At 45.1% G+C, this 144179-nt stretch overlaps 1 protein-coding gene across 1 annotated transcript; it reads right to left on the reverse strand.

Moving 5' to 3' along the window:
• Positions 1-1709: 1709 nt before the first annotated feature.
• lasp1 (LIM and SH3 protein 1) lies at positions 1710-93965 on the reverse strand. The gene is made up of 7 exons (XM_056287772.1): positions 93648-93965; positions 57383-57477; positions 18652-18736; positions 6272-6379; positions 4376-4454; positions 2138-2235; positions 1710-1964 (listed from the first exon to the last, which is right to left on the reverse strand). Exons 1-7 carry the CDS (start codon positions 93714-93716, stop codon positions 1791-1793), a joined length of 708 nt encoding a protein of 235 aa, XP_056143747.1. The 5' UTR covers positions 93717-93965; the 3' UTR covers positions 1710-1790.
• Positions 93966-144179: the final 50214 nt, after the last annotated feature.

Raw genomic sequence — 144179 nt, forward strand, 5'->3', positions numbered from 1 at the left:
TGCATGTTAATACTGTGAATAAATGGCAAATTAACTGCTTGATTAGTTTATGAAAGAGCAGTATTTATTTACTCTTGATGGATCCATATGGTTGGATATTAGGGGCAAATTATGTGCTAGATGAAGTAGTACTTTCTACTATCCACCTACATAACCAACAATCTTCTGAAGGTCCTGCTGACCTGTATAAAGTGTATATTTTGGCAGGATGGTGGTAGAATAGTGGCACTGAGATGGCACTGAGCCAGTTCATCCTGATAGTAGTCAGGACTGCTGGGACATGAAGCAACAGGTCGACTCCTCGTCATAATGAGTCCTGTGAAGGCATGATAACTACATATACTACATAAACTAGTCTGCCCTGGTTCATACATGGAGATGGTGGTTTATTTATTTGATACATTTGCATTGTTTTGAAAAATAAGCCTCATACAATAAGAAGAAAAGCAAAAGGAGAAAACAACATGAGAGATAACTAACATTTACCACAGCCATAACAGACATCGACATGGTACAGTAATTCCACCCACACCTGATGGAAAAAAAGGAATGTTCACAAAAAAACCCCCCAAAATAACAACAATGGAATGACTTTCCTCACAAAAAAACAACAACAATGGAGTGACTTTCAAATAAAAGATTCACAAATATATAGTTGTGGTTGGCATTCTCAATTATCCCTGCTCTACTTAATATTTATTCTGCAGCGATGGGGAGACTTCAGCTGCTCCCTCATCTCACTTTAACTGTCATCTCTGCAACCTGACCAATTCTAGAGAGAGGCGGCCTCCAGGCAGCAGATGCAGGATATGAGGATATTTTTTCACACCAGCTGAGGTGATGAGGTGGGTGAGATCATAAAAAACTGGTTAGGATGGCCATTTGCTGACAACGCACCCCAACGTGTCCCTGATCGCCCAGTCACGATATGCCTGCAGGCAGGAGCACTGCAGCCAGGTTAAGATTCCAGTTTCATAGCAATACCCACATTGTAGTGCTGAGCACCGCAGTGCCACTGTAAGAGCATCACACTGAGAAACGCATGTCAGCATATAAATATATAAAACCTATCTCTGTTAAGAATGATTGGCCAAGAGATGCATCAGCGATGGGGTACTCCACCCAGGGTAATGGAATGTACACAAGTCAAATATTCAAGCTGAGGTTTGACCTCTCCGATACAGTGAGTTTCTATACTGTTCTTCCAGTCTGGCCAAAACTACATTGAGTAAAAAAAAAAAAAAGGTTTCTGAAGGTACCATGCCCGCATTCCAAACTTATTCTCTCTGCAGCATGACTGCAGTTGTCTGCTGCCATGGCAACCGTGTGTTTACTGGTCAGTGGGGGAAAAGGTCTTCAATTCTCTCTCTCTCTGAGTTAAGGTTGTGTTGGAATTGGAGGTGCTATAGCGTGCATGGAGCTGTGTCTCTGATATACTGGAATGCATGTGGGTTTATCTTGGAAACTTTCAATTCCATGTGTGACAGCATGAGAGTGGAGCCAGGACCGGGAACAGAGAGACTGGCAGAGGATGACTAACACCCAAACAAAAAAAGACAACAGATCAGCAGAGACAGAACGACAGACCACCAGGTACACAGGGGGTGTCTGTGGCTGAACAGTTTAACTCTAAGAGCAGATCAGGTGTGTGGGGTGGGGGTCTCTTGGAACAGATTAGAGAACAAGAATCAAATCAAGAGAAAGCGGCATTAAGATGAGATGGCACTGGGCTTTTAATTTCTTTCTTTCTCTCCCTTTCTCCTCCTTCTCCCTTTTTCCCTCTCCCTTTCTCAAATAGCATCTACATAGTTGGCAGGCAGCATGCCTTGCTGGCCAGAGCGCTCCACGCGGCCATACATCCAGCCCTCGTCAATTTGCTGCACGTCTACGATCACGTCACCTTCCACAAAGGACACCTCATCCTCATCAGCAGCAACGTAGTCATACACTGCCCTGTACCGCTTCTGTGGACACACAAGACCCAAAAGTACTGCTAGGTTAGTTCTTGTCGCTGTCTTGACCTCAGACATACAAAGTTGCATAAACAAAGGTAAAAAGGTGGCCTAGGGCAATTGTTCCCTCCCCTGAATGAGGAGGGTCCACCTGCAGCAGGAGCAAAGGAGAATGAAGGACCTACCCCTGCACTGGGTGGTGGGGCAGTGGCTGCCTGTCGGATTGGTTCAGGAGCAGGTTCATAGTGATAGTTCTGAGAGGCTGCAGGGGGCTGGTAAGATGCTGAGAAAACAACAAAATACTTGGAAAAGGGAGAAAAAAACAGATGGATCGTTCCTCACCGAGAGATGAGACATTTTCTTAACACTAGAACGACCGGGATTTCACTCCTACCTAAAACGACCATGGACCGTCAAAATGACGGTTGGTTTTTAAACTCTATATTCTGTCAAGATAAATATTCAGTTGTGATATTAATGCATTACATATGTTAGTATGTCTGTTAACAAATGACTGACACCTAAATTATCATTTTAACAACTACTTTTAAATAATTTAAACTTCAGAGACATGGTCGATCTTGAATAGCAAAATAGAAAAAAGTGAAAATATTACCTGAAAAACAAAACAGAAAACACATATTACTAATCTAACAAACATAACAAGGCCTATAAAATGTGAAATGTAAAAAAAGAACTAAAAATAAATATTGAAACAGTCCCAAACAATGACTGGAACTTAAAAACTACTAAAACAACAGTGGGCGGTCATTTTGACTGCTGCGGTGTTTGAACTCTATATTCTGTCAAGATAAATACCCAACTGAGATATTAATGCATTACATATGTTAGTATGTCTGTTATGAAACTAACTGAAACCAAAATTAACAACTTTAATACTATTTTTCCAACAATTTAAAGTGGCCACTGTCCAACGCCTGTAAATACTGCAATGTGTCGGTGGTAGTCATGGTGCGTCTGTAACAGCGTCTGTAACGAGACATGTTGGCAATCATAATAAAGCAAATTTAGACTATTACTCTGCACTGGAAAAAGCTTCTTTTTTTTTCCTAGGACAGAGCAATCAACTTCGTGAAGGAAATGTGACCAAAACATGTCATAAATAGTAACATAACCCGCACGATCACGCGTGGTCGTTTTAGGTTGACCTTATCATAACTTCTTTTTTTTTTGTGCAATTGATCTAAACGTAAATTTAATGTAAATATATGCAATTTTAGGAGAATTTACAAAGTTATTAAACTTTGAAAATCCAAAATGGTCTTCATGACTGTCTTGGTCGTTCTAGTGTTAAGCCATATTTGAGACTATATGTCTAGAAGCCTCTCTGGGATCTGCACATAATTTTGTCAAAATCACACTAGCCAACTTCTGGGCTCTGGGAGAAGTGTTAGGAATTCCAAAATACTGCAAGATAAAATGTGCATTTCATGCCTGTGATTTTCCATCTTGTACAAACTTCCCCATCAACGACTCTGTGTATAAAGGTGTTAGGTAGGAAGGTACAACACATTAGTAGGTAAACAGGTGACCCCATACCTATGAGAGGAGCAAAAATTATTGTCAACTATTCAAAGCATAGCAATAATTTACAAATCAAATGTAAAAATATCTCCCCTCATACAATCACACTTGGAAAGAAAATGGCTTAATATTTCCCTTGATATGTTTAATTTTGACAAATCTTGTTAGCTGGTAAATAAAATGCTAGACTATCTGTTAAGAATTTTTTTGGGTTGAGTAAAGACACCAACTGGGTCACATGCTTTGCAATCTAGTTTCATTTTGTGAGTGGAAATATGATAATTATTAAATTAATGATCAAATACATCACAATTAAAACTTTATTCTAGAGATGTGAAATAAATGCAGAGTGAATGAGAAGACTACACAAGTTAAAACCATGGACTCTAACTCTGTTAAGAAGTCTATGCCCTACATAGGCTGAGTCGAAGACATAAAAAGGAGTAACTTTAAAAAAATTATTTTACCAAAGTTGTTTTTCTGTGGTTGTTTTTTCTCAGACAATATTTAAAACACATCATAAATATCAACACATTTAAATGTCACAAAATACCTTGGCTCCCAAATGGAAATTGTAAAGCAGTCTATTGGTTTCTAATATGAGGAAGAAGGAAGTTCCTTACAGTATGAAGTAATAAAACTTTAATTTCATGTAATGTCTTTGCTCCTTGAGCGAGCTCATTCGCCTACCCACCACTACAAATGATATGTGTACAGCCAACTAGTGTTTTCAACCAATTCCTAATAACTCTAACAAACAACCACCTTTTAGTTATAAATGCAGTATAAATTTAAACACACTTGAAGTAGCTGGCTGTTAGTTGTGTGTCTGAGAGTCAGACATATTTGTGAGTGTATTTGTGTTTTAGAGTTAGTACCTGCTGTAGGGTTATTAGGTTGCAGGGGTGGGGCCTCTCCTCCCATCCTGCTCTTCTCAAACTCCTCATGGTACTTAATCTGCACAAAGAAAAATGACACACACTGTCACTTTAAATGCATAATAGTCAAGTTCGCGCACCCTTGTATCAGAGCTACAAATCCTACAGAACACAACTCATCAAAGGGTCAACTCTTCAAAATGCAGTTCATCCTCTATCCACCAGGTGTCTCCAACATTTATTCTAGCAATTTGATGGGGACTAGGTGGGGCATGCTATGTGCAAAACTGCTTGATGCTGAGAGGAAATGACATATCAGCCGGAAGTGGTGTGAGTTCAGAGGTGCATAGCAACCCTAAGTGACACATCAGTAGGATGAGGTGAAGGGAAAATAGGGTTTAAAGACATGCCTGATGCCTGGGGTACGAATTAGCCAGCTAGATTAAAGGTAAAACAGCAGGGTAATCCAGAGCAAAAACAAGATTTAAAAAAAAAAGAAGACCAAAATCTCTGCCCCATCCTCTTCGTTCTTAATTTTTTAAATTCTATTTTCTATTTCATTTATTTATTTATTTCACAACATGTATGTATATTTGTATATGTGTGTACTATGTATGGATATTTATATGTATACATTATGATTATCTTTTCCGTGTGTATGTATGTATGGCACGCTTCGAGGCGGTTTCCGAAAAACTGGATTTCCGGCAGCCCCCTGCAGTTGTGTGGAGGTGCCGGTCGTCTAGGGATTCCCCTTGCCATCGGAACCATCTCCTCTACAATCAAGTCATGTGGCGTTGGGAGAAGCGCACCCCCCATGCCACTTTAAAAACCATCTCTGCGCAGGTATCTTCTGCTATCTGAGTCCTCAAAGGACCCACAAATAGAAGAAGATGGTCATCATCGGGCACGATGGACAACCAGCAAGCAAGCAAGCAAGTATGTGTTAAACACACACACACACACACACACACACACACACACAATTTCTTTTCCCGTCCACTTGTTTTGCTTCTCCAATTTAGGGTGCAGTTGGGTGGGTTGAGGGTGGGTGGTTGGTGGGTTTGGTTTTCATAGGGTAAAACTAATAGGTACATTTGCATTTTGCTCTTTGTCTTATAAACCTGTGCAAAAATACAATAAAAAGATAATAAAAAAATGACCAAAATCACAAATTTTTCTGTTTAAATATGACTGAATTGTAACTCAACAAAAAAAGCCTTGAAGCTACAGATTCAAGTAGAAAGAAAGTCCCCCCCCTTCTAATTTAATATCCAACTAACACCACCACAGTCAAAATCACAGCACTGGAACATAGGCTGGCTCAGCAGTTTGATCAATTCAAAAACAATCCATTTGACTGTGGATTTAACTGTGGGGAAGTTTTAATGTTGATAACTGATATGTACCTTTGATTTTGTTCAGTGTTCTAAAATCAGGAATCATTTATACATTCATCATCAGCCGCTTCTCCGGCATCAGGTCACGGTGGCAGCAAGCTAAATAGGGCAACTCCAGACGTCCCTCTCCCCAGCAAATGCCTTCCAGCTCCTCTTCCTTGGGAGATCCTAAGGCATTCCCAGGCCAGATTACAGATGTAGTCCCTCCAATGAGTTCTGGGTCTACTCGGGGGTCTCTTCCCAGTTGGAAGTGCTCAGAAAACCTCCAAGGGAAGGTGCCCAGGAGGCATCCTAATCAGATGCCCGAACCACCTCAACTGGCTCCTTTGAAAGGAGCAGCAGCTCTACTCAGAGCCCCCTCTGGATGTCCGAGCTCCTCGACCTATTTCTAAGGCTGAGCCCAGACACCCTGCGGAGGAAACTCATTTCAGCCGCCTGTATCCGCGATCTCACCCTTTTGGTCAATGTTTTCTATGACTTTGTAGCTGAGACTTACATTGCTGATATTGTCCTGTGTTTTCTTGATTCTCTGCATCTCCGGTGTGTCTGCGACCACGCTGAAGCCTTTCCCTTTATTCTTCTCAAACTCCTCCTTGTACAGAACCTGCAGAGCAGACCATAAAACACATTATGCAGAGAGTAGTAGTATTGTTTACTGAGAAAGCAGAAAGTAGTAAGAATGAACTAGAGGGAGACTACAGAAGACAAGACCAAGACCAGAGGATTCATATGTACATGCTGCTTAAGACATGGCTCAATGGTGCATGCATTTTACTCACATTTGCAACTACAGATGTGAAAAGGATCAATTACGAGCATATGCAAATAGATTTGTAGCCCTTTCATAGTAATTACAACACGAGAGTGTTTCATAGTAAATGCTGCAGCTGATTGCTGTGTTGGCCATTTTAACTCTGTCCTGTGCAGAGTGGGACATTACATTACACTAGTTAAACCACTCTGCCCCAACAGGAAGTGAGTGGCGTCACGTTTTCCGCCACACCAGCCGGCGCTTCTTTACAAAGCAGAAGCAGAGTAGAGGAAATCATATCCAGTTCAAGAAGGAGGAAGTCATATTTGACAAAATCAACAGAACACGCTGATTAAACAATGCAAGGGGACGATACATTGGAAGCAGACACACAGCTTGTTCCTTACAGATATTGCCTTAAATAGTCAAGTCAAGTCAATTTTATTTGTATAGCCCAATATCACAAATTACAAATTTGCCTCAGTGGGCTTAACAGCAACACAACATCCTGTCCCTAGACCCTCATCGGATAAGGAACAAAACCCTAAAAAATACCACATGAAGAGGCGTTATGTCACATTTACACTGGCTTTGCTCTTAATTCTGTCCACTGTTCACAGCGTTTTGTGCATTGTTGTCATTTCTTTATTAATTAAATTGTTTATGTTTTCAATATTCATTGTGAGACAGCCAATATGATGAAGAGCTTCTCTGCTTTTTCTTTGCTTGTTCAGCAAACGCTGATGTCCATGACCTGAACATTTTCAGTTAGTTCATGGATTATTTTTCCCCAAACAAATCAACTGAATTATTTTCAACAAACTGCTCCTTCTACCTTCTAGTGCATTCTTTTGAACTTTGCACCCAAGAATTCAAACAATAAACACATTTTGTCTTCATCACTGGACAGCCGAGTCTGTACTGCTGAGGCCATCGCTTCAGGATGGACCCATGGAAATGCAACACTGGAAAGTGAGATGAATCATGAAAAAAAAAAAAATTTACTCGAAAAAAAAAATGTTGATGATACATAATTAAAAAACCTGATGTTCAGACCAGCATTATACATAGTTTATATACACTCACTGGCCACTTTATTAGGTACACCTTGCTAGTACCGGGTTGGACCCCCTTTTGCCTTCAGAACTGCCTTAATCCTTCGTGGCATAGATTGAACAAGGTACTGGAAACATTCCTCAGAGAGTTTGGTCCATATTGACATGATAGCATCACGCAGTTGCTGCAGATTTGCCGGCTGCACATCCATGATGTGAATCTCCCGGTCCACCACATCCCAAAGGTGCTCTATTGGATTGAGATCTCGTGACTGTGGAGGCCATTTGAGTACAGTGAACTCATTGTCATGTTCAAGAAACCAGTCTGAGATGATTCGAGCTTTATGACATGGCGCGTTATCCTGCTGGAAGTAGCCATCAGAAGATGGGAACACTGTGGTCATAAAGGGATGGACATGGTCAGCAACAATGCTCAGGTAGGCTGCGACGTTGACACGATGCTCAATTGGTACTAAGGGGCCCAAAGTGTGCCAAGTAAATATCCCCCACACCATTACACCACCACCACCAGCCTGAACCGTTGATACAAGGCAGGATGGATCCATGCTTTCATGTTGTTGACGCCAAATTCTGACCCTACCATCCGAATGTCGCAGCAGAAATCGAGACTCATCAGACCAGGCAACGTTTTTCCAATCTTCTATTGTCCAATTTTGGTGAGCCTGTGCGAATTGTAGCCTCAGTTTCCTGTTCTTAGCTGACAGGAGTGGCACCCGGTGTGGTCTTCTGCTGCTGTAGCCCATCTGCCTCAAGGTTCGACGTGTTGTGCGTTCAGAGATGCTCTTCTGCATACCTTGGTTGTAATGAGTGGTTATTTGAGTTACTGTTGCCTTTCTGTCAGCTCGAACCAGTCTGGCCATTCTCCTCTGACCTCTGGCATCAACAAGGCATTTTCGCCCACAGAACTGCCGCTCACTGGATATTTTCTCTTTTTCGGACCATTCTCTGTAAACCCTAGAGATGGTTGTGCGTGAAAATCCCAGTAGATCAGCAGTTTCTGAAATACTCAAACCAGCCCGTCTGGCACCAACAACCATGCCACGTTCAAAGTCACTTAAATCACCTTTCTTCCCCATTCTGATGCTCGGTTTGAACTGCAGAAGATCATCTTGACCATGTCTACATGCCTAAATGCATTGAGTTGCTGCCATGTGATTGGCTGATTAGAAATTTGCGTTAACGAGCAGTTGGACAGGTGTGCCTAATAAAGTGGCCGGTGAGTGTAAGGCATCTTGGGGATCATCTCATATGCATGGCGTAGTTTTCTTTTGAAAAGGAGTTTAGACACAGAGGTGAATACTTGGTTTCATTAATCGGTCACTTGAGGCGGTTGATATGACACACAGTGGTGTGTAAGGTGTTTTTCTTTAAAACTACTATTCCAAAGTTTGTTGTTAACTCAGATCTCCCAAGCACCCACTTTTTCTTAAAAGCAGCATTATGCAATTTCTGACTGGTAGAGGGCAGATAGTGGTGCTACAGAGATTCCAACCAAAACATACACACACACACACACACACACACACACACACACACACACACACACAGATAAGTCACTCCTCACCCCTTCTTTCCCATCTCTACAGTGACTGAAATGCAAAAACAGTGCTGGCTCGTTATCACTGGACATTATTCTTATATAATATGCTAGTATATATTATGCTATTATATATTTTGCTAGTGTGTATATATTTATACATATATATATGTGTGTGTATATATAATGCAAGCATATATTATGCTAGTATATATTATCCTAGTACATATTATGCAAGTATATATTATGCTAGTACATTATGAGAGTAGGGCGGCGGAGTGGTTAGCGCGGTCGTCTCACAGCAAGAAGGTCCTGGGTTCGAGCCTCTGGGTAGTCCAACCTTAGGGGTTGTCTTTGGTCGCCCTCTGTGTGGAGTTTGCATGTTCTCCCTGCGTCTGCGTGGGTTTCCTCCGGGTGCTCCGGTTTCCTCCCACAGTCCAAAGCAGGCGCGGATTTATGGGTGGGCCTGGGCCTGGCCAGGCCCACTCAGATTGACAGCTGGCCCATCCATTCACAGATTCATAAAAAAATTTTTTTTTTAATAATGCAATTTTTAAAGTTTAACTTTCATTAATAGCATTGAATGTTACTTATTTTGTCTTTAACATTATTAGAACCATATTAATTAGTGAAATATTCAAAACTTCTTAGTGTTTGTTGATGTAATATCAGCATTCTGAATTCTGGTGCCAGTGTTGCTTAAAGCCTGCGTTATGCGCTGGTCTAGCAATGGCTAAGCAGATTTCACTAACCCAGTTTTTAAAAAAAACCTTGTTTGGAGGATGAAGAGAAAGATCTGCACCAGGGACAAGGACAGTCAGAGGATCGTCCTGAGACATTTGTTGACCCTGAGAATGGAGGCGAAATGATCACAGCCTTAACGACATCCAGTGAGTGTCATGCCAGCGTGCAGACGCCACTTCCGAGGGGACCACTGCTAATGGGTTTTGAAGCGCTAACCGCACCTTCGGATCTGTCAACCATGGAGGAACCAGCCACTCAACTAAAGCTGGTGACATTCCCCACAACCATAATAGATGGAAAAATGCGCTCCTTCAATGCCCACTGGTATGACAAATTCAAGCGAATTGAATTTAGTCAATCAAGAGACTCAATTTTTTGTAAAGCATGTAGACATTTTCCTGAGCTGCACACCAATGAGCTTACTTTTGTCAGAGATGGCTACAAAAATTAGAAACGTATCAGGCAGGCATGCAACAAACACCAGTCTAGCAAGCTGCATGCTTCTGCACTCACTAAGTTGCTGGCATATAGGCAAAGTTGCATGTGAGGCAGGACAGTTTTAAATCAACTGCACGGTGATTCCATTTCCTTCATAGAGCACAATCGGCAACACGTTAAGGTTGTATTAGACATCGCTATGCTGTGTGCCAAGATGGAAATTCCTCTTAGAGGGCACCGGGAAACATAGGAAGCCCTCAATAAGGGGAATTTTTTGGAGCTATTCGAGTTCATGTCAAAGTATGATCCAGAAATTAAAACTAGATTGACGGAACTGCCACGAAATGCCACTCTCACGAGCCACCACATTCAGGACGAACTGCTTGAGGCTGCTACTTCACTGCTACTTCGAAAGATAAAAGCTGAACTGCACGAACAGCCCACATATTTTGCCATACTCGCTGACGAGTTTAACGATCTATCGAAACGCAAGCTAGTTGCTGTATGTATCTGATTCATTCATACGGGGGGTAATAAAAGAACGAGCGGTAGGCTTTGTTGAAACTGCAGAACTGTCTGCTCAAGGAATATCACAGAGGTTCCTTGAAGTCCTTGAACCACTCGGACTGGACCCTTCTCTTTGCGTTGGACTCTGCTTCGATGGTGCATCAGTAATGTCAGGGCACAGAGGAGGGGTGCAGGTTCTCCTGAAAGAGATGTTTACAAGAGCCGTCTATGAACACTGCAATTCTCACTGGCTTAATTTAGTGCTTTGTACTGCAGCACAAGTGTCTGGGCACGTTAGCACTTTTTTTGACGTTGTTAATCATATACACAACTTCTTCACTGGGGCCCAGAGGCATGCTCGGTTCCTGAAGCTACAAAAGGAGATGCATCGAAATCACCAGTGTATGGAGCTGCAGCGATCGTGTGAGACTAGACGGAGCTCTAAATCGGGGTCAGTGCATAAAATTCCAGAGTTGCTGGATGTGTTATTGGAGGCACTAGCTGAATATACCGAATCAAGTGGACAGACTAAATTAGATGCTGAGCAGCTATTACAACAGATGCAAACCAAAAAGTTCCTTTTCATGCTTGTTGCATCTTGCAAACTGTTTCAAAGCAGTGATTTTGGCACAAAGGGGCTGCAGAGTTCAACACTGTGTGTAACAGACTGCATCCCCTTAATTGAAACATTAAAAGCTACTTATGTCACTTTCCGGGATGATTCGGATGGAGATTTAGATTAAGTGCTCAGATTGTCGGAGGAGTTAATGGAGAAGCATGAGATAGCATGCTGGGACGTCACTACTTCTCGTGAGCGCAAGCTACCTGCCAAGTTCCATCAGTCTGTCGTCACCACAACGCTGGGGAAAATATCTACCATCAAGAATAATGATGATTTAAGGGCACTGTGGAACTGTGTTCTAGACAGACAGACAGCCAAGTTCAACTGTCGATTTAAAGACGACACTTATGGAATAATGCAAGCTTCAGCTTCCTTCTTCCCTGGATCCGCCACTTTTGGCATGAAAGAACTGTTGCAAGCTCCATGCGATTTGTATGAGATTACAGTCAGTGACGCTGAATTTATTTTTTTTACTCAATACATCAAGGGCAAAAGTGGTAAAGAGAACTTCCCTTCACTAATTGAATTGCTAGATGCCTGCCCTGCAGATATTTTCCCCAATAGGAACTGCCTGTTAAGGGCCATCATTATACTGCCTATAACGTCTTGCAGTTTTGACAGACTTTTCTCCGCAACAAACCGGATCAAGACACGTCTGAGATAATCGATGATGACTGGACACTTGAACAACTTGACACTTTTGACTTCTGAATGAGAACTAACAGACACACTGGATTATGGCGATATCATCCGCGTTTCAATTCTAAACCTAGACGACTCCACCATTGTATAGGCTACCGATAAGGTAGGCAAGTGGTTTCTTTAGTTTGCCCTGCTGTGGCTTGATTATTATCGCAGTCTCAAGTGAGTTCTGATTTGGGACTGTTAACACTACTGCCCGTTATGCCTCATGGGAATTGGGACTGCATTGGCCATTTAATTTGTTATTCCTGTTCGAGCACCAATGAGTTTATGCAATATCTTATTATTGCGTGCCCTGTTATGTTCCAACGCAACAACTGCTATGCTAAGCAGATCAGATATGTCTATAGGCCTACAAATTAGGCCTAATTAATAAACCGAATTTTATGAATGCCGTTTTGTGTGAAGTCCCCCTCTTGCTCTTGGACACCATCATGTAACGTTAGTCTAAATAATCATGATTGTTTATAGTATTTAGCGGACGCTTTTATCCAAACGATGTACAACGACAATAACAATATACAACAACCATGCAAAAGTAGAATACAAATACAATTATCAACTACTTGTAGAAACATACAATACAAACATAAATCAAATTTTAACAACAATGACTATATGCTAATATGCACAAAGTATGACCGAAAAATAATGAATGAAATGGACAGATGAAGTCTAAAAATGTGAGTTTTTAGGGTTTTTTTTTTTTCAAACGTAGCCTGCAGACTGTAGGAAGAACGAACCGTACTAGCTGGCTTGAGCCAAGTCGATCTTTAATTATAATCATGTGTGGTTAAGCGGTGGTGAGCTGGCCCATCTGGATTTAATCCAGGCCCACCTATCAGTCACTTTCTGGATCCGCCACTGGTCCAAAGACATGTAGGTCAGGTGAATCGGCTGTACTAAATTGTCCCTACGTGTGAATGTGTGTGTTGGCCCTGTGATGGCCTGGCGGTTTGTCCAGGGTGTCTCCCCGTCTGCCACCTAATGAATGCTGGGATAGGCTCCAGCATCCCCACAACCCTGAGAGCAGGATAAGCGGTTTGGATAATGGATGGATGGATTATGATAGTATATCATATACTGGCATATATTATGCTAGTATATTATGCTAGTAAATATTAGTCTAGTATATTATGATATGACATTATGCTAGTATATAATGCTAGTATATACTATGCTATTATACATTATGCTAGTATGTGTATAAATATAGTATATGTATATATATTTATACACAATATATACATATTCTTCTGATATTGTCCCCATACACATACATAGTCTTCTGATATTGTCCTCATAATATCTTCCTGTGATAAACCCGGTCTGATCAGGATGAATAATTTCTGTGATAATCTTATTGACGCGTCTCGATAGAATAGCTGTTAGTATACGCAGGTCTCCATTCAGTAGTGAAATAGGCCTATATGATTGGCATTTGGTAGGGTCCTTGCCTTCCTTATGAATTACAACTATTGTTGCCTCCCTCCAGGAGGGGGCCATGGATCCAGATTGTAGTGCATGGTGTTAAGCTTTTAACAGTAAAGGTGATACTGTGTCTTTAAACATTTTATAAAATTCATTAATATAGCCATCTTTTATTGCTTTTCAGTGTAGATTGCCTGTTGTATTTCCCATTCCTTAATTGGTTCAGCCAACACTTTTGCCATGGTCTCAGGTAGCTCTTTTATTTTGATGTCTTTCAAAAACTGGGCCAACGCTTTATCATCTGTACAAGTGTCTGTGTTTTTGTATAGGGATTTATACAATTCTGCAAAAGGGAAGTAGTGGGGAGAGTGTTGGTAAATGCTAGTATATATTATGCTAGTATATAATATTAGTATATACTGTGCTAGTATACATTATGCTAGTATATATTATGATAGTATATGTTATGTTATTATAGTATGATAGTATATATAATAATAATAATACATTTTATTTGTGGGCGCCTTTAGAGCACTAAAGGACACCTTACAGAACAAAGTTAAAAAACAAGCAGCACTGTATCACACAGCATAAAATCAAAACAAAGCAGGGTGGGCAATAAAAATTTAATACAACAGATAAGTATAAAATCATCATCTGCACAAAACTCAATGAAGTGTGGATCAGACTGAATATGCCCGTTTGAAAAGGTACGTTTTGAGATGGGATTTGAAGGTTGAAAGAGAGTCAGTGTTGTGAATGTCTTGTGGGAGAGAGTTCCATAGGCGGGGGGCAGAATGACTGAAGGCTCTAAACCCCATGGTAGTCAAGCGGGCGGATGGTGTAGTGAGCTGGAGAGCAGAAGAGGATCTGAGAGTGTAGTAGGGTGTGTGGATATGAAGGAGTTTGGAAAGATACGAAGGAACTAAGTTATTAAGGGCCTTAAAGGTGAGGAGCAGGATCTTGAAGTCAATACGGTATTTAACTGAGCGAATGGTGTTGCTGAAGAACAGGAGTGATATGCTCTATGGAAGAAGTTCTAGTAATGATATGGTCAGCTGAATTCTGGACCAATTGAAGTTTATGAAGACACTTGAGGGGAAGACCAAAGAGGATAGAATTGCAGTAGTCAATACGGGATGTAACCAGGGTGTGAATGAGTATGACTGTGCTTTTAGGTGTAACTGACTGGCGAAGATGATTAATATTGCATAGAGGGAAGTATGCAGACCAAGTAACATTGTTGATGTGAGCTTCAAAAGATAATGTGCTGTCCAAAATGACACCCACACTCTTAACCTGAGGTGATGGAGGAACTATAGAATTGTCAATAGAGAAAAACTATCTGGTTTAACCAAAGTAGATTCAGCACCTACTAGGAGGACCTTGGTTTTATCACTATTAAGTTTGAGGAAGTGGTATGAAATTAATACTACTTTCGGCTGCTCCCGTTAGGGGCCGCCACAGCCGATCATCCGTTTCCATTTCCTCTTCTCTGCATCTTCCTCTGTCACACCAGCCACCTGCATGTCCTCCCTCACCACATCCATAAACCTCTTCTTTGGCCTTCCTCTTTCCTCTTCCCTGGCAGTTCCATATTCAGCGTCTTTCTCCCAATATACCCAGCATCTCTCCTCCACACATGTCCAAGCCATCTCAATCTTGCCTCTCTTGCTTTGACCAACCTGAGCGGTCCCTCTAACATAATTGTTCCTAATCCTGTCCTTCTTTGTTACTTCCCATGCAAATCTTAGCATCTTCAACTCTGCCACCTCCAGCTCCACCTCCTGTCTTTTCGTCAGTGCAACTGTCTCCAAACCATGTAGCATAGCTGGTCTTACAACCATCTTGTAAACCTTCCCTTTAACACTTGCTGGTACCCTTCTGTCACAAATCACTCCCGACACTCTTCTCCACCCACTCCACCCTGCCTGCACTCTCTTCTTCACCTCTCTTCTGCACTCCCCATTATTTTGGACAGGTGACCACAGGAAGTGGTATGAAAACCAGGATTTCTAGAAAGCAGTCAGAAAGGGAAGTGGGCGGAAGAGTGGAGGTAGGCTTGGTGGATAGATAAAGCTGGGTGTCATCCGTGTAGCAGTGAAATTGAATGCCAAATTTGCCCATACTGCCCATTATGCTAGTATATACCACATGACGGCAGACATTTGTGCACTGGAAGAGATTTGGCTACACCGTTTCCAACCTGGCAGCCTTCCCCTTTAGTATGGGCACTTCTCAATACCCAATACCAAGAGTATGAATTGGCATATTTGAGGTGTTCATGATTGACAAGTTGAACTTGGGAGTACAACCTCACAAGATTGCAGCACGTAGAAAATGCTATAGTTTGAGATGATAGGGACTTGCTGGTATTGCACAATACCCCAGCTTCCTAGCACAAAAAAAGTCAGAGCAAAACTTTAAAGTGGCATTGTGTTTCCAAAAGGGGCATTGCCTTTGAACAGTGATTGTGTGAAATGACTGGCCAGATTTGCTCAGTCATTTCCAAACGTGATGTCACCATAAGCTAGTTCAGAAATGGCTTCCGTGGCTTGTTGGCTGTGCACCTGGTGGCATCATAGCTGTCCCATCTGACATGACGGGACAGGTGTACTGACAGTGAGATAGTTCTGCAAAGCAGAGGGACAATCCTGAACACCACAACCCCTCCCCACCCTCTCATTCTTGTGCTGATTCCCAACTGATATTTCATTCAATAATGAGGACACTACACTTAAAATCAAAGTAGAAAAAAAAAGAAAAGAAAGAAAAAGAACAATAGATACCAGCACTTACACAATATTACACTTCAAAAAAATAATCAGGATAGAAAGGATTTACTGGCAGCCGTATATGGTCAAACACACACTTAAATGAGTATGTGTGTGTGAGTATGCATTCGATGTGTACCCTTCTTATTCTATCTGGGACTTCAGAGCTAGCAGGAAGTGGCCAGCACATGATAAGCATCTGACATTACAACCAGCAGAGCTCTCCCTCACAACTGGCTTGATATCAGGATTGTGTATGTAAGTATACTTACAAAACACCTACAAACTCTACACACTGAGCACCAACAGGCAGGTACAATCAGGAAAAGCAAACATATGAGGTCTAATGGCTACACAAGCAGACTGTTGAGGTGTCCTTGCTAAAAGCTGGGCAGTCTGAGTGACATTTTTACAATAACAAATCAATTAATTCCACCTCCTCATGCCAAAACTGTATTCTATCCTCTGCACTGGCCTTCTTCTAAGAATGGAGCCTGTCTACACCATCCATCACCACCATGCTGTCTCCCCCACAGTGGACACATCACGTCGGGCATGGCTTTTCAGAATACTGACCAATCTTCCTCACATCTCCCAAGTGCTTTGTGATAGATGACTTGTTTCACAATTCTGAGCAAGTGCAGGAGTGTGTGGTGCTGTCATGTGTCTGACTCTACTGCTGCTTTACTATCAAACAAGATGAGAGGTAGTGTCCAATTATCTACAGCTCTAAAGCCTGTTCACAAAAATAAATACATCCTCAACTCATCTCTGTTGAGCAGCCTCTCTCTGCTCCTATTAGTCATGATGATCTTCCCTCTTTCATGCCATCATTTTTCAACCCAACTCCTTCGTACGTCCAGGTCTATATAAAAGCTTTTTCTCCTCTAATCATGTCTCTCTTTTCCTTCCCCTCCCACATGTCCCTGTCTTTCACTCTCCCTCTATTCACTCCTGTGTCATCCATTTACATTTTACTGCCTCAACACAAGCAGACACAAACTCCACCATGGAAAAACAACTCTACCTTGTTATAACCCCCCCCACCCCCATTTGCATTCCTCCAGCTTTGCTTCCTCTGGATATTTTTTTACTTTTGTCTTGTCCTCCTTCACCAAACCAACTTTCCTCTGGCCTGTCTTGCTGTATCTCTTGGTGTATGGGTGCCTTCCTGTCTCCTCCTCCTCCTGTTCTCTCATGGCATCATTGGTTTTGTGTTTCTCTGTCTCTCCCCCTCACTCCATTTTCTTCCCTCTGTTTCCCTCCCATAAAGTCTTGGAATGAGGTATCATAAACAACTCTTTTCTGCTACCATAGCAATAGGGTTACCATGGCAACACAGCAGCAGTGAGGGGTTAAAAAAAACTTCTCCCCATGCCCTGTCAACTTCCTTAGACTTGCAGACATACACCCTTACATGTTGTGCAGCATATGTTGAACTCTACAGCACATTATTTTCACGTTCAGGTGTGAACTAATGTAACACACAACAGCAACACTTTGTGGACCAGTGTGTGCAGGCATCAACTCCGGTAAGACAGTTTCCTGTGGGTTTCTACACACAGTGACAGGGCCTCTACACTGCAAGGCCACACAACTGCCATGGGTGGAAGTTGCACAAACCATGTTTACAGGGACTTTTCATGAACACACACAAATCCTTTGTTAATATTCCCCATCTTTGGCTGATGACTGTGATAACCCCTCAGCATAATACTAATTTAGTGTTTGGTTCACTTTTTGGGGATTGTTATGTCAGTCTTTAGCCTAACCAAAAAACACTACCTGTGCCTGGTTCTAGTCATGAACCCCCTCCTCAGACCCGACTCTCGTCTGTAGAGTCTGACACTGAATTTGACACTGTTGGGTGAGCCAAGGCATGTGCCTCCTTAACTGAGGAGCTCTGGTCCAGCCTGGTCCCTTTCTTTTACATGGTGATTAGATACAACCTTCTTGTCTATCTCGTCAACACTCTCTCTTTCTTCTCCTTCATTGTCATTTGCTTTGTGGGAAGGAAGTGAGAGTATTTTAAGGGAAACGGCCACTAAAATCCAGATTATTGCTATGGATTAGATGTGGAGCAGGAGGGGGAAGAAGAAGGAGTTGCTTTGGGGTGGTGCGAAGCTTTTATTCCACTTACAGTAAGGTAAAGAGCGTAGTTGTCGTCAACTCGAGTTACACTGTCTTCATTTCACCTGGTTCACCATCTCTCCTCTGCTCCGTGTGTGTGTGCATGTGTGTGTGTGTGTGTGTTTGTGTGTGAGAGAGAGAGAGAGCTGGAAGCTGCTGGTTACCTGGCTCTGCATCTTGCTCTGCTGTTTGAGGCGGAGGTTCTCAGGAGTGTCGGCCACACAGGTGAAGTTTGTCTTGGGGTAGTGTCTGTGGAAAATATAGAAACACAACACAGCAAGGAACGTCACTACACAATGAAAACACACTTTTTTATCTAGATCAGCAGTGTAACACACAAGAGTGGACTGACAGAGAAAAACAGCATGGAGCTCACACAGAATTGCATGCATCATTCAGGTGGTCTCAGGTTGCGTAAGGACCCCTGTAGACACAGGGCACATGATGCTCTGTGTCAGTAGGGGCAAAAATGGGGGCAAAATTAAGCGGTGCAGGCAGGGCCTTGTTGGGGATAAGCTTCTGGAGTTTTGGACATCAGCCATAGCAGGTGTACAAAAACTATGACACCACCACCACCACCAAGTACAAAGACACAACGACTGTTTTGTTCCAACAGCAGAGTAAAAAAGAGGAGCAGCATGCAGAGGACAGGGAAGAGGGTTAGTCTGAATGATGTAATCAGCTGCTCCTTCAACACGGCATGGCCACAAGGCTCTCTAAGAATGAAATTGTTGAATTTTCTAGGCAGCCACTTAATCAAAGTAAACACAGCTGCTACTGTAATGTTGGTGTCCAGTAGAATGTAGAAATAAATGTGTGTGTTTTATGTTTTTAATTCTTTTTATACTTATCTTTGCACTGATAAGAACTGCACTTTCAAATTTTGTTGTACTTGTACAATGACAAAGTTCTATTCTACTGCCCTTGAAAAAGTGCTCTACCTAAAACAAATCAATAAGCAAATGGTTACAACCACAACCTCCATATGCAGCGTCCATATGAATAGCGTACTTTGCTGTTATCATCAGCCCAGACCAACCCTAACCCTTGTCACTATCCTGCCAGTACCTTTGTTTGCAAAACACTGCATCTTCAGCGAAGTCATAACAGAACATTTCTAGATAGAAAGCAACCTCTTTGTAGAAACCCCATGCCATTTGTAAACCTTTAGTTTGTTCTTGGTATGAAGACTTCTCTTTTAATGTGTCAGGTCATTAGAGGCTTTACCATTTAGTGGGGTCATTCGCACCCTGATGGCAGGATAGTGATGGGGTCAAGAGAAGAAAGTAACATCATATTGTTGTTCTTTCGCATAACTTGCCGTGTCTTCAGCTGATAAATTGTTAAAATATTCTCAGAAATTTGTTGGCAAATGAGCCACAGTATGCTACTTCGGTAGCATGGAAGCATTTCATTGTGGTATTTCGCAGTACATTTTCTTAATGTTGTTATGTTAGATAAGTTGTAGCTGCCTTGCTTTTTGTTTGCAGTTGTTTAACCATCTTGTTATTACATTACATTACAGTCATTTAGCCGATGCTTTTATCCAAAGTGACTTACAATAAGTGCATTTAACATAGGAAATCAGGGGAACTACTAGTTATAAGAGGTCATAAGTGCATCCTCTCTCTAAACAAGCATATAAGAGCAAAACCAGTGTTAAAGTAAAAGTGCAAGATAGATTTTTTTTTTTTAATGAGTGAATACAATAAGTGCTAAGAGCAAGTAACAGGGTAATAGTTAATGAAGAGGTGAGTTTTCAATCTGCACCGAAAGATGGGCAGCGATTCCGCTGTCCTGACATCAGTGGGGAGTTCATTCCACTGCTGTGGGGCCAGGACAGAAAAGAGCCGTGACCGGGTCGATCGGCAGCAGGGGCCTCTGAGCGACGGCAACCAGGCGTCCTGAGGCAGCAAAGCGAAGTGGTTGGGCGGGGGTGTAGGGCTTGACCATGGCCTGAAGATAGGAATGAGCTGTTCTTTTCACTGCCCTGTAGGCTAGCACCAGAGTCTTAAACTGGATGCGAGCAGCTACTGAGAGCCAGTGTAGGGACATGAGAAGGGGAGTTATGTGGGAGAACTTAGGGCGGTTGAACACCAGACGAGCCTGCAGCTTTCTGAACAAGCTCCAAAGGTCTGATGGCCGACGCCAGGGCACCAGCAAGGAGGGAGTTGCCGTAGTCCAGCTGGGAGATGACCAGAGCCTGGATGAGCACCTGTGCCATCCCGTCGGTGAGGAATGGGTGAATCCTCCCGATGTTATAGAGGAGAAACCTGCAGGAGTGAGCAACCGATGCAAGTTTGCAGCAAACGACAGTTGGTCGCCCAGGATCACACCCAGATTCCTTGCAGTCCGAGCTGACATGCCCACGGTGTTGTCAATGGTGATGGCCAGGTCTCAGTGCAGGCAACCTTTCCTGCATCGAGGAACATCAGCTCTGTCTTGTCCAGATTGAGCTTCAGGTGGTGTGTCGCCATTCACTCCGAGATGTCAGTCAAGCATGCAGCAATGCTTGTCTCTACTTGCGTGTCAGAGGGAGGGAAGGACAAGATCAGCTGGGTGTCATCGGCATAACAATGGTAAGAGAAGTCATGCGAGCGAATAACAGAATCCAGGGATGTCGTGTACAGGGAGAAAAGGAGAGGACCCAGAACCAAACCTTGTGGAATGCCTGTAGTCAGTCTGCGAGGCTCTGACATAGATCCCCTCCATGTCACCTGGTAGAAGCGACCCATCAGATAGGATGCAAACATTGAGAGTGCAGAGCCTGTGACACCCAGCCTCTCGAGAGTAGAGAGGAGGATCTGGTAGTTCACTGTGTTGAACACAGCTGACAGGTCCTGGTGTATCAGGACAGAGGAGAGAGAGTTTGCTCTCACAGTGTGCAGCGATTCTGTCACTGCAAGGTGGGCCGTCTCTGTCGAGTGACCCACCTTGAACCCAGACTGTTTGGGGTCCAGGAGGTTGTTCTGGTGGAGGTACAAAGAAAGCTGGTTAAGGACAGCACGTTCGAAACTTTTGGATAGAAAGGGTAGAAGGGAAACCGGTCTTTAGCTTTTGACGTCAGAGGGGTTAAGTGATGGTTTATTGAGAAGGGGAGTGACTCTAGCAGTCTTGAAGGCAGATGGAAGGCATTCAGCCTGGAGGGAGGTGTTGATGAGGTGGGTTAGAAAGGGAAGGAGTTCAGGTGCTATAGACTGACGAAGAGGGGAGGGGACCGGGTCAAGGAGCATGTGGTGGGGCGACTGGATGTGATGAGGTTGAGGACCTCATCGGGGGAGAGGGTAGTGGGGTGGGATAGGATGGGATGTGGAGAGGTGAGGGAGGGAGGGTGGGCTAGTACAAGAAGCACTAACCAGGTGGTGAGAAAAGGAGGATCTGATGTCGTTTACCTTCTTGTCAAAGAAGTTAGCGAAGTCATCAGGGAGAAGGGAGGAAACAGGAGGAGGAGGTGGGGGTTGAAGAAGTGTAGAGAAGGTTTCAAAGAGTTTCTTAGGATTAGAGGCAGAGGATAGGATTTTAGAGCGATAGAAGGCAGCTTTAGCAGCAGAGAGGAAGGAGGATAAAGTGGAAAGAAGAGATTGGAAGTTGAGAAGGTCCTCTGGTAGTTTGCCTTTTCTCCATTTGCGCTCTGCCACTCTTAGGCTCCGTCTGTCAATACGTACTGAGTCGGACAGCCAAGGGGCAGGTGGTGTTGGGCATGCAGGCCTGAAGGTGAGGGGACAAAGATTTGTAGGAGAGAAAAAGATTCAGGTGTAGGGAGGATAGAGGTAAGAGGAAGAACGATCAGTGGCAGAGAGAGAGCGGACGTGTCTATGGGTGGAAACCATGTGGGTAGAGGGAGGGGCTGAGGGGGGAGAAGAGAGGGAGAGAGAGTAGGACATGAAATAGTGGTCAGAGAGCTGGAGGCGAGTAACAGAGGGATTGGAAATAGGACAGTGTCTAGTAAAGATAAGGTCCAGCTGGTTGCTGGCATTGTGGGTAGGAGGAGAGGGTGAGAGGTAACGGTCAAAGGAGGAGAGGAAAGAGAGAAGAGGATCTAGCTTGTCATTGTGGATGCTGAAGTCACAGAGAAGGATAAGTGCAGAGTCATCAACAGGGAAGTCTGAAACAAGTGTGTCAAGCTCCTCCAGAAACTCACCACGGGGGCCTGGTGGGTGGTACACAACCACAATGGTTGGTTTGACTGGATAAGAGACAGTAACAGCATGAAATTCAAAAGAGTGCGGAGAAAATTGTGGAATGGAAACAAGAGAGTATTTCCATTTCGGGGAGATTAGCAGGCCAGTACCAAAACCCTACCTCCCAGCTCTGGGAATGTGAGAAAAATAGTACACATCTGACAGAGCTGCGGGTGTTGTAGTGTTTTCTGGCATGATCCAGGTCTCAGTTAGAGCAAGAAAGTTGAGGGAGAGCAAGGATACGTAGCCTGAAATAAACTCAGCTTTTGGCACCATAGACTGGCAATTCCAGAGCCCTCCCATCACCACTTGCTCACCATGAGTAGAGAGAGTGGGATAGATGAGATTGGTAGGGTCACGGCACCTAGGACTGACCCAACATCTATGCCAGTCCCGGGAAAAGGAAAGGACAGGAATGTGAAGGAAACACATAGTCTATACTAGGTACACAAAATACAGATGACTGACCGGATCTAAAAAGAGCAGTCCTTGCTTGACTAAGTCTTGGCTTGAAAAAGTTGCGCTTGCCTTTGTTCACTCTAGCCTTCGTTCAACCCAGACCTGTTTGCCCTCGGCTTGTTTGCCTGACGCTTCCAAGTAGCAGCAGTGATTTAAAGATCACCGATTGCTAATTGTCTGCCAGGGGTGCTGGCCACACCCTGGCAAATTAACACCCAATTGGCCAAAGAGCTAAACTGAAACTAGGTCTATTGCCCAGAAACGGGTCATTTATGTAAAACTCTTATCAAACCTCACACAAAACTATTAAAACTGCAAACAGCAAGCTACCAAGGAATACATTTATTATCTTGTTATGATTTCTTATTGTCATTGCATGTTCACTTTTATATTTGTGTTTCATTATTTAATGTTTTCAGCTTTGCATTTGTGTTAGATTAATTTGGCGTTTGTCAGCAACCATTTGTAAGTTTAATAGACAAAAGACAAATATTTCCAGTGATGTAAATAGGTTTTCAATGTACTGAGTCCCCAGGACCTACAGGTTGTCATTTGAGCGGGTCCCAGAGAAACTGAGTGGGTCCCCAACAAAATAAATAAACACACAAACAAACAAATAAATAAAAATTCGACAAATTGTAGCGTTAAACCCGTGCTTCATGTTATATATAGTTATCTGGAATCGGGAATCAGGGACATTTGTCATTTCAATTCATGTACTTGCGTACATGATATGAAATGAAATATTGTTGTCCCCAGCCCACAGCAGTGCAACACAAAGACAAAAACACATATCCAAAACCTACAAGAACACATACACTCACTGGCCACTTTATTAGGTACACCTTGCTAACACCGGGTTGGACCCCCTTTTGCCTTCAGAACTGCCTTAATCCTTCGTGGCATAGATTCAACAAGGTACTGGAAACATTCCTCAGAGAGTTTGGTCCATATTGACATGATAGCATCACGCAGTTGCTGCAGATTTGTCGGCTGCACATCCATGATTCGAATCTCCCGGTCCACCACATCCCAAAGGTGCTCTATTGGATTGAGATCTGGTGACTGTGGAGGCCATTTGAGTACAGTGAACTCATTGTCATGTTCAAGAAACCAGTCTGAGATGATTCGAGCTTTATGACATGGCGCGTTATCCTGCTGGAAGTAGCCATCAGAAGATGGGAACAATGTGGTCATAAAGGGATGGACATGGTCAGCAACAATACTCAGGTAGGCTGTGGCGTTGACACGATGCTCAATTAGTACTAAGGGGCCCAAAGTGTGCCAAGTAAATATCCCCCACACCATTACACCACCACCACCAGCCTGAACCGTTGATACAAGGCAGGATGGATCCATGCTTTCATGTTGTTGATGCCAAATTCTGACCCTACCATCCGAATGTTGCAGCAGAAATCGAGACTCATCAGACCAGGCAACGTTTTTCCAATCTTTTATTGTCCAATTTTGGTGAGCCTGTGCGAATTGTAGCCACAGTTTCCTGTTCTTAGCTGACAGGAGTGGCACCCGGTGTGGTCCTCTGCTGCTGTAGCCCATCTGCCTCAAGGTTCGACGTGTTGTGCGTTCAGAGATGCTCTTCTGCATACCTCGGTTGTAATGAGTGGTTATTTGAGTTACTGTTGCCTTTCTGTCAGCTCGAACCAGTGTGGCCATTCTCCTCTGACCTCTGGCATCAACAAGGCATTTTTGCCCACAGAACTGCCGCTCACTGAATATTTTCTCTTTTTCGAACCTTTCTCTGTAAACCCTAGAGATGGTTGTGCGTGAAAATCCCAGTAGATCAGCAGTTTCTGAAATACTCAGACCAGCCCGTCTGGCACCAACAACCATGCCACGTTCAAAGTCACTTAAATCACCTTTCTTCCCCATTCTGATGCTCGGTTTGAACTGCAGCAGATCGTCTTGACCATGTCTACATGCCTAAATGCATTGAGTTGCTGCCATGTGATTGGCTGATTAGAAATTTGCGTTAACGAGCAGTTGGACAGGTGTGCCTAACAAAGTGGCCGGTGAGTGTGTGTATATATATATATATCTCAACACGGCTACAGGAAAAAAGATTTTAAAAAAAATCTTAAAAAAAAACTGATATTCCGCTCCTCATTAGTCGAGCACTCACAACACCATTGACAGTTTCAGGAAAAAAATGCTATATATACATATTTATATATATATGGCCTGGCGGCCTGTCCACCAGGGTGTCTCCCCGCCTGCCGCCCAAAGACTGCTGGAATAGGCTCTAGCATCCCCGCGACCCTGAGAGCAGGATAAGCGGTTCAGATAATGGATGGATATATATATATATATATAGCAGCGAATTCGGGCGGGCAGCCCAGGACTGCCACAGCCGGGACACGAAACCCTGCACTGCAGGCAACAACGTTAACCAGTAAACTAAAGGGTCCGACCCGTTAGCCAAGGGCTAACGTGTCTACTTATCCATGCACGTTACACTACCCCCCTCCTCCGGGAAGCGCATCCCTGTGCTTCATCATATCAGCTCCCTAACGCCTCTGGGCGCACGCGCTTCCGATGACCTCACGGTCTCACCATCCCACTTCTGACACCAATGCAGTGAATTCGGGGGGGGGGGGGGTGGGCAGTCCGGGAACCGCCACAACCGGGACGCAAACCCGTTTCTCCTGCACTGCAGGCGACAACGTTAACAGGTCGACTAAAGGGTCCGACCTGTTAGCCAAGGTCTAACGTGTCTACTTAACCATGCATGTTTAGTTGACTGGTTAACGTTGTCGCCCGCGGTGCGGGAGATCTGAGTTCGCCTCCCGGCTGTGACAATCCGCCCGAGCTGCCTCCCGAATTCGCTACATTGGTGTCAGAACTGGGATCTCCCGACACCAATGCAGCAAATTTAAGGGGCAGTCGGGAACAGCCACAGCCGGGACGCGAACCCGTGGCTCCCACACTGCAAGCGACTACGTTAAACAGTCGACTAAAGGGTCCGACCTGTTAGCCAAGGGCTAACGTGTCTACTTATCCTTGCACGTTACACTACCCCCCCCTTCAGCATATCAGCTCCCTCACGCCTCTGGGCGCACGCGATTCCGATCACGACCTCATGGTCTCACCATCCCACTTCTGACACCAAAGCAGCAAATTCAAGGGGCATTCGGTAACAGCCACAGCTGGGACGCGAACCCGTGGCTGCCACATCGCAAGCGACTACTTATCCTTGCACATTACAATATATATATATACATACACACATAACCATTAACATATGTTGACATGTTATACCATAGGTGAGTCCAAAGGAATCAAAAACAAAAAAATGAGGTCTTAAGCACCTAAGCACCTGCTATCACACCTGAAAGCCAAATGGTGAATACCATAATCAGCAAGAAAGAGAGGTGACAACCTGCACTTGATCAGATAACTATATACCCAATTAATAAACGATCATCATAATTATTGCTTAGACCAGTAAAAAAACAAACCACTATTCAATTCAATAACACGCTGTCTCTGGTTGAGGTTGGGTTGAACGCTGGCGAAACTAGCCGCCGCTGCCCGCTGGATCTCTGTTGATTTTTGCTCTGTTGACTCTATTGTTCATTTAGCCAAATGAACATTAGCTCATTCTGCTGACAATTTCAGAAACATTAGCTTGTTTTTATCTGACAATCCTGCATGTTTTTGGCTACCAATTGTTTTATACCTGGCTACTGGATTCCTCGCCTCCCCAGCTACTGTTGTTCTACTCCGGAGCCTACGTTTGGCACAACACCAGCAATAATGTGGAACAATGGGCTGTTTATATTGATTATGTTCACCTGGACTACTCTATCTTTTGTAGTATTCCTGTAACATATCACGTTACAGTTGATAAGACAGGATATGACATATGACGTATGGAAGTACTGGAGGTCAGAGATGTCATGGGGATGCCCCGATGGAGTTCATTAAAGACAAACAATTTGAGTAAACTGCCTCATTCGTTATACCGTATCAATGAATATGACATGGTGTCAGAGTAGTTGATCGAACTCATGTCAAAGAGAGAGAAAATGGATTCCCATGGTGTTCCGAGCCCTAGGATGGACTGGGATTCAACAAACCTGCCAGACGCATGGAGAAAGTTTCGACAGCATGTTGAGCTGATGTTCTCAGGCCCACTACGTTTGCAAAACGAAGAAGCAAAGTGCAGTTATCTTCTACTATGGGTGGGAGAAAAAGGACGCAACATCTTCAACACATGGACACTGACAGCTGATGAAGCTAAGTTACTGAAAACGTATTATGATAGACACGAGGAATACGTGATTCCTAAAGCTAGCCCGATTTTTGCTAGGTACAAGTTTCATGAAAAGATGCAGAACATGGTAGAGTCCTTTGAGAATTTTGTACCAGAGCTAAAGCTACTCGTTAAAGACTGTAACTATACTAACAACAACGAAATGGTCCGGGATAGGATTGTTTTTGCAACCAGCTCACCAAGAGAGTGCGTGAGAAACTGCTTACCCATGGACCGGATTTGAAAGCCATCGAAATCGCTAGATCGCATGAGCTAGCACAGGCACAGATCAGAACGATGGTTGGCAGCCATGCCAGTAACGATGCGGCTGTACATGCTGTAAATAAGAAGCTCAACGGGAATGAAACAGTTAGCCACAAACAGGGGTGATATGTCAAAGGAAATGATGACCACAAACAATACAGAAATGAGAAGTGTGGATATTGTGCATGGGAACATAATGACGATGAGGTCTGTTCAGCAAAAGGAAAACAGTGTAGTAAGTGTATGAAATTTAATCACTTTGCTAAAACTTGCAAGACAGGACCACAACGACAAAGATACACAGGAAACGTGCATGGCATAGTAGAAGATGACAATGTGATGGTGGTCAAGCACTGCATGTGACAGGGATGTGTGACCTAGAATGCAAGTACAAAGGCACTACTGTCATGCGAGAGTTTTACATAGTTAGTACACAGGGCCCATCTGTCCTAGGCCTGCAAGCCTGCCTAGAAACAGGTTTAGTCAAACTGGTTCTATCTGTCGATGCTGCACAAAATGAACCCACTAACATTATGGCTGAGTACTCTGATGTGTTTAAGGGCATTGGACAGTTCCCAGGAGAATGCACAATCCACCTTAAACTGGATGCAGTACCAGTGGTGTACCCTGGACGATGGCTTCCACACAAGCTCCGCAACCGTTTGAAAGAAGAGCTGGATGAGATGGAAAGAGCTGGAGTCATCCAGAAGGTAACAGAACCTACAGAATGGGTAAATGCACTGGTGGTTGTTGAAAAACCCAGCACTGGCAGACTGAGAATATGCCTCGACCCCAAAGACCTGAATCAGGCAATACAAAGACCACATTACCCAATGCCTACATTAGATGACATCACACCAAAGCTGGCTGGGGCACAATATTTCAGTGTGCTTGATGCACGGTCAGGCTACTGGGCGATCAAACTAACAGAAGAGTCTTCAATGTTGACAACCTTTAACACTGTGGTTGGCCGGTACAGGTTTCTCCGCCTTCCTTTTGGTGTCATTTCAGCACAGGATGAGTTCCAGAGGAGGACTGATGAGACCTACGAGGGCCTCAGTGGCGTTGCAGCCATCGTCGATGACATTCTGGTGTACGACAGAACAAAAGAGGAGCACGACGCAAACCTACGGACATGCTGCAGAGGACGAAGGAAAGTTAAACCCAGATAAATGTGTCGTCTGTGTTCCAGAGGTCAAATACTTCAGGCACAGGCTGAGTCGTGAAGGCACCTAACCAGACCCAGCAAGGTGGTATCCATCAGTGATATGGAGTGACCTCAGAACAAGGCAGAGCTTGAGCCAATACTGGGGATGACCAACTACCTTGCCAGATTCGCACCCAGATTGTCAGAGGTGAATGCACCACTACGTAAACTACTGAAGGAAAGCAGTGAGTTTGTATGGGATGCAACACACGACAGGGCCTTCCAGAACATGAAAGATCTCATTGTACAGGAACCAGGTCCAGTCCTCATGTACTTTGATCCAGAAAAGGAACTGACACTACAGGTTGATGCATCCAAGTCACAAGTCAAGCCTCAAAGTCACTAAATCCATCTGAAGAAAACTACGCTCAAATTAAGAAGGAGCTCTACGTGGTCCTCTTTGGGTGTAAGCGCTTTCACCAATACGTGTATGGTCGCCACATAGTCCTCGAGTCTGACCACAAGCCTCTCGAATCGATACTGAGGAAACCCTTCGCAGCAGCACCAGTCAGACTTCAACGCATGATACTGCAACTGCAAAGATATGACATCGCTATCATGCATCACCCTGGAAAAGACATTCCAGTCACAAACACGTTGTTCAGGAAGTCAATATTCACCGACGAGACCAATCTGAGTGAAGGCATGGATGCCCAAGTACACATACTCATGAGTAACCTACCTGGGAGTGACAGCAAGCTTATGGAAATCCAGGCAACTACATCCCGAGATGCGCAGCTCACCGTGTTGAAACAGGTAATTCGGGCTGGCTGGTCTGAATCAAGAAAGAAGTGCCCACCCAGTGTTGCTGAATATTGGAATCACAGGGACGAGATCACAGAAATCAACGGTGTGTTGTTCAAAGGTGAGAAAACCGTCGTTCCACACACACTACGAGAAGAAATGCTAAGACACATACACACAGGACACATGGGAGTAGAAAAGAGTAAACAAAGGGCTAGAGACATTCTATTTTGGCCTGGCATGAATGCACAGATAGAATATGTAGTAGAAAGATGTCCCATATGCATAGAGCGCCGCAGCTCAAACACGAACGAACCAATGATCTCACAACCCATTCCTGAGAGGCCATGGCAGGTTGTAGGTACGGACTTGTTCACTTCTGAAGGGCAAGACTACATAGTAGTTGTAGATTACCACAGTAAATACTTTGAGATTGAAAGACTACATCACACTACTTTGTCTGTAGTCATCCACAAAATGAAGGCCATATTTGCTAGACAAGGAATACCTGAGAGAGTTATCAGTGATAATGGTCTTTGATATAGCTCCAGGGATTTCAAGAGCTTTGCAGAAGCATGGGAGTTTAACCACATCACTTGTAGCCCCCCCTATGCACAGAGTAATGGCCTTGTAGACAGAACCATCCAGACAGCCAAGATGATACTGGAAAAGCCAGAGCAGAAAAAAGGATCCATACCTCAGCTTGCTGGAGTACTGCAACACTCCAGTCGATGGCCTGAAGTCACCAGCCCAGCTGCAAATGAGTCAATGACTGAGGTCAGTACTTCCCACCACAGGTAAACCACTCCAGCCACAAGTTGTCTGTCAAAAGGCTGTGCATGCCAGGAGAGTACAGTGTCAGCACAGACAGAAGCAATACTATGACATCAGTGCAAGACCACTGTCAACACTAAAGTGTGGTGACAGTCCACATCCAACAGCCAAACGGACATTGGAAACCTGCCACTGTGACAGAGCCTGCAGACACAGAGAGATCCTACACCATCCACAGTGATGAGGGTCAAGCCTATCGTTGCAATCGTCACCTGCTACAGCCAAAGGACAACACTACACACACAAGCTGTGAAGTACAGCCAGAACCAAATGATGTTACAGAAAAAGGGACGTCAACGCCGGACACTACATCTTCATACACGTACACTACCAGGTTTGGACGTGCAGTTAAACCAAGAAAGGTCTTCATCGAGTTATTTAACATTCGCTCGCTAACCAATAACGGACTCTTACTTCATGATCTACTGAATGATCGTAAGTTTGATATCCGATGCTTGACTGAGACGTGGCAACAACCCAATGACTTTTCACAATTTAATCAAACTATTCCTCCTAGGTTTGTGTATACCTGCAAATCCCGTGACACCGGCAGGGGAGTGGTGTTGTGATACTTTGCAGTGAAAAATGGAAAGTGTCTTCCATAACTGTGTCTGTGCATGTTTCATTCGAGTCCATTGCCCTACAAATCAATGGGCCGAATCCTTCTATACTAGCCACTGTTTATCGACCACCGAAACTTAACAACAATTTCTTAGATGAAATTCCTGTTTTTCTAACCTTATGTTCTTTGTCACCTAATGTAATATTGCTGGGTGATTTTAATATACACATGGACAATGTCCACAATACTCTCACAAGGATTTTACATCATGCCTGGACAGTTTTGGATTACAGCAATATATTGATTTTCCTAAGCACTCCAAAGGACACATACTTGATCTGATTTGCTGCTCTGGTGTAACTCCTCTTAATTGCAATGCATCTGATTTGCCACAAGTTAGTATCTTGCGATGTTAACAGTATCCAAAACAAATTTGTCATGCTCCAGCTCGTTCTGTAATATTAAGAATACTAGAAGAACCCCGATACAATGTAGCGGTTTTTATCCACCCGTCTAAATCTCCCTCCTCTTCATCCTGCCAGCTACCCGCCTTCCCCCTGCCCCTAACCCCCCCCCACTCCAACTCCCTCCCCCCAAATGCTCAGAATCATCTGAAATGCCGAGAAAAGTGGTTTACCCCCCCACTCCAACTCCCTCCCCCCAAATGCTCAGAATCATCTGAAATGCCGAGAAAAGTGGTTTTTAGCCATTTTTAGAAAATGCATATTTTGCATAATTATGCATAATTATTTTAATTTTCTATTTTTCTGGTTCTCTCTGGAACAATACCTACCACCTCCAAAAAAAATTAGGATCATAAGTGCATTTCTTTTTGTTGCAAAAAATGCATATTTTGCATAATGCCAAAACATTTCTAAATCCCAGAATTTTTTTTAGATAGGTGAAAAAATCAGATGCTCAGAATCATCTGAAATAACGAGAAAAGTGGTTTTAAGCCATTTTTAGAAAATGCATATTTTGCATATTTATGCGTAATTATACATAATTTAAAATTTCTGGGATTTTTCCCTTACTCTCTGAGACAATACCTACCACCTCCAAAAAGAATTAGGATCATAAATGCTTTAGTAGTTTTTTCGGTCCCGCTATCTACACTAACACACACACACACACACACACACACACACACACACACACACACTAACACCCCACACACACACATTACGAAAATATATGAGTAGACTGATTTATCTGCTCTCACTAGTGAAACTGATAACCTCCCCAGCAAAGACAATTTATCCACCCCAGACGAACTGGTCTCTCATTACAACGATGGCCTTTATAGTCTTTTAAATGATTTTGCTCCTTTAAAAACCCGGTCTGTTTCCTTTACCCACTCTGCCCCTTGGTTTACACCTGCACTACGCCAGCTTAAAGCTAAAGGCCGTCGCCTGGAACGCCTTTACATGAAAACTGACCTATTTGTTTATAAAGACATGTATGGGGGTCCACGGTGGTGTAGCGGTCTGAGCATCGGCTTTGTGTCGATGCAGTTGCCCACTGGGGACTGGGGTTCGCGCCCCGGTCTCGTCAGATCCGACTATGGCTGGACTCGATGAAGCAGCGATATTGGCAATGCTGTCTTCGGGAGGGAGCCGGAGTCGGCTTGTGTTCGTCACGTGAATGCGTCTCTGTGTGTGTCGGAAAAAACAGTGGTTCGGCCTGGAGTCGCCTTGTCACGAAAGTGGGGAGGCGTCTCTTTCGAGACTGCCGGCCGGAGAGATGCAGTTGGCGAACGCATGCAGTACGAGGGTGGGTGTTTGAATTAAAATAGGGATCGATTGGCCACTAAATTGGGAGAAAAAAGGGAAAAATCAGAAATAAAAAAATAAATAAAGACATGTATGACTATATACTTCATTATAAGGAGGCTCTGTCACAGCTAAATCATCTTATTATGCAAATTTAATTAGATCAGGTGAAGGGAACATTAGAGCCCTGTTTTCCATGGTAAATAATATTTTACGGCCACCGGACAGTCTTGCACCTCACCTGTATTCAGTTGCTCAATGTAACGCCTTCATGACCTTTTTTAATGCCAAAATTGAAAATATTCATCAGTAATTGACCTCATCGAACAATACTGCATAGTTCATCTTATTCACCCTTCTATGTTCTCCTCTCTTCTTCACTATCTAGTATTAAACTCCCAACTGTTGCAGGAATATCTGGTCTTATTCGCAAATCCAAATCATCTACCTGTCAGTTAGACCCCCTTTCTACTCATTTACTAAAAAACCAGTCTACCTTCCCTTGCCTCTTTAATAACTGATATCATACATTCCTCCCTTACCTTTGGTCTTGTTTCCTCATCTCTCAAAACAGACGCAATAACTACAATACTCAAGAAACCTGGTACAGACCCAAACAATTTGAATAATTTCCGACCAAGCTCAAATTTACCATTTCTTTCTAAAAAAGTCGAAAGAACAGTCGCATCTTAGGTACACGCTCACTTGATTAACAACAACCTGTTTGAACAATTCCAGTCTGGTTTTCGCTCCATGCACAGTACGGAGACAGCATTGGTGAAAATCACTAATGACCTGTTGATGGCAGCTGACTCTGGGCTCTTAACCACACTTATCCTCCTCGATAAGATCTCACATCTCGTAGCCCCTCTTCCCATTCACCCGTGTATGCCTGTGTTATGTTTATCTGTTGTCTTGTTTTACCCCGTTTATTGTAAAGCGACTTTGACTATCAGAAAAGTGCTTTATAAGTTTAATTTATTATAACATCCTCCTAGAAAGATTAGTTTCTATTGGAATAACTGGCACCCCCCTGGACTGGTTTAGATCATATCTCTCTGGCCGCTCTCAGTTTGACCAATTTTAAAATTTGAGCTCACAGTCCTTTCCTGTTACTATCAGTGTTCCCCGGGGCTCTGTCTTGGGAACCCTCCAATTTATTATTTACCTACTACCTCTTGGCCACATTTTCAGGAAATTTGGCATTCAATTTCACAGCTATGTGGATGACACCCAGGTTTATCTATCCACCAAGCCTAGCTCCACTCTTCTGTCCACTTCCCTTTCTGACTGCTTACTAGAAATTAAATCCTGGTTTTCATACCACTTCCTCAAACGTAATAGTGATAAAACTGAGGTCCTCCTAGCAGGCACTAAATTTACTTTGGCCAAACCTGATAGTTTTACTCTGGCTACTGACAATTCTATAGTTCCTCCATTGCCTCAGGTTAAGAGTCTGGGTGTCATCCTGGACAGCACATTATCTTTTGAAGCTCACATCAACAATGTTACTCGGTCTGCATACTTCCACCTATGCAATATTAATCGTCTTCGGCCGTCACTTACACCTAAATGCACAGCCATACTCACTCACACCCTGGTTACATCCCGTATTGACTACTCTAATTCTATCCTCTTTGGTCTTCCCCTCAAGTGTCTTCATAAACTTCAATTGGTCCAGAATTCAGCTGCCTGTATCATTACCAGAACTTCTTCCATAGAACATATCATTCCTGTTCTTCAGCAACACCATTCGCTCTGTTAAACACCGTATTGACTTCAAGATCCTGTTCCTCACCTTTAAGGCCCTTAATAAACTAGCTCCTTCATATCTTTCCGAACTCCTTCATATCCACACACCCTCCCGCACTCTCAGATACTGTTCTGCTCTCCAACTCACTAGACCATCGGCCCGCTTGACTACCATGGGGACTAGAGCCTTCAGTCATTCTGCCCCCCGCCTATGGAACTCTCTGTCACAAGAAATTCGCAACATTGACTCTCTTTCAACCTTCAAATCCCATCTCAAAATGTACCTATTCAAACTGGCATAGTCAGTCTGATACACACTCTATTGAGTTTTGTGCAGATGATGATTTTATACTTATCTTTTGTGTTACATTTTATTGTCCACCCTGCTTTGTTTTGATTTTATGCTGTCTGATACAGTGCTGCTTGTTTTTCTTTACTGTGTTCTGTAAGGTGTCCTTGAGTGCTCTGGAAGGCGCCCACAAATAAAATGTATTATTATTATTGTTGTTATTAACACAGTTAATACATTTGTCATTAATGGTAAGTACTTCACCATATAATTGCTGCATAAATGTGCCACAATATAATAAGCTCTGTGGGAAAGCAGCATGTATTCAGCTCAGCAATCACGCTTTTAACTTGAGAAAGGAATCACCCGAACTGAATTTTTCACATTCTGGAGGATGTTGGTCAAATCTGGAATTCTTCCAACTGATCCTTGAGAGTTAGAAACCCTACACGAAAACTAATTTTTAGATATGCATTACATCATAGTTTTTTTTGTTTTTATTTTTTTTTATTTTCCCCTCTTTTTCTCCCCAATTGTACTTGGCCAATGGGGTCCTCCCTATAGTCCCCGGGTCCTATAGTCCCCGGGTCCTATGTTCCCCGCTTTGTATGAGACCGGGGAATAGCGGACCTTTTTGTATACAGAGGGCCCTATATTCCCCACTTTTCCCCAAAAGGGTCCTATGTTCCCCGTTTTGTATGTGCAGGGGAACATAGGACCTTTCTTTATAAAAAGGGTCCTATGTTCCCCTAGGGTACACGTCCTATGTTCCCCGGTCAGCAGGTTTGACGCTGTTTGGCGCAAAAAGTGCATTTTCAATACAGTACCCGGGGAACATAGGACCCTTTTCATAAAGAAAGGTCCTATGTTCCCCGGTCAGCAGGTTTGACGCTGTTTGGCGCAAAAAGTGCATTTTCAATAATGCATTATTTAGGGCAGATTATTAAGAAGACAATGAATCATACGATTTCTATTTTTATATCACAAAAACGAATTCACAAAGTCCAGGTTGGCTAAAGTATGTGGAAACTTTCGACACTAAACCAATTTCAACTTATTAGGCTATAGCCTATATTTGGGCGCATAACCCACCCCGGTAGTTCTCTGATATTTATGCGCGAAATGTGTCACTTACCGAGGAAAATGCGCCTCGCCGAGTAGGTGAGCTGGCTCGTCTGTGTCTGAATGTAATATAGTAAGCCTATGTTCCTTGAGCAACTGTACCCGGGCATAGCTCAGTCGGTAGAGCTCTCGCCTATGGATCGCAAGGTCGTGAGTTCGATCCCGGGTGCCGCCAACTCAGCGTATGAGTAGCACATTGTGCGAGAAGTGCTGGGAGCTGAGTATAGGTGTTGTGTTCCGTCCTCAGCAGTCCATCTCCCAGAGGTCTAGTGCATTGTACCAGGGATAGACTCCTGCAAAAGCTGGCTGATACCGACAATAGGCCAATTCCGACCCACTTCTTCTATGTTCCCTAGAAAGCCGTCGTTCCCATTATAACCACACCAGCTTATTGGGAAAAGCATCTGACAGATATTAGATAGAAACCATCTGCTCAGTAAGGCCCTTTAAGCATCATAATTGTAATGATAATAATAATAACATAATAATAATGATAATAATAATAGCCTAATAATAATAATAATAATGATGATGATGATGATGATAATAATAATAATAATAATAACAATATAGCCTTATATTAGAAATGCTAAAAATTGGATAATTGAAATATTTATAATTATAAAGTAGGCTAATATAGCATGGTAATAACAATAAAATAATAACAATATCTGCCTGGTCTCTTAAGATTCTAAGATGCTGTATGCTACAGAAATAACGGGACATAGGCCTAGGCTAATGAATACGCCTTTTTGACAAAATATGAATGAAAGGCTAATCAACAACGCTAAAGCTGAATCACAAAACACATATTGTTCGAAAAATAATTTATAAATAGCCAAATGCACACATGATTTCGAGTTTGGAAATATTTAAAACTTGTCGTGGATGTGTGGTCATCTGCACGCAAGTTTCCTGGCGTTCTAAACCACATGATCAAAATTCACCAATGTCTAAACCGCCCGCCAACTCGCAACAATTTGCAACAATCGGTTGTTATCGGTGATAACTCGTGGACTCACTGTCATGTGCTTACTAGCCTACAAGAAGACAAACAATGGCGATAGTTATGGATGGTGATCGAGGGGGCAAAGTGTTGGTACATGAGAACTTCAGATATCAGAAGCACCGCATCAATCAAGACACCATTAGATGGAGGTGCTGGAGGTGGAACTGTAGAGTGCCACTGATCACAAATAGATTTGAAGTGGAGGACGTGGATGCTAACATTATTGTGCACGATGTTGGGGAACACGTGCATCCCCCTGACGGAGAAATGGTGCACCGTGCAGGATTCCGACAGGGGGTGGTTGCAGAAGTTGCGAGGGAGCCAACAGCCCCAATCAGAAGGATCTATAATGCGCAAAGGGTCCTGCAGCGTCAGCAATGTCAAATCCAGGGTTTTAGCCCCTCTTTGTTGAGTAGCCTAATGGACTAGGACTACTCATTTTGATTTTTTGAAGAAGAAAAAAGCCTTAACGTTAGCCTAGTTAGGCCTTGGAGATTTTTGTTTTAGACCATGCCTTTTCTGGGGGGCTTCTGCCATAGACCAACCCTTTTTCAGCCAAGCTTTTACTAGAAGCATTTTGTTATTAATAGCCTATTATCAGCATTACTATTGATAGTATTATGCCTGTAATTGTTATTTGTTATTAGGCCTCTTTTATAATTAGGCTATTATTATTATTATCATTATTATTATTAGGCTATTATTATTATTATTATGTATTATTTCTTATTATTATTATTGATATTATTACTATTACTATTATTATTATTAAAGAAGAACATCAAAGGATGTAAGGTAGCAGTCATCAAATGAAAAAAAAGACACAATTCTCTATTTTACCATTTCATTGTTTGGCATCGGTCATTAACTTGGCCGGGTGGTCTTCTTCAGAAACCTTAATGACTGATGCCAAACAATAAAATGGTGAAATAGAGGACTGCCTCTGTTATTTTTTTACCATTTGGTGAGCGTTACCTTACATCCTTTGATGTTCGTCTTTGATTCATGTTTTTGGTTTAGCACCTCCACAAGCCTTTAGTTTTTTGAGAAGCACATATTATTATTATTATTAGGCAATTAGCCTATTGTGTAAGGTAGGCGGCCCCCGTTGATGGATACTTTGTGCTGGTCCTAAATTTCAAGTCCTGGTCTAAGTTCTCTGCCTAAAAAGTTCATCATTAAAGTCTTTTTGAAAGAAAGTCTGCCAAGTGATTTAATATGGAAAACGAACTGCAAAGTAACAAGAAAGTGGCTGAAGTGTCCAGTGCTGTACAAATTGAACTTTGAGCGAAGGTGGATATGGCTACTGGTTATACTGGTAGGCGGGCCTACTGCAAGACAAACTTGCGTTGATTGCCGACTGTCCATGCTGAGCCGGAGAGCCAACTAACTAGGCCTACTGCAGTAAATATTGGTAAGAAATAACAATAAAGCAAATTACAGCCTCCTCTATATAGGCCGAATTTGGATACGCACTCAAGGTGGCCTGCGATATACAACAGCCAACAATGGTAATACGGCCTAATTTAATCAGCGGAGGAATAGATTGTCGTAGCCTACAACTCAGCCATGACCCAGGTTTTTATTATTTTGGACCCGTTAAGGAAATAATTTGCAAAAAGGGTTCTAAGTTCCCCGGTTTGTTCCTCGATTGGCAATAGCGGGGAATATAGGACCCTTTATTTGGAAAAAGGTCCTATGTTCCCCTGGAAACAGCGGGGAATATAGGACCCTTTTTCCAAAAGAGGGTCCTATGTTCCCCGGTGTCTATTGCAACGGGGATTATAGGACCTTTTTAGGGGAAAACGGGGAATATGGGACCCTTTTTTTTCGAAAGGGTCCTATAGGACCCGGGGACTATAGGCACGGCCCCTGGCCAATAACTCTATTTTCCAAGCCATCCCGGTCGCTGCTCCACCCCCTCTGCTGATCCGGTGAGTGATGCAGACATGGGAGGATCATGCTATTCTCCCCAGTTCCGGGGAGTGCTGCAGACGTGGGAGGATCACACTATTCCCCCCAGCTCCACCTCTCCCCTGAACAGGCGCCCCGACTGACCAGAGGAAGCGCTAGTGTAGTGACCAGGACACATACCCACATCTGGCTTCCCACCCGCAGACATGGCCAATTGTGTCTGTAGGGATGCCCGACCAAGCCGGAGGTAACACGGGGATTCGAACCAGCGATTCCCGTGTTGGTAGGCAACGGAATAGACCACCATGCCACCCGGACGCCCTTGCATAACATTTCTAAGTGGTGTTATTTGTATGCCAAACACTAAAAATGTGAATTGACAATACTCATTGGTCATGTGATTTCCAAGAGAATGTCGAAAAAATATCACCATTGTGGTCTGCTTGTTGCATCTACATGCTGCATGGTTGCATTTGCATGGCACAATGTCATTGGTCACAGCAAATAAGGGGGCACTTGTTTTTCGCATAGGTCATCCAAATGTAAATGCTGGAGAATCAATGCCATATATGATTCCAATTGCTGTAACAAATGAATCGAGAACATGATTTTAATACGATTAATTGTGCAGCACGGTGGCACAGTGGTTAGCGTGGTCGCCTCACAGCAAGAAGGTCCTGGGTTCGAGCACCGGGGTAGTCCAAACTTGGGTCAAACTCTGTGTTGAGTTTGCATGTTCTCCCCATGTCTGCATGGGTTTCCTCTGGGTCCAAAGACATGCAGGTCAGGTGAAACAATCGGCTATACTAAATTGTACCCAAGTGTGAATGTGTGTGTGTACATGCTGGCCCTGTGATGGACTGGTGGCCTGCCTAGGGTGTCTCCCTGCCTGCCGCCCAGTGACTGCTGGGATAGGCTCCAGCATCCCTGCGACCGAGTAAGGATAAGCGGTTTGGATAACTACTACCTAACTACCTTCCACCAGCACAAGGTCTCCATTGCCTACAGACTCCACAAGCTGTTCTTTATGCCCCCCCCCTTCTACTGCCTCACTACGATTGCCCCCCGATTCAATGCGAAAGTTGCATCGGTAATAATTTCATGACTTTAGACTTGGTCTTTCCATTGACCCACAGACCTTGATCATGACCTTCTTCCTTCCCTTCTCCCTCAATCCCAATTCTTCATCCATCCTCCAGTAAATCAACCCCCCTCCATCCTCCCCTATCTAACACACACTTAAATGTCTTCTTTCCTTTCTGGGCTCTTTCCTTTCAACCTTAAACATGTTTGGGTCATACTATTGCTAAAAAATAATAATAAAAAAAATCATCCGATTGTTCTTTGGCTCAGAACTATCTGCTGGTCTTATTGCTCCTTTTTCTAAGCAAAATGCTAAAACAGGCAGCATGCACCATCCTCCTTTCTCTCAGAACAATCTACTCAATCAATCTTGTTTTAAAAGTGGTTACTCCAATGAAACTGAAGTCACTGAAAGCCAAAGCTGTTGGCAAATCCTCAGCAGCCATCCTCCCAGACACTGCTTGTACTGTGCTAAAATGGTTCGAATCGTAACTGATAGGAAGTTCATACCACATCATGGAGGGGTCAGGTATTTCCTTTCCACCAGAAGACGCTGTGTTGTCAGGGAGGGTTGTGACTTCTCCGGTCATTCCTTGCAATTCCTCCATCTCCAGGGATATATTGATCACTCTCAGTACACAATAATCACATTCTCTGGTTCTGCCAGAAATGTGGCGACGATTCATAACAGACTATCATTCTCTGACCACATTAAGTCTGCCATCTGTTCCTTTGTACAACATCAGAAAAATCAGATCGTACCTATCGGAAAATGTTACCCAGTTCTTGGTCCAGCCTCCAGCTATTGCTTGGTTAAATTACTGCAATGTACTTCTTGTTGGTTTCCAAGCCCATACAATCCAACCACTGCCAAGAATCCAGAATGATGCTGCACTCTTGCTTTTCAAACTGACTCAATGCACACATTTCATTATTCAATTTTCTTTTATACAGGTAAGTCACATTAAGATTAAAATCTCTTGCAAGGCAGACTGTTCACATAGATACACAAACACAAAATTAATTACATAAAATTAGGATAATCCACGGCATAACAAAAAACAAAAAATTCTGAAAATGTTTAACCTATTGCAATAACTGGTTCCAGCATTAAGGTCGATTCTAAATGTCCTCTTTCCAAATTCAGAGGCACAGAGAGGGACACTAAGCTGAAGTAAGTCACTTAAACAAAGTGTCTTTATCAATCCTCAATAATCCAGGTAAGGAACTCACACAAAGTTGAATCAGTTCACATGTGTGGTGCGTGGCTGTACTAATACACGGAAATGCCTTAATGAGTGGTTGGATAGAGAGTGTGTTGCCCATCGATCTGCCACAAAACAGCAATGTCCCTGCATTCCGTTGTTTTCCTTCCACAGAAAACCAACAGCAGATTTTGAATCACGGATGTGGTTAAAGTCTTTGAATTTGAAGAAACCACCGAAAAACGTCTTTGTTTGTTCCCATCGCTTCATTGCCAAAAAGCCAACCAAAGAAAATCCTTTCCCTGAACTGTGGTAACTAGGTAGCTACTCGTTACACCGGAAAAGAAAAGCATAGGGTGGCCTGAATGCGGAAATGGATCGCAAGTGCAACATAAACTTGTCTATACAACATCATTAATCCTAGACGACGAGGTCGGGTGTTAACGCGTTGTTGACATAGTAAATGTAATAATAATAATACAGAAATTAATTACGTTACTTATGCACTGGTGGCAATGATGGCAGGCTGGGGATGGATGGGTGGGAGGAGGCTCTTAAAGCTCGGAGCAGCTCATTAAAAAAAACAATATGAATTTAGTTTAAAATTCAAAATAATGAATGTGAACTAGTTCATTTTAATTTGTGTGAACTGAACTTTGAGCTAGCTCATGTTAAATGTGAACTTGCACAACACTGGTTATTGTAAATCTTGCCATTTAGAAAACAATTATAAAAGCTATGATCCACCATTAGGCCTTAGCAGGACTAACCAAGCCACAAAAGACAGGAGTCCTTCCCCTTGACACAATTTCTAGGGCTGTCTTGGTTGAAAATGAAATACACACACACATGCCCACTTACCTGTACTAGTCTGTAACGCATTAAATGCTCTTTGATAAACCAAATTTTATTTTAACAATTAGTACATCTACCAGTGTTATTATAAATCAGATTATGTAGGAATTTAAGTAGCATTTTGATATTATAATAAGGGATTATTCTTGTTAATGTATAGTCTTACATCAAGTTGATACTTGTTAGTTTATATACCTGCATACATGGCTATGAGAAAACATGCTGAAACTGCCTTAATTTCAAATTAAATAATCAGCTATATGCTTCTTTTTTTCATTGTAGATGGCTGCACAAAGACCTGAAAGCACAGTGTGGGACTATTTCACCCAACCATCACCAAGGAAGGTGGTGTGCAACACATGCCAAGTATGTCAGTATGGGAGCAGCAACTACAAAAACTAAAAATACTTAAAATATTTGGGCTCATCTAATGATTCATCACCCTGCATTGCATGATGCAGCACAAAAGGAAAGAGACACTCAGGAGAAAACGACTCAACCTCAGCCTACAATACAGCAAATGTTTCAGAGACAAACAAAGTGGCCAAATACGATGACAAATCAAAACTTTTGGAAAAAGTGATCACAGAGATGATTGTTAGTGACAGCCAACCTTTCACAGTGGTGTCTGATGCTGACTTCAAGCGATTCATGGCTGTAGCTGAACCAAGATATACATTGAAAAGCTAAAAGGATAGAAGAAATTCACTGCAAGGTTGTAAAGAAGATAAAGGCTCTGATCCAACCAGAGAATACCAGCAGCCACTCACTCTTTCACAACTGACTGCTGGTCTGGGACAACAGAATCACTTATGAGTCTTATGCCACTTCATTGACAATGGATGGACAAGAAAGCAGATGGTTTTGAATACAAAAGCAATGCATGGGTCCCATACTGGGGAGTATATTAGAAAGACATTCATGGGCATGCTGGATGATTGGAACATAAGCAAAGACCGTGTGGGGCTTGTACTTTGTGATAGTGGAGCAAACATGGTGAAAGAAATCAGACTCACTGAACTGCCAGACCTTGGCTGGCAGTTGTAGCTTAGTTGTAGCTCACTCGCTACAACTTGTACTGAATGATGGCCTGTTGAGTCAAAGAGCAGTCATTGACATCATTGCCATGCTAAAGAGGTGTGCTGCCCATTTCCACCGCGCTATTCTCACCAAGCAGTGTTTGAAGGAGATCCAGCAGGACCTGGACCTACCCAAACACAACATAATCCAGGCGGTCCCAACAAGATGGAACTCAACGCTCCACATGCTGCAAAGGATGCTTGAGCAAAAGCATGTTCTTAGTATCTACTCAGGTGAACATGGAGGACACACATGCCCTACTGCTGACCAGTGGGACATTGTGTCCAATTTGGTTGAAATTCTCATCCAATAGAAGAAGTGACACTTAAAGTGAGCCATTATCTTTGTCATGCATAATTCCCTGTCTGGCCGTACTGAAGATGATACTTAAAGAAGAAAAATGTCCCTCTTCACGAGGCATCAGAATGCTCAGGCAGGTCATGTTGGAGAGCCTAACCAGATGTTTCTCAAAAATTGAAGAAACAAAAAATGTTGTGCTGGCATGTCTCATGGATCCCCGTTATAACAGTCATGCATTCTCCTCCGATGCAATATTGACCAAGGCCAAAGAATGGCTGAGAGAGAAGGATCAGACTGCTACACAAGGGACCAGTTAATGAGCAGGAAGCTACAAGAGAGACTGGTGAGGAAGACAAGGTTGCTGCACAAGGAACCAAAGAGAAAGAAAGACTCGAAAAGGCAACGGACAGAAGCAGAGCCATCTTATCATGCTCATATTGATGAGATGTTCAGTTCTTTCCTTGATTCCCATGCAGGTGACTGACAAAGCCAGCCTTGAAGATGAGCTACAGCCCTACCTCAAAGAGCCAGTGATCCACAGATGAAAGGGTGACCCTCTGCAATGGTGGAAACAAAACTAAGCACGCTTTAAGTTACTTTCTTCTCAAGCTGTAAGATATGTCTCCTCTCCACCCTCCACTGTTCCGAGTGAGCACATGTTCAGTGAAGTCACAGCAATATACGGGGAAAAAAAAACGAAAAAAAAAAACCAGGAGCAGCCTGAGTGGAGAAAATGCTGAAAAGCTATGCTTTCTACAACCTACACCACAACTTGGTGTTACTGAATTGGGACTACTGAGAGTACTGAGGGGTTATTGGTAAGGAAATATGGGTTTAAATTTAAATTTTGTTTTATCTATTTTTACTGGAAGAAAAAATAACACTTTAAAATTGTTCTGAGTGAAGTCTGTAAAATTTATTTTCAGTGGGTTCCTGTCTTGCCAAGTGACAGAAAACAAAAATATATCAGAGATGATATGCGTTACTAAAATAAATATTAAAGGGATAATTCAGGTTTTTTGAAGTGGGGTTGCATGAGGTACTAATCAATAGTCAGTGTTTTACATGCACTAGATGGGAGTCTGTACATTCCCAGTTTGGATCAGCAGGCATAGCCAGCTGAGGAATGTATTGCTGCAGATAGGGACATGGACAAAATGTGTTTTTGCCACTTAAAAAAAGGCTCACCTAAAACCAAATCAATGTCTGTTTAAGTGTACGCCATATTTTGAATATTTTCACCACTTTATCTTGCCGTCAGACAGTCCTTTCATGTGGAACTACATTCTCTCAACCACAGAACGTCTGTCTGATTCTGCCGATCTGCTGTGTAATAATGTGCACTGCATAGGTGCACTTGTGCAAAGATATATGGACATTCTGACACTGAACTTCTGTGCTGGCTACTCATGCTGAATCTCCAAACTGGGAGCGCATAGACTTCCATCTACAGCAGATAATTGACTATCAATAAGTACCTCATACAACCCCACTTAAAAAACAAAACAAAACAAACTATCACTATCACTAAAGATAAGAGAAAGCGAAAATAATGACACTAATGTACATGCAATTTTTTTTTCCATTCAGTTCAGTCAAAGTCTGCTAGGAGCACATTAACCAATTTTATGTGGAGTTACTTTATTATTATAATTATTCAGTTTGATCAAAGTTTACTGCCTGCTGTCCATGCAGTTTAATCTATTCCATTGTTATGTTTTGGAAGTTATTTATGTTTATTTAAAAACGAACTCCACTCAGATTATTATCTAGTGCCTTGAACATCATGCACTTTATTTTTTTTCCCAAATATTTTCTGTTTTACACAAAATTCTATTAAACATATGTTCATTTAAAGACAGCCTTATGTTGGGGTTTGTGTTGCTGTAAATGTTGGCACACGTTTGTTTTTTTAACATTTACTGCAACTGAATATCGGCCCTAATATCGGCAATCGGCCAACATAACTTACCAATAATCGGTATCGGTGTTGGCCCTGGAAAAAACATATCGGACGACCCCAAATATGAATACATATACTCCTGCTCGCATCCTTTTTTCTAACTCTGGTAAGTTAGTAAGTAAAAAGCTTAGATCTACTTTTCCCTCACCTGGCCTGAAAATATTGAAATTAACTCCTGGCCTCCATCAGAGCTACTGACACGCTTACTTCCTTCAAGAAGGGCCTGAACTTTCTGCTTTCAGTCCTACCTTTATCCTTAAATACTATCCAAGCAAAACTCATAAAGTAACTATAAGCACTGCACAGCTGATATGAATCATCCAATACCATTACTGGTGTCAGCTATTACAATTGTGCCCTTACTTGCTTAGACACCATTATTGTGCCCTTCTTCTACATGGACGTGACATTTCATGCACTTATGATATGTTTGATGTACTGATATCTGGCAATGTAAATCTACTTTGTATTTTGATTCTCCTATTCACCTCCTCAAGGTTTTTCCTGCATAGAGGAATTTTTGGCACCCCCCAAAGAGGTTTTAGCCAGCGCCAAAGGAAAATCACCAGCGCCAAAATGATAAGAATTGAGAATAAAAATAGCAATTAAAATCTTCTCTGAAAGTGTTTAATAGCTTGTTTCAAGTTCAGCCCATTCAGCCTCTTTCTTGCAATTTCTGTGGTTTGGACCAATAGTAATCGAGTTAAGAGACAGGTTATCAGTATCTTAAACATTTTGGCTTCATATCTATGGGTCCATTTCGTGTCATGTCGGAGATTTCCTGCGATTGCGAAGAGTGAGCTCAGAGTGACAGCGGTGCGTGAGCTCAGTGACAGCGAAGGTTGTTGAAGAAGGCAGCTGGCACATAGACAGCAGAGCATTTCTGAAGACAGCCTTCGAGTCGGATCACCTGTGAGGTAAGTTTCCAGTGAAACTCAGCTTATTTTCTATGTATTGATTTGAGTATATGTATAGCTACATATTTTATTCCGGATTGCCGGTCACTGACTGTGTAGTAGAATTATGATAGACCGAAATCCCCCCCACCAGATGCTTGTCATCTCAACAGGCGCGCATTAATTAAATTCGGCTTGTTTTCAATTTATAAATATCATGAGTAACGTTAGGCTATACAATATGTATACATGTATAACCACCCCATTCTTAATGATAAGAATTTGTGTATTATTGTATTATCTGTATTGCTGTTGAAGAGAAAAGAGAAGGGGTTGTTGAAAAACGGTTGAGAGGAGGGAGAAAAAAACGTTTTATGGCAGCGGTCGGGAACCTATGGCTCGCGAGCCATATATGGCTCTTCCGGTGACGGCATATGGCTGGCTCCCAGACAATTTTGAGTTGAAAATTATTTTTTTTTCAAAAAAATCAGTTTGGAACTGATTTTAAAATACTTGTGATATTTCTTAATAATACTGTGTCATTTTAAAGTAAACAGAAATTAGTTTTGAAGATAAATTTCACGGGTCACGGGTCACCCGTGGGTCGGGTCGGGAACCAATGGCTCGCAAGCATGTCCGGGTCATTGTAAAGGTGAAGAAATCAATTTTATCAGATAGCCAACTAGTTTATCCGCTTCAACCCTTGTAACGGAAAAGATGGCGAAAAGAAAAAAAGACGATGATTACCGTGCATTCCAGGCTGCGTGGACAGAGGAATTTGCATTTGTGGAGAGAGCAGGATCTGCGGTATGTCTAATATGCAATGATAAAATTGCATCGATGAAACGGTCAAATATAAAGTGGCACTTCGATACGCACCATGCTTCATTTGCATCGAAATATCCAGCGGGGGACAGCAGGAAAAGGGCATGCGAGGAGCTACAGCGGAGAGTGCAGACGAGTCAGCAGCAACTACGTGTGTGGACCAAGCAAGGTGACGGGAATTCCGCTAGCTTTGCGGGGGCTTTGGCAATAGTAAGGAGTGGAAAGTCATTCACAGATGGCGAGTATGCCAAAACATTCATGCTTGATGTGGCCAATGAACTGTTTGATGACTTCCCAAATAAAGACAAGATAATCAAACGAATAAAAGACATGCCCCTGTCAGCAAGAACTGTGCACGATCGTAGCATCATGATGGCAAATCAAGTCGAGGAAACACAAATTAAGGACATAAACGCCGGGACATACTTTTCTCTCGCGTTAGATGAGTCAACAGACGTTAGCCATCTATCTCAGTGCAGTATCATTGCCAGGTATGCTGCAGGTGACACACTGCGTGAGGAAAGCTTGGCTGTTTTGCCAATGAAAGGGACAACAAGAGGAGAGGATTTATTCATGTCTTTCATGGAGTTTGCTAAAGAAAAAAAACTACCTATGGATAAACTTATTTCTGTCTGTACTGATGGTGCACCCTGTAGGTTGGGGAAGAACAAAGGATTTGTAGCGCTTCTCCGTGAACATGAAAAGAGAGCCAACCTAAGTTTTCATTGCATCCTGCACCAGGAGGCGCTTTGCGCTCAGACGTGTGGCCAGGAGCTTGGCGAGGTGATGTCTCTGGTCATTCGAGTGGTCAACTTTATTGTTGCCCGAGCTTTAAATGATCGCCAGTTTAAAGCTCTGTTAGAAGAAGTTGGGAATCATTATCCCGGTCTGCTTTTACACAGCAACGTGCGTTGGTTGTCAAGGGGGAAGGTGCTCAGCCGTTTTGCAGCTTGCCTGAGTGAAATCCGGACTTTTCTTGAAATGAAAGGCGTCAAGCATCCTGAGCTAGACAACACTGACTGGCTCCTGCAGTTTCACTATCTCGTGGACATAACTGGCCATCTGAACCAGCTCAATGTGAAAATGCAAGGTATTGGAAATACAATCTCATCCCTTCAACAAGCAGTGTTTGCATTTGAAAGCAAGCTGGAAGTCTTTCTCAGGGACATTGAAACAGGTCGTCTTCTGCACTTTGAAAGACTGCAACAATTTAGAGATGCATGCTTAGCAAGTGACTCCACTCAACATCTGGATCTCCAGCAGCTAGCTGGCTTTACGTTCAATCTCCTGCAGTCATTCAAAGCACGTTTTGGAGAATTTCGTGCGCGCACTGGTCTTTTCAAGTTCATCACTCATCCACATGAGTGTGCAGTGGACAAAATCGACCTGACATGCATCCCCGGGGTCTCTATCGGAGACTTTGAGCTGGAAGTTGCTGACCTGAAGGCATCAGACATGTGGATGAGTAAGTTCAAGTCACTTAATGGAGAGTTGGAAAGTCTTGCGCGACAGCGAGCAGAGCTGGCGAGGGAACACAAGTGGACAGAAATTAAAAATCTTCAACCTGAAGACCAGCTGATTCTTAAAACTTGGAACGAGCTTCCTGTGACATACCACACAATGCAGCGTGTGAGTATTGCCGTATTGACCATGTTTGGCTCTACATATGCATGTGAACAGTCTTTCTCGCATATGAGGAACATTAAGACCAACCTACGCTCACGTTTAACTGATGGAAGCCTCAACGCCTGCATGAAGCTCAACCTCACCACGTATGAACCAGACTACAAGGCCATCAGCAAAACCATGCAGCACCAGAAGTCGCATTAAAAGTAAGACATATTTAATTTATTATACGTTAAAAATACTATATGGCTCTCAATGAAATATATTTAGAAATATTTGGCTTTTATGGCTCTCCCAGTCAAAAAGGTTCCCGACCCCTGTTTTATGGTAAACTGTTGTAAAAGACTGAAAAGTCTGTATTTGGGTGGCCTGCTGTATCTACATTAGTCTTAGAATGTTTTATATTCGTTACAGTAACACACCATAAATGTTAGCTAGTTAGTTTCTTTTCGAGTTAACAGCTGTTCATGTTAGCTACAGTCAGTTATGTTGTATCGATCCCTGCTGCAAACTAACCAGTTTGTTAATTGGAGTTTCATTTACTCAAGCATATAGACATTTGTGTTTATCAAATGGTCAGAAATAACAGGAAAATGCATAGATTTCTGTCAAAATAAGGCAACACAGATTCATTGACTTTACTGTTGCGCATAGTCGCGCTGAGGACCGATCATGCTTACTGTCATGCGTAGTCACCCCCCAAAGGCCCATTCTGAGCCAGGAAAAACCCTGCCTCTTCTAGATGATCAAAGGCACACTAATGCTAAATGCACAACATGACATGCGGTACTGGCTATGACATGATTACTGTTTGGCATTTTATGATGCAAGTTGTAACATACAAGTTTTTCTGCTAATTGCTGACTCTTTTGTGAGTTGCTTTGAACATATGTGTCTTCTGTTTGAAGTGTACATTTTAACCAACAGATAAATGGTTAGCATTGTTGTCAATCCTAATGGAAGCCAAATCCTACCAGCTTGTTGTCAGCTAGCCATAAATTATCAGGTTACTTTTCTGTTTGTTTGTAGGCCATTTCTGGTTGAAAAAAGTTTAAAAAAAAGTGAAAAAGCTTCAGAGTATAAAGCAATGTCTTTTCCTCTGCATTCATTTTCAGAACCTCACACATAAACAAAAATACATTTGACATAGAATAAGATACGGCAAAATCAGTACCAGGAGGAGAAGATTCCTGTCAGCCTTCAACATGTAGAAAAGTATGAGTGTGTGTGTGGAAGCCCAAGTGGACATGCAGGTTTCAGTGCATGCAACTGTGTAACTGCAGAGGAACTTTAGGAATTTCCTTTGTTGACCCCCCCCACCCCATTCCATAGAGGAGGGTGGGGTCAATCCCTTTCCCACACCACACTCAATCTCTTTCTCTGGGAAAGCTGGAACAGCCAAAAATACAAAGCAGAAAAAAAAAAACATTAACTGGGCTGAAACTTGCATGTACACAGACAAGTGGAGAAAATCTTGTCAGTCTCTGGACAAGTCTTTTGAAAAAACAACATTTCTATAATGTCCTGTAGCAGATAGAGATAAGGTTGAAAATTGGTGAATTTTTCCTTTACGATGATGGTCTATGCGAGGCTGGCAGGTCAGTGGTGAATCAAAAATCCTGATGAATTCACTGTTATTCTTAATCCTAGCCATATACCGTTTGCTCACATGATTTCATTATGGGATATAGGCCATACTTATACATATTGTAAAGCCGTGGCAGAGCAACAGGAAAAGAACACCTAAGAGAGGTTTTAGCCACTTTATTAATAAACAGAAGACCAATAATTTCCCTGAACTAGTCTAAGTATGGCACATTAGTGATTATTTATATGACAAACTTCTGAATCTACATACATGTTGAACAATAATAAAGAAAAACCATTGGTATCAAAGGTTATATTATACCCTAAAATGACATTAAATTGGGATTTCTGTTTCAACTTTTGAACCACATTCTATCAGTTCACACAAAGTAGTCTAAATTTAGAAAATAAATTCCTTTAAATATCAACACAGTGTTGGATAGTTATCATTTCGAATTCAACTAGTTGATAAACTTAAATCAAGCACATTATTGTGATTGAAGGTACATAATATCTAAACAAGCAATTATCATGAACACAAAGCCACGCAGGCATTTCGGATTTACACTCACCGGCCACTTTATTAGGCACACCTGTCCAACTGCTCGTTAACGCAAATTTCTAATCAGCCAATCACATGGCAGCAACTCAATGCATTTAGGCATGTAGACATGGTCAAGACGATCTGCTGCAGTTCAAACCAAGCATCAGAATGGGGAAGAAAGGTGATTTAAGTGACTTTGAACGTGGCATGGTTGTTGGTGCCAGACGGGCTGGTCTGAGTATTTCAGAAACTGCTGATCTACTGGGATTTTCACGCACAACCATCTCTAGGGTTTACAGAGAATGGTCCGAAAAAGAGAAAATATCCAGTGAGCGGCAGTTCTGTGGGCGAAAATGCCTTGTTGATGCCAGAGGTCAGAGGAGAATGGCCACACTGGTTCGAGCTGACAGAAAGGCAACAGTAACTCAAATAACCACTCATTACAACCGAGGTATGCAGAAGAGCATCTCTGAACGCACAACACGTCGAACCTTGAGGCAGATGGGCTACAGCAGCAGAAGACCACACCGGGTGCCACTCCTGTCAGCTAAGAACAGGAAACTGAGGCTACAATTCGCACAGGCTCACCAAAATTGGACAATAGAAGATTGGAAAAACGTTGCCTGGTCTGATGAGTCTCGATCTCTGCTGCGACATTCGGATGGTAGGGTCAGAATTTGGCGTCAACAACATGAAAGCATGGATCCATCCTGCCTTGTATCAACGGTTCAGGCTGGTGGTGGTGGTGTAATGGTGTGGGGGATATTTTCTTGGCACACTTTGGGCCCCTTAGTACCAATTGAGCATCGTGTCAACGCCACAGCCTACCTGAGTATTGTTGCTGACCATGTCCATCCCTTTATGACCACATTGTTCCCATCTTCTGATGGCTACTTCCAGCAGGATAACACGCCATGTCATAAAGCTCGAATTATCTCAGACTAGTTTCTTGAACATGACAATGAGTTCACTGTACTCAAATGGCCTCCACAGTCACCAGATCTCAATCCAATAGAGCACCTTTGGGATGTGGTGGACCGGGAGATTCGCATCATGGATGTGCAGCCGACAAATCTGCAGCAACTGCGTGATGCTATCATGTCAATATGGACCAAACTCTCTGAGGAATGTTTCCAGTACCTTGTTGAATCTATGCCACGAAGGATTAAGGCAGTTCTGAAGGCAAAAGGGGGTCCAACCCGGTACTAGCAAGGTGTACCTAATAAAGTGGCCAGTGAATGTATATGATAATACAACCGAATTTAACTTAGGCATTGATTTAGATTAAACTGCTCAAACGAAAAACATGTATTTCATAATTACTTGCATTATACAACTAAATTATATTCAACATGTTTAAGTAGATTTTAATTTCTCGATATTTGAAGGGGGCAACGCCCCAGCACCCTGTACTGGTCAGGCGCCACTGACAAGCACTATAAAATTATAGGTCATTAATGCGCGTCAACTAAAGCTATAGGTGTCCTGGTTATAGAGGAAAGGAAATTACAGTTTGTGGTTATGGGGAATGGTCATAACAATGATGGCAGATTTGTATGTGCTGCTCTCTGTTAATTATGCAAAACTTCTATTAGTGTGTATCTACGCACCTAATGTTTTTGATGAAAACTTTTTATCCTCCATCAGTGTGACACTGTTATGTTATCGAGACCATCATTGCATTGTTTCTGGCGATTATAATACCACTGTCTCCCCAGATCTCGACGGATCTACAGACTCACTTAACGCAGCTCCTCATTCATCCTTAGCTCTAAGATCCTTCCTGGTTGACTTGAACTTAGTGGATCTCTGGCGCATTCATAATGACAAACTTAAAGCCTAGTCCTTTCATTCTAGTTGTCATGGCACCTCCTCCAGGATTGATTATATATTTGTCAGCCCTTCTCTTATAAATATTATACTCAATATTAACATGCTTCCTATCTTCATCTCTGATCATGCCCCTGTGTCATGCACTTAACACCATTAATTGATTATCCCAAAGCACGCAGGTGGAGATTTAATGACTCTCTGCATAGCAATGCTAATTTTCTATCACAAATGACAACATGACTTGGTGAATTTACCGAACAGAACGTTGGGTCATGTGATAATCCCCAAACATTATGGGAAGCAGTGAAATGTTTTATAAGAGGCAGATGCATTAGTTTTGCTTCTAGGTTAAAAGCTGAGCATGATAGGCGGTTTTCTGAAATTGAGCAGGAGACAGAGTGGAGAAGACGCAGAGAGAAACAGTCTCTGAAGCCAACACCAATATTCTCGAGGCATTAAGGGGCGAATATAGAAATTTATCCATAAGCAAGGCCAAGTTTATTCTACATCGAACCAAACAGAGATATTATTATGAAGGTGACTGCCCGAGTAGACTATTAGCCATCCGGTTAAAACAAAATTAATCCAAAAGCAGTGATTAATGCTATTCATGCAACAGAAGGTGACATTATTACAGATCCCAGTGCAATCGACAATTTTCCAAATATTTCTACAGCAGTCTCTACACATCAGATGCACATGCATATATTTGCATTAGGAGTTTTAGATCAATTGCACAAAGAAAGTTACGATAAGATCTACCTAAAAGATTTACAATGTAAGATGAGTTCAAAAAAAGCAGGTTTTGCATATTTTGCAATGTTGTGAAGAAAAAAAAAGCCACTTAGTTGCTGATTGGCACCAGATTTTACACAATGCCTCAGTGGGACATATGAAACCACTGACATGAGTTTCATGTTAATAGGACTGATTGTTGCTGAGATATGCAACATTTCCTGTTTTGACTGCAACCTAGAAGAAGTTGGTCCTTTATAACGTTCGCATTTTTTGGATTATCAAAATTATTTTAATAACTTTTGATCATGAGGATCCATAGATTCTAGGTGCAACGTTTTATGCAGATTGGACTTACAGCCTAGGAGGAATTTGAAATAGTAGGTTTTGCATATTTCGTAAATGAATGAATGAATGAATGAATAAATAAATAAATAAATAAATATAGGCAGAAATGGGCTTGGCCTATTTCTTGAGATTCAGCTCAATTCAGGGAACACGCGCATGTAAGGTTTTTGGACATGTGATGTACAATGTGGGAGTTACTGGCCAAAATGCGCTTACCTTGATTGTAGCGCCACTTGCTTGTGGATGTGTTATTTTTGGTGTCTGACATGTGCACCATTCTATACCTCCCCTGAAAATTTCCCGTACATACTTAATAATAAGAACAAAAATCTGAGCAATTACATAAAATAGGGTTCCCATCACCACTGGTACCAGGACCAACTCTGCTTTGCAACATGTGGCACCCAGCCTCCTCCACTTGGACCCCTAAATTTTTTTTTTCCGTAGTAGTACGCCATATGGCTCTTTTAGTATAGCTTAGGGTTGGGTGATATGGCAAAATTTTCCTACCAGCCAATATCAGGCCAACAATCGGGATTGCCAATGGGCTACTTTTCTTCAATTAAATCAAAATAAATCACCTTGAGATCTTTGCTAAGCAATAAGCTGTAAAGACAGGCTGAACAGCTGTCCAACATGTTTTTTTTGGGGGGGGGGGGGGCGATGGCATCAGAGAAGGACGCTTCTGTTTACAGCCTACTACCACTACTACTTTCGGCTGCTCCCGTTAGGGGTCTCTACAGCGGATCATCCGTTTCAATCTCTTCCTGTCCTCTGAGTCTTCCTCTGTCACACTTGCAACCTGCATGTCCTCCATCACCACATCCATAAACCTCCTCTTTGGCCTTTCTCTTTTCCTCTTCCCTGGCAGCTCCATATTCAGCATCCTTCTCCCAACATACCCAGCACCTCTCCTCCACACATGTCCAAACCATCTCAATCTTGCCTCTCTTGCTTTGTCTCCAAACCGTCCAACCTGAGTTGTCCCTCTAATATCTACTACTACTTTCGGCTGCTCCCGTTAGGGGTCGCCACAGCGGCTCATCCGTTTCCATTTCTTCCTGTCTTCTGCGTCTTCCTCTGTCACACCAGCCACCTGCATGTCTTCCCTCACCACATCCATAAACCTCCTCTTTGGCCTTTCTCTTTTCCTCTTCCCTGGCAGCTCCATATTCAGTATCCTTCTCCCAATATAACCAGCATCTCTCCTCCACACATGTCCAAGCCATCTCAATCTTGCCTCTCTTGCTTTGTCTCCAAACCGTCCAACCTGAGCTGTCCCTCTAATATAATCGTTCCTAATCCTGTCCTTCTTCATCACTTCCAATGAAAATCTCAGCATCTTCAACTCTGCCACCTCCAGCTCTGCCTCCCGTCTTTCCGTTAGTGCCACTGTCTCCAAACCATATAACATAACTGGTCTCACAGCCATCTTGTAAACATTACATTACATTACAGTAATTTAGCCGACGCTTTTATCCAAAGTGACTTACAATAAGTGCATCATTTAACGTAGGCAATCAGGAGAACTACTAGTCATCAGAGGTCATAAGTGCATCTTCTCTCTAAACAAGCATCTAAGAGCAAAACCAGTGCTAAAGTAAAAGCGCGAGAAAGAGATTTTTTTTTAAATGAGTGAATACAATAAGTGCTACGAGCAAGTAACAGGGTAGTAGTTCTTGAAGAGCTGAGTTTTCAACCGGCGCCGAAATATGGGCAGCGATTCCGCTGTCCTGACATCAGTGGGGAGTTAATTCCACCTCTGTGGGGCCAGGACAGAAAAGAGCCGGGACCAAGTCGATCGGCAGCAAGGGCCTCTGAGCGACGGGGCAACCAGGCGTCCCGAGGCAGCGGAGCGAGGTGGTCGGACGGGGGTGTAGGGCTTCACCATGGCCTGAAGATAGGAAGGAGCTGTTCCTTTCACTGTCCTGTAGGCTAGCTAGTCTTAAACTGGATGCGAGCAGCTACTGGGAGCCAGTGTAGGGACATGAGAAGAGGGGTTGTGTGGGAGAACTGAAGGCGGTTGAACACCAGACGAGCCTGCAGCGTTCTGAACAAGCTCCAGAGATCTGATGGCTGACGCCGGGGCGTCAGCAAGGAGGGAGTTGCTGTAGTCCAGCCGGGAGATGACCAGAGCCTGGATGAGCATCTGTGCCGTCTCGTCAGTGAGGAATGAGTGAATCCTCCTTAAGTTATAGAGGAGAAATCTGCAGGAGCAAGCAACCAATGCAACGTTTGCAGCAAACGACAGACGGTCGTCCACAGAATCACACCCAGATTCCCCGCAGTCGGGAGTTGCCGTCACCACAGTGTTGTCAATGGTGATGGCCAGGTCTCGGTGGCAACCTTTCCCCGGGAGGAACATCAGCTCTGTCTTATCCAGACTGAGCTTCAGGTGGTATGTCACCATCCAAATCTTCCCTTTAACTCTTGCTGGTATCTTTCTTTTTTTTTTTTTAAATAAATTTATTTCTAGTTTTTCCCCTTATCCCACCCGATTAACCCAATGGCATATGGCTGGAACTCTTGTTGAATAACTCCCTTGGCTCACGTTTCCACAGGAAGGAGTTAGTCGTAACACCAGCTTCCTTCAAACTCATGTCGGCTGCTCTCGCTATTTTACATGCTGAAGCCTCGCATGGATTGCATTACCTTCAGGCCGCGAAGGGGATGTAGGGAGAATGCTTTCGGTTGCTTGGTTGCAGGCGCCCAGATGGGCTAGAGGGGTCGCTGGAGAACGATGAGTGCCCGAACACTACACCTACCTACACCCACTATCCCTGGAGTAAGGGTGGCCTAATGAATGCCTTACCCTGTGGATGCTCTGGCCGTGACCGGTTACGGAGAGTCTGGGATATGAACCTTCCAGCCACATGACGAGTGGATTGCAAGAACGGCGGTTTATTCCGCTCCGCCTTCAGAGCAGCCTTGCTGGTACCTTTCTGTCGCAAATCACTCCTGACACTCTTCTCCACCCACTCCACCCTGCCTGCACTCTCTTCTTCTGCACTTCCCGTTACTTTGGAGTGCAGAAGTGAGGTGAAGATAACCGCTTGCAGCCTCCAAATGAACAAACAGGTCGGGATAACTTAACTATGCTATTAAATGATGAGGGTGCACATACATCTTTGGACGGGAGGGAAGATCAGATGGAAAAAGTAATGAATATAGAGACAGGCTGGAGTGAATCTAAAAACAACTCTATATTGGCTTCATGTAAAGCAGTTCATTTCATTGAACCTTTTATATTTTTATTTGCATTTTATACATATCTTATTGCATCATTATTGCACTTTTAAATGTATCTATATTCTTTATTGTATTCTATATTTTCATGTTTGTATTTTATATTTTGGCATCTTTTTTGCCATTGCTCAATTATCTTCTCGAAACATCCCTTGTCAGAACTTCTGCTTGTAAAAATACTTGGAAAAATACATTAATTATATATAGCCTACTGAGTGTTGCTATGTTAAAACATTTTTTTTTAATCATATTTTGCCTTTAACATTGATTTTTTAAAAGTGGCTGATAAAGAGCAAAAATAGTTCATTTCCACACTAATTGTACAACTACATAAACTGTGTACAAAAACAGACACAAACACAATATAAACACTTAAGGACATCTTACGCATTGCAGTATGGTCTCTTCTCAAAGCCTTTGTAGTTCTTCATGTTTAGAGTCATTTTGCAGATCTCGCAGCTGAAGCATCCTTTGTGCCAGTACTGTTGCAGAAAGAGAGGAACAGAGAGACACAGTGAAACATTTATTCCATTGTTCTGTCCAAATTTGAGGTTATCCCTCTCTCTCTCTCTCTCACACACACACACACACACACACACACACACATGCACGCACGCACACATGCACGCACATTGAAAGAGAGCAGCAATGTTAAAGGCTGGAACTATTTTCTAGACGTACGCTTCTGCAGTGAAAGTAGTTGGCTAAAGAATGAAAGAAATTACTATAGTGAGTCTGTTTCCAATAATCACACTAATCACATCAATTAACCTGTACCTAAATAGAACAGAAACTTCATTAATGTCATTAGTAACACTTGTTTACCTACAACTTCCTGCCAAAATGGCTGCTGTGAAAAAGTTGTATTGCGCTCTATCCGACTACACATTCTCTCCAGTGGAAAGAGGCACCGGACACCTTCCGACAACCCTTTAACTAGTCATATGAATAGCTGAGCTGGACTACTTTCTCAGTCAGTATGATTGTGTACTTTTTGTGCACGATGATTTGCATCACGCAGTCGACAATCAGCAGCAAACATGGCGGGTTGTGTTGTGAACTGGTCAGTAGAAGAGAAACTTGATGGTTTAAAGACTTCAACATTGCTGAGCTTACTACCATATCTTATTTCTGTGTTGATTAGAAAGGAGATACAGGTGTGCTTCCTTGCAAAACAACTTGTGATATAAATTAATGGATATGAGGCAACAGCTCGGTTTTTAATTTCATTTAATATTGGCGCGTCTACTGCTGTACTGACAGGACTCGTGATCGTAACTTGCCCACAAATGAAAAAAGGGGTGACAACACCTGCACACTTACTGTATGCCACAAAAGTTTAACAGGACAATGTTTCGATACCACATGGATCTTCATCAGGTCAACAGATCATAGAGAGATCATACGTATATGGTTGGCAAGGAATTTAAAATATTGTGATCATAACATTACGGCTACCTCTCCCTGTGCCTGTCTACGAGTGTGCTCTTGCTCACACCTTGGGACGTGGTTGTTTTGTCATGGTGTATCGACCTTTTCGAGTCGCAATCCCCCTGAATCAGGTTGGTGTTCGCAACCCCCCCATAGCACTGAGACATTTGACTGACAACACCCCGATGCAAACACATTCATCGGTCATAAACTGTCTGCCCAAGACTGTTCAGGGATTACTGTAATGTAACACATGAAGCTACCAAACTCACACAGGAAGACCGTTGCTTTGCCCACAGACAGGACAATTTATTTGATTTTGATTTTAATTATTGCTTTTAGATTTATTTAAATAACAACACCTCATGTGCACACACACTTTGACTCTCACAAACACACAATAAAATCTATTCTAAGGCAAATTATATCACTGCTACAGCCAATGTAAAGTAAAAACCAATCCGAGTCTAACATTTTATTTTATTTTTCCCACAGCATTGTGGTACTGCCACCGTGGGCTATATGCATCGAAAATTGTGGTCACTCAATCATGGACACAAATTGTGGTCACTCACGTGCGAGTGCGTCCTACTAAATGTTAGTCTTTGATATATTAACTATCATTTACCTTGTTGTTCTGAAGTGCACCTGCTATTAGTCTGCAGTTGTCCTTTGATTGCCACATCTCGCGCATCCTACTCGCATCTATGATTTTCTCTTTGATAGGCTATATCAACTATTTACATGAACCTTGTTACAGCGACAGGCATGGTGTATGTCGATGAATACTGGGATGGCATCCAGCACTTTACTTGTGCCCCCATCCATGGGGTTAGTGGTTGTGTCAGGAAGGGCATCTGACGTAAATTCTGCCAAATCATTATGCGGACTGATAAAACCAGGAAAGACATACTGGATTGTTCGAGGCCCAGATTAACAACGACTGCCATTGGTGCTGTGCCCTCACAGGGTACTGATGGAAACTATGCACCTGTCATTTTGGAGAGGAGTTTGACCTTACTGTTGACTCCAGCAAGGCACTGCAGGTGGAGGACAGTGACAATACAGCAATTAAAGGGAAAGTACACCTATTTTTCACATCAGGTGAACCATGGGTCTGGATGGTTTTGAGCTTGTTTTCTCCACAACCATCTGGCAACCCCCAAAAATTATCTCACAACCCCCGTGGGGGTCCTGAACACCAGGTTGAGAACCAATGCTCTAAGTAGGTGTGGGCAATCTGATCCAGAAAGGGCTGGTGTGGGTGCAGATCTTTGTTTCAACCAAGCAGTTACACACCTGTGTCTCCTAATCAAGTTCCTCAGCAAAGACTCTACTGGTTGATTAGTGGGATCAGGTGTGTAACTGCTTGGTTGGAACAAAAACCTGCACCCACAACCGGCCCTTTCTGGATAAGATTGCCCACCCCTGCACCTTGCACTACAGCGGATGATGCTTGCACTGCAAAAATAAAGTATAACCCTCATCCACAGACCCGGCAAAGAGATTCCAATTGCCGATAAACTGTCAAGAAAATCCATGGATGATGAGGACAGTTCACTATCTGAGGCTATGGAGACCCAGGTACACACTGTCATCAGCACAGCTCCAGTGAGTGTCGACAGGCTAGATGACATCAAGGCAGCTACAGCTGAGGATAGGCAGCTGTCCACCCTCAAGCAAGTCATTCAGTCAGGCTGGCCGGAGAAGAGAAAAAAATGTCACCCACTCATCAGTGAATATTGGAACCACCGTGATGAGATCAGAGGCGAATGGAATCCTCCTGAGAGGTGAGAAAATAATCATCCCACACAAACTTAGAGCAGACATGCTACAGTGCATACATACAGGACACTTTGGTGTGGAGAAAAGTAACACAGAGCAAGAGACATAATGTTTTGGCCAGGCATGAGTCAACAGATAGAAGAAACAGTGATAAAGTGTGACATATGCCAAACACATGCCAACACAAAGGAGCCCATGCTCTCACAGCCTATTCCAGAGAACCCATGGCAGACTGTAGCCACAGATCTATTCTCCTGCAATTCTAAAAACTACATTTTCATATGTGACCATCTCAGCAGGTACTTTCGAAATTGACCACCTGCACAACATCACTACGGTTGCTGTCATCCATAAAATGAAAGCCATGTTTGCTAAACCTGGCATACCAAAAACAGTCATTAGTGACAACGGACCATGTTACAACGTACGCAAATTCTAACAGTTCTCACAGTCATGGGGTTTTTAGCATGTTGCTTCGAGCCCTCATTACACCCAGAGCAATGGTCTAGCTGATAAGACTGTCAAGACCACAAAGCAAATCCTCACAAAGGCCAAACAGGACAAGAAACACCCATACCTTAGCCTGCTGGAGTATAGGAATAAATCCGGTCAACAGCCTCAAATCTTCAGTACAGATCCTGATGAGCCGCAGGCTGCGCTCTATCTTACCCACAACAACAGTGCAGCTACGACCTCAGGTAAGCCCTCAGAACACAGTGCGAGCAAGGAGAGAGAAATGCCAGTGGCGCCCGTAACAGCAGGTCTGGTAGAACTCTATCGACAATGCACACCAGAATACCCATCCGCTTCCAGCAGGAAGGTGGTAGCTGGAAACCAGCAACAGTCATCCAAGCTGCAGAAACTCCATGGAGCTACCACATTTAAACCAGCCATGTACAGACCTTCAGACGCAACTGACGGAACCTCTTCGACACCCAAGAAGACAAGCACACACCCAACACACAGCAGCCTGAGATCAATGAAGATGATCAGGTCACTGGACAAGGGGAACAGGAACCTCACCATGGTTCTGTGTGTGAACCAAATTACTCTGAGCCTCGTTTCCACACAAGGTATGGCCGTGTCATTAAGCCAAGGCAAGTCCTTGAATTATAATTGGTTGAAAAGGGTGTAGGCGGATCGCTGTCCTAAAAAAAAAACAAACAAACAAACAAACCAACAAAAAAAAACCAAAAAAAACCAAAAAACCAAAAAAAAAACTACCTGTTATGTGAAAAACAATTTACTCAGTTTAGTACTATATCCTGATGTGAAAACAGTTTATTATTTGTTATATCAGCTACTGTTTACTTAAGTTCAGGACGCAGGTGATGTTACAAGACTGTTGGATTACATGCCTTTTGTATATTTGTGCCTTTTGTACATTTGCACGCTCTTTTTTTTTTTTGAAGGGAGACGTAATGTTTAGTACTGCTGGTTGAAGGGTTGACTACTACATTACCCATAATGCAATGACTAGATGTAGCGGAGGTGGTTAATCTAACGGGACCATGTGGTCTACTATGAGAGTGTGTAACTAGCAGGACGAAATTAAATGAGCAGAAGAACCAAACTCCCAGACAACCGAGTGTACCTGGCATTAGTCTTTATTAAACAGTCACAACATGTACCTGGCATTATTCTTTATTAGACAGACAGTCACAACAGTAATGCCAGTCGATATGAAGAGCCCGCCCTGTAACGCACAGCTCTTGGCCAATCAGATCGCTTGATCACGAAACCCCCAGTTGTGTTGGTGTGGGAATGTGTTTGAAATGATCACTGATATTTGACACCCAGAACCTGCAAAAACCCCTCCCATTATTTTGAATACAAATACGTTTAGCATTGTTCCTACGGAAATTGACACACACCAACTGTAATGACACCAGGCCAGTAGGTGGCAGTACTGGTATATCGCGTTTACTTTTAGGTGGTTAAGGTTCATGCGCAGAACGTTCTAGGGTCAGAACATGGGACAGCCATGGAGCAGACAAGATGTGATTAAATACACAGAGACAAGATTTACTTTTCAGCTTGATTTATTATATAACAGAACATTACATGGTACCAGGAGTGAACCAGACAGAAAATGGATGCGATAAACCATCGGGGACTTTAAAATCAACTGGAAATGTAGATGCGAACTGGAGAAATTTCAAGCAGCAGTTCAATCTCTATGTCGCGGCTATAGGAGTGACAGGGGCGTCAAATGACCGCCATGCTACTCACCATCGCTGGAGCTGATGCACTGGAGGTGTACAACACATCCACGTTTGCAAACGAGGGAGACAAAAACAAGCTGGATGAAGTCATCAAGAAATTCGAGGAACACTGCCTGTCAAAAAAGAATGAGACTTACGAGAGAGAGGTATGCGTTTAGATCGCGGATGCAACGTGAAGGAGATACTTTTGATAGTTTTCTCACAGACCTTAAGCGAAAGGCTAGTACCTGTAACTTCAATGCACTGAAAGAGTCAATGATCGTGATCAAATTGTGTTTGGCACATGTGACAAGAAAGCCAGAGAAAAATTGTGAAGAGAGGCGGAACTCAGTGTGGACAATGCTGTGAAAATATGCCAGGCCACTGAGTTAGCTAAACACCATGTGGAAACATTTGAAGGTGTCGCTAAGGGACTAGCTTTAGCTCTGCCAAGTGTGAATGTAGATGCCGTTTCATTCAAGGAAAATGGGCGGGGAAAATACCGAGGCGCTCGAAGAAAGCAAAGTAACACATTTAGCTGCAAACGTTGTGGAGATAATCACAAACCCAGGCAATGCCCAGCATTTGGTAAAACGTGCTCCAGGTGTAAGGAACAAAACCACTATGCAAAAATGTGTTTTTCAAGATAAAAGAAAGAACGCAAGGTGCAATTTAGTGGTTGAAACTGATGAGGGCAGTGATTCACTGAGTGATTCATTTTTTGTGAACATGGTTTCCCGTGACTCTAAAAAAAGTGTACAGCCAACTGAGAGTGGAGACACTGGACATCAAGTCAGTGCAGTGGGAACAGACAAATGGACGGTACCTCTGTTAATGGGACAAGGGTGTTTTTCAAAAAGACACAGGGGCAAAAGCCAACCTGATTAGTGTAAAAGACATTAAAGCACTTAAAGTGAAGCCACAAATACATAAACGGACAGTCCCACTGAAGGCATATAACGGACAGCGAGTATAAACCAAAGGAGTGTGCAGGCTGAAAGTGAATGTGAAAGGGAAGCAAAAAAACCTGATGTTTGTAGTTGTTCCTAATGATCAATCACTGCTAGGGGATATAGCATGTGAGGACCTTGAGCTGGTTAAGAGGGTCTACCAAATCAACAGTGAAAAGGTGGTTCTTACGACTCATAGCAACACAGTAACTGACATTGTGCAAAAGTTTCCTGATATCGTCACAGACCAAGGGATGTTGCCATTCACTTACAGAATAGAGCTGACAAGTTATGCCAAGCCAGTCGTGCACCACTTTGAGCCAGCTTAAAGAAAGAAATCAACTGGATAGATACTGTTTTCTTAGATTTCCATTTGGAATCAAATCGGCTCCCGAAATCTATCACAGAGCAACAGAAATGACCATTGAGGGTCTAAAGTGTGCTTAAACTTTACTGAGTCGACGATGAGAGCGCTCATTGCCACAAATGAAAATCTTGCAAGTAAGGGCAATACGTGCAATTTATCAAAGCACCAGTTGACCAAGCATAACATAATTCTGCAGAAACAAGTTTTTAACTTCTATGCTCATAGTCCGTCCCTCACTGTTAAGAAGATTCCATATCCTTCTCTTTGTTTAGTTTATTAATATCTCTTAGATATTACGAGTAGTATTTTAGTTTAGAATAGGCCTATATTTCATGTTCATTCCTTAAGTCCCGCCTAGTCTATGTTTCTATTGGTTAATGGTGAAGTAACCTGTTTCCTATTGGTTATCTAGGTTGTCAATCATCCCCTGTAGCTAACATGTCATGTCATGTCCTCAGTTGCTCGGGTGAAGTTTGGAGAAGACACACGCGTGCCGACCAGTGGTTATTAGCCCAAAGTTCTACAACTAGCTAAGAATTAGTAACGAGAAATAGTGAATGAGTGTTTGTTTGGACATCGTTTGTCAAAGTGTGCGTCCATCGTGAGAACCACAACTCATAACACAAATATACACACAACTCATAACACAAGTATACATACAACTCATTATACAAAGTATGTACAACGAGACAACTGTTCAGTGCGTGAAGATATATTAAAAGTCATAAAAGAAAGACCATCTCTCTCTGTGCATTCTTACCGATGCCCCACGGTGACATCGACTTACTACCAGTCAGAGAATCACGAGCAGGCCACCTATCACCTTATACAATTTTACATGGTCCTTCAAGCCGGATGGTGATGGTTTCTGTGGATTGAAGATGTCTTCGGAAGAGAACCCAGATGTGCGACCCAAGCGCACTGTACGGCCTCCAGCCTGGATGGATGAATATGAAGTCAACCTCCCTAGTTGGAGGCAACGTCCTCAAGCGAATGTAAGTCGCACTGAACAGCAACGAGCAGTTGAAGAACACTCACTATTCAGCCATGATCGGGGGGACACGCCCAGATGACGCCCCTCGCTCAACGGCAGAACAATGGGCCAATACAACAGCGTTCCTTTGGCGCTGAAGCACCACTGAACCCTGGATGGAGGACCAATGTGGAAGCCCCCTACAGCATGCCACCGTGGGTTCCCCATCCTTCCCCCGCGGCCTTATCATAGGTTATGAGAGCAATTCAGCAGCTCCAAGAGGAGAACCAACGGTTACAAATGGCTATGTCAGATATGAGACGTCGTATAGACCACAGCGCTTCACAACCGCTCCCTCAGCCTCGTCAGTCAGTCCCTACACCACCGATCCGGTCCTTCTCGCAGCCAGAACAGTTGACACCGCCCAGCGGTTTACTTGGGCCAGCAGCTAATACTGGTAATGTCCTGGTTAGGCAAGAGGAGGATTGGCCACCACCTCCCCCGCCATTAGGGGAGGAGCTGGTGGATGAGCTGGCATGCAGACTCTGCTCAATGAAACAGGAGCCGCCACAGACACCGAGCCCGGAGTATTGGGAACCTGACCATGGTTCACAGGCGTCAGCTGAGTCGATAGAGGAGTCTGACAGACAGTATGGTGGAGCAACTGCCCCTCGACCACAGCACCGCGAACATTCAGCACCAAGGCAAGTCTTGACTCATCCTCAGCACTCCTCTACATCTTTTCATCAGGAGAAGACCTACCATGGACCGAAACCCACGATACCAAAGTTCACTAAAGAAGATCTGAGGGAGTTTGCAAGACTTCAGATGGCTTTGGAGAATATTCTGCCTGAAGACGCAATCGAGAGATTCAAATATCAGTTGCTTACAGATCACCTGAAAGTCGAAGAGGCGTTGCTAATAGCAGACTCCTATAACAACTCCCACTATCTATACCGCGACACCATGGCCTCCCTCATCTCCCACTATGGACAGCCACATCATCTGGCCTTACAGCGAATCGTGGAGGTGATGGATGGACCTACCATTCGCAGTGGTGATACATCGAGCTTTAAGAAGTTTGCTTTGCATGTGAGAGCTCTGGTAGGAATGCTAGACTAGTTGGGTGAAGAGGGTAATATTGAGCTTCGGTGTGGTTCACATATTGCGAGACTTGCAGCCAGTTACCACATGAACTGTGTGCCAACTTCAAGAGACACATTCATCCGCTAAAGATCAAAGTCCCAACCCTCCTGAACTTTGCTGACTGGTTGGAGTATGAGCTGGAAATCCAACACACCAGACTCAAGCTTGGCCACGGCGAAGGGAAGGAAGCCACAGAGTCGAAGAAAGATCGACGCAAAGACAACAAGGGACGCAAGACAATCAGTGTCTTACATGGTGCGGAACCAACTGTCGCCACCATTACAGAGCCTGCCACGTCCCCCAACACGTCTCAAGATAGTCCGAAAGTGTATTGCCCATACTGCAAGAACACAGAGCATTACCTGTCCCAGTGCTCCAATTTCAGTCAACTGCCTAATGAGCAGAAGGGAAATTGGGTGAAGTCCAGCAAGAAATGTTGGAGGTGTGGACGTGGCCACCAAGCAAACCTGTGTCATCCACGAGTCGCCTGCTGACCTTGGATCCGGAATATGACGAGAGCACGAAGATTATCCGGGTGGGTGGAAGACTACGACGTAGTCACCAGTTAGAGCCTTACACCGTGCATCCTATCATCTTGGACCCTGCGCACCCAGTGACCAAGTTGGTCATCCACGACACTGACAATGAACTACGACATCCTGGATCGGAGCGGCTGTACACAGAACTCCGCCGGAGATATTGGATTCTCAAGGGGAGAGAAGCCATTAAGAAACAACAGCGGACCTGCGTGGACTGCCAACGATGGAGGGCCAAACCCACTGTTCCAAAGATGTCAGACCTTCCTGAAGCTCGTCTGCGTCTGTACAAGCCGACGTTCACCTCCACCGGGGTTGACTGCTTCGGGCCTCTTCAGGTGAAAGTGAGCAGGGTTGTCCCAGGAGCAGACGGACAAATCCGTGCTGCTGAAGTCAACATTGAAGGCAAGACCTACATGAGACCAGTTGCCCGCCTCATCAAGCTCCCTGCCATTCCAGATGAGGACACTGTGTGAATCTTCTCCGTCAGAGACAAATACGGCACGCCATATTTGGGGGCGGCTGTTAAGAAGATTCCATATCCTTCTCTTTGTTTAGTTTATTAATATCTCTTAGATATTACGAGTAGTATTTTAGTTTAGAAGAGGCCTATATTTCATGTTCTTTCCTAAAGTCCCGCCTAGTCTATGTTTCTATTGGTTAATGGTGAAGTAGCCTGTTTCCTATTGGTTACCTAGGTTGTCAATCATCCCCTGTAGTAACATGCCACGTCATGTCCTCAGTTGCTCCGGTGAAGTTTGGAGAAGACACACGCGTGCCAACCAGTGGTTATTAGCCCAAAGTTCTACAACTAGCTAAGAATTTGTAACGAGAAATAGTGAATGGTGTTTGTTAAGACATCGTTTGTCGAAGTGTGTGTCCATCGTGAGAACCACAACTCATAACACAAATATACACACAACTCATAACACAAATATACATACAACTCATTATACAAACTATGTACAACGAGACAACTGTTCAGTGCGTGAAGATATATTAAAAGTAAAAAAAGGAAGACCATCTCTCTCTCTGCATTTTTACCGATGCCCCACGGTGACATCGACTTACTACCAGTCAGAGAATCACGAGTAGGCTACCTATCACCTTATACAATTTTACACTCACTGTCCCCTCTTCCTTGTCCACCACATGTATGCTGTACCAGAGCCATTGATATGGAGATTGTTTGGCTTATAAGAAATTATTATGAACAATCTAAACCAGGGATGGGCAACATGATCCCGAAAGGGCCGGTGTGGGTGCAGGTCTTTGTTCCAACCAAGCAGTTACACACCTGAGTCTACAAATCAAGGTCCTTAGCAAATACTATTGGTTGACTAATAGAATCAGTTGTGTAACTGCTTGGTTGGAACAAAGACCTGCACCCACACCGGCCCTTTCTGGATTATGTTGCCCATCCCTGAGCTAAACGAACGCTAAACTGCTTAGCTAATTGTTTAGCTACAAATATATTCTTCAAAAAATGGGCAAATTTTTGGGCACCCCGGTAGATCACCTGGTAGACCGCGTACCACGTATCAAGGCTGAGTTTTTACCACAGCGGCCTGATTTCGAGTCCTGCCAGGGTCCTTTGCTGCATGTCATCCCCTTTCTCTCCCCTGCCTTTCCTGTCTTGCTCTACTATCACTGTCAAATAAAGCAGAGATGCCAAAAAAAATTAAAAATTAAAAAAGCAAAATAAAAAAATTTAGAAAGTTGTTTGTCAAGCTGAAGATGCAGCCACCACGACCTAGCACACCTTTCCTCAATGTACCACCAGCCAAGCCCCAAGTCCCTTTATGGCTAGCAACTAGCAGTGGTAGGCAATCTTTTCCAGAAAGGGCCAGTGTGGGTAAAGGTTTAGCAATTACACACCTGTGTCTCCTAATGAAATTCCTCAGCAAAGACTCTACTGGTTGATTAGTGGGATCAGATGTGTAACTGCTTGGTTGGAACAAAAACCTGCACCCACACCGGTCCTTTCTGGATAAGATTGCCCACCCCTGAGCTAGAGGATACTATAACCAATGACAATTATGTTCTTAGTCATTGTCTTTTATCTTGTGGAATTATCAGAAAGAACCAATTAGAGCATCAATAAAGAACCAAACCAATAAGCAGTATTGATAAGAGTGTGGCCGGATGAGGAAAAACACAGGAGACCAAGGCGAGTTGGATGTTTATTCCTCAACTCCAAAAACCAACTGCAGCAGAAACAACCCTGCACCGGCGAGCCCGGGAACGTAAACCACAAGAGTAGTAATATTGAAAATGTTGATATCCCATCCCTATTTATGAAACCAGGATAATGGCCTACTTGATGTAGGGATATTCTTTTGTAAAAGCATTGTCCCAAAAGGGACATAAAATCATCTCGTGTAAATATTTTTATTGTTCCGAGAACGACAGGAAAATGTTAATTTTGAGCCCTGCACATCAAACACCAGCACTTTACAAAGAGCCTTCATTCCTTCCAGCCTGGTCTGATATTAGAGTTCAGTGGTATAATAGTAATCCAGTAATGCAATGTATTTAAAAATGACAGTGTTATCCTTTTCAACCCTGAAAATTTTCTGTGCCACATCTATCTAATAAACTACAACCTAACTGTTAGCCCATTCACAATAACAGTATGCACCTGCTTATTTGTCATAGAACTATTAAGAGTTCCATTTTGTGTAGGTTCCGGGTTGGAACTTCATAACCAACGATGACAGGTGCCTTCGCAAAAAAGAAAAATAGCCCACATACAGGACATGTAAAACGTGCGTGATGGTAAAATATATAGCTAGCCAAAGAAATGGAGTCATTCCAAATGGCGGACAAATTCACAGCCATGATTCAAACACTTGATCCGCATGACAAGCTGCCTGGGAGGCAATTCTTTTCCACAAACCATCATTCCAGGCTTGAAGACGAAAGTTCAATAGAAAATCCAAATGGATTTGTAAATAAACAACTGTAAAAAAACACAATACTGCTGTGACCACATTTTTAAATTTGCATGGCAGTGTAACAAAGACTAGTCTGCCAGTCTCCTCTGTCTTTAGGTTTTGTGTTTTCTTTTTTTTTAAAGGTAATACTACATACCCTGGTAATATTAGGGGACCGGTTGATGGCATTAAAAAATGTATAACACCAAACACTAGCTGATATGAACAGTTTTGGACAACGAGTTACCATGCACCCTGTTGTATGGCAATTCAATCTGATATTCCCACTGGCGATTGTCCTCCCTGGCTCAATCCAAAACCACCACCCAGCCACCCGCCAAAAGTACCTCCCTAATGGGCAAAAGGAGCTGCAATTGGAAGGGGTAATGTGACCTAATCAGCTGAGAATGGACTTCGATCCTCCTGTTGCTAAGATAAATATTGACCTTGGGTTTCTCCTAACCCAGCCTGCTTACCCCCCCCCCCACACACACACAGTTTCACCAACAACCCTCCCACCTTTTCACAGATTCCATAACCCTCCCAGGTAAAAGAAAGCCACAGACAGATGCTGACAGAGAAAGAGAGTGAGAGCGATCCCTAGTGAGTCTTTCTCCAATTAACAAAGACAGAACTAAGATCATTGTCTTTGGCCCTAGGAAAGAGAGGTTGAAAGTTATTTCTCACCTTGAATCCCTGTCAGTCAAGACTACAACTAAGCCAGAAATTGTGGTGTAATTATAGACTCAGAACAAAGTTTTGATAGTCACATAAAGATAGTAAAAAAAGTCAGCTTATTACCATCTTAAAAACACAGTAAGGATACCCAAAAGAATTGAATCGAGTGCAGCTGGACTTGGTATATATCCGTGAAGACGTGTCGCCTCTCATCCAAGAGGCTTCACTAGCTTGGTCTAGTCAGAAAGGCACGAACTGATGAAGCCTCTTGGATGAGAGGCGAAACGTCTTCACGGATATATACCAAGTCCAGTTGCACTCAATTCAATTCTTTTGGATAACCATGACCTGGATGAATGAGAACATTCACAGACACAGTGAGGATACATTAATTCATGTCTAAAGAAAACTTAGAGAAACTTATCCATGCCTTTTTTTCCAGTAGATTGGACTATTGTAATGATCTTTTTTCTGGTCTTCCTAAAAAGGATACCAAATGGCTACAACTTATACTGAACACTGCTGCTGGAGTTCTGACAAAGACTAAGAGGGCTAAGCATAGAACTCCAGTTCTCAGATCCCTTCACTGGCTTCCAGTAAATGTTTATAAATCTCTTAAAGTACTCCTCCACTCAAAAATTTGTTTTTCTTATGTTTGTGTCCCCTAAAATGTCTGGCCTTGACTATACTGACTTGTATCTGTGTAGTTTGTCACTGGAGTGGTGTTTTCACATTCAGCTACTGGAGGAGGAGCTGTTTGTGTACTTCCCTAAAATCTCAGATTCAAATGTAGCCCAGGTAAGCTAGATTTGGTACGTCACAAATCCGAAAGCCAATCGCTGTCTAATATGCAAATGCAGGGCAGGCAAAGAAACCTGAAACATGTGCAGAGCGGACTTAGTACATATCCAAAGGAATTGAATCAAGTGCAACTAGACTTGGTATAGTATATCCGTGAAGACGTTTCGCCTCTCATCCAAGAGGCTTCATCAGTTCGTGCCTTTCTGACTAGACCAAGCTAGACCTGGATGAATGAGAACATTCACAGACAGACTTAGTACATAGAACGAGTTCGCATTAGCATAGTGAAAGTTTTGACAGCAAACATGGTAGGTGGTGCAGTTTTTTTTTTTAAAATGTAAACCAGATCCTGAAGCTTCCTTACTCCATTTACTGAAAAATCCCGCTATACTTCTGAAATGATTGGAATTCATTTACAGACTTCGGGCTCACATGCCAAAGACATGGAGGGATTGCAAATCAGCAATGCTCATTTCAGTGAGGAGTGTTTCCATAACCTAATACAAAGTCACTGGGTTTTCACAAGAAATTAGTTTTGAAGTCTGATGCTGCGCTGACTATCCTGGGACTGCAACAACTGGACTCGCGTAGGTCTCTCTTGCTCTGGCGGCACCACTCAAGGTGTCCGTCGTAGTGTGCTCCAAGGGCTGATGGAGCGGCAGCAAGGGGGGAGCCAATGGCAGCGTAAGATTCCCACCTCTGATGCGGGTCACCTTGGCCTGACATCCTGGTGGTTATGAATTTTAGACTACTGCTAATGAGTCAGTTCCCAGGCAAACTTGGTTGGTTATCAAGATCTTACACATAATATAAAAATCTCATTCAGATGGAATATATGCAAACTTTGATTAGATCTCTGATATGTAATTATGTAATAATGTGACAATGAACACACTGTAACATCGCAGCAGATATTATTACATGTTTCACAACCACTGGCATGTCAGCCACTGCCTGTTACAAGCTAACAAACAACAAACAAAAGATGCTAACTACACTTATCATTCTGAAACATTGGCTAGTTGCCGATTTTGGTGTACAACAGAGTCCGAGTCTGACTGAAGCTCAAACATGTATGGCTGAATCGGTCTGATGTTTGCTCTAACGCTAGCCAGCTAGATGCACCGCTCTTTCACCGGTCAACCTAGAGCAGTGTTTCTCAACCGGGGGTCCGCGGACACCTAGTGGTCCGTGGTGTAATTGCAAGGGGTCCATGAAAATAAAATATCTTTAAAAAAAAGATCCTATGACATTTATAGAAATAGTATTATTGTACTCAAATGTGACTGAGACCTTTATCTACCTAAACTATAAAGGGTAACAGGACTTTTTTCTCTAATTACATCTGTTTCACAAGTGTAATTTATTGTATTTTAATAAGAGATCTCGCTCCCGTTTGCATTGCTAAAAGTTACTGCATGACGCTGTTAATACAAACTTAACACGATCTGCATCCGTTTCCAAATTATGAGCCCCCTAGTGTTTCAGTGGGCGTACACCATTCATTTCTTAATAATGATTTTATTGTGAAACATCTGCAGGAAGGTGTTGTTGGAAAACTCAGTAACTTGTAAGATTCAGGTTAGCACTTGAAATTAAGCTAATATCATAAACAAACAAAGAAGAAGATGATAAGCACAGTTACACGAAGAAGAAGAAGAAGAAGAAGAAGAAGAAGAAGAAGAAGAAGAAGAAGAAGAAAAAGAAGAAAAAGAAGATGAAGTCGTGACAACATGGAGAGATGGCTCAAATTAAAAAAAAAAACAGACGAAGGAGACTCGGGGCCACCCGAAAAGAAAACCAAAACAGACAGCAAAAAGAGACTTTACAAAGATTACATATTATTTGGATTTACGGCAACTGATTCGGAACCTCAGCAGCCTCTGTGTTTTTTATGTGGCGAGGTACTGTCAAACCACGCCATGAAACCGGCACACCTGCAGCGGCACCTAAGCACCAGGCACCAGCCATCATTGGGCAAGACTGCTGACTTCTTCAAACGAAAATTGTCGGAGTTCAGGGGAGCGCAAAATCACATGCGTGCCGCAAGTCAGACTTCAGCAACTTCCCTTCAAGCATCTTACCAGGTAGCTTTGCTAATCGCTAAAGCTAAAAAGCCATATACAATAGCAGAGGAGCTAATTGCACCAGTAGCAGCTATCCTAGCTGAAACTATGGTGGATAAAAAAGCAGCAGATGCAATCCGGTCAGTACCGCTGTCTAACGACACAATATGCCGCAGAGTGGATGAGATGGCTGGTGACATTGTTCAGCAGGTGACCGATAAACTGAAAAGAGCGGGCTCTTTTTCAGTACAGCTAGACGAGTCTACTGATGTGAATGGAGAAGCCCAGTTGGTCATGTCTGCTCGTTTCAAAGATGACACAGTCAACGATATAGTTGAACACATCGTCTTCTGCAAGCCACTACCTGAAAAAACTACGGCTGAGGACATTTTTAATTTGATTGACTGTTTTTTCACGGAGCACGCGTTGGACTGGAAGTGCTGCTCGCATGTATGCACAGACGGGGCAGCGTCTATGACAGGTCGGCACCGCGGAGTTGTCTCTCGCATCAAAACGCATGAGCCCAGAACTGGACAGTGTTTTGACTGACGCTGTGAAAGTGATGAACTTCATTAAATCACGATCTCTCAACGCAAGACTGTTCCACAAGCTGTGCGACGAAACAGGCGGTGACCATCATCAGCTGCTGCTACATACAGACGTACGTTGGCTATCAAGGGGGAAAACACTACAGAGACTATGGGAACTGAGAGAGCAGGTGCGCGATTTCCTCTCCGAGCATGGACATCCTCTGGCTGCTAAACTTGGAAGACCAGACCTGGTTGGCTCACCTGGCTTACCTTGCTGATGTTTTTGGCCGTCTGAAAGAGTTGAACACGAGCTTGCAAGGTGATGATAAAACTATTCTTCAGATATTTGATAAAGTTTCAGCATTCATGAGGAAAGCTGACCTCTGGTTGAGACGGTGTGAAAAGGGGGATGTCAGTAATTTCCCTCAGCTTAACTCTTGGATAGCTGACATGAAACAGAACATGAAGCAGAACATTTTGAAAACTGTAAAAATGCACCTGGCCAAACTGTCAGCTGAGTTTCAATCCTACTTCCCAGACATTGAGGACATGTGTACTAGACATGACTGGATACGCAGGCCATTCATGCCCAGCAGCATGGATACAGCACCAGAGCAACTCCATGAGAGCCTCATTGACCTGTCTTCAGACAGTGGCTTCAGACTGAAGTTTTCAGAGACATCACTAACACAGTTTTAGTGCTGTGTGGAGAAGGAGTACCCAGAGCTTGCAAAAGAGGCTCTCTACCAGTTGGAGCCATTCGGGTCTACATACTTGTGTGAGGTCACTTTCTCAGCTCTGACACACATAAAGACCAAACAGAGAAACAGACTTCAAGAGAGAGGTATCATTACAGCTGTTGCCACTATTCAACCCAGGTTACAGAAACTCATGAGCGGCAGACAAGTACAAGTGTCTCACTAACGGTTACACAGCACACCTCACCACACATTAACTTTTCACCACACCACACCCAAGTGGCACACAAACAGTGAGGATGCTTTGCTTTGAAAACACACACACCATCTGCCTCTACAGACAAAACTAAGACTTAACTATACAATATCCATTGAGATTTCATACTTATGTTTGTTTTTGTTCTTGCAGAGTGCATAAAAATTCTGTTTTGTTACATATTTCTGGAAGTTACTGCATAAAAATTCTGTTTGTTACATATATCTGAAAGTTACTGCATAAAAATTCTGTTTGTTACATATATCTGAAAGTTACTGAATTCATATTCTGTTTTGTTACATATATCTGAAAGTTACTGCATAAGAATTCTGTTTTGTTAACTATATCTAAGTTACAACTGAAAGCTCTTATTTTTGCCCCAAAGAGTGAATAAATGCTATAATGCAATTTAAAATGCAGTTTCTACTGTTTCTATCAAATTGCAACCCCCCTCCCCCAAGATCAGGTGGAGGGGTCCTCAGGGTAGATCAAAAATACGCAGGGGGTCCAGGACCCCAAAAAGGTTGAGAACCACTGACCTAGAGCAAGCAGCAGTGGTGGGCGGGGCATGAGCCCTGTGATATTTGCATATTCATAATCCTGTATGTCCCAATGAGGGGGAAAGAGTAGATGTGGTTCCAACCCCTTTTCAGAGGTTTTTACTTTTTATGTGGGAAAACCACGTTAAACAATATATTAATAATATTAAGAGTATTCTTAAACTTTAAAACATGTCTGGAGGGGTACTATAAAGTCCAGCTGAAATGGCATTTTGTGAATGATTCCCATAGCGTGATGTAATTCCAAGTGAAACAGGATAGACAGGTGGGAGGAATTTGATTTGAACGCTGAAGTGGGCGTGTTGCTAGCTAGCTAACTAATGAATCTTAGCTCTGTGCTGCCAAAAGTTGAAGACTGTTTGACTGGTAGATGTCATGATATTATTGGTTGAAATTGGCTGGTTCAAGCACATGTCATATTTTGTTTTACAGGAAGAGACCATGATTTAATTTTGATATAAAAATACAAAGAATTGTATTTTTTTGCAAATATTGTTAAATGGGTGCACAATGTGACCAAAGATGTGATATAAAAGGGTTAAAAAGGCATTTTTCATTTCATCTTGACTTTGTTGGTTCAGGGCCCAAATACATCACTGACCTGCTTTCAGAATATGAACATTCCAGACTTCTGTGGTCATCTAAGGCTGCTCTGCTTTTAGTTCCAAGTGTAAAAACCAAACATGGTGAAGCAGCATTCTGTCATTATGAAGCTTACAACTGGAACAATCTACCTGAAGAGATTAGATTCACTCTAAGTGTGCGCTCATTTAAATCTAGATTAAAAAAGTAATTTCAGGGGCATCCGGGTGGCGTGGTGGTCGATTCTGTTGCCTACCAACATGGGGATTGGCGGTTCAAATCCCTATGTTACCTCTGGCTTGGTCGGACGTCCCTACAGACTGAATTGGCTGTGTCTGAGGGTGGGAAGCCGGATGTGGGTATGTGTCCTGGTCACTGCACTAGCACCTCCTCTGATCGGTTGGGGTGCCTGTTTAGGGGGGGGGGGGGACTGGGGGGAATAGCGTGATCCTCCCACACACTACGTCCCCCTGGTGAAACTCCTCACTGTCAGGTGAAAAAGAAGTGGCTGGCGACTCCACATGAAGCAGAGGAGGCATGTGGTAGTCTGCAGCCCTCCCCGGATCAGCAGAGGGAGCGGAGCAGAGATCGGGATGGCTCAGAAGAGTGGGGTAATTGGATGGATACAATTTGGGAGAAAAAGCGGGGGGCGGGGGGGGGGTCATTTCACCATTGCATTTTACCAATCACTTTAATTTTGTTTATCACACTTAAAGCTGGATGTGGGTATGTGTCCTGGTCACTGCACTTGCGCCTCCTCTGATCGGTCGGGGCGCCTGTTTGGGGGGGGGGGGACTGGGGGGAATAGCATGATCCTCCCATGTGCTACGTCCCCCTGGCGAAACCCCTCACTTTCAGGTGAAAAGAAGCGGCTGGCGATTCTGCATGTATCGGAGGAAATGTGGTAGTCTGCAGCCCTCCCGAGACGGCTCGGAAAAATGGGAGTAATTGGCCAGATACAGTTGGGGAGAAAAAAAAGGGGGGGCGGGGGGAACAAAACAAACAAAAGAAATGTTTGTAAGAGTAAGACCGTTTAAGGCCTTAAAAGTGAGAAATAATTTTTTAAAATCAATATGAAATATAACAGCAAGCCACGACAAATGATCTTCAAAAGGGCAAGGCTCAGCATATTAATAAACCAAAGTTAACAACCATTGTGCCAATCATCACAAAAGTTGCAGGATATGTCCACATAAGTACTTGAAACATACCCTGAAAATTCAAATCAACCACTAGTGACTTCTTCGGTCTCAATTGACTGCAGGTATCCCCAACCTTATAAACTATACAGTGGCATAACGACCGAAAATGATCAGTTTCATATGCAAATTACTGTCACCATTAACTAATTTTACCATCAACACATTGCAAGTCAGAGAGGAGCAGATCCAACAGAGACTCACATCACATCTAGATGAGACCACTTTCCAACATGTGATTGATTGAGTTCACGGAGAAGGCTTGTCTAGCACAACATGGAAAGTCGAAAACAAGGCAGCAAAAGAAGTTCAACCTACTTGCAGCAAGTCAGAGACATTGGCAGAAAACAGACGGTGCCCTATACAGCAGACAGAGAGACGGACACCAGACACACGTCAGTGATGATCAGGCAAATCCTGCTTGTGGAGCTCATGACCGGTTAATCCTTAAAAACAATATCAAAGACTCGGAAGCGGAGCAACCGCAGACTAAAGTTTCAGCCTGCCTCAGCAATACAAAGCCACCGCTGTCCAACATCAGCAGAGACGAGAGGAATGCACTCACAAATCTCAGTAAGGACAATAACATCATCATCTTTCTGGCAACAAAAGTGGATGCACTGTCTTATTAAACCAGACAATCATGAGAAAGTTATGACGTTACTTAGCAACATACTTATGAGCCCCTGAAACGAGATCCAGGCAGTGGTAACAAGAAAAGGGTGATAGACTGTTTAAAGCTGTTAGAACAGGACAATGCGTTTGACAGAATTCTGTACCATTAGATTATATCAGGGGAAGCTACACCTAGTCTGTATGGTTTACCAAAGATACATAAACAGGATGTGCCATTATGGCTCATTGTTTGTATGATTAACTCAGTGACCTATGACATCTCTAAGTTCCTGGTATCTATTCTTAACCCGTTGGTAGGCAATAATGAACATCACATTCAGAACACTATGGATGTTGTGGATAAGGTAAGGGACATCATTATGGAGGGGGATGAAACAATGGTCTCTTATGATGTTATGTCTCCCTTCATGTTCGTTCCTGTTGATGAAGCAGTGGAGGTAGTCTGTATGAAATTACAAGACGACCCCACCCTTACCAACAGGACCCCCCTGACCAAGTGTGTTTACTCCTGAACCTTCGTCTTCAGTCCACGTACTTCACTTACAGAGGGCAATACTATAGGCAGAAGCATGGGTGTGCTAAGGGTTCTCCAGTTTAACCTACTGTGGCCAACTTGTATATGGAGGAAGTGGAAAAGAGGGCTCTGATGTCCTATCCACAGACACTACCTAGCCATTGGTTCAGATTTGTGGATGACAACTTGGTTAAAATTAAATCTCAGGACGTACCATATTTCACCGCCCACTTTAACTCTGGACAACCATATCAGGTTCACCAGGGAGGATGTGGGGAAAAAAAGATTAGCCTTCTTAGACTTAAATTGCAATTGGTGATAGACATCTGATTGTTGTTCACCGTAAACCAACACATACTGATCAGTACTTAAGGTAATAATAATAATAATAATAATACATTTTATTTGTGGGAGCCTTTCAGAGCACTAAAGGACACCTTACAGAACACAGTTTAAAAAAAACGGACTGTTTTACACAGCATAAAATCAAAACAAAGCAGGGAAGACAACAAAAAGTTAATACAACAGATAAGTATAAAATCATCATCTGCACAAAACTCATGAAGCGTGGATCAGACTGAATATGCCAGTTTGAAAAGGTATGTATTTAGATGGGATTTGAAGGTTGAAAGAGAGTCAATGTTGCGAATGTCTTGTGGGGGAGAGTTCCATAGGCAGGGGGCAGAATGACTGAAGGCGCTCTATAGACCCCATGGTAGTCAAGCGGGCCAGTGGTGTAGTGAGTTGGAGAGCAGAAGAGGATCTGAGAGTGCAGGAGGGTGTGTGGATATGAAGGAGTTCAGAAAGATATGAAGGAGCTAGGTTATTAAGGGCCTTAGAGGTGAGAAGCAGCATCTTGAAGTCAATACGGTATTTAACAGGGAGCCAATGGAGTTGCTGAAGAACAGGAGTGATATGATCTATGAAAGAAGTTCTGGTAATGATACGGGCAGCTGAATTCTGGACCAACTGAAGTTTATGAAGACACGTGAGGGGAAGACCAAAGAGGATAGAATTGCAGTAGCCAATATGGGATTTAACCAGGGTGTGAGTGAGTATGGCGGTGCTGTCAGGTCTAACTGACAGGCGAAGATGATTAATATTGCGTAGGTGGAAGTATGCACACCGAGTAACATTGTTGATGTGAGCTCCAAAAAATAATGTGCTGTCCAAGATGACACCCAGAATCTTAACCTGAGGTGATGGAGGAACTATAGAATTGTTAATAGTTAGGGAAAAACTATCAGGTTTGACTCATCATCCACTGGAGCACTAACGAGTAGTAATCAGGACGCTGTACCACTGAGCTGACAACGTCCCCACTGGCTCAGAGGCCAGGGAAGGGGAGAAATCCCACATTAAACAGGCCCTAGTTAAAATGTCTTTATACATGCTTAATAATCCAGTTAAGAAAATCAAAGAAACTTGAATCAGTTCATCTGGACAGAATGTTTATTGAGAGAGAAACCTTTCATCACTCATCTAAGTGACCTCTTCAGTCTCAACTGACTACAGGTATCCCCACCCTTATAAACAATACAGATGAACTAATTCAACTTTCTGTGATTTTCTTACCTGGATTATAGAGCATGCATAACAACATTACTAAGTGTTCTGCTTGGCATCCTTGGGCAAATGCCAACCTATCTCCTTGAGCATTACATGTTCCTTCCAGTGTTCCTCTATTACTTAACTGAATACATTAAAGATACTGGATAGTCAGATGGCTATTGTGGACTTTTGTTTCATTAATAATTTTCTCTTAACCCAGAATTTCTGAAAACATGGCCCATTGAAACAGAGGCAGGAGTATAACTTCAGAGACAACAGGCAAGCCATCATTTGATCTGCAGTCACAATCATTAAACTTGTCTTGTATTTGTGGGTACATATCTTTTTTCCCCCCACACTGTAGCAGTTCCCCTCAGATCAAATAATTTAGCTGGCCTAGCTGTCTGCATTTGCAAAGTTGGTGGTAATGTTGACTAGTAGCCTGAAATCATCATAGATGTTGGCAAATGCTTTTTTGGCTCGTTTTCATCAAACACTCCCAGGGTACTTTATTAGGAACATTTGTACACAGTTATTCATGCAATTATCTAATCAGCCAATCATGTGGCAGCAGTGCAATACATAAAATAATGCCGATACGGGCCAGAAGCTTCTTTTAATGTCCACATCAACCATCAGAATGAGGGGAAAAGTGATCTTAGCAATTTCAACCATGGCATGATTGTTGGTGCCAGACGGGCTGGTTTGAGTATATCTGTAATTGCTGATCTCTCCTGGGATTTTCATGCACAACAGTCTCTAGAGTTTACTCAGAATGATGTGAAAAAAAAATCCAGTGAAAGGCAGTTCTGTGGACAGAAACGCCTTGTTGATGAGGTCAATGGAGCATGGCCAGACTGGTTTAAGCTGACAGAAAGGCTATAGTAACTCAGATAACCACCCTGGTAAGAAGAAAAGCATTTCAGTATGCACAACACATCGAACCTTGAGGCGGATGGGCTACAACAGCAGAAGACCACATGGGGTTCCACATGTCAGCCAAGAACAGAAAACTGAGTGGGCACAGGCTCACCAAAACTGTACAGTTGAAGACTGGAAAAAGTAATATTGCCCAGTGAATCTCAATTTCTGCTGAGGCACACAGATGGTAAGGTCTGAGTTTGGTGCCAACAGCATGAAAACATGGACCCAACCAGCATTATGTCAACAGTCCAGGCTGGTGGCGGTGGTGTAATGGTGTGGGGAATGTTTTCTTGCCACACTCGCCACAAAGCAAAAGTCATATCGAACTGGTTTCATGAACATGACAATGAGTTCAATGTTCTTCATTGGTCTTCCCTGTCACTGGATCTGAATCCAATGGAACACTTTCGGGATGTGGTAAAACAGGAGATTCACACAATGAATGTGAGGCTGAAAAAACTGCAGAAATTGTGCGATGCATCATGAGCCAGAATCTCAAAGGAATTTTTTCAAGATCTTATGGAATCCATACCATGAATAATTAAGACTGTTTTGAGAGCAAAGGGAGGCCCTACCCACTATGGGTATAGTGTTCCTAATAGTGCTCAGTGAGTGTATAGGCTTAATGAAAGGCAGGAACGCTACTACGGACATTCATACTACTACTACTACTACTACTTTCGGCTGCGCCCGTTAGGGGTCGCCACAGCGGATCATCCGTTTCCATTTCTTCCTGTCCTCTGCATCTTCCTCTGTCACACCAGCCACCTGCATGTCCTCTCTCACCACATCCATAAAGCTCCTCTTTGGCCTTCTTCTTTTCCTCTTTCCTGGCAGCCTGATGTTGCCTGCCCATTTTCTGAGTGTGGAGATGAGGATGGATGCCATCCTCCATTTCCCTTCCTGAGGTTTCTTCCTACTTTTTCTCCCTGTTACAGGTTTTTTTTGGGTGGGTGGGGGGTTTGGGAGTTGTTCCTCATCCGATGTGAAGGTCTAAGGACAGGATGTTGTATTGCTGTAAAGCCTGTTAGGCAGTTTTTCAAAAAAATTGTGATACAGGGCAATACAAATAAAATACACTTGATGCAACACTGGATGAATCAACAATAACCTGGTTTTACTTTCATATTATAATAAAGCTGGGTGAACCACAGGAAGTTGAATCAGTTCATCTGGACAAAACATTTACTCGTAGAAATGTTTCATCACTCATCTATGTGACTTCTTCAGTTTCAACTGACTGCAGGTATCCCCACCTTTATGAAAATGCAGTTGCATAATGACCAAACCAACAATTGGTTTCATATGTAATTTGCCATGACCATTAACTAGAGTTACAACAGCCATGTGTAATATTCACAGAGGATCGGGGATTAGTTGCAATCACAGATTACGATCGATGTACTCTTAGGACCCCCCCCCCCCCAGTTCAGGGATGGTCATTGCCTCTTCACATATATGGCCTTTTGACTCCCTGTTCAAACCAGCGCTCCTCCCTATCAAGGATGTGCACATACTCATCCTTGAATGAGTGGCCACTGGCCTGTAGATGGGTGTAATCCTGGCATTAGCTCTTCTGTGTTGTGCCATCCACTTCGCCAGTGTCTTTTTGGTTTCCCCGATATACAAGTCACAGCATTCCTCCTGGCACTTAACAGTGTCCACTATATTGCTCTGTTTGTGCCGGGGGACCTGATCCTTGGGGTGGACCAATTTCTGATGGAGCGCGTTTTGGGCTTTGAAAGCAACTGAGACGCGGTGTTTGGAAAATACGCGTCTCAACTGTTCCGACAATCCTGCCACATACAAAATCACCACTGGTTTACGCTTATGCAGCTTGTCCTTCTCCTCTCTCCAAACGGCTGTGCACTGTTTGGGTGTCTTCCTGGCTTTGACAAAATCCCAGTTGAGATAACCACATTTAACCAGGGTCTGTCTAATAATCAGAATCAGAATCAGAATACTTTATTTATCCCTGAGGGGAAATTGAGTTCTGTTACAGACACTCACGCTCTAATAACTACAAACTAACAAGATAAGAAAATAGAAACAGAAACAAATGGAAATAAAAGATAAATAAGAAATATAAATAAGAACAAAATATATCAACAAGCATGGTTCACATAACACCCTATCTATACTGCGCTACCGCAACACACAACAAGCAGCACAAACAAAAATTGACAGGGCCAATCCAATGACCATTAACTCAGAGTGTCTGACAGTCTGAGTCTGAGGGAGGAGTTGTAAAGTTTTGATGGCCACAGGCAGGAATGACCTCCTGTGGCACTCTGTGGTGCTTTTTCGGCAGAATGAGTCTATTACTAAAAGTACTCCTGTGCCCAACCAGCATGTCATGGAGTGGGTGGGAGACATTTCAACAGCGTCCTCCTCCCAGAAACCGCCGCCAGGGAATCCAGTCCCACCCCCACAACATCACCGGCCTTGCGAATCAGTTTACTGAGCCTGTTTACATCTGCTACCCTCAACATGCTGCCCCAACACACAAAAGCAAACAGGAGAGCACTGGCCACCACAGACTCATACCACATCGTGAGCATTATCTGGCAGATGTTGAAGGACCTCAGCCTCCTCAAAAAGTAGAGACGGCTCTGTCCCTTCTTGTAGAGGGCATCAGTGTTCTTAGCCCAGTCCAGTTTATTGTCTATATACACCCCAGGTACTTATAGTATCCCACAGTGTCCACACTGACCCCCTGGATGGAGACAGGGGTCGCTGGTGTCATGTCCCTCCTCAGGTCAACAACCAGCTCCTTTGTCTTAGTCATGTTGAGCTGCAGATTGTTCTGCTCACACCACGTGACAAAGTTTCCCACCACAGCCCTGTACTCAGCCTCCTTGCCATTGCTGATGCATCCGACTATAGCAGAGTCATCAGAGAACTTCTGAAGATGGCAGGACTCTGTGTGGTAGTTGAAGTCCGTGGTCTAGAGTGAAAAGGAAGGGAGACAGGACTGTCCCCTGTGGAGTCCCAGTGTTGCTGACCACTCTGTCTGACATACAGTATTGCAAGCAACATACTGTGGTCTACCAGTAATGTAGTCAACAGTCCAGGACACAAGGGGGGCATCTACCTGCATTGCCATCAGCTTCAAACCCGGTAGAGCTGGTCGGATGGTGCTGAAGGCACTGAAAAAGTCAAAGAACATGACCCTCACAGAGCTTGCTGGCTTATCCAGGTGGATGTAGGCACGGTTAAGCATGAAAATGATGGCATCCTCAACTCCCAGTCGGGGTTGGTAGGCGAACTGGAGGGGTCTAAGTGTGGCTTGACTGTGGGCCGAAGCTGCTCCAGGATGAGTCTTTCCAGAGTCTTCATGATGTGTGAAGTCAATGCTACCGGTCTGTACTCCTTGGAGTCCCTGGGATGCGACGTTTTAGGCAGAGGAACAAGGTAGGATGTCTTCCACAGCATGGGGACCCTTTGAAGTCTAAGGCTCATGTTGAAGACATGGTGAAGCACTCCACATAACTGAGGGGCACAGGCTTTGAGCACCCTGGGGCTAACGCCATCCGGACCTGCTGCCTTGCTTGCATGAAGTCTCATCAACTGTCAAATAATATGAGATTTCTCCGCCTTCTTGGCCGTTGTGTTGGTAGGGATGTTGTCAGCTCGGTGGTACAGCGTCCTGATGACTTTTGTGTTCTTTTGTGTTTGACGTTTGTGTTCAAGTGGATGATGAGATTCAAACATTAAGTACTTATTAGTATATGCGCAACAATTGCACCTTTTCCCCAATCCTCTGTGAATAGTACACATGGCCATTGTAACTCTAGTTAATGGTCACGACAATTTGCATATTAAACAGATCATTGGTTCGGTCATCATGCAACTGTGCTGTTTATAAGGGTGGGGATACCTGCAGTCAGTTGAGACTGAAGAAGTCACTTAGATGAGTGATGAAACATTTCTCCCAATAAACCTTGTGTCCAGATTAACTGATTGAACTTTCCGTGATTTCCTTAACTGGTTTATTGAGCATGCATTGAGACATTTTGACTCATTTCAGTGAGGATTGCCTTAAACTTGTATGTGAGTCATAGCAAACGGTGTGTTAAATGGAGACTACAGGAACTACCTGAGATTCAGCCTCAGGTGCAGACAAAGCAGAATTACACCTAAGAGCCTGCAAATTAAATCTTCTATTAAGGTCTTTCAGAACACAGAGTCAGCTGTTGAACGAATGGGTCAGACAAACTAATTTTACCATCGACGCTTTGAAAGCCAAAGAGGAACAGATCCAACAGATTGGTTAGGTGTTGAGCAGGAGGAAAGCCATGGACAAGTGGAGGGGTCCCACAGAACACTGTCCAGGATGGTTGCACTGAGAGAGGCAATCCATTTGGACTGCTCAGAAGCCACGTCTATGAAGCTGCTGTCGAACACCCTATTCAAGCTCAGCGATCTTTCTATTTGCTTTCTTTAGTAGCACACAGTCCAGCCACAGGCTAGAAACAAGCCACATATAACCCTAGCGCTACAGAATCAGACGCTTCAGTGCGATCAAGTCAGTGCAGGGGCCGATGACTGAAAAAAAATCCATAAAATAATAATAGAGGCAAACCATAAAATCAATTAAATTAATCTAATGGGGGGCATCCGGGTAGTATAATGGTCTATTCCATTTCCTACCAACAAGGGGATTGGCGGATCGAATCCCCATGTTACCTCTGGCTGTCACGACAAGAGCAGGGAGGACCCAAATGCAGACAGCAAGGACATGCTGGGCTTGAACAAAGCTTTAATAAGGCAAAAACTATAAATGGCAGGAACAGACAGAAGGGAAAGCTCACATGACGAGGCGCAAAAACTACAAACAGCAGGAACAGACGGCAGGTACAGACAGCGGAAAGAACTCACAATATGATGTGGCACATCTGGCGACCAAGAGTCTCTGTGAGTGTCGCTGTGAGTATGTGAGACGATCTGACAAGGAGCCCGAGAAATCATGGGGCACACACCTAGGGGGGCCAATCCGGGAAATTGGGCGCAGGTGCACAGGACAGGGCAGGAACCTACCACCAATCGGAGAAAGGGGAGGGAGACTGGGCGCAGGTGCGCAGGACATGCACAGCCAATGGGAAAGGGAACAGGTACATGAAGCCGGGCAATCAGGGTCACTCAGGCACCCAGGCGCAGGTGAACTGAAACAACAATCAGAGGATGGGGACAGGCAAGCCCCGATGACCCAGATAACACACTCATGACACCGGCTTGTTCAGGTGTCTCTACAGACACAATTGGCTGTGTCTGCGGGTAGGAAGCCAGATGTGGGTATGTGTCCTGGTCGCTGCACTAGCACCTCCTCTGGTCGGCCAGGGTGCCTGTTCGGGGCGGGGAGGGGGAACTGGGAGGAATAGCGTGATCCTCCCACGTGCTACATCCCTCTGGCGAAACTTCTCAATGTCAGGTGAAAAGAGGCAGCTAGCGACTCCACTTGTCGGAGGAGGCATGTGGGGGTCTGCAGCCCTCCCCGGATTGGCAGAGGGGTGGAGCAGCAACCGGGACAGCTCAGAAGAGTTGGGTAATTGGCTGGATACAACTGGGGAGAAAAGGGGGGAACCCCCCCCCAAAAAAATCTAATGGTCCCAAGGAGTTCTAAATATGCATCTCGACCGTTCCGACAATCCCACCACATACAGAATCACCTTACACTTAAGCAGTAGTTGTCATTCTCCTCTCTTTGATCAGCTGGTGTACTGTTTGAGCCTCTTCCTGGCTTTGACAAATCGCCAGTTAGGATAATCACACTTACCCAGAGCCTGCTTAATGTGGCATTTCTCCCCTTACCTGGTCATGGTTTCGGTGGGGACGCTGTCAGCTCTGTGGTGCAGCGTCCTGATGACTCCTAGGTAGTGCTCTAGTGGATAACGAGGGTCAAACCTCTACTACTGACCATTATGTGCTGGTTTATGATAAACATCAACATTCAAATGTCCCCCATCACCAATAGCAATTTCATTATCTAGGACAGCTAATGTCATTTTTCACATCCTCCCTGGTGAACTTCATGTGATTGTCCATTGAGTTTATATGGTCAGTGAAATGTGGTGTGTTCTGAGATTTAACTTTAACCCAGGCGTCGTCCACATACCTGAACCAATGGCTAGGTGGTGACGTTGGATAAGGACTGTAATGATCCATCAGTATGGATCTTTGTATTGATTCAATGATCAATGATCCAGTATCGTTCATGCAAAATGCAAACATCGATCCATATCATCATCTTTAAGATATGCCTAGGATGTGAAAAATTTCAACCACGGAGCACACAGTTACATGCTTGTTTTGAGTTGATATAAATTCAACTGAGTGTTAAATGGGCATATGATAGTCTCATATCAATCGCAGGCCCCTGAATTGAATCGAATAGAAATTGTATCGTGGCAGACTTTGTGATATCAGCAAATAGCTTATCATTGTCCAAAGAATAAATATATCATCATATTGTGATGAATCTTGTAATCTACACCCCTACCCTGGATACAAAATAGTGGGGCTGGAGAGCAAAGATCTGCCCTGTAGAATTTGGATGCCGAGGCTTCGCTGCAACATCAACTGTAAGGCTGATGAGGGACCTAGGGATCAGTGGACAAGCCCTATGCCAGGCCATCAAGGAAACATCAGAAGTGGCAAAACAGAGCATACAGTGGCTCTGGCTGAACAGGAAAGACCACAACTAGTCTCCCAAGTAAACCGGCTACACCAATGCAGAGGGGGGGGGGTGCTTCTCAGATGTCAGAACGCACGGCTGAGCCTACTGGAGATGTCATGGGCCCAGTCAGTGAAACACTGACGAAAGTAGGAGCCCACTTCACAACCCCAATGACGTTTATGCCCAGCCTTTCTCAAAATCTGAGTAATGTAGGTCAGTGCTTTAGTCTTCAATCGGCACGAGGAGCACGGGAATTTAAGAGGTTGCACTTTGGATTTGAACATCAGTTCCCGTGTATTCGAAAACGTACACTCACCGGCCACTTTATTAGGCACACCTGTCCAACTGCTTGTTAACGCAAATTTCTAATCAGCCAATCACATGGCAGCAACTCAATGCATTTAGGCATGTAGACATGGTCAAGACGATCTGCTGCAGTTCAAACCGAGCATCAGAATGGGGAAGAAAGGTGATTTAAGTGACTTTGAACGTGGCATGGTTGTTGGTGCCAGACGGGCTGGTCTGAGTATTTCAGAAACTGCTGAACTACTGGGATTTTCACGCACAACCATCTCTAGGGTTTACAGAGAATGGTCCGAAAAAGAGAAAATATCCAGTGAGCGGCAGTTCTGTGGGCGAAAATGCCTTGTTGATGCCAGAGGTCAGAGGAGAATGGCCAGACTGGTTCGAGCTGATAGAAAGGCAACAGTAACTCAAATAACCACTCATTACACCCGAGGTATGCAGAAGAGCATCTCTGAACGCACAACACGTCGAACCTTGAGGCAGATGGGCTACAGCAGCAGAAGACTACACCGGGTGCCACTCCTGTCAGCTAAGAACAGGAAACTGAGGCTACAATTCGCACAGGCTCACCAAAATTGGACAACAGAAGATTGGAAAAACGTTGCCTGGTCTGATGAGTCTTGATTTCTGCTGCGACATTCGGATGGTAGGGTCAGAATTTGGTGTCAACAACCTGAAAGCATGGATCCATCCTGCCTTGTATCAACGGTTCAGGCTGGTGGTGGTGGTGTAATGGTGTGGGGGATATTTTCTTGGCACACTTTGGGCCCCTTAGTACCAATTGAGCATCGTGTCAACGCCACAGCCTACCTGAGTATTGTTGCTGACCATGTCCATCCCTTTATGACCACAGTGTTCCCATCTTCTGATGGCTACTTCCAGCAGGATAATGCGCCATGTCATAAAGCTCAAATCATCTCAGACTGGTTTCTTGAACATGACAATGAGTTCACTGTACTCAAATGGCCTCCACAGTCACCAGATCTCAATCCAATAGAGCACCTTTGGGATGTGGTGGACCGGGAGATTCGTATCATGGATGTGCAGCCGACAAATCTGCAGCAACTGCGTGATGCTATCATGTCAATATGGACCAAACTCTCTGAGGAATGTTTCCAGTACCTTGTTGAATCTATGCCACGAAGGATTAAGGCAGTTCTGAAGGCAAAAGGGGGTCCAACCCGGTACTAGCAAGGTGTACCTAATAAAGTGGCCAGTGAGTGTATATTGTAAGTATACATGCATATTCTGTCATGTCCACCTACCTCAAGTACTAGATACGTAACCTGCTAACATATTTATTCTAGCACCTTTGCACTCTGCACTATTGCTTTCCTGTTTCACCTGTATATATAGTATATCCAAAGTGAGAGCTGTGTCCGCATTCTCGACACAAAGTCAAACGCGTTTTCGTTGGGTGTCAGACTCCGCCAAGATTGTCCCTTGTCTCCAATTCTGTTTGTGATATTCATGGACAGGACCTCAAGGCGCAGCCAAGGTGAGGAGGTTGTCCATTTTGGGAAGCTCAGAATTGCATCTCTGCTCTTCGCAGATGATGTGGTTTTGTTGGCTTCATCAGAACGCAACCTCCAGTGTGCACCGGGGCGGTTTGCAGCTGAGTGTGAAATGGCTGGAATGAGAGTCAGCACCTCCAAGTCTGAGGCCATGGTTCTCTACCAGAAAATGGTGGATTGCTCCCTCCGGGTTGGGGATGAGTTGTTGCCTCAACTGAAGGAGTACAAATATCTCGGGGTTTTGTTCACGAGTGAGGGCAGGATGGAGCGGGAGATTGACAGGCGGATTGGTGCAGCATCAGCAGTAATGCAGACGTTGTACCGGACCATTGTGGTGAAGAGGGAGCTGAGCCAGAAGGCAAAGCTCTCAATTTACCAGTCAATCTTCGTTCCAACCCTCACCTATGGTCATAAACTTTGGGTAGTGACCGAAAGGGTGAGATCGCGGATACAAGTGGGTGAAATTAGTGTCCTCCGTAGGGTGTCTGGGCTCAGCCTTAGAGATAGGGTGAGGCGCTCGGACATCCGGAAGGTGCTCGGAGTAGAGCCGCTGCTCCTTCACGCTGAAAGGAGCCAGTTGAGGTGGTTCGGGCATCTGATTAGGATGCATCCTGGGCGCCTTCCTTTGGAGGTTTACCGGGCACGGCCAACTGGGGGCAGACCCCGGGTTAGACCCAGAACTCGCTGGAGGGACTACATGTCCAATCTGGCCATGGAACGCCTTGGGATCCCCCAGGAGCTGGAGGGCGCTGCTGGGAGAGGGACATCTGGAGTGCCCTACTTGGCTTGCTGTCACTGTGACCCTACCCTGGAGAAGCAGCTCAAGATGAATGAACGAATGAATGAATAGTAATTACTTGTATATATTCATGAAGATCGTTGTGCTGTTATTCTTTGTAAGTACATTGAGAGCAACTAACCTAGAGTCAAATTCCATGTATGTGTAAGCATACTACATAGCCAAATAAAGATTCTGATTCTAATGATGCAAGTTTAATGGGCTTAATGGTATGTGGGTTAACGGTACATCATGTAGCAATTAAGCCCATGATGGACTTTTCATTTATTTCACAATATATTCTTATTTTAAATTTTAAAATTGGTTTGTCAGAATGATTAAATCTTAAAATGAAATAATATCATCTAATCTTTAATTTTACCAGTAGATTTCTCTTGTTAGTCAGGGGCAATATGTATCAAAAATGTCTGAAAACAGCTTTAGGTGGGCTTAATGGGTACATTTACCGTACTTATAATTCAAAACGTCTTTAAAGATGACTGCTTCATTCCCTTAAAATAACTGCAGGAAATTAAATCAACAGAATATAGAAATGTTAAATTTTGTGTCAGGGCATCTGGACATTTGCAGCAAAGTGGTGCAGTGGTTAGCACTGTTGCCTCACAGCAAGAAGGTCCTAAGTTCAAACCCCGGGGTTGTCCAGACTTGGGGTCATCCTAGGTCGTCCTCTGTGTGGAGTTTGCATGTTCTCCCCATGTCTGCAATGGCTTTTCTCCAGGTGCTCCGGTTTCCCCCACCATCAGAAAGCCATGCATGTTAGGGTTAATACGCCTGTCTGTGCCCTTGACAGAAGCATGGCAAGACGAACTGGAGTTGGTCCCTGGGTGCTGCACGGTAGCTGCCCACTGCTCCTGGCTACACAGTTAGGATGAGTTAAAAGCAGAGTGTAATTTCCTTACGGGGATCATTAAAGAATATAAAAAAAAAATTCTTTATGAGACAGTACAAGCCTGTTTCACGCCATAAGCAATCATTAGCTGTCTCTCTCTCTCTCTCTCTCTCTCTCTCTCTCTCTCTCTCTCTCTCTCTCTCTCTCTCTCTCTCTCTCTCTCTCTCTCTCTCTCTCTCTCTCTCTCTCTCTCTCTCTCTCTCTCTCTCTCTCTCTCTCTCTCTCTCTCTCTCTCTCTCTCTCTCTCTATATATAGACGCTCCTCATTAGTTGAGCATTTATAACACCATTGACAGTTTCGAAGAAAAAAAAACCCTGCTATATGTATAAGTATATATATATATGTATATGTGTGTGTGTGTGTGTGTGTGTATATATATATATCTATATCAATACAGATGCAGGATAAAAAGTGTGTTTCATGTGTCACGCACTCATCAGCTGCAACCTTTTTTTCCTGCATCTGTATTGATATTCTGCTCCTCATTAGTTGAGCACTTCTATCAACATTATTGATGGTTTCAGAAAAAAACGCTATACATATACACATATATATATATATATAGTCTGCTTTTCTGTCAATGTAGAAACAAGAACATTCAAGCTATAATATCACATTTAAATATTAATAAACCTCAAAACAAAGTTGGACTACTTCAAGATCTCTTTCCATTTAGGACAAGCAAGCCCACGTATTCTAACAGAAGTAAAAAGCAGGCATCTGAGTTAGTGATTACAACACTGTTGGAGAGATGATTTTTTTCAGCCTTGGGCCTAAAACCATATCTTCAATTGGTCTCTGAATTTATCTGGAAATGTACACTTCCTCTAAATTACATAAGGTTAACTCTCTCATAATGACACAAGAACCAACAACTTCAAACCTGCACACAGTTATTCTCTCAATTACGTTTGCTCTATGATGATCCAATTTTTTTATTTTTTTTTTCACTTTATTTGATAGTGACAGTCGAGAGAAAGGAGACACAGGGTGAGAGAGGGGATGACATGCAGCAAAAGGCCCAAGCTGGATTTGAATCCAGCAGCTGTGGTAAGGACTCATTGTTGTTATGTGGTATACACTCTACCAGGTGAGTCACCGGGGCGCTCCGGTGATGATCTGCATTTTACTAAGAATGGTTTGCATATTATGCAGTATGTCAACAGTGAATAGGGCTACTGTCTAAATGCCCTCATCCATCCAAGGTTAACATGCCAGCCTTCAAAATTTGCCTTAATACCGAAACATTCATTTGTTTAAATTTGCCCTAGCCAATACACAACTCTACCTTTTATTAAATACTAAACAAACATTCTGCCTTTCCACATCAGGCAACACAAGTAGGCACAGCCATCTTAGTGAAGAGCCACAACCAGCAATCACTTCCTGTCTCTACACGTCCTTATCTGCCCCCTCCTTCTGCTGGGCCTTGCCTAGCTGTGTTGGAATGTAGGTTGACAGACAAACAAACCGCTGTGGCTCACCTTATCCACCATGAGCCATAAAGGAAAGACACTATTGGGGAAAAGGTAGTCACTGTTGGCTGAGAAAACCATGCAGCAGCATCAACTTCCCTGTCTTGACTTGAGCAAGCCTATGGAAAAATCCCCAGCCAATGTCGTCTTACTTCCTTTAAACAAACAAAAGGGGCTGGTGCAACAGAGAGTGGAAAAGATGATTGTTTTGTTGTGTCTAGCTGGTGAGCATTTATGTAAAATAGCAGAAAAGACAGATGCTAAAAATGGAAGGCTTCCCGCCTGATTATGAGAAAGGAGTAGCACAGCAGACCTCTGACAGAGCATGGTTTATGGGAGTGTCTGTCTGCTGGAATGCACCCTGCTTCAGGCAGTTTCTGAAATACATACTAGTTTTATTTGTGACAGTTTAGTTCTTATCAATGCCCCCTGCTACAATACTAAAACATTAAAATTCTTTCATGGTTACTCATTTCATTTCTGCACATACTGGCATGCTGAAAAAAAATGCAAAGATTAAATGAGTTTTACTGCACTTGGGAACTATTAGTCACAGTGCATTCAAAAAACAGGCATGTAGCAGAGCACAGTTTCATCCAATCAAGTGTTGATGTTACCTGATCCATCTAGTGTGAAATACTGGATTATATGGTTCCTGCATAGTCCTCTTCTTCCAATTTTTCAATTTGTCAACTGATAAGAACATCTTGACAGGGCATTATTCACACTGGCCAAGTTGATGTAAATCAGTAATACTTTAAACAAAATATGCATTCTTTATAAACCAACAAAGGGAGACCCCACCCACCTCTTTTGGAAAGATTTGCAATGGCACGACCAGTACCTCGCTTCAATTAAGGGTTGACACTTATAAACATCCAAACAAACGCGTGCAATAAAACTACACATCGTCTCACATCAAGCATTCACTTTCACTATGGAACTGAGGCAGGTCCATTGGGGATCTCAGAATAAAAAATATGATCCTTGTCTGGTGGCTACCATCCGAAGCAGTAACTTCAACTGAGAGAATGTAGGAGTAACGCATTTTGAGAGTATGACACCGCTTTGATTTAAAACAGAAACACCTCTGCGAATTGACGTTGCTGTCGTGATCAACAAATTGCTTAAAAATGATGGTAATGGAAAGCTCGCTGAAGTTCGAGCAAGGAGCCATTATTCAGAAATGAGATTCACAGAAAGGCATATCGATTGTTAACATTTACTAATCACAAGAATAGCAATGGTGGTGCCAGTCTGAACAGGCCCAGAGCAGGCTACTCTTTTGCGAGCATCTTCGACCATTTATTCGTAATACTGTACAATATTTTCATATGGCGTACTCTTTAAAAAAAAAACAACCTCTGGGTAACTAGCGGTGAGGCCGTGATCGGCTACTTGGTCAATTTGGGGTCTGGTCCGCGTTGTTGTGCTAGCATGTGCAAAAGTTAGTTAGCTAGCATCAAGCTTTGTCTCCTATTTAGCTTGCCTTGCTAGCGAAATACCTGTCCATTAGGGCGTTCAGTACATTCCCTAAAATGTGTAAGGTATATATCCTTGATGTTTATAGTTAGAAGGAAAGGTAAAGTAAGTAACGTTTAGAGAGGAATATATTTCTAACACTTGTTTTCAAAGGCTTTAACACGCAGCATTGGAATGTGCTTCTTACCTTGTCCAGACAATTCACTTTTTCCGTGGGATACACGACTCGATTACATCTGCCACACAACGGATTCATGTTTGAGGCGAGCTCTTCTAGCTAACTGGCGAAGAAATGGACGACGTAAATGGTACTAATTAGATATGCAGTCGAGTATTTACCTATTCGGTATACACTACGACGAAGATCGCTAAAAAGAAACTAAAACTAATTGGTTTTTACAAAGGCGTCAAAAGACTTGTTTTGGTTAAAGCCACGCAGCTGGCTGGCTGTCAATGCACTAGACAGACACGTAAAGCGCGATCGCGATGCCTCTCCAGCTACGCGTTCCCGATGAGAAAGGGGAAGAGGTAGTGCCGGAGGTTCGGTGTTCCTGGGGAGTTCTTCTTCTTTGGTTATACTGGCGGACTACAAATCAACATTAAAAGTGCATGCCGCCACCTATTGCACTGGAGTGTGTGAAGTCATGACTTTATAAAGACGTTATATTCTGAATAGTAAACCTGTCTCGTTTAAGTATTTAAATAAAAGCCTTTTGCACCTGTAATTGTGTTTGTCCCCTGTCTCTAACAGACCTTTGATGCGACACTCATTTCCCATATCTACGACCCTGCCCTTCAGTCTTTTTTTTTACACTGAACTTCCGACAACCAATCAGCTAGTGTTCAACCATTTCCTTACAAATCTCACATTTATCCGACATGGTATTTTTCATCGTACATATAGTAGCATTGAGTCCTGTATGTCCTAATCTCAACCTAGAAAAAATAACATCTTTCCTGCATTTATATCTTTAAGAGTTGTTCCTTATATGATGCGAGGGTCTGAAGAAGATAATGAAGATGGGGGTCTGATGATGATGAAGGACAGGATGTTATGTTGCTGTAAAGCCTCTTGCGGCAAATTTGTAATTTGTGATATTGGGCTATACAAATATAATTGACTTGACTTGACTTGACCTCTATTACTTCTCACTCTGACAAACTTTTGAGTTTTGTAATAATCTCTGCCCTTTGTGGCATTATTCCAAATTTCCTGCCAAGATTTAACTATTCCGTGATGAATTTGTGATTTTACTTTTGATCTCCCAAAACAAATTTCTAAAATACCCTTACCATTTTTGTTTAATGCACTTTTAGCTAGCTTATCTGCAACCTCATTTTCTTCTATCCCAACATGCGCTGGTATCCAACAGAAATTAATATGTATTCCTAGTTGCTTTAGATTTAATAAGATCGTATAATCCTTCATTAATAGAGCCTCTCAAACTGTCCTGATTTTATACTTTGTATTGCAGCAGCAGAACCTGAACATATCACTACTTTAATTGGTTTAACCTCCTCTACTCACTGAAGACTTAATGATTATTGTGGTCAGTTCTGCTGATACCGTTTGTTCTTAACCTGTTCTCTTAACAATTCCATTGCACGTTGTCCGTCTTGGGAGAGATCCCTCCTCTGTTGCTCTCCCTGAGGTTTCTTTCTATTTTTTTCTCCGTTAAAGGTGTTTTTGCTTTTGTTTGCTTTTTTAGGGAGTTGTTCCTCATACGATGCAAGGGTCTCAGGACAGGATGTCGTGTTGCTGTAAAGCCCACTAAGGCAAATTTGTAATTTGTGATGTTAGGCTATACAAATAAAATTCACTTGATTTGACTTGACTTGACTTGACTTAACTTTATCAACTTCTACATGCTCATTATTTGAGTGTTTTGAGCCATCTGTAAAAATATTTACATAATCATAGTAGCTCTTCTTCATATGTTCATGAACCATGTACCCAATGTTAATATTCCTCTCTGTCCACTCTCTCCTCTTTCCTAACATTTGAAGATTTACTTTGGTTTGTGGAGATATCCATCATAGGGGAATGCTGCTAATAACAACTGCTAAACTCTGTTGTATAGTATCGAATTTGTACTGTTTCATTTTCTTTTTATGTCCCATCCAAAACCTTTACCAGAAAAAGTTGTGTACTCCCAACATTTCTGCAGAACAGCTGATGCTAAACTTCCATTTCCTCCTCCCTGAATTCTTATCCAATATGTTAGTGATACCTTAGTTCTCCTCAAATGCAATGGCAGTTCACTGGATTCAACAAGCAATGCATTAATGGGCGTAGTTTTGACTGCTTCTAAACTAAGTCTTAATGCTCTGTATTATATCCTGTCTAGCTTTTCTAGATGACTTTTTTTTCTTTTTTTGCTGCTGCTGCTTCATACACCATGCAACGATAATCCAGTGTGGCTCTCATCAAAGCCCTGTATGTTTGTAACACTGCTTCTTTGTCAGTGCCCCACTCAATTCTTACCACACACCCCATTAAATTGAGCCCCTTTTTACATTTGGTCTCAATATTTTCAATATGATTTTACCACGTATATTTCCATCAATCCTTAAACCAATATATTTAAATTGAGCAGCTCATCTGTGTCTATCTCTTCTTGTCCTCTGCATCTTCCTTTCTCACTCCAGCCACCTGCATGTCCTCCCTCACCACATCCATAAACCTTCTCTTTGCCCTTCCTCTTTTCCTTTTGACTGGCAGCTCCATATTCAGCATCCTTCTCCCAATATACCCAGCATCTTTCCTCCACACATGTCCAAACCATCTCAATCTTGCCTCTCTTGCTTTGTCTCCAAACTGTCTAACCTGAGCTGTTCCTCTAATATACTCATTCCTAATCCTCTCCTTATTCGTCACTCCCGATGAAAATCTTGGCATCTTCAACTCTGCCACCTCCAGCTCCGCCTTCTGTCTTTTTGTCAATGCCACTGTTTCCAAACCATATAACATAGCTGGTCTCACAAACATCTTGTAAACCTTTCCTTTAACTCTTGCTGGTACCCTTCTGTCACAAATCACTCTTCTCCACCCACTCCATCCGGCCTGCACGCTCTTCTTCACCTCTCTTCCACCCTCCCCGTTACTTTGAACAGTTGACTCCAAGTATTTAAATTGATACGCCTTCGTCATCTCTTCTCCTTGCATCCTCACCATTCCACTGTCCTCCTTCTCATTCACGCATATTTATTCCGTCTTACTCCTACTCACTATCTTTCCTCTTCTCTCCGGTGCATCCCTCCACCTCTCCAGGATAGTGGAGGCTGCTGACCAAAATTTTTGTTGACGCAACCCCCCAACCCCCCCCCCCATTATATTTTTAAAACATCCCTCACTGTGTGTGTAAAAACAACAAATCATTAAATAGATAAATCCCAGCATATTATGTCAAAGACCTTTTATTCAAAAGACATGACTGACATAACAACCTCTGTCCTTTGATGTAGGCATTTCCATTTGACGCAATAATTAAAAAAAAACAATCAATCAAACAGATGTTTCAGGTTAGGAGTTACTTGGACTTCTGACAATAGTGGATTATCTGACAGGGAGGCAAGCACAAGGAAGGGTCTGCTGTTCTTCTGGTGTTTCTGTGCTGCAAATACAGACATAAAACATATAAATTAGTTCAAGTAAACAACTCTTCACCTTAGACAGATTAGAATCATAATAAAATTAAGTCAGCCTGATGAAGGCCAGTGCTGCCGCAATGTATTGGTGTGTTTTTTACATTTGTTAGTGTATTAGCACATTAATAAAGCCTTTTTAATTTTTTCTCCCTCAAGAGTGCCTTGGTCGCTTCTTTTTTGCGTCATAAAATTAATTTGAAACAATAATATTTACCAATGGTAAGAGCTGTTGGTTCTCTGCGAGGATAATGCTGAGAGCAATGGGAGGGGACTGAGCTGGTCTGGACTGTGCTTCACATGAGAGTGGAGGGCTGAGCTGGACTGGACTGTACTGCAAACAGAAGTGTAACCTGAAAAACATAAACTCAGCATATGTTCATGACCATTTATTCAGGACATGTGACTAATATAACAATTTCTGTCCAAAAAGGCATTGTTATTTGATGCAATAATTAAAAACACAAACAAATACAGACATTCAGGGTAATAGACAAGGACTTACTTGGACTTATGACAGCAGTGAATTATCAACATATTCTCATGAACGGTTCGTGTGATTTCGTACAAAAAGTTATGCACAATTTTTTCTTGGAGCGATTCAGAGCGCCTGCGCAATCGTCTGCGGCGGGAGGGGGGGCGCCGGGAGCAGGGCAGAGGAACGGGTAAGCTGGTTTTCTGGTGATTCTGTGCTGGAAACACAGACATAAAACACATAGATTAGTTATTAGTTCAAGCGATCCAATATCCAAGTTTGAATATTTGAAGCACAATAGAATTAATTTTCTGTTGCACAATATCAAAAACCACAGCTGTCTCACAAAAAAATCTGCTCATATGTCAACAGCATGAAAACAAAATAAAAATCCTCCAGGGTTCTGACTAACCCATTTGCGGCACTGATTGTTTCCTCATCTGTCACACTGTCCGATTCAAACATGCTCTCAAAAGTTGTAAGTAGCTTCTCATGATTGTGTACTACTGTGCTGACAATGCACGACGAGAAGTTCCAGCGTGTGGGGGCGTTTTTTTGGTAGCCTGGAGCGATCAATTTCCTCCAAAAAAGTCATTCTCTTTGTTGACTTGCTGAAAAATATTGCAAACCCTGACAAAGTTGCAAAAAAAAAACCCAAACAAAAAAAACTTTGCCTCCGGTACGCATTTTGCTCCTTGACTCAGCACGCGATTGAGCCGATGCGCATAGCAATGAACAAACTCAGCATATGGTGCAACTTCAGGCCTGTAGCCGGGGGGTTCGGATGATTCGAACGAACCTCCCCACACAGCAAAAGGTCCACAATTTCAGGTGTTTTCTTTTTTCAGGTTTTTTTTAAGTCAGTTTTTAACGTGTGTCCCCTTTTTAAATAACGATGTGCAATTCTAAACTAATCCAAAAAAAACTTAACAAAACTGAAGCCCTAACATTGTTAAAAGCACCACTTTAGAACATAGTTTCTTCCGAGTGGACTAGCCCTACTTCCTTCCTCAGTCAAACGGAGCGCCAAGTCACGCATAGCATACTGTAACGGAGCCAGCTAGCCGGCTGGTGATGGCTAAAGTAAACCATCCTGAAATCTGTCATGTATTGCGTTTGGATTTGACACCAGTGGGTACCCGTAAGGAGTGATGTCATACCCAGAAATGTAACTTACTTGCTTGCTGGTTGTCCATCGTGCCCGATGATGACCATCTTCTTCTATTTGTGGGTCCTTTGAGGACTCAGATAGCAGAAGATACCTGCGCAGAGATGGTTTTTTAAAGTGGCATGGGGGGTGCGCTTCTCCCAACGCCACATGACTTGATTGTAGAGGAAATGGATCCGATGGCAAGGGGGATCCCTAGACGACCGGCACCTCCACACAACTGCAGGGGGCTGCCGGAAATCCAGTTTTTCGGAAACCGCCTCGAAGCGTACCGCCACAGCTTGCTTTTCTGTTGGGGTGAGCTCCCTTAGCCTTATGTCTTCCCAGACTCACCCACAAGGCAGCGGGGCAGTGGTTGATAGGTGCCAGGGCGTGTCCACCAGGGTGGGCCTGCACACCATATCTCTGGGGCCCACTGCTGCTCCGAGATCCCCTGCCAAGTTAGCCTGGTGCCGCAAGACCCCAGTTACCACGTGTGGCCACGGGGAGGCCTGGCAGGAGTCTTGGTGAAGGAGAGGCTATGTACTGGCAAGGGAAGGCTTACACGCTAGGATGCTTCCCTATTCGCCACAGAGGCTAGCCAGCGGCAACAAGCTAAAGGCAGGAAGGACACAAGCGGGTTGGAAGAACACATGCACCTTCCCTCCAACTACACACTGCTGCACTAGACGCATCACAACACCCTGTGTGTATGTACACACACACACACGCACCCAGAAATGTAACAAGATAATTCACTCAATAAAGTGTTGAAATGCGAGTATGCGTTTTTCGTTCGTTTTGATTCAATTCAGTGAATATTGTGATGGTCTAATGTCAAGTATTAAGACGCAAACACAACAATGGCGACGAGGATATAGCTACCATATTCGCTTTAACTGGCGGTGATTAGGTTTGAACTGTTAACATGGAGAAATCCGGGATTCAGAACTTTGCCTGCTTTGGCGAGCCAGCCACGCTTGGTCCGAGATGGACAAGATGGTTGCCGTCGTTCTAACTCTATGCTGATGGCAAAGGACTGATTTTAACTAACGACGCTACGGACGCCATAAAGCAGAGAAGAAGGGCTCTGGTCTTACACCTTGTCGGACCAGATGTACAAGACGTGTTCTCAACGTTAGCCAACACAGGCGAGGTGACGGATTATGCGGCGGTGGTCCGCGCTTTGAATCAGTACTTTGTACCCCAAGTTAATGCAGCATTGCTCGGCAAACTTTTCACAAGTTATCTCATAACACTGGTGAGACCATACAGCAGTTTACTACTCGGCTACGACAGGCTGCCAGAGATTGTGACTTTGGGGGGGGGGGTGCTGATAATCAGATAAGGGACGCTATCCTGAGCAGGTGTACTTTGATGTACGTGAGAAGGAAACTGTTGGAGGAAGGGCCAGGTCGCCCGCACATTGCATCTAGCCTCGCAGTGCGAGAACGTGGAGGAACAGCTGTCAGCCATGTCGGGCGCGACGAAGGCGGAAACAGAGACTGTCCATCACGTTGCACAAAAAGGAGGGAGACACGTGAAACATTCCAGAGGGAAGCCAACAACCAAAAGCGATCAAAATGAAAGGAAGTGTTACAGATGTGGACATACAGACCACCTGGGTAGGGGACCCGAAATGCCCCGCACATGGACAGACATGTCATAAGTGCAACGGAAAGAACCACTTTTCAGCAGTATGTCGCACCAAGCCTAAAGGTGCAAAACAACGTGTGAGCAATGTTGCGGGACAAGGTGACTGTGCATTCGTTGTTAAAGAGAATAACACAACTGAGAGACTTACCTTTTCTTTGGGGGGGAGTAAAACTGCAGATGTTAGTTGATTCAGGGGCGACCAGTAATGTGATGGGTGAAAACACGTGGGAGAGACTAAAATCACAATGTTTAAAGTGTCATTCATAAATTCCAAAGACAGAGAGAAAGCTGTTCTCTTATGGTGCCAGCCAACCACTATCTGTTAAAGGTGCATTCTCGTGTGAGATTGCAGTTGGAAATTAAACTGAGCAGGCATAGTTCATTGCGGTTAATGGCATGGGAGAGGCATTGTTGGGAAAGGAGACAGCCACGAGACTGGGAGTTTTGAAAATAGGAGTCGATGTTGCACCTGTATTGCACATAAAATAGTCACTTGAACAGCAGTATCCAAAGCTATTTCAAGGGGTTGGTGTTATGTCTGCACACATAGGCAGTGCTGCATTTGATTTGGTGCAGTTCTATTGTGCTGGGATCGATTGGTGATGCCTGCGGGCTCTGGGTTTTTGGTCGGGTCTGCCTGTGATGCCGTGTCACTCTAAATAAAAAATGCAACGTAGAGGTTGTGTCCTGACGTGATTTCTAAATACAATATTGGCGACGGATGGCTGATATCTCTCTCCCACCACCTGCCCCCTTCCTGGCATTACCTGGCGAGCCTCCGGTACCATGGACTCGCTGGCTACATAGTTTTGAAAATTACATCATCGCCTCAGGGCTCGACGACGTGAGCCAGGCTAGGAAGACGGCTCTGTTGCTACACTGCTTGGGAGCAGAGGGTCATCGTGTGCTCGGGACTCTGGGGAACGTCACAAACTTTGATGAAGCTGTGGGACTTATGAGCACCCATTTCGCTGCTCCACAGAGTGCCGTCCTTCGGCGATTTATATTCCGTCAGCGACACCAACTGCCTGGTGAGTCTGTGCAGCAGTATGTAGCTAATTTGCGAGGGCTAGCTAGCTCATGCAAGCTTGGCACGCTTCAAGACGAGATGGTTTGGGACCAGCTTATCGAACACACCAACAACGCAAAGGTGCGTGAGACTCCTGCTGGAAAAAGACGATCTGCTGCTGTCCAGAGCAATTACCATCGCACTACAGGTTGAGAGAGCAGCTGAGTGTGCTGCTGTGCTAAATACACAGCAAGTGGCCACCTCCAGTCAAGCTGCCAACGACTCCTCCCTCTACTCACGGCTGCCCCTCGGGACGCAACCCAGCCAGAGCGAGGCGGGCGCCGACTCCACTGAGGACGTCTTGCAGCTGCAACGACGGCGTTCTCGGCCCCGCCCTCAACAGTTGTAACGAATGAAAGGTCACATGTTTAACTTGACCCACTCACGGATGTACGTGCAGTGCGTGTGACGTATACAGGAAGTTAGAAGCGCATGTTATGAAGGTTGTATGTCGGATGAACGCTAGTAAAAGCTACACAGTTAAGAACCTACGAAGTCGGCTCGTTCTTGAATTATTCTTATGTCAGTAAGACAAGGCGTCTACGGACATTACATGGTGTCAGAATAGTCTGTGTATCGGAACACGAGCGGCCATGCCGAAGTTTAATCCGCCGAGTGAATTCAAGTTTGACTGCCCCGTTGAATGGCCGGAGTGGAACCAACGGTTTTCGCGCTTCAGGCTCGCGACAAAGCTGGATAAAGACGACGGGGAGATTCAAGTGAGTTCGCTGATTTATGCAATGGGAAGCGAGGCTGAAAAGATATTCAGCTCGTTTGACTTCGCGGCGGAGGGTGATAAAGTGGACTATGATATCGTACTGAAAAAGTTCGACGGCTACTTTATTCCCCGCCGTAACATCATACATGCGAGGGCGTGCTTCTATCAACGTAGCCAGCAGCCAGGAGAGACAGCGGAGATGTACATCCGGACATTGTATGAGTTGTCTGAACACTGCGAGTTTGGGGACAAGAGGGATGAACATATCAGAGATCGTCTGGTAGAGGGCATAAAAGATAAGGTGCTCTCCCGTCAGTTCCAGCTCACAGCGGACCTTACTCTGGTGAAAGTCATTGAACAAGTGCGCCAAGCGGAGGCAATAACAAAGCAGCTCAGCCTCCAAGCTAACCAACCAGAGGCCCAGCTGGCTAACGTCAATGTTGTCCGATGGCGGGACGAACGCCAAAACAAAAAGGGCGGACAGCGTCATGGTGGCAGCAGACCTGCAACCAACAAAGTAGATAAATGCGGGAGGTGCGGCAAGACGCAGCACACCGATGAGCGGAAGTGTCCTGCAACGAACAGTAAGTGCAACAAGTGTCATAAAAAGGGACATTGGGAGCGTGTATGTCACTCTAAAGCGGTGAGAGAAGTCACTGAAGAGGTTAAACAGTTGTACTTTCTGGGAGAAGTTGGCAAAGAGAGCAGTCAGGAAGATTGGACTGTTAGTTTAACAATAAGTGATGTACCAATAACCTTTAAAATTGACACGGGGGCTGACGCTACTGTTATCAACCAAGGGACATTTAAAAAGCTGAAGCCAAACATAAAACTGGGACCTCCTGACACATGCTTCATAAGCCCAGGTGGAAACATCAGCTGCATAGGACAGTTTCAAGCCACAACCAACTACAAGGAGAAACAATACTCCTTTCCAGTGTATGTGATCAAGGGGAGAGGCAGCTGTCTGCTGAGTCGTCCAGAGGCAGTGGAGATGGGTCTAGTGAAGCGGATGAATGAGGTCAGTGGAGTTTTCGGTTCAAGTGGACTGCTGAAAACAGACCCAGTGAAAATAGCTCTGGTGGAGGGTGCCCAGCCATACGCGGTGCATACAGCCAGACGGATACCGCTGCCACTTGTACCACTGGTTAAGAAAGAACTGCAGCGCATGGAAAATGAGGGCATTATTGAAAAAGTGACTCAGCCCACAGAATGGTGCGCCGCTATGGTGCCGGTGCTGAAACCGAACAAGAAAGAGGTTCGCTGCTGCGCTGACCTCAGGAGGCTGAATCGAGCGGTGAAACGTGAGAAATACGTGCTGCCCACTATGGAGGAAATAATGCCAAGGCTCGCAGGGTCAAAGTTCTTCACAACATTGGATGCAGCAAGTGGGTTTTACCAGATCCCCTTGCATGAAGACAGCAGGGGGCTCACCACTTTCATCACCCCATTTGGGAGGTATGCTTTCTGCCGCCTTCCATTTGGTATAACGAGTGCTCCAGAGATTTTCCAGAGAAAGATGGCGGAAACTCTGACCGGGCTAGAGGGCACAGAGGTGTACATGGATGACATCCTTATACATGGAGAGACTGAGGAAATCCATGACCGGCGCCTAGCAGAGGCGCTGGGGGTCATTGAAACAGCAGGTCTCAAACTGAACCAAGCGAAATGCAAGTTCAAACAGAAACAAGTCCGCTTCCTTGGTCATATCATCAACGAGGCAGGCATCAGACCTGACCCGGACAAAGTGGCCGGAATAGAGAACTTTCCTCAGCCCCAGAACGTGACGGAACTCAAGAGGTTCCTCGGGATGGTGAACTATTTGGCAAAATACGTCCCAGAGCTGTCCACTGTAGGTCAGCCACTTTATGGACTGCTTAAAGCAACGACAGAGTGGCTGTGGGGACCTGCACAGAACACAGCATTCCAAGACCTTAAAGCAGCACTCGCCACCGCCCCGGTACTCACCTTTTATGACGTCACTAAGGCTACGGTGGTGTCAGCAGATGCCAGCAGCTACGGGCTGGGAGGCGTTCTGCTCTAGCAGCACGGGGAACACTGGAAGCCCGTGGCCTACTGCTCCCGACGGCTGAGTGACGCAGAGACAAGGTACGCACAGATCGAGAAAGAGTGCTTAGCCAGCGTCTGGGCATGTGAAAGGTTCGAGAAGTACTTGTTTGGGCTTGACAATTTCAGACTTGTCACCGATCATAAACCACTAGTGCCTCTCATGAACAGCAAAGACTTGGATAATGTGCCCATTAGGTGCCAGAGACTGTTAATGAGGCTGATGCGTTTCAATGCAGTGGCTGAATACGCACCAGGCAAAACTTTAGCTGTGGCTGACGCACTCTCCAGAGGCCCAGAGCAGTGCTACGGAGATGGTGCTTCTCATGATGATGTTGCAGCGCACATTGATGCCATCGTGTGCCAGGTGCCTGCCACACCTCAAAGGATGCAGGAGATAAAACAGAGCACGGATGGGGATCTGCAGCTCCAGACAGTGTTGGGCTTCATCAGACACGGCTGGCCTGAGTATGTCGATAAAGTGCCGGAGACAGTCAGAGACTTTTATCAGGTGAGAGGGGAGTTATCTGAGGTAGATGGTTTAGTCATCAGAGGCAGTCGTATCGTCATTCCCACAGAGATGAGGGAGGTGATCTTAGACAGAATACACGGCGGGCACCAGGGGATAGTTAAGTGCAGAGAGAGAGCTAGCCAGTCAGTGTGGTGGCCCAAAATGACAGAGCACATTACAACAAAGATACAGCAATGTCAATTCTGCAGAGAACACAAGAACACACAGAGAAAAGAGCCTTTAATGTCAAGTGAGCTCCCATCCAGACCATGGCAGAAAGTTGGCATAGACCTGTGTGAGTACAAAAAGCAAAACTACTTGATAGTGTCTGACTATTATTCCAGGTTTTTGGAGATCCTAAATCTACCAACAACTACTAGCAGTCAGGTTGTAGCTAGGCTGAAGGCTACATTTGCACGTTTTGGTATCCCTGAAATTGTAGTTAGCGATAATGGGCCACAGCTAGTTTCAGAAGAGATGAGGAGGTTCAGTGAGGACTATGATTTCATCCATGTGACTTCAAGCCCACACTACCCCCAGAGTAATGGACAGGCAGAGAGGGCTGTTCAGATAGCCAAAAGCATATTAAGGCAGGAAGACCCTCTCCTCGCCCTGTTGACATACAGAGCTACACCCTCTTCTTCCACTGGAGCCAGTCCAGCGGAATTGCTCATGGGTAGGAGACTCAGAACCACCTTACCCACATTGCAGCATAACCTGAAATCGGCCTGGCCTAAAGAGGAACTGATCAAAACCGCTGATGCCGCAGCCAAATCGAGGCAGGCTTTCTACTACAACCGCAGGAACGGCGTGCGGACACTGCGCCCACTGAACTCGGGTGACGCAGTACTCACCAAACTTGATGGACAGAAAACATGGACAATGCCAGCAGTTGTTCACAGTCAGAGCTCCACTCCCAGATCCTACATAGTGGAGACAGCTCAAGGTGAACATTACAGAAGGAACAGGCGCCACCTGTTGGCCACACCTAAAACACTCACCTTTGTCAGCAAGGATCCTGACCATGTCACTCCAGGGGAGAGTGGAAACACGGATGAGTCCCGAGCAGCAGAAATGCCAACTTCCACACCATATGTTACTCGCTCTGGCAGGGTGAGCAAGCCTGCAATCCGGCTGGATTTGTGAGGCGTATGGACTTGTGTACTGTGGGGGATTTTTTATTTTTTTTGTGAAAAGGGGGGTGGTATACAGGTTAGAAAATCATCTTAGAGGGGGAGATGTAATGAATGAAAGGTCACGTGTTTAACTTGACCCACTCACGGATGTACGTGCAGTGCGTGTGACGTATACAGGAAGTTAGAAGCGCATGTTATGAAGGTTGTATGTCGGATGAACGCTAGTAAAAGCTACACAGTTAAGAACCTACGAAGTCGGCTCGTTCTTGAATTATTCTTATGTCAGTAAGACAAGGCGTCTACGGACATTACAACAGTCCTGTGGTAACTGTGGGTCTCGGTCTCATGTTTCAAGGGCTCAGAACTGCCCTGCCCGTGGCCAGACATGCCGTAGCTGCGGTAAGCAAAATCACTTTGCCAACGTCTATCGATCTTCCCCGGCTGAGTCAGGGGGCCACACCCCCCAGTCTTCAACCGCCATCATTCACAAGGTGAGCTCTGGGCCAGTGTCATTCAAATCATGCACAGTCAACATTAATGATGTGTGCATCCCCCTGCTGTTGGACACCGGTGCAGGTGTGTCTCTCCTGAATGTTGATACCTACAGTCAATTTTTCGGTTCACTGCCACTGTCCGCACCCTGCGCTGTCCTCTGTGGGTATGGTGACTCCAAAATCGATCTGGTTGGCTCTCTCCAAGTGACTGTCCGCTATGGAACCAAGCTGGTGCCCAATGCAGTTTTTCATGTGGCACGCTGTGGGGCCAACCTGATGGGCCTGGACCTGTTCTCCGCTCTGGGGTTCTCCCTCTTAGACACAAGGGGGGCAGCAATCCTGACTGTTGCCACGCCTTGGCAGCAGAAGTGGCCATTGCTGTTTATGGGGCTGAGCTGCCTCTCCGCCTTCGCCCATCAACCTCTCCTCAACCCTGCTGTGAAATCTGTCATCCAACCACTGCGCTGCATCCCGTTGGCTCTCCGTGATGGGGTCTCCGCCGAGCTGCAACAACTGCTGGAAGCTGGCATCATTGAACCGGTGGACGCGTCACCTTGGGTCTCAAACCTCGTGGTGGCTAAGAAGAAGTCGAGGGGCCTGCGTGTCTGCGTCGATCTACGTGCAGTAAATAAGGCAGTGGTCCCTGATAAGTATCCACTGCCCACCTCAGAAGAACTCACTGCTAAGTTCTATGGCTCTGAGGTGTTCTCCAAGCTCGACCTCAGACAGGGGTACTTACAGGTGCCCCTCCACCCCAGCAGCCGAAACCTCACAGCCTTTGTGACACATGCAGGAGTGTTTCGCTACACTAGGATGCCTTTCGGTCTCAGCTCCGCCCCTAGCTGCTTCCAGAAAATCATGGTCTCCGTGCTGGCTGGCATACTGGGCATGGCCATTTATCTGGATGATATAGTGGTACACGGGCCCACCAGTGAAATCCACGACAAGCGCCTCAACATGGTCTTTGCAGCCCTGTCCAAGCAAAAGCTAACTCTCAATGCTGAGAAATGTGTCCTCTCTGTGCCAGCCATCGAGTTCGTGTAACTCCACTACAATCCAACGTGGACGCCATTCAGGCCATCCCTGAGCCCAGCTCGGCTGCCCAGGTCGTCTCCTTCCTGGGTATGACAAGTTACTACCTGAGGTTTCTTCCCCAGTACTCTGCGACCACAGCCCCCCTGCGCCAGCTGCTGCGTAAGGACGAGCCATGGGTGTGGTCAAAGGCATGCAGTGACGCTGTGCGTGATCTCAAGACTCAACTGACTTCACCACCAGTGTTGGCTCACTTCGACATCTCCAGCTCCACCTTTGTGACATGTGACGCGTCAGCCACAGTGATAGGGGCTGTGCTGTCTCAAACCCAGAACGGTGTGGATAAGCCCATTGCCTTCGCCTCCCGTGCCCTCAACCTGACCGAGCAGCGGTACTCCGTGGGTGAGCGTGAGGCATTAGCCTGTATCTGGGCTTGTGAAAGGTGGCACCTCTACCTCTATGGCCGCTCCTTCACCCTCAGGACAGATCACCAGGTCCTGACAGCGCTGCTGTCCACATCTGGGTCAGGCTACAAACCCCTGAGGCTGCACCGCTGGTCTGACCGCCTCCGCCAGTAAAACTTCAGCCTGCAGTTCACCCCAGGCAGACACAATGTTGTCGCCGACCTGCTCTCTCACTCTGTCTCCACCCCAGCTCCACAGACGGACAATGACTGTGTGGAAAAGGACATTGTCCAAATGCTACACACACCCCTTCAGGCCACTGTCTCTCTGCAGAAGCTGAGGGCAGCCTCAGAACAGGACCCTGTCCTCTCCCAGCTCCGCACCTACATCCAGAACGGCTGGCCTCACAAGGTCCCAGAGGAGCTGGCTGCGTTCGCCCGAGTCAGACAGGAGCTCTCCTGCTGGAACGACACCTGCGTGGCACGTGGGTTTTGCACAGTGGTCCCAGCTGCTCTCCGTGCGCGTGTTTTGAATATGGCGCATGAAGGCCACCTGGGCATGGTGAAACTGAAACAGCACTGCCGAGACCTGGTGTGGTGGCCGGGGATAGACAGAGATATTGAGGCTCTGGTGAAGGACTGTTCTGCCTGCCTTGTGAGTGGCAAGACTGGCCACCAGGCTCCCCCACCCCTGCAACCTCTCGCCTGGCCCTCTCAGCCCTGGGAACACCTGCAGTTGGACATTTGTGGTGAGATCCATGGAGTTCCCCACCACCAACGCTTCATGGTGGTCGCCTACGATCTACACTCAAAATGGCCTGAGCTCACCACTTCCGGCACTGTGACCTCACAGATCATCATTGACTTCCTGGACTCTCTCTTCTCTCGCTGGGGCCTCCCAAAGACCATCACCACTGACAACGGCCCTCAGCTGGTCTCTGCTGAGTTCGCTGCTTATCTCGAAAACAAGGGCATCCGTCATATACGCACTGCGTACTACCACCCCCAGGCCAATGGTGGCGTTGAACGTTTTCACCAGTCACTGAAGAACGGCCTCAGAGCACACATGGCCCAAGGGTGCTCTTTCACGCAGGCCATCCGTCACACTCTGCTGCACTATTGGGCCACACAGCACTCGACCACAGGCGTCTCCCCAGCCTCTCTCATGCTAGGCCGGGAACTGTGCATGCCCCTTGACAGGCTCCGCCCCTCCACACCCCAGGCACCTCCCTCTGGGGTCAGAGCCTCAGTCACTCGTCAGCAGACACGGATGAAGCAACAGTTTGACCAGTCAAAACGAACCAGGGTGCCAGACATCAATGTGTCAGACTGGGTCAGGGTCCGCAGGCCCCACAGGGACAATAAAATGGCTTCATACTGGTCCTCTCCTCTCCAAGTCACCCGTCAGCTGGGCCCAGCCACCTACCTCCTCAGCGATGGCAATCGGTGGCACTCCAGTCGTCTACGGAAGGGGTCAGCTCCGCCACACACAGTTGGTGACACAACCATAGCCATTCCCTCAGCATGGCGAGACGCCCCGGGGCTTCATGCAGCTCCTACACGGGCCCCAGACATTCCTGGGCCTCAGCTTCCCCTGCCTTCTCCCTCCCAACCTCGGCCTGCCCAGCCTCAGGCCGCCTCGTGACCTGTTCGCATATGTTTACGCCCTGGCCAGCTAGAGGACTTTGTGTCACCCTTTCATGTTTGAAATCCTGTCGGGGGGGGGGGGTGTTATGTCTGCACACATCGGCAGTGCTGCATTTGATTTGGTGCTGTTCTATTGTGCTGGGATCGATTGGTAATGCCTGTGGGCTCTGGGTTGTTTGATCGGGTCTGCCTGTGATGCTGTGTCAGTCTAAATAAAGAATGCAACGTAGAGGTTGTGTCGAGCGACAGCGCTGTGTCCTGACGTGATTTCTAAATACAATAGCTGGAAAACTGAACTCCTAGGAAGTTAGCTTACACATCAACCCAGACGTAAAGCCTGTAACCGAGCCTCTTAGGCGCATATCTGTGAATGTTCTCATTCATCCAGGTCATTGTTATCCAAAGGAATTCAATCGAGTGCAACTGGACTTGCTATATATCCGTGAAGACGTTTCGCCTCTCATCCAAGAGGCTTCATCAGTTCGTGCCTTTCTGACTAGACCAAGCTAGTCTGACTGGCTGGTGATGAAACTCAGATATTTATCCTCTTTGGAGTCGTTATCAGAGCTATTGATGACCATGGCTCTTTGTGTTCCGATGTTTAGCAACGCCCGTCGTTATCAGAGGTATTGCTATGCGTGGCTCTTTTGTGTTCCGATGTTAAGCCACGCCCGTCGTTATCAGAGCTATTGATGTGCATGGCTCTTTGTGATCCGATGTTAAGCAGCGACGGTCGTTTGGGGTGTTAGTTTCGACTTCGTTAGTGCTCCATTCAGTGGTCATGAGTCGTTGGAGCCATTAGTGACCGACTGTTGTTCTTGGAGGCTAAGCTTCTTGAGTCTCATGGGTAGAGATGAAAGGACGGCATTGTAAGTGGGAGATAGGTGGTGTCGCAGACCTCCTTCTCTGTTGAGGGATGGTTTTTCCAGTTTCGCATAGATGGCTTCCTTCACCCCTCTTTCAAACCATCTATCTTCCCTGTCCAAAATGTGTACGTTGCTGTCCTCGAAGGAGTGTGTCTTCTCCTTTAGGTGTAGATAAACTGCCGAGTCTTGTCCTGAGGAGTTTGGCCTTCTGTGTTGGGCCATCCGTTTGTGTAGTGGTTGTTTGGTTTCTCCTATGTATAGGTCAGTGCAATCCTCATCACATTGTACAGTTTACACCAGATTGCTTTTCCGGGTGTGTGGTACACGGTCTTTTGGATGAACCAGTCTTTGTCGGAGTGTGTTGCTGAGTTTGAAATATACCGGGAGGCGGTGTTTGTTAAAAATTCTCCTGAGTTTCTCGGAGACCCCAGAATACGGGATGACTATTGTATGAGCCAAATATCTCCTAATTGTTAATAATTAATGTTTTAATTATTAATTTGGGTAACACTTTAGTATGGGGAACATAAAAAAACTTAATTACTAGGGAATTAGTAATGATCAAGATGTCACTTTAGTATGGGGAACATATTCTAAGCAACAAAAACTTAATTTACAGTAATTTAACACTATTAACACTTGTAGTTTTGTGTTTTGTTATGTAAGAACAGACCATATTCATTAAGTGTTAGTAAGGAAAAATAACTCTTCTTGTGGTACTACCACCTTATAAAGTCCATACTAAGCAAAGTATATTGAGATGGTACTACTAATAAGCAATGATTCTGAGGTTATAGAGGGAAAACTCATAGTTAATGGCTTACTGGTTGTATAATAAGGCCATGCAGAATAAGGCATTAATGAGTACGTAATAATGACATTTAAGAGCCAATATGTTGCTAATTTGCATGCTAATAAGCACCTAATTAATGGTGACTACGTTCCCCATACTAAAGTGTTACCTTGATTTGAATAATTAGTTTAAATACTTATTTTTTACACATCGTATACTTTAGGTAAATGCTTTCTTTATGTATTAAGTTTGCTGTGTAGTCTTAGATAGGTGCATGTCACTTTAAGAACTGGAGAAGGGTGTTCCTGGGTTAACGCACTCCGGAAGAGGAAGTAAGCGGAGGGCGAGTTGCCTAGAATGGAAGAGCGGAGCCACACGGTTTTTCGGACCGTGTATAGCCAACGTGTATTTGTGCTTTGTGCATACGTGTATTAGGTCAGGATAAAAGTTATTATTTCATGGATGCAATTCATTATTTCAATGTATGTCTTCAAGCAAGTTTAAATAAATATTTAAAACGCAAAGGAAGAATAACTCTTGGATCAAACAGACAAGTGGAACACGCGTCAGCCATAAGGCTCTTCTCTTTTATTTAGTTTGTCAGGATAGCTATAGCAGCCCTTACAACTTTGTCAGAAAAACCTTGTTGCTCCAAGTGGAAAAGGAAGATTGAGACGGATTCAAGGCATTGTGGACAGCAAGGAAACTCGCTGACGAGGATTACCCGAGCACTGGTGAGCGACGGTAAAACGAAAGGCAGCACGGTAAGCAGTAAAAAAACTTATCGCTAGTGTAGCCCGTGGAATCAGATACCACACAGGACACAATTACTTCCGGGGTTCTTGTAGCTTTAATTTTATTGTTTGAACCTTCGAATGCAGATCGTTTTACTGAGTGCATAAATTCCTGTGTCTTTCGAGCAAACAGCTCATAAATGTTCACAGATGTGGCAAGTTTAACAGAAAAGATTTTAAAAGGGAAATAATAAATACAAAATACAACATACGGTGCAAAATACGGCAGTGGACTATGTATGTTAAACAGGGTTTAACAAAGACATGTGGAACTTCCTGAAGATCGCGCAACTTCTCACTCTGTCAGTTATCTTTAAACAGAATTAAAATGCATATAAAACCTTTACATTTCCCTTACTACCCAAATACAATGGCATGGTGTGGCTTTATGCACGCCAACATTACCTTGTCATGCCTGCAATGGCGAACAGTGGTCGACGGCTCGCGCCCAAAATCACCGAACATCAACTCCAGTAGCGTCTAAATCAAACCATCTTGTCAAATTACCGACATACAATATTGTTTGGAATAATGTTACAGGTATATTTCACAAGATATTTACCCCTACTTACTACGGAGTCAGAGCACCGTCACACCGCAATCGTCAGGTGCTTCACACAAGAAAAAAAGAAAGAATACCCAAGATGCACTTGGATAACTTGCAGAAAGAGTACCCAAGATGCACTTGGATGACTTGCACGGAGTTACAATAAAAGTCCGCAACACTGCCACTTACTGGTCAAAACATGCAATAACAACCAAAACTATAAAAATACACTCACAATCTGCTTCACAATTTAAATACATCAAATGACATTTTACATGGCTTGACAGTGTAACAATTAAATATATTAACAGTTAAACTGTACTAAATTTAAGTGGAAAATCATTTAACATATTTAACAGATTTACCACCCGGCTACACTAGCATTGTTTAATTTGAAGACGTTTCGAAGTAACGTGGAAATATGGAAGAAGGGTTTGAGGAGCTACCGCTTCAAAAGAGGAATGCGAAAATGACGGAAAAGGCTGTCGAGGACAAACTGCATAGGTTAACACAGTCTAGAAGAGCTAAGCTAGGTCAGCTAACCAACCAGGCAAATGAGCTTGAGCGGCTAATGGAAGATGATGCTAACGTCAATGCAGTGAAAAGGAAATTACGTTTGGATTATCAGGATTCGCTTGGGGAAATAAACAAGCTAAATGATAATATAAAACAATTAATCCATGACCAAAAGTTCTATGAAGATCAAAATTCATACGAGTCTAAAATAAGTCGTATAAGAGGATTTATACAAGAAGTGGAAACGTGGCTAAAGGCAGTCGAGGAGCGGGTAGAGCAAGCTAGACGCTGTGATGCTGTAGGTAAAGCCTACAGACAGTGTATCAATGGCGTCCTTTGCTTCGAGCATTAAGAGTAGAAGGCGTGGGTCAGACATTGGAAGCAAGGCATCCTCCAGTGCTTCCTCAGCGCGCCTCAAGGCTGAGGTAGAGAGAGCCACATTACTTGCAAAGGCTGCTGCTCTCAAGCAGAAGCAAGATCTTGAATGTCAGGAAGCTGAGTTGAAGGCAAAAAGGGAAGCATTAGAACTACAAACTGCCATTGCTGCATCTGATGCTAAAATCAAAGTATTAGAAAATGTTGAAACTGAGCGTTTATCCCAAGTAAGTCCTACATGTCGAATGGCTATTGAATCTGGAGTTCTACCACCACATGCAGAGCCAATCATCAACACAGAAAACGGAGGTGAAGAAATCAGGCCACGTTGTCCCCAGCCCACTGGTGTAGGTCAGTCTAGTAACTTTATTGCAGATGATCATGCAGTAGAAACGCTCTGCAGTGTCATGACATGCCAGAATAGGCTTACAGAGTTGATGGTGAAGCAGCAAAAAATTATGACCTTGCCACCGTTAGACGTCCCTATCTTCAGCGGTGATCCTTTAGACTACAATCTTTTTGTAAGAGCCTTTGAGCATGGAGTAGAATCCCGCACTGAAAGCTATAAGGACCGTCTCTACTTCTTAGAGCAGTTCACTATTGGTCCACCTAAAGAGTTGATAAAAATGGTCTTCATATGAAGTCAGATGTAGGATATTGCAGGGCTATAAAGCTGCTCAAAGAGCATTTTGGGAATGATTACAAGATTGCTGTAGCCTACATGAACAAGGTCTTGAGCTGGACACCTATCAAGCCAGAGGATGGAGAAGCTTTAAATGCATTTTCACTCTTTCTAATGGCATACTTTAATACCATGACTGAAGTGAGTTACATGTGTGACGGTGGGCTAAGATGAAGAAAAGGGCCAACAACGCCATCTGGGGAATTGCACCCCAGGAAATAATATTTCTCTTTAAAACCAGAATTAAGGACTTGAAGTTTAGCCAGGCAAACAGATTCGCTACTGAAAAAGGACAGAGACGTGGTTCAAAAATATAAATACTTTGTTTAATTAATCAAAACAAGAAAGGACCGGAATTGGAGCTGCTAAGGAAATCAAGAAAAAACGATTAAAACCAACATGACGCCATTGAATCTTTATTGCAAATAATTTGTAAAATGATCTTTTAATACAATTAAGAAAATGTAAAAGAACTACTTTAAAATACCAAAAAAATGCCCAACCTACAGAAATAATGGTAACCAAACTAGAAAGCTAGGCTGAGGCCAACTGTGGAAGGCAGACTAACTGAGGAGTGCCCAGGGGTGCTACCAATACTCACCTTCCGTGCAGCACAGCAAACCTCACAGCAAACTGGTGAACTCGCCACACGTTTCCCGGTGCTCCTACTCACGCACACACACACACACATGCAGGGACCTCACCACAAGTGCCTAGCCTCCCACAAGATGACACTCAGACCGCTGAGGGGAATAACTAACAAAATAAGTCAAATAGGTCAACAACAAAAACCCAAACTAGAGAAGGGTCAACCCAGTTAGTAATCAAAAGAAACTAAGGCAAAACAGCAGCAGGTGAACCACCTCTAGCAGGGAACCTTGACACCAGGAAATACTCCTGATAACCAGCACAGCAGTGGCAGCAAACACTAGGGGTTCCACGCTAGAAGTTCAGGAACTGCAGCACCAACTACCAGACACATGCGAGAATGAGGAAGAGAGAAGGCAAAAGAAGGATTGCACAGGTGGTCACAGGTGGCTTAGATAACCTGGCCCTAATGAGGAGATGGGCTGAGGGAGGAGTCATGCCTGGAGCTGCATTCACAACCACTCAACCTACCAATGAAGCATTCCCTACCACACATGGAAGAACTGGATAATGTTGTGAACTTAAAGGCTATCGTAGCAAAGCTTCCATACAAGCTACGTGAAAGGTGGAGAGATGTTGTGTGTAGTGCACAAGAGCAATGCGACAAGAGAGTCAGGTTTAAAGATCTGGTTGAGTTCATAAACAAGCAGGCCAAAATTGCACTTCATCCAGTCTTCGGCGATATAAAGGACGGCACAACTGCTAAAGGATCCTCAACTAAACAAGACGACCATAGAGCACAGAAAAGAAGTGGAATCAAGAAGTCATTCACCACAAGCGCTATACCATTGGATCGTCAAACGAAAGATGCAGTGCAAACAGAACACACGAATCCCATCACACCTACGACAAGGACATGTCTCTTCTGTAAGGGTGAACACACCATAGAGTCATGTAGTAAACTAAAAGACAAGCCACACAAAGACAAGTTGGAATTTTTGAGAGGCAAAGGACTGTGTTTTAGCTGCTTGAAGCATGGTCACATGAGCAAAACCTGTAAAGTAAAGGTGAGCTGTCAGGTGTGTTCCTTAGCTCATCCCACACTGCTGCACATTAAGAAAAAGGACACGGTTGCTGAGCCAAAGAAGAGGACTGATAACTGTGAAGGTCAAACAGTTTTGAGTACATTTGTCTGTGCAGAGTCTGATGGTTATGAGTTTACTGGGGCCAGAGAAGATGACTGCACACTCGCAATAGTTCCTGTCCAAGTCAAAGCCAAGAAGGGAAGTGTGGTGGTGCAGACTTATGCTTTTCTGGACCCAGGGAGCTCTGCCACGTTCTGTATGAAGGCATTGATAGATAAGTTAAAGCTCGGTGGAAGGAAGACCGACATAGTGCTGAGAACCATGAACAAACAGAAACCTGTATGCACTTATGTGGTGTCTGGCTTGGAGGTCAGCAGTTTGTCAGGTGATGAGTTCCTTGAACTTCCAGATGTCTTCACGCAAAGGTCAATACCTGTAGGTAAAGAAAACATACCCCAGCAGAAGGATCTTGAAAGGTGGTCTTACCTCAAAGAAATCTATCTCCCTCAAATTGAGGCCGACATTGGACTGCTCATTGGAGCAAATATACCCAAAGCTATGGAGCCGTGGGAAGTGGTGAGCAGTGTTGGTAATAGACCATACGCTGTAAGAACCAAACTAAGTTGGACAGTGAATGGGCCCTTAAGGGAACTCTGCAGTCATGCAGATACAGGAAAACCAATGAAGACAATGGTGAATCATATATCTGTGGCCTGTTTAGAGAACATATGGCTTCAACAGTTCAAGATAGATTTCCCTGAGGTAGGAAAACATGAAGTAGAGATGTCTAAAGAAGATAATCAGTTCATGGACATATTCATGGAATCAGCTAAACTGGTGGATGGTCATTACACCACATGTTTACCGCTAAAGAGCAAAATGGTGAACATGCCAAATAATCGCAAGATAGCTGAACAGCGAGCACACAACTTACAGTGGAAGTTCATCAGGAATGCCTGCTTTCAACAGGAATACACAGATTTCATGGAACAGCTTATTCAAAAGGGTTATGCAGTGCAATTGTCCAATGAAGACTTGACACACACGGAAGGGAAAGTTTGGTATATACTGCACCATGCAGTATACCACCCAGTGAAACAGAAACTGAGAGTTGTGTTCGACTGCGCTGCATCCTATCAGGGTACATCCTTAAATGAGCAGCTTCTTCAAGGTCCAGACCTGACCTGTAGTCTAATTGGCGTTGTAATCCGATTCAGACAAGAACCCGTTGCAATTATGGCGGATGTGGAAGCAATGTTCCACCAGGTTAGAGTACCGGACGACGACTCTGATTTACTCAGATTCCTTTGGTGGACAGATGGTGACTATAACCAAGCCCTGACTGAGCACAAAATGACTGTACACTTGTTTGGGGCTACGTCTTCGCCTAGCTGTGCCAGTTTTGCGCTGAGAAAGTATGCTGAAGACCAGGATGGGCAGTTCAAAGCTGAAGTGGTAGAGACAGTGTTGCAGAATGTCTACGTGGATGACTGCCTGAAATCCGTTGCTACAGATGAAGCAGCCATATCAATGTGTCAAGATCTGGTCAAAATCTGTGCCAAAGGGGGTTTTCGTCTCAACAAATGGGTAAGCAACAACCGGAAGGTACTCGACTCCATTCCAAAGTCTGAACTGGCAGGAGCGATGAAGAACTTAGATCTGGACCAGGATGAACTTCCTCTGGAAAGAGCCCTTGGTCTCATCTGGTGCGTTGAGTCAGACACATTCAAGTTTTAGATCACCATCAGAGATCGCCCTTTTACCAGAAGAGGACTGCTTTCCATTGTTGCTTCAGTCTATGATCCATTAGGCATTCTGGCACCAGTGGTTTTGCCAGCAAAGACTATTCTGCAAGACATATGCAGACTGAAGACCGGATGGAATGACGACCTACCTGAACACATTAAGAAGCAGTGGTCTGACTGGTTAGCTGGCCTTCCAGCTTTGGAACACTTCTCAGTTCCAATATGTCTTAAACCTGAGAGTTTTGGAGTTCATGCATTCGCGCAATTACATCGCTTTGCTGATGCAAGTGAAGACGCATATGGGTCAGTCAGTTACCTTTTGTTGTGGAACATGGATAACAAGATGCATTGTGTATTTATGATGGGCAAATCCAGAGTGGCGCCTGTCATTCAACCTACCATTCCCCATATGGAGCTGACTGCAGCAACAGTAGCTTTGAAAATTGATGGTGTTTTGAGAAGAGAGCTACAACTGGATCTTGCAGAGTCAATCTTTTGGACTGACAGTACAGTGGTACTCAGGTATCTCCAGAATGAAACCATGCGTTTCCGTACACAGTTTCAGCGATTCTGAAAGGCTCTGAAGTAGAACATTTGAGCCACGTCACCACTGATAAGAATCCAGCCGACTGCGCCTCAAGAGGGCAAAAGGTGGAAGAATACATGAAGAACAAAGCTTGGGTGTCCGGTCCGGATTTCCTCTGCGATCCAGTTGAGTACTGGCCAAAGATTCCAGTGAATCATACATAAATCACTTCAGATGATCCTGAGATCAAAAGAGTCAAGGTAAATTCCATAAAGGTGGAAGAAAATATGACTCCATTCAAGAGACTGATTAACCATTTCTCATCGTGGATGAAGCCGAGACGAAGTGTGGCCTGGTTCTTGAAGCTCAAAGCTTTACTTTTGGGGCTCTGTCGAAAACGTAAAGAGCTGCGTGCAGCCAACGGTCAACAGGTCCAGCTGATCCAAAGGAATATTGATCATTTTAAAGCAAGCTTCAAGCATACATGCATTTCAGTGGAAGACTTCAATGAAGCAGAGCTCGACGTGATCAAATTCTGTCAGGAAGAGAAGTTCTGCGATGAGATCTTAACTATTCAAGGAACAGAATGTGAAGCGCAGTAGCCACTTGTATAAGCTGAACCCTGTGTTTCAAGATGGTCTGTTGCGAGTTGGTGGAAGGCTATGTCAAGCGGCTATGCCAGAAAGTTGTAAGCAGCCTATCATTCCGTCTAGAGACTTTCCCATCGTTGATGTAGTTCTATGACAGATCCATGAGGAAACTGGACATGGAGGCCGCAATCATGCTCTCCGAACTGCGGCAGAGATTTTGATCCCTAGTGCCAACACAGCCATTCGAAAGGTTCTCTCAAAGTGTGTTACATGCCGTCGCTTACATGGAACATTTGGGAAACAACTAATGGCTGATCTTCCTCGAGATCGGTTGATACCAGATGGTCCACCCTTTACCAGAGTTGGTGTGGACTATTTCGGGCCATTTGAGGTGAAACATGGAAGAAGCCTCACAAAGAGATATGGTGTTATATTCACTTGTTTAGCTGTTCGCGCAGTTCACATTGAGCTTGCCTCAGCTTTGGACACAGACTCGTGCATAAACATAGTCCGGCGCTTCATAGCAAGGAGAGGACAAGTGAAAGAGATTCGTTCAGATAATGGGACGAACTTTATTGGGGCCAATCATGAGCTGAAGGCAGCCATTGCTGACTGGAACACCTCCAAATTTCAGCATTTGTTTCATCAATATGGGATTAAATGGACATTCAACCCTCCCACAGTTTCTCATCATGGCGGAGTGTGGGAGCGGTTAATAAGGTCAGTTAGAAAGGTACCGAATTCCACTGTGAGAGAACTTTGGGTTCGCGAAGCGAACCCTAGTTATATGAACAACGACAAAATGGCTGAGAGGGTTATTGCATTGTGACATCATCCACAATAGCTCGCTGGAAAAAAGAAAAACGATGGAGGTGCATTCCCCGTGCCAATCCCGGACAATATGACCCCCTGTGGTCATATGTCCTCCCACCGACCCCGTATTGGCACGCCCACCGGAAGCGCTATTCCTCTTTGTAAGTCGAACCATCTCCAACTAAATGAGCACCACACCTGTGGCCCGGGTAGGAGGAGAACGGCTCTATTCTCAGCCATTTTGTCGTTGTTCATATAACTAGGGTTCGCTTCGCGAACCCAAAGTTTCATTTCACGTACTCCAAAATGGCTGAGAGGGTTATTGCATTGAACAACGACAGGATTCGTGCCTCCGTTCCCTAGCCGTCCAATGAACCCTTCAAACCCCAGAACAGCGTCGGCAACCGACCGCACCTTAACGTGCCGGTAATAATGCCGTAAGAAAGTGGTCTCACCACTCCAAACCGCCGCCTGGCACCCAACAGGTACTGCGTCATGAGCGGGTGCGTGAAAACCGTGCTACCCTCGATCTTCCCCCCGGTAGAACGTGAGAGCCGATACACAGACTTTGACCGAGGAGAAAGACCATAGTCTATCACTCCTACAGACCTCCACAAAAGTCAGTATAGGGCCAATCCCTACTGACAAAGGGTCCATGTCGCGTTCAGCGCAAAATTGGTCAAATCGATTCCAGTACCCCTGGTACCTGGAATACGTGGAGTCTTTACGCGCCGCTAAGATGACACGAATCACTTGCGCACTAAGTCCCATAGCTAAGAGCCTGGCTTTGTAAGCATCCACGCCGCTAATCGGGAGCCTCCTATCCAGGGGCCCTCCCGTAGCAGCCCTCCTGCTTGCGTGAGCGCGTCCGCCCACTCCGGGACGTCGAACCGCTCGCCTACTATCCAGGGCACTATTCGCGGAAACCACGGGGTGCTCGGTTCGTACGGGGCCACGAGAACTAACCGACCCCCTGTGCGCTCGAACTTGACCACCAGGTCTAGGAGGCACCTGCGCGGGGGGAATGCGTAAAGCATCTCCTCGGGCCATGGATCTAGTCCAAGCGCATTGACCCCCAACGGCGCTAGGTCGGACGGGAGCATCGAGTACCAACGAGGGCACTTGTAATTGAGTTTCGATGCGAACAGATCCACTTGAGCTACCCCGAACCTCTCCCAGATCATAGCCACTATGGCTGGCTTGAGGCTCCAATTGTCCGCATGCGGGCCGCCTCTCGAGAGGATGTCCGCTGCTTCGTTGTCCTTCCCAGGAACATGAAGCGCCCTGATTGATAGCGCGTTGCTGTTGACCCAAATCCAAATTTGCATGGCCAACTCTCTGCAACGCTTGGACTTCATACCGCCTTGGCGGTTGATGTAGGCCTTGGCCGTCATGCTGTCTGTCATTATCAGTATGTGACGGCCTACGAGATCCTGAGCGAAACGCTGGATAGCCAGCCAAATCGTCTCTGTCTCGCGCGCGTTGATGTGGACCTTCTCCCCAGACGGCCACACTCCTCGCGCTGTTTTGTAGCCAAGGATGGCCCCCCAACCCGAGAGGGACGCATCCGTATAAATCGTTACCTCGGGTCCCCTGGGGCCCATAGGGACCCCAGACATGTCCACGCAGGCTCTGTTCCAGTGGTCTAGGTCCTGCGCTACCACGCGCGGGACCAGGATAAGATGGTTGTTGTACCGGCGTTCGTTGCCGTATTTCAAGAAGTGAACTGCGAACCACAATTGCAGTCTCCTCATGAACAACAGACCTAAAGGAACAACTTGGTGAGCCGATGCCAGAAGGCCCAGCAGCCTCCTGATCATCCGATAAGTGACATATGTCCCCGGGACGAAATGTGCTAACGTGGTCCTGGTGGAATGCCATCTCTCTTGCGTAAGGGTTGCGCGCATGGATACCGTATCCAAACTCAGACCCAGATACGTTGCCTGGCACGAAGGCCATGGCGCTCTTCTTTATGTTGATAGTGAAACCCATGTACTCCATGAATTCCATCAACTCCTGAGTATGGAGTATTGCTTGTTCCAGCGACCGGGCCAACACCAACAGGTCGTCTAGGAACCATGCCAAGCGCATACCTTTGCGCATCAACACTCCGAGCGCTGCTTTCACACACCTTGTGAATGTCAGAGGAGAGAGGCGATATCCGAACGGGAGGCATGTGTACTGGTAACACTGACCCCGGTAACAGAACCGAAGATACTTTCTGTGTCTTTCCGCAATCGGACAATGATAGAAAGCATCTTTTAGGTCGACCGAAGTTAGCCAATCGGACTGTGTCACCATTGACAGCAGAACCGGTGTGCGTAGCATTTTGAAACTGACCTTCTCTACATACTTGTTGAAGGGTTTCAAATCTAGGATTGGGCGCATGCCCCCATCCTTCTTCGGGACCAGAAAGTAACGGCTGTAAAACCCGTCTTCTCTTTCTAGGGGAGGAACCACCGTGATTGCCCCTTTCGAGAGTAACTCTGTGAGTTCGTTATCTAGGATTTGTGCTTCGGCCACCGACCCCGGTTCCGTATGCACTATTCCCAAGTACGGGGGTACAATACCGTTCTCGAAAAGGATTTGGTGTCCGTGGGCTATCTGATCCAAAACAGAAGCCGATGGGACCAATTCCTTCCACCTGTGTAACATGCGTGACAGAGGTCTCGTTGCCTCCTGTACCTTGCTGTTCAGGTAGCGCGCGTAAGTTGCGCGTAAAGGGTCTGGGGAAGCCCCGCCCGCCATGCCCTGCATCCATGGGGGGGCTTCGTCCTTGTAAAGGAGACCCAGATGGGGAAATTGGCGTTTTGAACCTTTCCAAATTACCATTTGACCCATCAGAGAGACTAAACATTGTCGCATCATAGTCCCCTCCCAGGGGCTCATTTGCGCTCATGTCATTATTATCCAATATTTCCAGCAGGGATGTTATTACATTGTTATCATCATCTTTACCTAAAGATTCAGACAGACAATCAGACTTGCGTTTCAAACCTTTTAAAACGCAATCACCATCATCACCAACATAAAAACTTTTATTCACATTCACAACCTTTGGAATAGAACAAGTAGACTGTGCATCAGAAACCAAAATAAAAGGTGCAGTGTTTAGCCCTGCGCACGCTGTGTCCCCTGAACAAGCGTCTATATCGCCGGAGACGGCTCTGGAATCAGTCTGTTGGTGTGGGTCGTAACATCCTGCCGAAACACGTCACTTGGCAGCTCCCTTCTTGGAAGTGTCTGTGCTGTCCGGCTTGGCCGCCTTGGCCGCTGGATCTGTGGAAGACTGGGAGTTTGGACGTGAGCCCTGTCCACGCCCGCGCCCCACTTTACCACCTCTTTTTGGATAAGTCTCTCTCCATTTCTGCTTGCGCGCAGGCTTGTCCCCCTGCCCTGTGCCCACCGCGGGCTTAGGGGTAGGCGGGTTCTTCATCATCGGGAGAAGCTCCTTGTGCAAGATTTAGCGCTCGGCCTGGGCGGCCTTGTATTTGCTGATAATGTCCGGGGTCGTTCCAAACAGGCCCTGTTTCCCTGCGCAGGAGTGGGCCATCCACTCCTTGCAGAATTCCTCTTTTACCCCGGCTGTCTCTAGCCAGAGACGTCTGCGCGAAAGGGTGGAGGCAGCTGCGCTAGAACCACACTCTAGAGCGATGGAATACAGCGGCGATCCCAGGGAGTCAGCTATGCGTTCCATTTCCAAGATGTACTCACAACCTGCTTCGCTGGCCACTACGTCACCGAACTCGGCCCCGTCGATACCTGCTGTAGCGATGGCGGCTTTGCTTTGCTCGACGTTTGATAGGCTGCAGAGCTTCCGCATGTACGCCGTTATCATCCCAGCCGTTGAGACGAGTCCAGCTGCGCGTGTACTGGCGTGCCATGCATCACACGCGTAACGATCCACCTGTTGGCCCCACTGCGAAGGGTGTTTGGGAGTATCGTGAGACCCCACCTTGGTGTTAGGGTTGAACGATAAAACGTCCCTCTCTGGTTGCGGAATTTTCCAGTCTTTGTAGTTGAGGTTCCTAACCTCGACTGCTAAGACGTCAACCCCCTTCTGACTGAACTTTGAGGACGATTTAAGTAGCGGATCCGCCTCCGCCCGCTTAAACGCTCGTTCGATGTGAGGATAAGGTGGTAGAGTGGAGTCCCTGACCCTCTCTGCCATTCGTGGAAAATCGGCTACCACCGGATCTTGAGGATTGCCCGGCTCGGTAACGATGTCGGCAGACTTGACCGCTCGCGCGAACAGATCGCGGAAACTGGCGAGGAATGTTTCGGACCCACGTTGCATGGCGTCGCCATCTTTGTTTGGTTGAGACGAACTTGGCTGGTCGTCTTCCACGCCCTGATCGTCTACTTCCTCAGGCAGTGAATCCTCGGGTTCCGCACCCGCCGAATAACATGCCACGGATTCACCAGGGAGAGATAGGATCTCATTGATCCAGTCCTCTCTAACTATCCCGGATGGTAGGATAGCCTCTGGCTCCGGAGGGATGCTAATGCTAGCCGCCGTCCCGTGACTGTAGCTAGGAAGCATCGGAGGGATGTTGCTAGCCTCCGCCCCATGGCTATAGCTAGGTAGCACCATGCTAGCCGCCTCGTTAGCAGGTGCGAAGGGATCTGCAAGTCCCCAACTTTGACGGTACAGGGCAGCCCACCTTTGGCGCCCCGACCCTCTGATGGTTTTACAGAAATTGCAGTCGATCTCATTACGGTCTACATCCCTCAAGTAGCCCGTGTAGTGAACATGCGGGATATGGGAGACACAGTCCGGATGGGGGTCCCATTGGAGCGTCGCCGGTTTAACACACCCGCACCAAGCGTAGAATCCGGCCACATCGACCGGATTAATGAACATCTTGGCGATAAAAGGTAAGCTAACTATAAGTTAGTATTGTAGAGCCGAAGTAACGGAGAAGACCGTAGGTTCACACTTTAGCCGTGTAGGCAACTTTCTTTAATCCACGGTAAATCAGCGAGACAAACAAAACCCACAGCTCGACTGAGCGGAGGTGGCAAGAATAACCAGAAAACTGGCTGGACAACCATAACTTAACCCTGCGTTAACCTGCCAGGGCAACCATGACTTAACCCTTAGTTCCTGGGTTGAATTCTGTCCCCAATACGTGTCCACCACATGAGCCCCCCCAGAATTCGCCCTAGTAATCGAAGTCAGGCAGGCGCGGGTGGACGACAGGCCGTCCGCGGCGGCTCCGGATAACAGGGGCCGGAGTGTCTGTGGGAGGCATTGACGCGGGCCTGTGGAGGTCGGCCTGAGGAGCAGAAGAGGCAGCTCGGGCCTCCACGGGGGGAGGAGGCGGAGCCGGGGGACGACCGCGACGAGGAGGTTGGGCTAACTCCAATGGCTGCGTCAAGTCCAGGTGTGCGGGTTTAACTCGGTCCACTGAAACATGCTCGGCCGTGCCCCCAAAATCCACCACCAGGTGCTTAGTTCCCCGTTCCAGGACGCGGAAGGGGCCGTCATAAGGGGGTTGCAGAGGGGGGCGGTGTGCGTCGTGACGGATGAACACGTAGTCCGCTGACTGCAGACCTGGGGGCACCTGGGACACCGGAGCGCCGTGTTGGGCGGTAGGGACGGGTGTGAAAGCTCTGACCCCGTCCAGCAAGGAGGCTCGTTGGTCCACAGCTGACCAGGGACGCGTTGCATTGGGCATGAAATCGCCTGGGACTCGCAGCGGCGTGCCGTACACCAGCTCCGCAGAGGAGGCTTGTAGGTCTTCCTTCGGGGCGGTCCGCAGGCCCAGCATGACCCATGGGAGCTTGTCAACCCAGTTGCAGTCCTTGAGAGTAGCCCGAAGCGCAGCCTTCATGGACCGGTGGAAGCGCTCACATAGGCCGTTCGCCTGAGGGTGGTAGGCGGTAGTGCGATGAAGCTTGACGCCCAGAGCCTCACCCACAGCATTCCATAGCTCTGAGGTAAACTGTGGCCCACGGTCAGATGAAAGGTCGGAAGGCGTACCGAAACGTGAGACCCACGACCCAATAAAAGCCCGGGCCACATCAGCAGACGTCGTGGATGCCAGGGGAACAGCTTCAGGCCAGCGTGTAGTCCTGTCCACCACAGTGAAGAGGTAGGTGAACCCATGGGAGGGGGGTAGGGGACCAACCAGGTCGACGTGGACATGGTCAAATCGTCTCTCCGGCACTGCGAAGCGTTCCAGGGGCGCCTTAATGTGGCGGTGTATCTTAGCCCGCTGACAGGCAACACACGAGTCGGCCCACGCTTTCACGTCTCTCTTAAGTCCCTCCCACACAAACTTAGCAGAGGTCAGGCGCACGGATGGCTTACCGCCTGGATGAGAGAGGCCGTGCACAGCTTCAAATACGGGGCGTCTCCAGCTGTGCGGGACGATGGGCCTGGGCTGTCCTGTGGAGACGTCACACAGGAGGGTGACACCTGTGTCGCTGAAAGGAACGTCCTGCAGGCGGAGCCCCGTGTCGGAGGCCCGGAGGCGGAGGATGCTCGGGTCCGTGGCCTGGTCCGCAGCCATCTGTGCATAGTCAAGGCCTAGGTGGACCGCTCCAATCACTGCCCTAGACAGGCAGTCAGCTACCTGGTTAGACTTACCAGCGACGTGCTGGATGTCGGTAGTGAATTCCGAAATGTAGGAGAGTTGTCGCTGCTGGCGAGCGGACCATGGCTCGGCCGTCTTGGACATGGCAAACGTGAGGGGCTTGTGGTCCACGTACGCAGTAAACTCGCGGCCCTCTAGCAGGAAACGGAAATGCCGGACGGCGAGCCAGAGACCGAGGAGTTCCCTGTCAAAAGTACTATACTTGCGCTCTCGGGGTGTAAGCTGGCGACTGAAAAAGGCCAAAGGCTGCCAAGCCCCCCCCACCCACTGTTCGTGAACCGCACCAACAGCATAGTCCGATGCATCCGTGGTTATGGAAATAGGCGCTGTAGGTGAAGGATGCGCTAGCAGGGTAGCCTGGGAGAGCGCAGCTTTAGTCTCGGTGAACGCACGGTCCCGCTCTGCTGTCCAGTCGACCGCCTGGTTGGGGGACATGCCTTTCAGCGCCTCGTACAGTGGCCGGATGATAAAGGCGGCTCGAGGAATGAAGCGGTGGTAGAATGTCACCATCCCGATGAACTCCCTGAGCGCACGAGCTGTTTGGGGGCGCGGAAAGGCCGCCACCGCTTCCACCTTTGAGGGCAGGGGGACTGCCCCGTCCCCAGTGATGCGGTGCCCGAGGAAATCAATGGCTGTCAGCCCGAACCGGCACTTCGCCGGGTTGACGATCAGCCCATGCTGGCTGAGGCGTGTGAAGAGGGCATGAAGATGGGACAGGTGTTCTTCCTCGGAGGCGCTGGCGATGAGTATGTCGTCCAAATAGACGAAGATGAAATCAAGGCCACGGAGCACTGAATCCATCAGCCGCTGAAAGGACTGGGCCGCGTTTTTGAGTCCAAATGGCATTCGTAGGAATTCAAATAGGCCGAATGGGGTTGTCACCGCTGTCTTGGGGATGTCTGAGGGGTGCACGGGAACTTGATGATAACCACGGACCAGGTCGACTTTTGAGAAGACGCATTTGCCAGACAGGTTTGCAGAAAAGTCCTGGATATGCGGGACAGGATAGCGGTCAGGCGTGGTGGCGTCATTTAGTCGGCGGTAGTCCCCGCATGGGCGCCAACCTCCATCAGGCTTAGCGACGATGTGGAGTGGGGACGCCCACGGGCTGTCAGAGCGGCGGATGATCCCCATGCGTTCCAGGTGCTCGAACTCAGACTTGGCAATGGCGAGTTTGGCGGGGTCGAGACGCCTGGCTCTGGCGTAGACCGGGGGCCCCTTCGTAGCAATGTGATGCTCCACCCCATGCTTAGCGGTGGGTGCAGAGAAGGTAGGCTGGGTGAGGTCAGGGAACTCAGCGAGGAGGCGGGTGAACTTGTCTGCCTCTGAGAGAGAGTTGGCTAGACCTGCATAGGCCGCTTCCCTCCGCGTACATGCGAAGGAGGAGAAGGTTAAGGCATCGACCAGACGGCTGTTCTGAATGTCCACTAGCAAACCGTAAGCGCACAAAAAATCAGCTCCGAGGAGGGGAAGCGTTACATTGGCCATGACGAACTCCCACGTGAAACGTTGTCCACCAAAACACAGTTCTACAGACCGCACGCCGTAGGTGTGGATAGGGCTGCCGTCAGCCGTCGCCAACTGGGGGCCCCGCTCCCCGCCCATGATGTCGACGTCAGTAGCAGGGAGCACGCTTCTCTGTGCGCCCGTGTCACAAAGAAATCGCCGACCGGAGATGGTGTCGAGGATGAAGAGTAGCCTGCTCGTATCGCCAACACTCATGGCCACTACTGAGTGTTGGCCCTCTCGTTTCCCGTCGGCCTGTAGTTGCAGGGGCAACGGCACCGTTTAGCTTTCGCACCAAATCGAGCGTGGTACATACAGAGTCCAGAGGGCTTGTAGCGGTCTGATGCTGTGGCGCCACCGTCGGGCCACGCCCGCGATGTCGGCGGGGGGCCAGTGAAGGTAGGAGCCAGCACCTCGGCATGGGAGGAACGTTGTGTAGCGACGAAGAATCGGTCAGCCTCCTTTGCCAGCTCACGGGGATCAGTGATGGTGGAGTTAGCGAGCGCAGTCTGGACGTGGGGCGGCATGTTGCGCAGAAACAGCTCCATAAACAGGAAACATGGCTTTTCTTGACCCAGTAGGTTTAACATCCTGCTCATTAGCTCCGATGGTTTGCCATCTCCCAAGCCCTGAATTGCGAAGAGGCGACGTGCTCTCTCCGTTGCTGACAGTTCAAAAGTTTCAAGGAGGAGATGTTTAAGTGCGGCGTATTTACCATCGGCCGGTGGGTTGGTTATGAAACCGCTTATCCTGGAAGCCGTAGCGCACCCCAGCGCTGCCACTACGTAGTAGTACCTGGTCTCGTCTGCTGTTATGTCTCTGAGCGCGAACTGTGCCTCAGCCTGCGCGAACCATGTAGCCGCGGAAGACTCCCAAAACTCCGGCAGTTTAATTGCAACGGCGTTCGTAGCCATAATGTGTGTGGTTTCAGAAAACTTATCCGAAAACCGACGTCGGGGTCACCAGTGTAGAGCCGAAGTAACGGAGAAGACCGTAGGTTCACACTTTAGCCGTGTAGGCAACTTTCTTTAATCCACGGTAAATCAGCGAGACAAACAAAACCCACAGCTCGACTGAGCGGAGGTGGCAAGAATAACCAGAAAACTGGCTGGACAACCATAACTTAACCCTGCGTTAACCTGCCAGGGCAACCATGACTTAACCCTTAGTTCCTGGGTTGAATTCTGTCCCCAATACGTGTCCACCACAGTATCTAATATACCAGTATATCACTAGATTACTTGCGTATTTGCAGTTTTCCTCTTAGTCCCAGCGAGAGAGAAACAGCCATCGACCGATCTCATTTAGTTGGAGATGGAAAGAGGAATAGCGCTTCCGGTGGGCGTGCCAATACGGGGTCGGTGGGAGGACATATGACCACAGGGGGTCATATTGTCCGGGATTGGCACGGGGAATGCACCTCCATCGTTTTTCTTTTTTCCAGCGAGCTATTGTGGATGATGTCACAATGCAATAACCCTCTCAGCCATTTTGGAGTACGTGAAATGTAACAAGTCCTTGATGAAGAACGCCTTCACACAGTCTTATGTGAGGTTGAGTCGATAATCAACAGCCGACCTATCACAAAGGCATCTAGTGACCCAAATGACTTGGAGGCACTGCCGCCCAATCATCTCCTGCTGCTGAAGGTGAAACCATCATTACCACCAGGATTATTCGACAAGGATGATCTCTACTCACGTCGTAGATGGAGGCAGGTGCAATATATGTCAGATTTGTTTTGGAAGAGATGGATTTAAGAGTACCTAACTCAACTCCAGGAGCGGCAACGATGGTCCACAGCATCAGGAAACTTCGCAGGAGGAGACATTGTTCTTCTGGCGGATGACTGTGCTCCAAGAAATTCATGGATTATGGGAAAAGTCATTGAGGCAATTCCAGACAAGAAGGGGCTTGTTCGCAGAGTTTGCATCAAGACGGGTTTCCGGAGAGAATACATTCTGACCAGGGCACAAACTTTGAGAGTAACCTGATTGCAGAGCTTCTCAAGTTGGCGGGTGTAGCGAAGTCCCACACGACGGCCTACCATCCTATGGGTAATGGCGGGACAGAGCGTTTTAATCGCACGATGGGGAATATGCTCCGTTCCCTTCCGCTTCAGCAGAAGCAACAGTGGCCTCAGCAGATCCATTCTCTCACGCTCGCGTACAATGCCACTGTTCACGAGACCACGGGTTATGCACCTTTCTTCCTGATGTATGGGCGTGTCCCAAGACTGCCGGTGGATGTTATGTTCAGGCAGGTTTTGCATGATCCTCACGTTGTTGACTATGACTCTTATGCTCAGTCTCTGCTTTCCTGTCTAAGGAGTGCTATGGAGATCGCTCAGAAGCACTCCACGGCTGAGCAGCAGCATCAGGCACGACAGTACAACAGACACGCCAAAGGCACTGTCCTGTCTGTCGGGGATCGTGTTTTGGTTGCGAACCAGAGTGAGCGAGGGAAGAGAAAGTTGGCTGACAAATGGGAGAACGGAGTGTACACGGTTGTCGGTGTCAACCCCAATATCCACGTCTACAAGATTCAGGATGCAGAGGGGCACACCAGAGTGGTGCACAGGAACCGTTTGTTGGAGGTCAACTTCTTGCCCCTTCCTGAGTTAGATCAGGGTGAGGAGTCCAGTACAACCAGTCAGTTGCTTGACTGCGCAGAGTCCGATGAGGAGGACAGTGCAGATGGCCTGACGGTCTCAGGGGATGCAGTGGGGCTAGCAGTCTCATCACTTGGAGACTCGCCTAGATCTGAGTGGGCAGAAGCGGAAGAGTTCATTCCGTCTAGTCTGGTAGTCAGTCCTGTGGGGGCCACTGCTCAGTCTCCACCCAACACACACGCACCACACAACACACATGCACCACACATAGAGGCATCACACTCACTCGATGTAGGTGTTATATCTCACACTGATTCGCACACAGGGGCACCACCCTCACTCGATACAGATGTTGCAGCTCGCACTGTCTCACGCACACAAGTAGAGAGCGATGGTCGGGTTAGGACACGCACAGGGAGGGTGGTGAGGTCAGTGAACAGGTTAATAGAATCTATGGCTCAGATGCCATTTCTACGGAATGTGAGGGTTTGAACTTTGATGGAGGTTGGAGTCATTCAAACTAGTTTAATGTGAGTTATTAGGTGTCTATCAGACAGGGTTGTTTTGGGCCAAGTGCATGGTGTGGCGTATCAGGCGTCACATTGATCTAAGGGAATTCTGAGACTTGATCAACCTCATTATTTTCTGGACCTCGTAACCGAGGTAGCTCCTAAGTTGACTGGAGGACTAGGTCCTTCTTTTCACTTGTGCCAGTAGTCAGTGATGGACTTTTCCTTTCCTCTTTCTCTTTTTATCCTGCTGTCAGGATGTTGGTGAATTTCAGGAGGGGTGAATGTAACCAGGTTAAAATTAATGTTTTTATTTTATTTTGTTTGAGTATGAAATATCACCAAATCCTGTCTGTGTGCTGTTATTTGTGTTTACTACATTTTATTTTATGTCATTATTTACTTTTATGTATGTTTTTCAACGACCGTCATATACATGTACTGTCGCTTTAAGAGAGAGGTCTTGTGGGTACACGGAAGAGGGAACGCGGGAGAGGCCATTTTTGTTTTGTGGGAGGAGTCTCAAGCAGCAATCGAGCCGAGCCACACGTGTTTCTTACGGTAGGACAGTTTTGCTGGTTGAGGAGAACGTAACCTTGAGTATCCCTGTAAGAAGATACTGCAAGCTGTGGGATAAAATACTTGTTTATCCTTTCTTACATCGGAGTCCTGTGCATGGTTTCTCCTTCTAACGCACACGAGTGAAGTCCGGGCAGTGGTTGAACTTCGACCCCCACGTCCGTAAGAAACACCGCTCCCGCTGGAGGACTGGACGTTTGTTGAAGAGTTTGAAACCAAAATAAATGGCAAGGTGGGCCAAATAGAGTCCTGTGTGTCCCCCCCTCCTTCCTTGATCATGATGATGATGATGATGATGATGAGAGACTGAGGGCCCCCCACAACACCTGGGGCCCCACCCAACTAGAACACAACGCAGAGCTAATGATGAGAGTGACGGGCGTGCAGCAGGCTGACCAGCATAGAACACCATAGGACTGCCCCCGTTACATAAAGTTTCACCAGACCAATCCTGTCAAAAAAGGAGATGATGGGTATGTGACCTTGGCAAGGAATGTTCCTCGGTTTCAATCACTTCATCAACTACCAATCAGTATAGACCCTGCAAGACTTGACGAAGGTGGAGGGATAGAGGAAACCTTGAGACAAAACAAGGCACACTATCATGAGAGTTGCAGGATCCTGTTTAACAACAAAAATTTACAAAGAGCTGAAACAAGATCAACCCCAGCAGCTACAAGTAATGAGGGCGGTAGAAGCAAGATCACACGAAAGGCCCAAGAGAAAAAAACACTAGAGTGTTTTCTGTGTGAGATTGAAGGAGGTGAGCTAAGAGAAGCAATGACAATGAAAGTGAATATAAGACTACATGAATATGCAAGAACACTCAATGACGGAAAACTCCTTGCCAAACTGAGTGGTGGAGATGTCATAGCACAAGAACTGAAGTATCACCCTGCCTGCTTGGTGGCTCTGTATAACAAAGAACGAGACTACCTAAGGGTCCAAGCGCAAGAGAAAGCACAGGAGCACTGGAAGGAAGCATATCCAATTGCCTTCTCTGTGTAGGAATTATATTCCCTTCTCGAACAGCAAAGACCACAAAAACCGGATTATAACGAAGCTTCTTTTATGAAAATGGTTGCAGACATACATTCGACAAAGCTAATGGTAACGCTTTTCTTGCTAATCTCTGAGCGCACTGCTCTCGCTCGAGTCTCGACTGTCAACCGAATCAATTTCCTGTTTCCTTGTCGCTAAGCCTGCTGGGAGTTTGAGTTTTACATTACGAAATACAGTAGGCTTTTCTAATATGAACTGTGCGATCTGAACATTCAATCTATTCTTTTTAACATCACAAATAATATTTCTGTAATCATGTATCACATATAGTAATCAATCATATCTCTAATCATGTATTCAATAGAATAATCAATCAATCAAATATACAATATAATTCACTTGTTTTGATGAACTAATTATTGAACGACTATTCAACTCAATCATGTGACCAACTAAGTCACAACATTCTCCCCCCCGATGAACTACTAAGTTCATCTAAATCTCCAGACTATACAGTAACTGGATAGGTCTCCTCAACAAAGTCCCTGAAGTAGTGCGCGCCATGCACGACCTGACCAGACCATCACGGCCTGGAAACAGTTCCTCAATTCTCCCCAGTTTCCAGGTTTGTCTGAGGGTGTTGTCTTTTCCAATCAGCACAACGTCACCCACTGTCAGAGGGGTGGGCGGCGGTGTGTCACAGCAGTGTGCGGACTTCAGATCTAGTAGGTAGTCCCTTCGCCAGCTGTTCCAGAAGCTGGTAGTGAGTCTTTGTCGGTACTTCCATCTTCGAGTGATCTCCTCCCTCTTCACATTAGGATGCTGTGTGTGGGCGGTGAAGGGTTTGGGGGGTAGAGATGTCAGTCCTTTACCCACCAGGAAGTGGGCGGGGGTCAGCGTCATCTTCTTGAGAGGGGCTACCCTGGATTTGGATGCGACCGAGCTCGAGGTAACTTCTCCGTCTTGTGTTGTACCTTGCAGGTAAGCTACAGCGCTGTAAGCCTTTTCACTGGCGTCACAGAACACATGTAGTTTCACGATGTCGCTGTACTGCGGATGCATGTCTATTCTGTACCACCTTTGAATGGTGAGCAGATGAAGCTGAGGTAGCTCTGAACACCACTGCTGCCATTCTCAAGTCAGGTCCGGCGGTAGCTCCTCGTCCTAGGAGAGTCCTCTTTCCCACATTTCTTGAAAGATGCACTTGACTCTGACTGTGAAGGGAGTCAGGAACCCTAGTGGGTCATAGATGCGAGCAGACGACTGCAGAACACTCCTCTTCGTATTCTCTTTTCGTTTCAGAATGTCCACCAGAGGCTGTGGGTCGAACGTGAAGTCATCAGTCTCTGGTCTCCATACCAAGCCCATCACCTTCAGCACGGCTGCGTGCTCCTCTGGCGCCATCGTGTGGCCAGTTTAGTTTTCCTCCCATTTCCTTTTCACCTCAGGAGAATTGGTCATCCACTTGCAGAGTTCCATGCCTACTGTGGACAGCATTTGCTTGGCGGTTGTTGTCACAGAGTAGGCCTCACCAACATTGTGTGAACTTGCAATAAAATCGTCTACATAAAGTGACAATGTCTCTGCAACTTGGGGATGTTCCGTTTCATATTGTTTCAGGTGCTTCCTGATTGTGGCGGCGAGTAAGAATGGGCTCGGGGAAGCTCCGAACACCACTCGGGTCATCCTCAGCACTCGCAGCTCCGCATCCTCTTCTCCTTTTGGTGGCCCGGTGAGCCACAGGAATCTCACAGCGTCTCTGTCCTTCTCTGCTATGGAGATCTGTAGGAAAGCCTTCTTTATGTCAGCCATGTAGGCAATCCCATTTTGTCTGAACTTAATCAGGACGTCGAGGATTTCTGGGCTCAGATTGGGTCCGGTGAGTAGACAGTCGTTTAGAGACGGACTGCCATCTTCATGGGAGGAAGCGTCAAACACTACTCGCAGTTTCATCATCGCCTTGTCCTCTCGGAGTACTGCATGGTGAGGTAGGCAGTATTTCACATTGTGTGTTGTGTCGTCCTTTGGCACGTCCTCCGCCATGTCCTGTTGTAAGTAGTCCTCCACTACTTCGTTGTACCTGCTGTACAATGTCACGTCCTTCTTTAGTCTTTTCTTCAGGCCTTCAAACCTTTTCTTGGCGATTCTGTAGTTGTTCTGGAGTTCTGTGCTTTCTTGTTTCCATGGCAACTCTACCTGGTATCGCCCCTGTTTGAAGGTTGTTGTTCTCTTGAACATCTGTAGAGCCTCTTCTTCTTCTGGGTTCTGTTGTTTCTCGCTTGTGATACCCAGAGACTCCATTTCCCAGAATGCCTTCAGCTGCGTGGAGACAAGTGTGTCTTCATCTGTGTGGATGAACATGGATGTTGCCTCGGAGATGCTCGACATCGACACTGGTCCCTGGACAGACCATCCAAAGGTGCTCTCCAGAGCAACCAAAGTCTCCATCAGTCTCTCCACTCGTCCCGATACTATTTGCCAGTAGTAATCTGCTCCTATGAGGATGGAGAGCTCAAGACCATCTTCATTTTCTGGGAAGTCTGCTAGTTTCAGTCCCTTTCTCTCCAGTTCCTGTTGGATATGATCTCCCGGAACCTTCATCACTGCTGAGCACACCTGGGGTGTTTTGATGGCCTCAATTTCAATTTTCTGCTGGTTGTCCCAGACGTTCCTCAAGATGACTGTCACTGTGTTGCGTTGTGACATGGTTGGGGCAGAGGAGCCAAACGTGTGAAGGGTTAGTGTCTCTTGTCTGATTACTGGTAACTTCAGGCTCTTCACCAGTGTCTCATGTATGAAGCTTCTCTGACTGCCCCCGTCTAGTAAGCAACGAGCTATCTTCTTGCCCCCTGGGCCTTCCACCCATGCTTTAGCTGTTTGCAGAAGCACAGTGTTCTGTCCATCTGGTTTCATCTTCACTGACTGAGGAATGACGGAGCAGGCAGAGGCTAGAGTGCCTCCAGAGGTAGCGGTGGGCTGCACCGCTGCCCCCACATCTTCTTTCTTGCCCAGGCATACAGCAATGTGATGTCTTCTCCCACATGTTGCACATGACACATCCTTCGCCTTACAGTTCTTAGCGATGTGTTTCTGTCCCAAGCATACAAAGCATCTTCCCATTTTCTTGATCTTTTCTTTTCTTTCCGCAACGTTGTGGTCTGGGCACTGTTCTGATCTATGTTCTGCACTGTCACAGAATATACAGTTGTGTGTCTTCTGACTGGCTGTGTGCAGAGCAGCGGCGGACTGCATGCTGGGTCTCTTCACTTTGGCCTCGCTGGATGAGCATGCTTGCTTCCATGGCTTGCTCTCTGATTTCTGTGGGCTGGGCGTCGTTGACTGTGTCATCTGTCGTGCTCGTTCTCTGCTCTGAACCTCTTTCTGTAGGAATGTCACTATTTCAGAGACCTTCCATTCATCATCCACTCCCCTCTGACGACTATATTCAAGAGCTACGTCATCTGGAATCATCTGTAGCAGGATTGGGCATAGCAGGCTTCCGTAGGTTTCTGACACTACACCCAGTGACTCCAAGATCCTTATTTGAATGTTACATTCATCATATAGCTGCCTCAGTGCATTCACATCGGAGGATTTCTTCACAGGAGTTAGATTCAGGAGCTTTGACATGTGAGCGCTGATCACTAGATCTCTTCTTCAAAATCTGCTTTGTAGCAAGGTGACTGCGGCATCATAATTGTCATTTGTTAAAGTCAGTCCTGCTATTGCCTTTGCAGCAGGTCCTGTGAGGTAACTTTTCAGGTAGGTAAACTTCTCTTGTTTGCAAAGTGCATCATTGTTGTGAATAGCAGTCTCATACTGGCTCCAGAACTCTTGCCACATGCTAACATCTCCATTGTATCTTTCAATGACCAGCCTCGGTAGTTTTACTGATTGTCTCTGTGAGGATCTGGCTGAGTCATTTGAGTTAGCATCACTCACCAGCTGTGGTCTTGCTGCTTGGTTCTGTTCTTCATTTTTTCTTATCATCCGTTGCGCGCGGCTTCTTGTCATGACCACGCGCTCCCCGTACTGCTCCGCAGTTTCAATCTCAGCCTCCAAGTCGTCCATCTTTGTTAGCTGTTCTATTCCTCTGTCCAGTTCGAACAAACTGTCTTCTTTAACGCCCATAGCATCCAATAAAGTTGTCAAGTGATCAATGTCTGGGTCTTCTCTTACCATTTCCATGTCAATCTGGTTCAGAATTGGTACCGCGCTTTCGTTTCATTCTTTCCATATCGCTCCGGAGTTCTTGGTCCGCCATTTCAGCAGCCTGAGCTGCGTTCTCGTCGGGGTTCTCAATGTCCATATCTCCCGGGTTCCGCACCAAAAAATGTAGGAATTATATTCCCTTCTCGAACAGCAAAGACCACAAAAACCGGATTATAAAATGAAGCTTCTTTATATGAAAATGGTTGCAGACATACATTCGACAAAGCTAATGGTAACGTTTTTCTTGCTAATCTCTGAGCGCACTGCTCTCGCTCGAGTCTCGACTGTCAACCGAATCAACTTCCTGTTTCCTTGTCGCTAAGCCTGCTGGGAGTTTGAGTTTTACATTACGAAATACAGTAGGCTTTTCTAATATGAACTGTGCGATCTGAACATTCGATCTATTCTTTTTAACATCACAAATAATTCTTCTGTAATCCTGTATCACATATAGTAATCAATCATATCTCTAATCATGTATTCAATAGAATAATCAATCAATCAAATAAACAATATAATTCACTTGTTTTCATGAACTAATTATTGAACTACTATTCAACTCAATCATGTGACCAAATAAGTCACAACACTCTGAACTGGTCACTCACATCAGTGAAATAAAAGCTGCCAGTGATGGTACAGATCCACCCATTTTCAGGCTTGCTGATCTGACCACGCTTTACAAGCAGAGGCTGGAGCAGCTGGGTGTTGAATCACCTCAGGTTCATGCTACTCGACTGAAGGACTAGCTGCTTTGTCACATCCCCGAGCTGCAAGCTCATCACCAAGGACGAAATGTCATGCTGGCTTTTGAGAAAGATATGGGCTCAATGCTTGCACAAGCATTCAAGTATGGTGAAGCAATCCATCTGGCGAAAACTGCTGGGATGATTAGATGAGACATGCTTAATCATAAGTCACATTCCAGCAGCATGTTTAACAATGCAGACCTAGAACAGGCTGTACCACCATCACTTTTGCAATTTGTACGCATGATTGAACATGGTGCAGGCATCAAGTCCCAACTCCAACATGGAGCATCGAAGTCAGACCTTGCTATATCACAGCTCTTGCAGTTCAACTGCTCTTCCAAGTACAAAGAAGGAACAGAAGTCAACAGGCATTCCAAGGACCGTGAGAAACCTTTTGCTGTCTATGTTGGCATGTCTGTGTTTGCCAAAACCAGAAAGAGAAAACTCATTGATATGCTCCATGGGAAAGGAATAAGCATATCATATGACAGAGTCCTAGAAATCTCCGCTCAGCTGGGAGAAGCGGTTGTAGTCCAGTACGTGGAAGATGGAGTCGTCTGTCCACTAGTCTTGAGAAAGCAGTTGTTCACTACTGCAGCTGTGGACAACATCGACCATAATCCGTCCACAACCACAGCTCAAACATCCTTCCATGGTACAAGTGTGTCCATTTTTCAACATCCAAGCCCTGAATATGCTGGTGAAGAACGTGAAGTACTCAAACTGAATTCAGACGTGAAGATGAAGACAGTTCCAGAGCTTCCAGAAGCATACACCAATGTCCGCCCAGCTTACATTACAAAGAATCTCAACCCTCCTCCAGTAGTATGCCATTCCTTCCCAGCACCTCAGACAATTCAGTCACACTTGAAGGAAGAATATTCCTGGTTGGAAGAGGTGTTCCTCACTCAGGATGTGGTAGATGCAGTCTGCATCACATGGTCAGCCCACCATGCAACACAGAAGAGGAGCAAGCCATGTGAAGTGAGCATTTCAGCACTAATGCCCCTCATGCGAGACCAGGCTCACTCTGTTGCAACCATCAAGCATGTCCTGGAGAAGATTTGTGATACAGTGGCTTTCCTGAACCCAGGGCAGACCCCTGTTGTTGCTGCTGACCAACCTTTATATGCTCTAGCAAAGCAAATCCAGTGGACGTGGCCTGCATTTGGAGATGACAAGTGTTTGATCATGTTTGGTGGACTTCATATAGAAATGGCTGCACTCAGATCACTAGGAACACTACTGCAGGACAGTGATTGGACCAGTTCCATTGTGGAGGCAGGAGTGGCCTCATCTGGGGCAGCAGAGTCTTTCCTGTCTGCCTCAAGTGTCACCAGGACAAGACAAGCCCATCAGATCACAGCATGCAGCCTGTACAAACTAATGAAGCAAGCATACCATGACTACTGCTCTGCTGAGTCTGGCCGATTAGATCTTACCTTTGAAGACTGGTGTCAACAACGGAAGCTAGAGAGTCCACAGTTCCAGTTCTGGAGTCTGGTTCTGGACATGGTTCTCACCATTTTCATCCTGATCGGCTCATTCAGAGGAGACTTCAACTTGTGTCGTGAAGCACTCTCAGAACTGGCCCCTTACTTCTTTGCGAACAACAATGTCAATTATGCACGATGGATCCCAGTTCACCTCCGAGACATGATGTCCCTTGAGCAACAACATCCAGAATTGGCCAGGGAGTTTCACAAGGGCCACTTTGTAGTTCGCAAGTCGAGAAGAGAATTCTCAGGCCTGGCAATTGACCAAGCCCATGAGCAAAATAATTCAGTTATCAAAGGGGATGGAGGAGCCATTGGATTGACAGAAGACCTGGTAGCACTTCGTAGGTGGATGGTAGCTGGACCTGAAGTGAGTCATCTAGTAGCTGGATACGAGGCTGTGTCAGGTGTGAAAGATGCAAACAATGACAGCAGACATCATAAGCAGACACTGGGTGCCCAGAGATCTTTCTTTGAGAAGGTGAAAACACTCTCTGAAGTGTTGCAGGAGATGGGCAACCCATTCCAAGAAGAGTCAGCTGACCTACTCGTGCTAGACACAAAGAATGTTGCAGACCCAGCTCTTGCCGAAACGGTTGGTACACATCACCAGTGGGTTAAAGATCAGTTCCAGTCATTCATGAAGGGGCTAGAGAATAAAGATGAATGTTCATTCTATCATCCAATCAAGAAAAATACAGTTTATTTCTTTAAACAAGTCTTAAAGCAACCTGGGGCGGTTCTAAGGAGAAGGTGCTGAAAGATGACTGTCAATTCTTCTCACGACTCTTCATCTCATGCCAGAACAGGCAGTGTGACTTGCAGGAATTCTTCAAGCACGAGAACCAGTCATCTCCTGCATCTCTCAGTGACAGTGGCAAGCTTCATACATGTCAGAAGTCACAGCTGGCTGAAATTATTCAAGCACAAGTGAACATCCCAGACAGTGAACCAAGGGGAGCCACAGTCATCATAGATGGCTCAGCACTAATCAATGCCCTACCTCCACGCACCTCAAAGACATTTGATGACTACGCTAAAGAAGACATCATCCAGAAAGTGGAATCCTATGGTGCCAAGTACAAAAGGGTGGACATAGTTGTTTGATGTGTACAAGACATCAAGTCTGAAATCTGAAACCAGGTCAAAAAGGGGGCAAGGAATGAGAAGAAGAGTGACAGGAACAAGTAAGACCCCAAATAACTGGAGAAGCTTTCTTCGAGATGACAGCAACAAGACTGAGCTGTTTCACTTCCTTGCAGACAAGATCCGTGAAGCACAGAAAACAAGCACACTCATTGTAACAAAAGTAGAAGATGCCAATAGCAACACAAGGAAGTCCCTCGATGCTCTGTCTCCATGCTGTCATGAAGAAGCTGACACGAATATTTGTACATGGCAGGGATGCAACAACAGATGGTAGCAAGTCCCTCATCATCAAGGCTAATGACAGACATCCTCATCATTGCAGTATCTGTACTGGCATCCTTACTGGAACTTGGTCTTGAGAACATGTGGATTGCCTTTGGCCAAGGAGCCAATGTTCGATGGATTCCAGTTCATGGGGTAGTTTCTGCAATAGGGCCTGAAAAAGCTAGTGGAATACCATACTTTCATGCATTCACTGGATGTGATGTTGTGTCTGCCTTCCGCGGTAAAGGGAAGAAGACTGCATGGCAGACTTGGAACATCTGTGATGAGGTTTCTGAAACCTTCACCATTCTCAGCCAGCATCCAACATCAGTTAGTGATCTTGATCTGCAAAATCTGGAGAGATTTGTTGTCCTGATGTATGATAGATCAAGTGCAGCCACTGGTGTGGATGAAGCAAGACTGGATCTCTTTGCCCGCAAGCAGAGGCTGTACAACTCAATTCCACCAACACAAGCAGCACTCAGAGAGCATGCCAAACGTGCTGCTTATCAGGCTGGGATCATCTGGGTCCAGGCTATCATCTCCAGGCCAGACACCAGCAGTCCTGCTGACTGGGGGTGGACACAGAAAGGAGAGACATGGCAGATATGTTGGTCAACATTACCCCCAATTGCAGCCAGCTGTCAGGAACTGACAAAGTGTTCCTGTAAGAAAGGTTGCAACCGGGGATGCAAGTGCTTCAACTCAGGGCTCCCGTGCACAGCACTCTGCGGCTGCATATGTGACCAGTAGCAGCTAGAGGAACTTTCACATATGCACAGCTTTGAACACTCAGAAGTTTAAACTCACTGATAGTACTTTTGTGTGAAGTTACAACTGAAAAACAATCAGATCAGATCAATAGTTATATTGGTGTTCTTTTTCGTTACTCTTCCAATAAAGTTATATAATAACAATCTTTTTTCCCCTTTTCCATTAATGATGTCATCTGTGTATCTATATACAAATAAAATACAATGTATCTTTTAAAAAAATTGACACTAAAGTCATTCAAATTAGTCAATTTACACACATTTCGGCTTAAAGATGGCAGCCATCTTGAAAAATGGCTGCCATCTTGGATTTTCAAATGGCCAATCGGACAGATTTGATCAATAGGCCCTAGAGAACAACCAAGCCAAATGTCAGGCTTGTATCATAATTTGCACGGTTTTTCTGTTATCTGCTCCACTACAAGCAGACTCTGCTTCAGCAGCCTGCATTCACGAATGCTAGCTTTGGGAGCAAGCCATCCGGAATAGGGCATGCCTTTTATTGATAAAACAAGTTTTACGGGATTTTTTAAAATGATTTTTTTACAGCAATCTTAACAAATTAAACTAAAAAAACCAAATAAATAAAAGATAAATAAATAAATATTTACTATCATGATATTTCATTTTTTCCCCCTTGTTAGCCTGGGTGAGGCACTGCCTCCCCTGCCTCCCCTGACTGCACGTCACTGTTTGAGAAATAATCTACTGTGAGGATGAAAGATTTGCCTTGTAGTAGCTTAAAAATGTCCGCACCTGTCACAGCCTCTCGCCCTTGACATCAAAGCGTTTGCCCCTGACACCTGCTGACCCCCCCCCCCCGTCACAGCCTCTCTTCCTTGACTTCAAAGCAATCAGCCTCTCGCCCTTGACATCAAAGCGTTCGTTCCTGACACCGGCTGGCCATCAAAGCAGTCAGCCGCTCTCCCTTGACATCAACGCGATCATCACCCTTAAAAAGCCTCCACTGTGGTCCAGTCTTCGCTGGAACGTCGCCTTTCATGGATTTCTGCCTGCCTGCCTGCCTACCTGCCACTGAGCCGACTCCTGCTCTACCCCTGAGATCGGTTACTTCAATAAAGACTTGATTCTTCCCTTACCTGGTTGTCCCGTCTGCTTTTGGGTTCTTTCCTGATACGTGACAGCACCTACTTTGTACCATGGAAGCTCTGTCAGCTCATGGCATTTTAGGGTCTCTTTCTGATTCTTCGGTAGGTGTTGTTGACAGGTCGGCAACTCCCGACCATTTGTTCTATATCAGCCGATATGCCTGACCAATATAGATACTTGCGTACCTGTTCGTTGGTCCGTTGTACTCCTTGATGGGCTATGTGCAGTCTCTGTAGCATGTCTGATCTCAACTTTTTAGGGATAATGAATCTGTCTCCTGTCATCAGGACCATCCCATTTATTATGATTGTGTCTCTGATTGGCCAATAGACTTTAAGCTCAGCATCTATCAGTTTTTTATGCTTTGGCCACCCTTCCTGGTGAATGTCTAGTAGCTTTTGCGAGGTCCTCCTCAGTTGCCATCTTAAGCCTCAAATGCATCTCTCTCCCCAGGGCCTCATTTGCTTCCATGGCATAGACTACCTTTTCATCTGTAGTCATGGACTCCTCTTGTGTTTCCACAGCATCAAACGCTCTGGATAGTGTCTGCTATTAGCATTTCCTTTCCAGGTGTGTACTTGATGTAGCGATCGTAACGCTGAAGCTGTAGCTGTCCTAATGGCTTTGTGAATATAGTCTCCAGAGGCTTGTGGTCTGACTGCACCACCACATGTGCACCAAACACGTATTGGTGGAATTTTCGTGTTGCAAACACGACCGCAAGCAATTCTTTTTCAATCTGCGAATAGTTGCGCTCCACCTGTGTTAGGGCTCTGGATGCATTTGCAACTGGCTGTCCTTGCTGCAGCAGGCACGCACCTAGCCCAGCTTTCGATGCATCAGCTTAGAGGACTATCTGCTGTTTTGGGTCGAATAATTTCGTCACTGGAGCCTCAGGCCCAACGGGAAGAACACAAACACCTGAGGGGAGCTTTAAAAACCTGCGGCTACCCTAGTTGGACCTTTGTGAAAACTGCAACACATTCCAAAAAGACCAACTGGGTGAGCGACGAGGAGAAAAGGAACAGAAGGAATAGCACAGTCATCCCATATGTTTCTGGGGTCTCCGAGAAACTCAGGAGAATTTTTAACAAACACCGCCTCCCGGTATACTTCAAACCCAGCAACACACTCCGACAAAGACTGGTTCATTCCAAAGACCGTCTACCACACACCCAAAAAAGCAATCTGGTGTATGCTGTACAATGCAACGAGGATTGCACTGACCTATACATAGGAGAAACCAAAAAACCACTACACAAACGGATGGCCCAGCACTGAAGGCCAAACTCCTCAGGACAAGACTCAGTAGTCTATCTACACCTAAAGGAGAAGACATACTCCTTCGAGGACAGCAACGTACACATTTTGGATAGGGAAGACAGATGGTTTGAAAGAGGGGTGAAGGAAGCCATCTATGCAAAATTGGAAAAACCATCCCTCAACAGAGGAGTAGGTCTGCGACACCACCTATCTCCCACTTACAATGCCGTCCTTTCATCTCTACCCAGGAGACTCAAGAAGCTTAGCCTCCAAGAACAACAGTCGGTCACTAACGGCTCCAACGACTCATGACCACTGAATGGAGCACTAACGAAGTCGAAACTAACACCCCCCAACGACCGTCGCTGCTTAACATCGGATCACAAAGAGCCACGCACATCAATAGCTCTGATAACGACGGGCGTGGCTAAACATCGGAACACAAAAGAGAAACGCATATCAATACCTATGACAATGACGGGCGCTGCTAACATCAGAACACAAAGAGCCATTGACATCAATAGCTCTGATAACGACTCCAAAGAGGATAAATATCTGAGTTTCATCACCAGCCAGTCAGACTAGCTTGGTCTAGTCAGAAAGGCACGAACTGATGAAGCCTCTTGGATGAGGGGCGACACGTCTTCACGGATATATACCAAGTCCAGTTGCACTTGATTCAATTCCTTTGGATGAACCTCAGTTAGTGCTGTCGTGAGTTTGTTCAGGGAAGCATCGTGTTCATGTGACCACAGCCACTGCATATCTTTACTCAGTAGCTGCCGTAAAGGTTCTGTCACTGCTACTTCATTAGGTATGTATTGGGACAGGTACTTAGTCATACCTAGAAGCCTTGTAGACCCTTTCTATCTTCTGGTGCTGGCATTCGTATTCACATTGTCACTGTTTTGCTGTACTCCCTCAGGGTTTATCACGTGTCCCATGTTCCTCACTTCTGTCACTTTGTACTG

The sequence above is a fragment of the Lampris incognitus genome, chromosome 10 (genome assembly GCF_029633865.1).
Source record: "Lampris incognitus isolate fLamInc1 chromosome 10, fLamInc1.hap2, whole genome shotgun sequence".
NCBI classification, from domain to species: domain Eukaryota; kingdom Metazoa; phylum Chordata; class Actinopteri; order Lampriformes; family Lampridae; genus Lampris; species Lampris incognitus.

What these genes read in the sequence shown, in the direction of transcription:
- lasp1 (XM_056287772.1), bottom strand. Translation starts at nt 93,716, where the DNA reads ATGAATCCGTTGTGTGGCAGATGTAATCGAGTCGTGTATCCCACGGAA. An exon ending in AAGAGACCATACTGCAATGC is followed by an intron (nt 18,737 to 57,382) that starts GTAAGATGTCCT and finishes TATTTTCCACAG; the next exon opens with ACACTACCCCAAGACAAACT. An exon ending in CCCCACCACCCAGTGCAGGG is followed by an intron (nt 1,965 to 2,137) that starts GTAGGTCCTTCA and finishes GTGTGTCCACAG; the next exon opens with AAGCGGTACAGGGCAGTGTA.